Raw genomic sequence first — 138,912 nt, 5'->3', positions numbered from 1 at the left:
AGTGTGTGACTTGCCCAAAGACGCAAAGAGGGTTTCCATGGCTGAGTGGGGATTTGAACCCTGGTCTCTAGAGTCATAGGCCAATGCTCCAACCACTATGGTGACTCTCTAAAATTCTGATCTCGGACTGGAGCACTGTCAAGTCCATTATTGCAGTGTGCCTTCAAGTCCTTTGCAACATGTAATAGTACTTACTTACTTATACTTACTTAGGCAATCCCTCATTGCCCAAGTAAGATTGTCCTCCTAGTTCAGTGTCCTGGCAGTGGTACATAGGCAACTGTGGAGCCCTATTCTTGACCCACATGTTCTCCCGCAGTGAGGGCATCAGTTTCCAGGTGGAAGGCGGTCCCAGTTGGGGTTGGCTTGATGCACCTTCCTCTTGGCACATTTCTCTCTTTCACCCTCCATTTGTGCCTCTTCAAATTCTACAGTACTGCTGGTCACAGCTGATTTCCAGTTAGAGTGCTGTAATAATAACCCTAAGGGAAACCTGTCATTGGGTTTTCTGTGGCTGAGAGAGCGTGGCTCAACCAAGGTCACAACGTAGTTTTCTGTGGCTGAGTGCAGAATCAACCCTGATATCTGAAGAAATCTCACCATATATATATGATTTTCTATGCACTGTATACATGACTTTTTTTTTAAAGGACAGTATATCATACATAATGAGTACACAATACTTCAACTAGTACAAGGTTCTTGCTGCCTTTGACTAAAACTGATGAAGCACAAGAAGAGGCCTTGATTTTTCTCAAAATATAGTTTCCTTAGACCCATTATTCTACACAAGTTATATGCATCCCTTGCATATAAATTACTATTATCCATTTCATCACCCTCATTTCTTCCTTACCTCTACTAGCCCCTCTATTGCTGAACCAGACCTTCATCTCCATTTCCCCACCAATAGTGAGCCAGAGTGGTGTAGTGTTTTGAGTGCTGAACTACAATCCCAGAGATCAGAAGTTGAGTCCCAGATTGGCCTTGGAAACCCATTCTCAATTGCCGTAAGTTGGAAACAACTTGAACAATGCACAACAACAAATATTGCCAGTGCCCTTCAAATACTTGAATATTTGTGGGTTTTTTACATCCAAAAAGTGTTAGCTGCATTAAAACACATATACATCATCAATATAATAGGAACCACAGTGGTACAATGGGTTATACCCTTGTGCTGGCTGAACTGCTGACCTGAAGGTTTATTTATGTCATTTTTACCCCTCCCCCCCATTTCAGCCCAAAGGTGAGGTTGGTGGTTCAAATCTGCGCAACAGGGTGAACTCCCATCTGTCAGCCCCAGCTTCCCATGTTGAGGCTGACAGACATGAGAGAAGCCTCCCACAGGATGGTAACACATCCAGGCATCGCTTGGGCAACGTCCCTGCAGATGGCCAATTCTCTCACACCAGAAGCGACTTGCAGTTTCTCAAGTAGCATCTGCCACGATTAAAAAAATCATTATAATATTCTTATTTAAATGGAACTTCAGGGTCCTTGGAAACATCCATTAGACAGATACACCAAAGTGAACCTGACTGATAGTAATATGACCAAGGGTAGTCTTCCACCAACAACATTTATGCAAAGCGAGGAGTGGTCTTCTTAACAAGGGGATGTAATACATATGACATCACAGCCAGCGGCGATAGACTCCATCCTAAGTGACTGAATGGTAGCTCGAGTACAGGATTTATCCTCCAAGAAAATTGGACGTGCTTTTTCATCTACACTACAGCATTAATACAGTTTGGAACTACTTTAACTGCCACAGCTTAATGCTATGGAATCCTGGGATTTGTAGTTTGATGCAGCACTAGCACTCTTTGGCAGAGAATCTTGTAAAATTACAAACCCTATGTTTTCATTATGCTGAGTCATGGTAGTTAAACTGGTACCAAACTGCAGTAGTTCTACAATGAAGATCCACCCTAGGAAAAACTATTTTCTATTGAGGGTACACCTGAAATACCAGCCCTTTGTTTAGTTTCTCTTTTACCCTCATGTAGTGTCTTTTGCCTCCAGAAGGAAGGCTGTGATCAATCGTTAATGTAGGTGAAGAAATCACCTAATGAATACCAATTTTGGGGAAATCATTTGCTGCGCTTCTTCTTTATTAACTTCTGCCTTCTAAAGCGAAGTGCTGCTGGTGGGAATTAATATCCAAGTCACAGCTGTTCCTATATAACAATAGAATCAGATTAGTTATCATCAATGACATTGTGTGTTTTTCCCCTCAGTGTGCTCTACGTCAAATGAAGCAAGCTGCAACACTCAACAAGGTTACCATGAGCTGTAACCACAACCAATTGTATTAAAATTCACCCGCAGAGGAAAGGACGCAATGACAGCAAACTAACAATTGTGTTCCCTTTCAAATTAGTGACTTGTGCCTTTACACTTTAAACTAGACTTGTGCAATTTGGCCAAAAGGCATGCCATTTCAGGGTCCATTTTCGGCTAACCCCTCATTCTGTTTACCAGGAAGTTACTCGAATTGGGAGGAGTGTTGCCGTTTTCATTTTGGCACATTGGCTACAATGGGAAACTTTGAAGGCTCAGTTCTCAGTCATTTCAAGGCCTATCTGCATGAAACGTACCTCAATTTTAGACCCCACTTATAACGGAAGGCCTGCCAAGTTTCAGAACAATTCACCAATTTACTATTGTTTAATAATTATTTTAAGTGTTTACCATAGCTTTTTTTAAAAATATGACAAACCACAAGAGAGGGTACTGGGGAATTGTCACCAGTTTTGTCCATTCCCAGCCAATCAGAGCATGGACACAACCAGGCCTTTTATTGGCTGTGAAACACACACACAGAGGGAAAAACTTCAACTCCCATCATGCTCCAAGAGGAACTCAGAAACCTTTCAATGCCCGCCCCATGCAAGTGCTGCTGGGAAAGTGAGTTTCCAGAAGAGCCCTCTCTGGAGGAGGAGGAGCTTAGGAAACTTTCCAAAAAGAAATTGACACTTCACTGCCAGGGAGGGAGAAAAGACGCTGCAGGTAATCCCATTTTCTCCAGGAGCCCCGTAGCCAAAGGCAGCTCTAGGTAATTTTCAACGGTAAGTAAACAGTATCCCCCCCTCCCCCAACCAATCACTGATATATATTTTCTGTTCGTCATGGGAGTTCAGTTCCATCATTGGTGGAGTTCAGAATGCTCTTTGATTGTAGGTGAACTATACATCCCAGCAACTACAACTCGCATATGTCAAGGTCTATTTTACCCCAAGAGCGCCTCAAGAGCACCCCTGGGCAAAATCAACTATACTGTGAATGCTTACTTTGAGTAATGGGTTGAGCTGCCCCTGCCCATAGCAGACCCCTGCCTCAAGTATATTGCAAATTTACTCCATGCTCTCCAATAGCCGATAAATCCAGCTCTCTTGATCTGTTTTGCTCAGCTTTTTGGTTCCCTCCTCCCCGTTCTGTTTTTGGGGATTGCACCAAATGGACCACTAAATATTACAAATTGCTTTCAGTCAAACTGATCTGGGCCCAAGCCTACTTTAAACTTGCTTTGTTTCACTGCTTTGAAACCTGGTGTGAAACCCACCATCATGGAAATTAAATTGGGCTTTACACCCCTTAAAGGATCATGAACATAAAAGTTGGAATCTTTCTTATCTCAAAAACCCTGGGGACTTTGTCATACAGTCTTATACCCTGTCAATGACGTTCTTTGCCTACTGGTGCCTACGGATCCTATCACATGACTCAAAGTCCATTTTATCAGGCACCCATAGGAAAAGGATCTTCCGTATTTTTTATAAAACAGTACACAACTGACTTCATTTATTTTAAATTCTCCACGCATGTCAAAAGCACAGGGTTCTTTTATGTGTGATGGGTAGACCTGTCTGCAGCTCGTCTTCTGTGCCAGTGATGTGTCTTTTGAGGGCAGTCTTTTCATCCCATTTGATACCCCTTTCCATAATGGACAGCCATACAATTTTGATGACAGTCAGATAAAGACCACGAGTAAAGCCATAAATGTTTTTCACTTTTCCAATATTATTTCTTATTAAAAATGTTTTTAGTTTGAGAACTGTGTATCTCTGTAGGAACAAAAATATTTTTACATTTCTCCATTGGGAGAAATATTCAAACCCCCCTCCCCCCCCCCCCCCCCCGCCATAAAAACTGGGTTAGTGGGGAGGAACATGGCTGTCACATAGCCAACCCTCTCTTGGCTATGTGATAAGATGTGGCATACATTTTTTTTATTAGATACAGAAAAGAGTGAAGCATGTGAGATGGGAAGCCCAGGTCAGGGTGAGTTCCTGGCCTTCAGCCCAGCTCTTGCCAACCTAGCAAATTGAAAACAGCAATTGTGAGTAGATAAATAGGTACTGCTTTAAAAGTGGGGAGGTATTTAGGCACCCATAAGGAAATGCCAGAAAATGCTGGCGTTTCGATCAAAAGGAGGAAATATACATACAAAAGCTCTTCGACAGGGCACCTGAACACTGGGAAGAACTTTCTGATTGTAAGAGCTGTTCAGCAGTTGAATATCCTGCTGGAGTCTCGTTCCCTGGAGGTTTTTAATCAGAGGCTGGACTATCTGTTGGGGGTGCTTGCATTTTGTGATCCTGCGTGGCAGAGAGTTGGGTTGTCAAATATTCTATTCTATAAGTTATTGTAGACTTAGATCAACTTCATCAGATGCATGATACCCCAACTGTGGCCAGTTGGGGACCTGTAGCCCTACTACAGGTCCCCTTGGCAGTCTTCCATACTGCGCACATTGTACCCGAGCCCTCCAGAGACATAAGAGTCTCAGTGCCAGAGTAAAAACAGGAAAATCCTACTATTAGCTTTGTTAATATATTGTGCGATTTGAGTCATTGTAATTCAATGCAAGTTGTTTGTATTGTCAAGTTTCATTAAATAAAATGTTTTTATTTTATTTTGTGATGTGTCCTAAGCACAACTATCTCAGTTAGGAGCCACCAGTGACGCAATGGGTTAAACCCTGTACCGGCAGGATTGCTGACTGAAAGGTTGGCGGTTCAAATCCAGGGAGCGAGGTGAGCTCTCATCTGTCAGCTCCAGCTTCTCATGTGGGGACATGAGAGAAGCCTCCCATAGGATGGTAAAACATCTGGGCAATCCTTGGTCAGACAGACAGAATGGTAAATATCTGGAAGGCAGAGTAGAAACAGGAAAATCCTACTATTAGCTTTGTTAATATATTGTGCAATTTGAGTCACTGTAATTCAATGCAAGTTGTTTGTATTGTCAAGTTTCATTCGTTTTTAAAATGTTTTTATTTTATTTTGTCAAGTTTATTCAACCAATCAAGCTCCATTTCAACATAAAGTCTTTATTTGTGCATGACTAGTTGTTCAATGTGATGAATGGTTGAATGTCCCTCCCTCTGATCAGGCCCGTAGCCAGGATTTTGATTTGGAGGGGAGGGGCTGAGTTTGATTCGGGGGGGGGGGGGGGCTGAGTCTGAGCAAAAGAGGGTCTACCCTAGCAAACCTTTTGTATTGTTATTCCAATACCCCCATGCATATGGGATATATTGAGTATGGTGATCAGATCATGATATGAATAAACATAACAGTTTAAATAATGCACCAGTAAGACCTTCTCGCAGTCCACCATGAGAATTTCGGGGGGGGGGGGGGGAGGCTGAAGCCCCCAAGGCCCCTCCCTCCCCCGGCTACATGCCTGCCTCTGATAGTAACTCACTGGAGACACTTCACAAACCATAAATTATCAGGTTCTAGAGCAAATCAAGCCTGAACTATACCTAACAATCAAAATGACTAAACTGAGACTGTTTTTTTCCCATCACTTCTGGTGTGAGAGAATTGGCCATCAGCAAGGACGTTGCCCAGGGAATGCCTGGATGTTTTACCATCTTATGGGAGGCTTCTCTCATGAGAAGCTGGAGCTGACAGACAGGAGCTCACCCCACTCCCTGGATTCGAACCACCAACCTTTCATTCAGCAGTCCTACCAGTACAAGGATTTAACTCACTGCACCACTGGGGGCTCCTAACTGAGACTATTGTTCTTTGGACATATCACAAGAAGACATGACTCACTTAGAAAAGGCAATCATGCTTGGAAAAATGTAAGGCAGTTGGAAGCAAAGAATACCACATTCCAGATGGATGGACCCAACTGAGAATGCCACGTCCCTGAGTCTGCAAGACCTGAGCAGGGCTATCGATGCTGACCTAAAGATCTCAAATTCATAGGATCATCATAAATCGAAGTTGACTTGACAGCAATTAACAACAATAACTATTTCCTAGATATTACGCATGAGTAATTATGCAAGTGATTTTTAACTAATTATTAATTACTAGAGCACTTGTCTTTCATCTTATCTACTTACACAGAAATTGTTGCCACAGCTTTCAACTGTATCCATGTAATAGTTTTTTCTTGGAAGTTACCGACACTTAAAACATATTTGTTAGTATCTAGTTGTTAGCGTTATGTATTATTGATTGTTAGTTTTAAGTATAATTAGTATTAAGTTAGCATTGTTCACAGAGGCAGCCCTAGGTAATTTTCAATGGTAAGCAAACAGTATTTTGGCGCCCCCCCCCCCCAACCAATCATTGATATATATATTTTCTGTTTGTCATGGGAGTTCTGTGTGCCATATTTGGTTCAATTCCATCATTGGTGGAGTTCAGAATGCTCTTTGATTGTAGGTGAACTATACATCTCAGTAACTACAACTGGCATATGTCAAGGGCTAGGCGAGGCTCAAGTGCCCAGCCCCTTGAGGAAGAGGATCACCCGGCAGTGAGGCAAGGAAGCTGAGGCTCCCCCCGGACTGCTAGGGCTGTTGTGAGATGAGGGGGCGCTCCTCAAGTGGCGGTCGAGGGGCATTTACAGCGGTGCCTCTGCGCCCCTGGCAAAAAAAAGTGTTCTGTGACCGCTTACTTTGTGTAATGGACGAGCCGCCCCTGATTGTTCACGAGACACAGAGACATTGTACAACAAAAATAGGTTAATAGGAATGAAAGAACCTCATCATTTCTGGATTGCTGTAAATGTGCTTTAAGAAAACTCAATTAACTTGTGACCAAGTTGGACATTGGACCAACAAGACTAATAATGTCTAATCTGATAGGCAGCAGTACTCCAATGTCTAAGGTGTTTTCAGGACCTGCTTTTGATGGTGCTTTTAATTTGAAACCTTCCAGATCCCATTACCACTTACGTCAACTACATTGGGGGTTAATGGTAGCTTCATTCTGAGAAGATCTGAAAGTCCTAATTTTATTTATATTTATGTTTATATATTTACAACATTTATATGCCGCCCTTCTCACCTCGAAGGGTACTCAAAGTGGCTTACAAGTTATATGTAAATACAATATATTATATTATTAGCATAGCACAATAGTAGTACCATACATTCCCATATTGTACTATACCACTATACTGTAAAATTATTAGTAATATTACATATAATATAAAATATATAATTCATATATCGTATTATTAGCATATTGTATTATATTATAATATCATTATCAATATTTTATGTGTATACATATTATATTATTCGCACAGAACATCAGTAATATATTAATATTATATTATATTAATATATAAGCCTTATATTATATATTACAATATATAATATATTGTATATACATATAATAGGTATAATATTATAATGTAATACAATATAATACTACTAATAATACAATATTATAATCATATATTTTATATTACATGTAATATTACTAATAATATTACAATATACGGGTATAGTACAATAAAATAATATATAATACTGATATTGTACTATGCTAATAATATAATATATTGTATGTATATATATCTTGTAAGCCGCTCTGAGTCCCCTTTGGGGTGAGAAGGGCGGTATATAAATGTCGTAAATAAATAAATAATAAATATTAATATAGAAGCCTTAAAGTGCCAGTTTGAATGGCAGTAAAAGTGGAATAGCCCTTGGTCTGTGAACTTTTGCTCCAAAATCTTATGAATAAAGGCCTGTAGAATCCATAGATTGGTAGTATATAAAAATAAGTGCAAGGTGAAGTCATCATCCCTCTCCCAAAGTAGCCCAGGCCCATAGACCAGTCCTCCTAAGTTGTCATCAAAGATGGTGGGTGTTGAGGGAGACTCAATGGAGGATGGTTCTGAATGCAGCCAGCAGCAACGGTATGGCCAAGAGGTAAGTGTAAAGTGGTTATAGGGAACCCATTAGCGATGGTAAACGTCGATAAGCCTCCAAAAGAAACAGGCAATTCCAACTGGGTGCCCCCCCCCCAAGAGGGTCTTCCTCCAGGGGCAAACCAAGAATGGGCAACTTGGAAGTCCCTGAACAGACTCAGAAGTGGAGTGGGCAGATCAAAAGACAACCTGGAAAAATGGCACTACCTTATGTGACTGTGGAGCAGAACAGACAACACATCTGTATGCTTGTCCACTATGCCCTGCCTCATGTACAGAGGAAGAATTGTTGGAGGCTACAGACAATGCCATTGCTGTTGCCCAATTTTGGTCAAAAGATATTTAGCCACCTGCACACCTTCTATTTGTATCAGTTTTTTTACTAATTTCTGCAATGCTTTTGATACGGAATAAAATAAAAGTAGAATAGCAAGTTTAGCTGAATTCTGTTGGCACAGAAATCTATGAGGTTTTAAAAAGTTATTTTTTTCACTGCTTTGTTTGTTGATGTTTAAGCTAACCTTGACCCTTACCATGAGTTTTATGACATCTTCCCTTGTGTTTATTTCAAATGTACCCTGAAAATAGAAGGAAAAACTGCCAGACTAGCGGATTAAAATCTGTGTCACCAGTCCTTCCTCTCGCTTGCTACTCTCTTAGGTCTGTGCATCTTACAGCCTTCCAAGAATGTCTTTTGTGGCTTGCTTACATGCAGTAGCAGAGGGTAGAGTTTGTTATCTGGAGAATTAAGCCTCTATGCTTGTCACACAAAAGCCACTTTATATTCCATCTCCACAGACTCCTTTGGCTTCCATCTCGGGAGGGCAATGTGCACATATTTTTCTAAAGAGACTGGTTGATGGTTGGATCCAAGTCCCCAGGAAAGTGTGAAGTCTCTCTGGACACAGCTGCTGCTTCTACTGCTGCTTGGAAACAAGCCAATTTAACCAAACTATTTCAAAAACAGGAAAGAAATCAGAATAGAGCTCAAACAAAAAAAATCTTGTATGTATGTATGTGAAAAGTGGCACTTTCACTGGGTTGCTGTGAGTTTTTTTGGGCTGCATGGCCATGTTCCAGAAGCATTCTCTTCTGACGTTTCACCCACATCTACGGCAGGCATCCTCAGAGATTGTGAGATCTCTTAGAAACTAGGCATGTGAGGTTTATATATTTGCGGAATAATGTCCAGGGTGGGAGAAAGAACTCTTGTCTGTTTGAGGCAGGTGTGAATGTTGCAATTGGCCACCTTGATTAGCATTGAATGGCCTTGCAGCTTCAAAACTTGGCAGCTTCCTGCCTGGAAGAATCCTTTGTTGGGAGGTCTTAGCTGGCCCAGATTGTTTCCTGTGTGGCATTCTCTTGATTTATTTTAGTGTTGCTCTTGATTTACTGTCCTGATTTTAGAGTTTTTAAAATACTGGTAGCAGTACTTTCAGGTTGTAATCCTGAAGGCATCAGATCAGCCTTTATCTAGAACAGAATTGGGCCAATTGCAGCTCAACCAATTGTGTTGGTCTGTGATTTTCAGCATTCCTCACCCTTACCTGTGTGAGCTAGGGCTAATGGAAGTTGCAGTCTGGCAACATCTGGAGGGCTACCACATTCCCGACCCTGATGTTGGCTCCATTTTCATGGCTGTGGAACTTATTATTATTATTTATACTCTGCCTTTCTCTCCATGGGGACTCAAGGTGGCTAACACTACACACTAAACAAGTTTAAAAGGTACACCACAATAGTTAAAAAAACAATTAAATTACTGTGTGGTAAAAGTAGAATTTAAAAAAACAGTAAATGCACTAAAATGGCTTTTAAAGCTCATATTCTCCCCAAGCCAAATCAGCCTCCCCAAAGCCCACCCCTTACTCTTCCCCTAGATGCCTGTAGACATTTTTAATAACTTACTTGACATGTATATGTGCAAAAGAGTATATGCGCAAAAAGAGCTTCACAGCCGAGAAAGGTATGTACTTTATAATATAGATGCAGTTGGTAAGAGCACAGTCACTCCAGCTATCCTCATATGGCAGCTGGGAATTTCTAATTCATTTCTTGCTGTTATTATTGTTGGGTTCCTTCAAGTCATTTCCAACTTAGGGCATCCTTAAGGTGAGCCTATCACAGGATTTTCTGGGACTGAGACTTTGTAATTTTCCCAGGGTCATTCCGTGGATTTAGAAGGCCAATTGAAGATTCAAATTTTAATGTCCAGAGCCATACCCCAACACTCAAGCCATGACATCAGACTGCCTCTCTTTTTACTTGGACTCACGTGGCCCTCCTGATGGTGTTGAACTGATATTCCCAACAGCCCTATCCAAGATAGATAATGGTGAGGAATGCTGATAACTGCATTCTGTTATCTGAAAAACTATAGGATTACCACCACTGTTATGTTTCTCTTTGCCTAGTGCAGTGGTTCTCAACCTGTGGGTCCCCAGATGTTTTGGTCTTCAACTCCCAGAAATCCTAATAGCTGGTAAACTGGTTGGGATTTCTGGGAGTTGTAGGCCAAAACACCTGGGAACCCACAGGTTGGGAGCCATTGCTCTAGTGGAATCCAGTGATGGATTCAGTCCAGGTGTTGAGGATACAGCACTAAGTTCAGTGACTCATCTGAACAGCAGGCAGTTGGCCATAAAGCCTAACAACTTTGTTGACCAATCCAACTGACCAACCTCACTGTCAGAGCACGCTTTGCTTTGAATTCTAAATATCTGGATACTCTCAAAGGGTTAATAGTCAATGGTGCCATGTAAATTGTGGAGGCCACCTTAACATGGTCACAAATATTTACTCCTATTGGAAGAGAATGACTGCATTCAGACATGTTTATAAAGCCATCTGGCCATGGCCAGGAGCTTTCCAGTCCTGAGGCTGTTGCTGTGATGACAAAGGACAAGGTAAGGGTGACAGTTCAGAAAGATTGAACTAAGTCCAACAATCAGGATCCCACTTCCACTGCTGCCATGGTTCAGGAGCAGAGAAGTGAAAACGCCTCGGTAGAATCCAGAGCTGGACCGAAGTAGCAATGCTTTGGACCACTCTCAGATTTAGAAGCCCATGTAGATGGTAGGGCTGGGCGGTTTCGTTTCGTTAATTCGTAATTCGTTAATAATTCGTTAATTTTTTCAATTACAAAACGATAACGAACCATTCTGGAGCAATTTTTTAAAAAAACGAATTTTTAAATAGTTTTGTAAATGCTTCGTATTTCGTTATTGTATTCGTTTCGTTATTGTTTTGAGGTCGTTTCGTTATTATTTCCGCATGTCTGGGGCAAGTTTTATGGTTGTTTTTTGTTTAATTAGTGAAAAAAATTATAATATCACACCAACAGTCAACAACAGAGGGAGAGGGAAGCTTCAGAAGTTTTTGGAGGTTTTTTAGCGTATTTCGCGGTCGCGTCCGCCATTAACGAATCGATTCGTTATTGTTTCGGAAATCAATTCGTTAATGTTTTGTAATTTTTTTCACATTTACGAAATTTCGTAAATATCAAACTTTTTAAAAGGAAAATTTTGTAATTATTTTAAATAACGAAATGCAAAAAACCCCAAAAAACGAATCGATTTTAGAAACAAATTTTTCCGTTGTTACCCAGGCCTAGTAGATGGCCCCTGAGGGAAATTGTAGGGATCAATGAATCCCAAACACATTAGTGCACTTTGAGAAATTTGAGGAGGATATTTTTTTTAGCATTTGGGGGTCAAGGAGCCATGGGGTGTCTTTGGGAGTTTGGCAGCCACAAAAGCAGAGAGTTGAAAGCTGGAATTTCTCCACTCCTGCCCCTTAAGCAGAGACAAAGCAATAGCTCATACTCTTATTAGGATAGTTATCTGATACCTGTGGTTGTTAAGCACATGTATCACTCACACACACCTTTACACTTTTAGTGTTCAGGGATCATCTAGTATGTGTGTGTCTATCTGCTCCATGAAATGAGAAAAGGGGTCCTAAATGCTGTTTCTTTCTCTTTTGCAACTATAGATACCCAGTGTTTCTCATTGCCTTTGAGGCAGTCTTCCTGATCACTCCAGCTTCCCTGTGCCACCCAAGAGGCGTTCTTAAAATGCTGCCTCCTGAGTGGTTGTTTGCAATCTTCCCTCCCAGAAAATGTCATTCCCCAAGATTTACAGCTTTGTGTATCTGATCCAACTAGCAGAGGGAACCAACCTTGGACTTTGAAACCGAGAACTGTTACGTTTGCCTGGCATCTTGGGAATAATCATATATTGATTTCCCCTCAGAGACACATTCCTTATCAGTGTATTTGTTTTGAAAAGTTTCTGATGGTCAATTCATTTTCTGATAGCATGATCTTCCCATGGGAGAGCATAATCTTGGGGTTGGAGAGGGATTTTGTAAATGCCCATAATTAAAATGGCCCATTGCATAATGCAAAGAAAAATAATTAGTCAAAGACAGATTGCAAGCTATTAGTCTAGCAAGAATGCTTTGATGAAGGATACAGGTTATACTATTATGGCACTAACGCAAAAAGAGGGATCTAGCTGAACATTTATATAGGACCACAGGTATTGTATACAATTCCCTCATAAGAATAAGAAAAAAGCCTACTATTTCTGGCATATGTCAATGAGTTTGATTGGCAGACACTATAGCGGGCTACCTCGATTACTACAGGTACACTGTTAATGGAAATTTGGATACATTGCACCTACAACACTTTCAAGATAGACTTAAAAAAAACATAAATCTTTGCAGAATTGGTGAGCATGGGTATCTGCATAAGGGCATTATTTTATTTTTAATGTTTTTTCTCCTTGCATCCATAGCATCCAACACACCCAGGAGCCAGGGAATAAATTTTGGCTGCACAATTAGGCATTTCAGGGAATATTTGTTGACTGCCCGTACCCAGCCATCCATATACATCAGGGTAGGCATCTCCTATGGGTCAGGGACCAGTTTTCAACCTATTAAATCCTCCAGTGAGTGTGAAGAGTGTCAGCATTGCAGCTCTGTGGGTTTTTGTTCCACAACTTTTTTTTTTTTTTTTATATAAATTTTTTATTAGGTTTTATAGAATACATCGAAAGTGGGAGAACAATAAAAGAAGATAGGAAAGTGAGAGAAATAAAGAATTAAAAGAAAAAAGTGATGGGAAAAATGGGACCAAAAAAAGGCCCAAAAAAGAAAAAAGAAAAAAAAAAGGTTCCACAAAAAAAGTCCAAAAAAAAAAAAAAAAAAAAAAAAGGGAGGACTCCCTTCTGATTCTGCTCAGGTATCAACTTTCAGTCATATTTATGTGTATTTTTAAAAGAAAAAAAAAGTAGGTTGCAGGAACCCCGCTCATAAAATAAAAAGTTGGGTTCCCCTTCCCATCCTCCGTTGCACCTCGTGTTCTTTTATGCTAGTTTATCCAAATATTCTTCAACCGTTGACCAGTTCGTCTCCTTTATTAATTTTCCTGTGTTCTTTTTCAAAAGAAAAGTCAGTGTGTCCATGTCTTTCATTTCATTTATTTTGTTTTGCCATTGGGATTTTCCTGGAGTATCTTCCTGTTTCCACATCTTGGCGAAAACCATTCGTGCAGCTGTTGTTAAATATACAAACAGAATGTCCTCGTTAGAGTCCAATTTGATCTCCTCATCTACAATTCCCAGCAAATAATATTCTGCTTTTCTTGGAAAGTTCTTTTTAAAGATTTTTTGAATTTCATCGTGTATAACTCTCCAATATTTTTGAGATTTTTTGCAACTCCACCAAAGGTGAAAGAAGGTCCCTTCATGTTCATTACATTTCCAGCAATTCTTTGATACATTCTTATACATGCAATTCAGTTTTACTGGAGTTATGTACCACCTATGAAACATCTTTAACCAATTTTCCTTTAAGTCCATCGCATAGGTGTACTTTAATTTTTTCTTCCATATTATTTCCCAGTCCGCCATCGCAATTGGTCTTTTAAAATTCTCCGCCCATTTAACCATACATCCTTTAATTAATTCGGTCTCCATTGACCATTCTAATAGTTTATCGTATAATTTAGTTATACATTTCGTGTCTGTTTTTAAGAATTTGTCCCAAAATACTTCTTTAATCTGAAATCCTTGTTTTAAATCCAGAGCATATTGCTCCTTAATTTGTAAATAATGTAGCCAGGTAATTCTAGGAAAATTTTGGTTGACTTCTTGATGGGGTTTCAAGACCATTGAGTCCTTATTTAAAAGCTCTTTGTAGGTTGGCCAGGTCGTCCAACCCAATAATCTCCTTTGTTTGGCTTCCATAGGGGAGATCCAAAGAGGAGTTTTAGAATAAAAATAGTTTTTGTATCTCTCCCAAATTCTGATTAGTGAGGATCGGATGAAATGATTGCCAAAGTTTCTTTCCTTCTGTTCTCTTCCGTACCATAAATAGGCATGCCAGCCTACCCGAAGGTCATGGCCTTCTAAAGTGAGAAGTTTTTCCCTTTTTAGGGTCATCCAGTCCTTTATCCAAATAAGAGCATTAGCTTCATGGTATAATTTAAAGTTGGGGAGACCGAATCCCCCTCTATCTTTTTTGTCTGTCAACACTTGATATTTTATTCTCGGTTTTTTCCCTTTCCATACAAATTTTGAAATGTCTTTTCTCCATTCTTCCAATTTCTTCATATTCCTAATTATAGGTATATTCTGAAAGAGGTACTGTAGTTTCGGTAAAATTGACATTTTAATCAGCGCAATTCTACCCAAAAGGGAGAGATTTAAATATTTCCATTTCTCTAGGTCTCTCTGTATCTCCTTCCATAGCCTTTCATAGTTATTTGTGAGAAGTTGGGCGTTTTTCGATGTAATCCATATTCCCAAGTATTTCATCTTATTAACAATTGTTAGCCCCGATATTTCATTCAATTTTTCTTGCTTTTCTTTTGTCATATTCTTTGTTAAAATGGTGGTTTTATGTTTGTTTAATTTAAAGCCTGCTAGTTTCCCAAACTGTTCAATCGTAAGCAGCCAATCTTTAATGTTTTCCCGTGGATTTTCTATTATCCCAATTATATCGTCGGCATAGGCTCTGGTCTTAAATTCTTGTTTACCAATTTTAACCCCCTTTATATTACTATCATCCTTTATGTTTTTCAGCAGAATTTCTAGTGCCATTATAAAAATTAGGGGTGAGATAGGGCATCCCTGTCTGGTGCCCTTCTCAATCTTAAATTCTTCAGAGATTTGACCATTTATTTGTACCTTTGCCTTTTGGGTCTTATAAATTTCTTCCACTGCCGTAGTGAACTGGTGTCCCAGATCCATTTCTTTCATTAAAATTTTGAAAAAGTCCCAGTTAAGATTATCGAATGCTTTTTCTGCATCAATAGCCAGAAAAGCTACTTCTTTTTGAGGATTAGCTTCAAAGTATTCAATCATATCTATAACCATTCTCAGGTTGTCTCTAACATTTCTCTTGGGGAGGAAACCCACTTGTTCCTCCCCAATCCAGTTACTTAAGAAAGATTTTAATCTTTGGGCCAAAATGTTCGTGAAAATCTTATAATCCACATTCAGTAGGGAGATAGGTCTATAATTACGTACATCTGTAGGGTCAGTTTGTTCTTTGTGAATTACAATTATTTCCGCTTCAGTCCATGTATCTGGTATACCCTGACCCTGAAATACCCCGTTCATTACCTTTCTTAGACTTGGCATCAATTCCTTCATAAAAGTTTTGTAATAACCGGCGGAGAAGCCGTCAGGTCCTGGAGCTTTATTAGCATCCATTCTCTTTATGGCCGCTTCCACTTCTTCTTCCGTTATTTCTCTGTTTAAATCTTCTCTTTGAGCCTCAGTAATCTTCGGGATATTAAATTTACTAAGATATTCCACTACCTCCCCTTTTGGGATTAAATCAGAAGAATACAATCCTTCGTAATAAATTTTAAAAGCTTTTAAAATTTCTTTATCAGTCGTTACCTCCCTTTGTCCCATTCTAATTTTTGTTATTCGATTTGCTTGCTTCTTTTTCCGTACTTGTTTAGACAGCCATTTGCCTGCTTTATTTGCGTTTTCAAATTGATTTTGCTTTAAAAATTTCAACTGTTTAGCTTGTTCCTCTATTTCTAAATTACGTCTTTTCTGATGCAGAGTTTCAATTTCTTTTATAAGATCTTTATTGTCTGGTTGGAACTTCAGTTCACACTCTTTCATTTTGAGTTTGTCTAAGACCTCCTTTAAATCTTTCCATCTGAGCTTATTATTTCTTGCATTATGTTGTATGAAGTGGCCTCTCATAACAGCTTTAGCAGCATCCCATATTATATTATGATGTATTTCTGGGGTATTATTAATTTCCATATAGCTGTTAATTTTCTTCTTATATTTTTGAATGTCAAAGTCTCTTTTTATTAAATTTTCGTTTATTCTCCATCTGCCTTTTGGTTTTTTTTGATTTATTAAGATTTCCAGCGGAGAGTGATCGGAAATGTCTCTGGGCAAAATATTTATGTCCCAAATTTTTGTTATAACATTGTTTGTAGCCCAGCACATATCTATTCTCGACCAGGATTTGTGCCTGTGGGAATAGAACGTGTAGTCTTTCCTGCTTGGGTTTTTCCACCTCCACACGTCCTCTAGTTTCTGATCCTCTTTCAAATCTAGCAATTTTTTGGGTAGAGAATTCACCTTGCCTTTTGATCCACTTTTTATAGGTTTTGTTTTATCCAATTGACTGTTTAATATACCATTAAAGTCTCCAAGAAGTATTAAATCGTCAAATTCCTCTTCTTCCAATCTCCCCTTTAGAGTCTCCACAAATTGAGTCTTAGGACCATTTGGGGCATAGATATTACAAATTAATGTCTTTTGGTTTCCAAACATAATTCTTGCCGCTATCATTCTTCCTTCTGAGTCCTTAAAAGACAGTTCCGATTGTAAGGTGTCTTTGATATATAAAGCTACCCCCCTTTTTTTCTTTTCAAAAGAGGAGTAATATAGTTTCCCAATCTTCTCATTGTTTAAATGGGCTGTATGTTTATGCATAATATGGGTTTCCTGTAAAGCCACGATATCATATTTATCTTTCTTCAACCTATTAAATAGCTGCTTCCTTTTATTAGGAGAATTGAGGCCATTAACATTCAAAGAAAGTACCTTAATTTGCTGATCAATTGCCATTGGTAGGTTCTTCTGCATTGGATCCCGATTCGTCTGATTCTTCATCCAGATTAGAAGTTCCATCGTCGTCCGTTCCCTTTTTTTCATATTCTGGGGAAGTAAATCTAGCCCTTTTGCTGCGTTTCCCCTTTCTGGGGGTGAGTGAAGATGTTCCAGAGGCAAATTTGCGTTGTGGTTTTGGCGATGCCTCATGGGATTTTCCCTCTTCTGGCACAGATTTTTGGTCCTTCATTAACTTCTCATAGAAATCTCTGGCCTTTTCCACCGAGGTCAACCAATGTTTGTTCTCATTCAGGGTCACCATTATCCCTTCCGAGCGTTCCCATCTAAATCTTATATTTCTCTTTTTCAGCTCATCCGTAAGAAAAAAATATTGTCTGCGTTTCATTAGTATTGATTTGGGGAATTCTCTCAGGACGGTTACCCTCATTCCATTATATTGCAGTGGAATTTTACTATTGCTTGAAAGGACTTCATCCCTTGTCCGTTTCATCAAAAATTTTACAATTATATCTCTAGCAGTATTATTCTTTCTTGAGTAAGTAGTCACCACACGATAAACTTGATCTACTTCTTTCTCCAGCTCCGGCATTGGTCTTTTCAATGCATTTGAGAGGATTTCCAGGACTATCATCCTGATATCTTCATTTGGGTTTTCTTGGAGATTCCTAAGACGTAGGTAATGCTCCAAATCTCTCATCTCCAATACTTCCTGATTTTTTTCCATCTTTGCTCTTTGTTTCTCCCATAAGGATACTTTCTGTTCTATGTTTTTTTGTGCTTTTTCCTTCTCCTTCGTTTTAACTTTTAAGTCTTTTATGTCCCGCTTCATCGTGGTCATCTCAACATCAATTTTTCCAATTTCTTCTTTGAGGTCCTTCTTTAATTCATTCTTTAATTCTGTTTTTAATTCATCAATTTTATTTTGCATTTCTTTGTTATGTTTCTCTTGTTTTGCTTCTAAGTCCTTTATTCCTTTTTCAAGTGATGTTTGAAGGTTAGTTTGCGCTAATGCCAGATTTTGAATTTCTTTGACTACATCTCTAAGGGTAGGCTCTTGAGATCCTTGCGAATTTCTTCTCTGCAGAAGTGACTGATCAATCTTTGGGTCTTGTTTAATTTTAGTAACTGGGTCTGCCTTCACCTTCGGTGTCGCCATTGCAATAATGAATTAAAAAAGATATCTTCCAATTAATTGCCAATATAACACAGTGAATTCTGTAATTAATTGTTGTATATTAAGCTAAATTAGTTATACAAGTATTAATTTAACGATTCAAATCAAATCAATATGTATATAAAAAACAATGGGTTAATTTAATCTTGTAAAACAGATCAATTCAATTACAATTAATTAATTAATTAATTTTTAATACTTATTTTAATTTATTAACTCCTTTAATTAATTCATAGCCAATTAATTGAATTTATAAAATAGAAGAAAGATTACACATCCAGAAAATTTATATATAAATTACTAATCAATAAAAAACAAAAAAGAAATTGATTCCTCCTATCTTCCAGCGCTCCAGCCGTCCCAACCGTCCGTCCGCTGTCTCCGTTTCTTCTCCGGGTTTACACCTCTGTCCCACGTCGCTCTGTCTGGTCACTCCATTGGTCGATCCACGTTCAAATTAGGCCTGTATTATCTTCCCCCTGTCTCCTTCTGTCTACTTCTGTCTCCTCCTCTCCGGGTCTCTATTTAATTCTATATTTAAACAATATTCTTAGCACTTCCGCCCCTCTTTACAATGACGGGCGCTGTCTTTCCGCCCTGAATCGCCAACTTCCGCCTGTGTTCCCAGAAAATCGTCCGACCTCTTGGTCCCTCTTAAAATGACTCCCCGGCTCTCTAGCTCCTCCTCTTCCTTAATATCTGTTGCTTCTTCCGATCTCCCTCGTTGTTTACAAGAAGGTCCGTCGGAGTCAAAACATCATGGCGCCAAGGTCGGGGACTGTTTATCTTTTCCTTCAGGCACTTTGTAAACAAGGAAGGCGGAGTAATAAAAGAGAACAAGGAGAGGAAAGGAGGAAAATTAACCTTCTAAATTGGTATTAAATTTGGAGTGCGGGGTTATAGGTTATTATGTTTATATTAATTTTTAGGATAGATTTCCCACAACGAGCGTGTCCAGTCAGTCAAATTGGCTCTTCAATCCTCCAATTTCTCCAAATCCCCAATTTCAAATTTCAAAGTACCAGATCGTCCAAATTGGTCCGGCTTCTTTAAATCATATTTGATCAAATCCAACAGGTCCAGCTCTTGACTCCGAACTCGGGGGGTCTAAACGGAGAGAGAAACGGGTAGCTTTGCCCCGATTTCAAACTATTTTTCTTTCCTTCGCAGAGTCAGAAAATATAAGACTTATCCGGTTACTTACCCTCAGACCCGAGGGATTTTGTTGTTTTTAAAATTCTTTGCTCTTAGATAGGTGGAAGAGCGACGGTAGTTCCTGCAGGGGTTTCCCCCTGCTCCCCACGAGGCAGCCCGCTACCGGCGGATATCTTCCCGGGTCCCTTCGCCCCCTCCCTTGAGGGGAAGGTGGCTTTCGGGACCTTCGGGTAATCCTGCTCGGTTTCGCGTACCCTCAGCACTCGATCCGGCTGAGGAGGGGAGCAGTTCGCTCTACCCGGCCGCACACTGTGGGTCCTTGCTGAGGAGCTTCAGCAAGGCACTCCTGCCGCCATGCCGTCCCACCGGAAGTCGTTCCACAACTTTTTTTTGTGGATGAGAATAACCAATAAATAGCCAAAACCACACTTTGCACATCATATCAAGAAACCTTCATCATAATCCTGTGGGCAAATTATATTACACAGGATTAGCCCTGGTTAGCCCAGTACTGGGTTGGAGACCACCAACAAATACCAGATGTTATGGGCTAGATTTTAGAGCTATTTTTTTTTTTACCAGAGACCACTTGACTAGGGACCACTTTGGCCAGGGACCACTCTCCAATCTTAGTACCAAAGGGGTTACAAATCAGTTTTTGGTCAACTTTAGATTTGGTTTGGTTATTTAGGGTGCCAAGTCAGAAAATTGCATTACATAGATCACATCAGCTGTAGCTTCTGATACAGATGCCATCCAATAGTCGCCATCTGCTTGCCCACAGAAAACCATATTTAATAATCTAGAGCTGATGTGGTAGTAGTAATCTTTTTGTGGGTAGTCAGCCTCTCCCCTCCCAACATCCCCATTGCCTCAGCACTATAAGAGAGTTTCGCTAGACCAGTTGCTCTCATTGCTGCATGGTTTTGAGGCAATGGTGCAGTAATAATGAGGCCGTGGACTATATTTTCATTCTTGTAGACCACTGGTGGTCCACAGACTACACGTTGGAAGCCACTGTTTGAGAGGAAGGAACTGGCAAAACCACCTCTGAGTATTCCATGCCTAAGAAAGCCCTGAGAAATTCATAGGGTTGCCATAAATTGAAGGCATCTAATGATTTACAGCATTTAGGACAGGTATGTTTTATAGGACACATTTCAACACATGTAACTATAAAGCAATTATCATCATCCAGCTGAAAGCGGGAACAATTTGAATGCTGTTAAAAGTCTTATCATAACAATGATCACTTAGTACTACACATCTCATGGATAGTTTCTGAGGGGGCTTGGTTACAAAGGAGTCATGGTAGTCTAATTTTTCCTGATCCTTTCAGAGTTCAACCTAGCTCTGCTCCCATTCAAGGGTCCCAGTTTAATAATGAATTTATGTGCCTTTATATATGTTCTAAACCGATCCAAACTTCAATATTGAGGGAAAGGACCGTTTAAAATTTGCTGATAAGAAAAATGCATCTAGACCTGCCAAGGCAAGGAATACAATTACAGATGGCTATATCCAATGTCATTCCTATTTAAGGAGACTTACATCAATGAACAAAAGGCTTGTTATTTACAATAAAAGTTCCACTTATTTCAGAGAGTCTTATATTGGTTTAGCTGGGAGACTTGAAAAAAACATCAGTCAGCAAAAGTGGCTGTTAAAGTTAAGTCTACTATATATATGCACACATACTTTTTCACTGAAGCTGCATTTTGTTTTTAAAAGTGTTTTGCAATATTAGTGATTGCAATATCCATCTCTAAAGTCAATAACACTATGGGGAAAATGGGGTCAAGGCTGTGGAGTCAAAAGGCATTTATTTTTCCACACACCTCTTTTCAGTTTGGAAACATGCTCCGCAGAATTTACTTTTCAGAACATTAGCTGTTTGTGGATGAGGTTTTTTTTCTATAGATGCATCATTTTTCTAAGAACAAAGATTACTATGCCCAGAAGTAGTGATGCACCTTTTAAATAGATCCTAGGATTCCTCTGTACTTTTTTGTGTGTTTGTCAGGAGCGATTTGAGAAACTGTAAGTCGCTTCTGGTGTGAGAGAATTGGCCATCTGCAAGGAAGTCACCCAGGGGACACTTGGATGTTTTTGATGTTTTATCATCCTTGTGGGAGGCTTCCCTCATGTTCCCACATGAGGAGCTGGAGCTGATAGAGGGAGCTCATCCGCACTTTCCCCGGATTTGAACTTGCGACCTGTTGGTCTTCGGTCCTGCCAGCACAGGGGTTTAACCCACTTCGCCACTGGGGCTCCTCCTCTGTACTGTTCAGCATAAAAAAAACTACCACACCCACCACTTTCTTAAAACCAGAAACAGATGTGTGGACACTTCATTTTGTCCTGCTCCCCTACATACTTTTGATGCATTTTGGTATTTTATGGGGTTCCCAGAACATCCTGCAGCAGGACATTGCTTCCTAAGACCCACAAATATTTCCCACCTATTATAGATATTTAGCTGGTGGCACAGTGGGTTAAACCCCTGTGCTGGCAGGACTGAAGACCGACAGGTCGCAGGTTCGAATCCGGGGAGAGGCAGATGAGCTCCCTCTATCAGCTCCAGCTCCTCATACAGGGACATGAGAGAAGCCTCCCACAAGGATGATAAAAACATCAAATCATCTGGGTGTCCCGTGGGCAACGTTCTTACAGACAGCCAATTCTCTCACACCAGAAACGACTTGCAGTTTCTCAAGTTGCTCCTGATACACATACACAAAAAAGCCATGTGCATTCATATAGGTTACTTGGCACCATGAGCTATTGAGAGGAATGATGAGAGAAAATCACAGAAAGAGAAATGTTTACCAACTTTCAGCTGTTAGCATTTTGTGTTGCAGTTTTCAAACAAGAAACTTGGTCCAAAGACCTGCAGCTAGATTGCTAACTGGGACTAGTTACAAAATCAAACTTTTTTTTTCATGTTTATGGGTAATGCACTAGAGATATATCATAATTGTTTTAATAACATCATTGGCTTATAATACTATTGGTGATTTTAACAAAAATTAGGATCCTTGGCAATAGTGTTTTGCCAATAACTTAAGTAGACAGAACCATGTAGCAAATATTGCTCTCACCAACCTCTATTGTTTCAATGGAAATTTGAGAAAGGTTTGAACTATTACCTGGTGGAGACTCAGGAGATGTAGTCCAAAAAAGCATTTTTATAGCTCTGGCCTGAACCAGTAAGGTATTTATTTTATTTATTGTGTCAGAAGCAAATTGAGGGTATAGTTATAATGCATTTAAAAACACAAACATTAAAAACTTGGCATTATAATAGATTTCCTTTGACCAGAAGCTGGCCACTTAGAGTGCCTCTGGTGTGGCTGTGAGAAGGTCATCTGTTGTTCATGTGGTAGGGCTCAGACCACATTATAGTAAGTGGTCTGTGGTTTGCTCTCCACCACACTTGCATGTCATGGACTCCACTTTGCAACCCCATTTCTTAAGGTAAGCTCTGCAACTCGTGGTCTCGGAGTGCAGTCTGTTTGGCACCTCCCACGTTGGCCAGTCTTCTGTGTGCCTAGGAGGAAATTTCTCATCTGGTATCAGCCATGGATTGAGGTTCCGGGTTTTAACTTGCCACTTTTGACTCTCGCTTGCTGAGTTGTTCCTGTAGATCTTAGGAAGCTGTTTCTTGATTTAACGCATTGGCATGCTGGTTGATATCTGTGGTAGGTGAGGTAGATAATCATAACAGAAACATTGTAGACATCGTTGATGCCCAGATGATTCTTATATGGGAACAAAGACTTTTACAAAGGACTTAGTTGCATTACTCCTCGCTGTGATGACCAAACACGTGAAACATTGTTGTAATCCAGAAATTAAATTAGAAGTCACTGTTCAAAGAGAGATCACTCAATTGTTATTAACATATCTGTTAAAATATTAGTATTGAGTCATAAGAAATGGAGGATGTTTTTTGATTCACTAATTTCCAGATCATCATAATTCTTAGGAGCATATGCAACTCCCATTTAAAACTTATGCCTGAATAGACTGAAGGAGAGTGGAGAATCGCTCTCTCGCACACCTCACATCAATCAATGTATCCAAGTATGTGTCCTTTACTGCTGTTTGGAGCAACCAACTTGGCAAGGCAACCCCTCCTTCACACCTTCATGGATTCACATTGTCTCTTTCCTGAATCAATAGCCTGCCTCTTCCATTTGGCCAGAATGGAGAAAGGAAGAAAGTAAAATCTAGTCTTTATTATTATTTTACTGACACAAAAACACAGTGTGTCACAGCAAACGAGATCTATATGCTGGATTTCATATCACAAAATCACAAGTTGAACACTTCCCAGGCGTCTAGGACTGTGTGATGTATTTTTGAATGATGCACACAGATCCAAGTAAGGTGGCCTTTTACAGGTGACAGATCATGGTTTTGTCAATGTTTATTGTTTCCAAATGCCGGCTGAGATCTTTTGGCACGGCACCCAGTGTGCCAGTTACCACTGGGACCACCTGTATTGGTTTATTATTAATTATTATTATTATTAAAATTAATTTGAGTCTCCAATGCAGCTTATGTTTTCAAGGTACCATTCCCCTCTCTCCTACTTTGGCAGAGCCCAACCACACCCCATAGAGAAAAGTCATTTGGGCAGCCATCGTTGCGGCCTGTCCACCTTCCCTCAAACTGTTTAAATGGTTATAACATACCCAGCAATAAGCAGAAAACACTTTATGATACTGAAAAGTCATGAATTACAACCCTGATGGTTACAGACAAAAAATAATAACCGTGTTCCAGCTCTTTTATTGCAAAAAGCAAGTAGTCGCCAAAGTAACTTGTTGCAAGTTAACATATGATTTCCAACCTCTGGTATGTCATAACTAGACAGCACAATAACAGTGCTAACAGTGGAATTAAATTGGTGGAGCAAGCTGCAATTTCAGTGTGTACAATTTATACTAATGACTACATTTTTCCCCAGGGATCTTAAAAAAGAAGCAAGATAAAAGGGAAATTGCAGAACGCAAACGTTCTAGCTGGCAGTGTGTTCATCAGCATTTATCCTTCTCCCTTAACAATCAGAAGCAGTTTCCACTCCAGTTAATAGACCTGTGATGGTATGTTGCCAGTCATTCTGCAGTTCTTTCAATGAGGAAAGAAATCACATTCTGCTCTGACTGAAGACTTCTTGTAAATAGGAAGAATAGCTCTCTGATTGCCCCACACAGCTCAGGACATTTTCCCCTCTGAGAGTGGTCCTCATTAGAAAAATCTTGCTTTATAGCTTAAGCACCTAGCGTTGCCTGAGTATACATTTTCCAATCAGACAAATCATAAAATTGTAAAGCTAACAATGAGTACTTCTAATAACTAGCATTAGAAAATGCATACCTGGGCAATACCAGCGGGTACGTAACCTAGTTATTAGTATTTTTCTTAGGTGAATCACATTATCTGTTTCAAGTCACAGTCGTGGTCTCAGAGAAAAGCACAGACAATTCAGTTTTAAATAAATGCTTCTGAACTTGAGTCACAATCTCTCGGCCTCAGTGGAAGTTTTGTCATCATTTCCCCTTTTAAAATACTTTGAATATATTGATGGCCAGCCACAGCCCTCAGGGTTGTGTGGGTGTGGTTGTGTTTGTGTGGAGATTGCCTCTTCATGACCCAACCACCTAAATGGCACCAGATGCTAATTTTTATTGGAAGTCACAGTCTATCAGCCTCAGAGCATAGCACATGCTTGCACACACACACCCTCCAAAATATAAATTTTCATTACTTCCTTCCTTATAGGATCAAAGTATTCTGTATGTTTGTTTGTGGTTGGTTCATACATACATTGATGTTTATAGAAAGAGATAAATCATGACATATTAAAAATAATTAGGGATAGTTTCAGTTCTCATATTTTGCAATCTGGGACTTCTGCATGACCAGAACTTAGTGCTTTGGTGTATGGAGTAGACAGTCTTTAATGATGACTCATCTTCTATGTATTTAGAGATGCCCCAGGGAGTGCAGCAGGTTAAACTGCTGATTTGCTGAACTTGCTGACTGAAAGGTTGGCTGTTCAATCTGGCGAGCGGAGTGAGCTCCTGCTGTTAGGCGCAGCTTCTGCCAACCTAGCATTTTGAAAACATGCAAATGGGAATAGATCAATAGATACCACTTCTGCGGGAAGGTAACCGCATTACATGCAGTCATGCTGGCCTTGGAAGTGTCTATGGACAATGGCGGCTCTTTGGCTTAGACATGGAGCTGAGCACCACCATCTAGAGTCGAACATGACTAGACTAGACTTAATGTCAGGAGAAACCTTTACCTTTACTTTTGGGGGGACGGGACCCTAAATTTGCTTTTTGCTAGTAAATGGATCAATTTCAGTATTCACTTCTCATTCAAGTGAAGAGGGGAATCATTCAATTCATATGAAAGGGGAGGGTTTATCTAAAATTATAGGGAGGCACGGATTTAAAAAAGCAGCACAACAACCACCATTGACTCCATTGCTACAGGACTCATTTGGACAAAAGTGTTTTGCTTCCCTCCAACAATTTTTACCCAATGGGGGACCTCTCTACCTCCCAAATTTAATATCAGGCTAGCTTCATATTTCCTTTAATGGAGAATCCCATTTCCTAGCCACTTGGGCAAAATTTTAACAAAAAAGATGGGTCATCATTAATGACTGGCCACTACATGCACCAAAGCACTAAGTTCTGGTCATGTAGAAGTCCCAGATGGCAAAATATGAGAACTGAAATCTAGCTTTATTTAAAAGTGAATGCACATGGAATTATCAACCGTAGTAAGCATTTATTGATGTGTTCTAAATGCTCAGATCTCATCTTCTTTCCAAAGCAGGATTGCAAGACAAATAATAACCCTACCCCCACAGAAATATTTAAAATATTACTTCAGTCACATTCTGGAGATAACTTCCTATCTAATATAATGCCTAAAGGAACATGATCCCATTTATTTGTGGAAGCCAAGCAGGTTGAGCCCTGTTTAGTACTTGGAGGGGAGTTGCTCAACAAAATACCAGGTGTTGTAGGGCACATTGCAGAGGGAGGTACTGGCCAAACCATTGCTGAGTATTCCTTGCCTAAGACGACCCTGTGAAATCCATGGGGTTGCCATAAGTCAAGAGGAAACTTGTATGCGAATACAAACATAATGTAATCATATTTTAATATATGGAAAATGTACTTCATCTGAATGCTATAATAAAAGTGAACATCTTCAGTGATCAAAAGAACAGCTAAAAGCTTCTTCTTTTTTTAAAAAGCTTTTATCGCAGTGGGACTTGACAGATCTCAAGTGGCAAAGTATTTCCACTGGAGGAATCACTAGAGAAACAACTCTATCCTGGTATTGCCATGGCTACAAAGGAGCTGAAGAAGTGTCTCAGATGAAAGCCAAAGCACGCGGACAACACCTATGGAAGAAGACAGAACTTAAAAGAGTGCTTGGTCCCAGTCAGCCCCCCACATTTGTGGGGTAAAGTTTTGCTAATTTGATTATTTGCAGAATTGATCAATAATATCTCTCTAGGAATCTCTAGGTCAGCGATTCTCAAGCTGTGGGTCCCCAGTTGTTTTGGCCTACAACTCCCAGAAATACCAGCCAGTTTATCAGCTGTTAGGATTTCTGGGAGTTGAAGGCCAAAACATCTGGGGATCCACAGCTTGAGAACCACTGCTCTAAGTCCTCAAGAGCAACTCTACAGCCAACATCCAGGGGAAGGTGACCAGAGTCATGCTGGAAAAGCTAAAGATTCCCAGAAAGATGTTCTCTTGCGAAAAAAAAGCTGATTTCACAAGTGTAAGTTCATTTTCAGTGAGCACCAATTTACAAAAAAATACTTGAAATGGCAACATTCATATGGTTCCAATTTTAATGAGAACTATCCTAATGCACACACTTTGAATTGATGTGTAATGTGTAATGCAGTTACCCTTTGGCTATCCCCCTTTTCTGAATTTCATGATGCAAATTTTCACCCCATCCCAAATCTATGTGCAATGATGTGCCCATTTGGAAAAATGGCTTCCAAAAAGGTGTATTTAAGCAGTGATAATATGATACGTTTTGATGTGCTGGCGTTCATTGTGATAGTCACTATACCCATTTCCAAATCCAAAAAATTGGAGCGGCTTGCCTAATCCATGTGAACAAATCAGTTCTAGCAGTTCCAAGGCCAGGATTCAGCATAGCAGATTAAACCACCAGCTGAAGTAAATCTTGTCAGTCCAAAGCTTGCCAGTTCGAAGCCCGGGTCAGGGTGAGCTCCTGGCCTTTGGCCCAGCTTCCGCCTACCTAGCAGTTCGAAAGCAAATGTGAGTAAATAGGTACCGCTTAAAAGTGGGGAAGTATTCTGAGGCACCCATAAGGAATGCCGGAGATTCGATCAAAGTTTATGAATAAAGCTCTTCGGCACAGAGATGGAGCAACAACACCACCACCATCATCCCAGGGCTGGAACTAAGCATAAAGCCTCCAAAATGCCAAAGAAGGGAAAACGGCATTGAATGTTTGCCACATATGTATGTTCTGTGATCTGCCCTGAGTCCCCTTTGGAGTGGGAAGGGCAGAAAATAAATAAATAAATAAATCTCTACCAGAAATAGTCCCTTCCCAAAAGCAATTGGGTATTAAAATACACCAAAGCTTGGAAGAGTGACATGTGTGCTTCCAAATCCAATAACCATTCACCCAAGTTATAAGAACACCCACTCCCCACCTCAAAAAATCATTATTATTAACGTGACAGATTATTTTAAGGGATACTTTAAACTTTTTTATTTGGTTAAATTTTCACCAAAAAAACAAATACGTAACAGAATTATCTGGACAAGCCATCTCTCTCTCTCCACAAAAACAACGAACTGCATATCAAAAGCATGGAAATATAAAAAACCCAAAAGTTTCAGGAACGCATACATCAACTCTAAGGTTCCTTGGACTTTCCCCAAGATGACTTTTCCCTACCTGTGCCAGTTGCCTTAATGTGTTGGAAAATCAAGAATGTGCAAGAAAATCAAGAAAGCTGCTGCACTACATAATTATAGTGCTATTATCTCACTTGAACTGCCATGGCAACATATTGGGATTTGCAGTTTAGGGAGGAGCCAGAGATCTCCTCTAGTGCCTCTCACTAGGTTACAAAGCTCAGCCTTTCATAGGATTGAGTTAAAGCAGTTCAAGTGGAAGTACAGCACTACACTTACATTGTGTGAAAGGATTTGAGCTTTTGGCATGCAGAAAAGACTATCATGCCCTTCCAAAATACTGTATAATCAAAATTATAATCCCTTATGTTCAAAAATTACTTGAACACATAACCTAAGCTAACAGGTTTTGTCACATTTCTTCATACATGGGAGTTTTTCACGTGAGAGATCAAGCCAATATGTTCAATCAGTTTAGACATTACCTTTTGATGCTTTGGGTCCACATGGCTATATTACAAACTGCAGCAATAATATGCAGATTCCACTGAAGATTCGAATGAAAGATTACAGATACTTCAGAACAGAAACTCGTGACCTACATACCTAGGCCAAAAATTCATCATTCAGTGAACAAACAACATTGCTTCGTCTAAGAGAACGATACTCTTTGCATACTCTTCCCATTAAGGCAGTTGAAGGACATAAGAGAGAGAGCAGGCAAAAGAGAAGCCACAAATGCCCTGGCTCTTTTAAGACAAATCCATTGGAAATAAAGCTTGTCCAGCTTGCTTTTCAACAAGTTTGTGGCACTTAGATAGTTTAAAGCATGTAAACCAGCCACAATCAAGATTCGGCATTCCTGGTTTTTTTCTATGGGCATTCCAAGGGGAGAACCACTTCCGCAGTATAAGGCAAGGCAAGGCACTGGGATCAATTTTTTTTACTCAGGAAACTCAAGATTAAAAAACACATGGTGAGAACAACATGATCCATACATCATCATCATCACACAAGAATTCATATCATCGCGAGGTCACATCTCCAGGAGTTTATCATCTCAGGTACAAAGGATTGTCCTGGACTTCCTTAGTGAAGTTCCACCTACCACTCAGGTCTGTTGGCACGACATCTGACTTGCCAACATCGTAAAAGTCAGGAATCATACGCTGATATATGCTGGTGATGCAAAACTGTACGGCGTTTCCCTTTAGCCGTTAAGAGGCACTAACAGAACTAGGGAGCACTTCCATTTGTTTGACATGAAAATATTCTCTTTTGTACAAATAACTGCTAAATACAAAAAGTAAAATTAAAAAAATAACTTTCCCCCCGACAAAGTTTAAAAGCATCTCATATATAGCGTAGAAGAAAAAATGCACTTTCCCATAAGATCTACCAATTCTACCAATTTTCCTTTGTTGCTCCCCTCCTCTAGAAGATCAATAAGGTACTAGATGTGGCATCATTTGGGTAATGGTTTTTATATTTGTGAGATATAGATATATAATAATAATAATATTTATATATAAATGTTCTGCATATTTTGAACTGAAAATATATGTTACAGACCACACGCATATAAAATGTGAAGCACTTAAAGGGTGATTAAAATGTCTAATTGATAACATGGGTGGAGGGAAGGGGAGAGAAGTGAGACTGTTTCAGATTATAACCATGTCACAATAAAAAAAGTCTGTAAGAAATAATGATAGAAGCCACATAAAAATAAGCTTTTAACTGTTTGCACTTTTTCTCAGTTTTTTTAAAAAACCATTAAGTGCATGGCTAATAAATAAAATCTGCAAGTTTCCTTATAAACAATAATTCCTAGTGTCCAGCAATATTGTAAACAGTACACATATGTAAAATGCAGCTTAACAATAATTAAAGAGAGAAAGATAAAGAGAGTCAGTTACAAATTCAATTCCCCATGTTGACTTCCCACTATTCAAGGACACAGATCAATGAGTACGCAGCCAATCCCATTTTTTTTTTTGGCAAGTCATGTCTTTAAAAACTAAACAGTAACAGTGCAAGTAAGGAATGCAAAGAATCCCTAGTGCAATAAAGAAACAAAGCACAGGCAATGTCGTTGATTAGAATTGACCGCTTCCACGTGTTTTAAAACTTGGGAGCAACAAGGAAACACTTTTCGTTTTGTTTCTTTTTATGAAATTTTTTAAAAAGCCACATTTAAAAGCCACGGTTGTAATGCCCCAGGTTTGTCTTAGGACTGTCTTCCTCCCATAGGCCACAAGAGATTCAGCATTGTCTTTAGAGACCAGTCATTTGCAGAACATGGTGGACAGTCACCAACGGAGGCTCCCATGGTTCCATTTCCCCTCAAACGACTGGTTCAGGTAAACAACTTCATCTAGACCTGAAGCCACATAAGATCGAATCCTAGAATTCCTCATGCTGTAGTTCCAGGCAGGGCACAACCTTTAAGTCTTTGTCTGAGTCATGTATTTTCAACAGTCAGCTTTGAGCTTATCTAGGGAATTGTCAATTTTGGTCAAGGTCTTTTTGATGCGTAGAGCTGTTAATCTGGCAGATGGATTGTGATACCAGCATTCTTTCATCAACTTGGCAAGAGAAGTTAACGTCTGAAAACGAAACAGACATATGTATTAAGTAAACTTTCAGATTTCTGAATCATTATTAGTATTAATTTCACAGCAAATTAATTGTATTTTATGGTTTTGGAAATTAATTGTATTTTATGGTTTTGTATTTTATGGTCTTGGTACCGACTGTAAACCACCCCGAGTCACTTACAGGTTGAGAGGGATGGTATATAAATGTAGTAAATAAATAAATAAAAGTCTATGTGTATTTATTTATTTATCCTATTTATACCCCGCTTTTCTCAACTCCAAAGGGGACTCAAGGCAGCTTGCAAATAGGCAATTATTCAATGCCTTAAAGCAACATAAATTCCAATGAACATTTAAATTAAATTAAAATTATAACTAAAATTAATACATATTAAACATTTAAAAATATTATATTCAATATTAAAAATCCTTGAGTTGTCTTCGGGCTTGAGAAAGGTGGGATAGAAATAAATAAATAAATAAATAAATAAATAAATAAATAAATATCACACCATCCATATTAAGCTTAGTTCACACATGGTGCCAACTATGGTGAACAAATCTATAGTTTGTCATAGCTGAATTAGCTGGATAATCTAAAAGAATGACGATCTTGGAAACCAGTGTGAGAAACCAGAATTGGGGTGATTTCTGAACGGACAAACTAATGGAAAACAGAAAATCTATGCCTCTAAACTATGGTTCCTCTCAATGTTTCAGGTACCAAATATTATTTGAACCAATAAAACTATTATCACACCACGATTTGGCATTAACTAAACCACAATGTGGTCTGTAGAAACTTCAGTGTCTTCAAGCAAGGATTCAGAAGGAAGACCTCAAATGGAGTTCTTCTGTTTTCTACAGTTACTTGTAGAATAATTTGGAAAAGAAAATGGCTAGAAAAGCAGGGACATATACTCATAACATTGTTCAGTATCTATATTACACCTATATTCCAGAGGCAGGAACAAGCAAAGTAACCACTTGAGTATTGCTTGCCTTTGAAAGCCCTATGAAATTCATGGCAACATCATAAATTGACAGAGGGCCAAAGGAAAGCTAACAAGGGGCTAATCTACCACTTAGGATGGCAAAGAGTAATGTAAGATCAGGGGTGATACCCTTTGCCAATCAAGGTTCCTGTGGGAATAGAGTTGCTAAACATCTGTAACCTTTGAAGGTGATGTAAGGTTGGTACCTAAGAGTCAAGAATGGCTTTTTAAAAAACAAAGTAGTTCAGATTTAAAAAGACAGAAATGCAGAAGGTTATCAGGAAGGTCTTTCTTTTGGGGGGGGGGGGGGAGACATCTGAACTCTTTGGCTCAAGAAAATAGTTTTTGTTAAAAATGTATTGGACTTTCGTAAACACATTTCCTCATTTACTACCACCTTGATGCTTGCTTCTTTTTGTGTAGGTCTGCCATCTTCTTCAGAACCTGATTACAAAGTACATGAAAATAAAAGCTACCCAGGAAAGAAATACACATTTCCTTTAGAACTGCAAGGATTTTTTTTCCAAAGAGGTGACCAACAGGGTAGGGGACACCAAGCTTATCTTTGCTCCAAGTTCCCCAAAAGATGCTTCCAGAAGTAAGGAAAGGTTATTTGCTTTATATGAAGGGAGGCAGATTGGTGGTTAAACAAACGTAATTGCCCCGGTAACATCAGATTTGGCCCATAATATAATAGGATTATAATAGCTGGTTGTGTATGTGTGTGTTTTTAAATCTTAACACAAGCTTAGGTAGAAGAAAATATAGTTGAAAATTATGGTCAGGAACACTTACAGGATCTGAAAACCATCTGTTGGGAATGTTTGGCCTTTGCTGATCCACGCAGACTACTTTTCTCATATCTTCAAAACTAGGGTCATTAGGAACTACATCATAAAATGGAGGCTTGTAATCTTCAACGATACCTATGAGCAAAATATAAAACACCACAGCAAACTTACTGGTTATATTCTACTAGTATGCTTTAAAGTGTTCATTAGCAAGACAAAGTTCACTATATTATGATGATCGTAATAAGTCCAGCCAAAGTGAAGCACTTGTGACATTTCGCCAGCATTATGAAATAAAGTCCTTCATACAGTTAAGGCATTCATCAACCACTTCTCCCTGTGGACTAGAACATCGCTCGTTATTCTGCTAGCCAAATGAAACAAAGCCACATGTACAGCAGACAACTCCATCCGTTAACAAATCTTGGTAGAAAGAAAAACATAGAAAGATTCCACAACTTCTAAATACATATTTTCACATTGTTTAAATCCTAAATAGGACATGATGGAGGCAATTAAATATTAGGTGTGTGCAAAATGGCAGAAATCTGTTCTGTTTACGCCCTCCACCCACCGGTTCTATATTTGGGAGGATTCCAGGAGATTAGGAGGGAGGCCATTCAGATTTGTAAATCGTGATCCGGATTTCAGTTTTGTTAATAATTTGCGATCTGGGGTTCAGTAGCTGATGTGCCAAAATGTGGTACCGAGTCATGGCACACAGGCGGGGGCGGTTGCTGGTCCTTTGCACTAGATAGCATGAAATGCAACATTGTAAGTTGCCTGACAAGAAGCCTGCAATCCATAATCATTCTCACTGAAGTGCCAAATATGAAGAGAAATTATGCTGGAGTACAGGCTGCTACCTCAAGACACTTCCTATAATCCATCTTCTAAACATAAACATTTCCAATGCATCTTGCATTCCATTTTGGAATGCGTTCAAGAATTTTGTTGAGATGTACACATCAGTGTATATTACTATGAATCAAAAGAAAGGTAAACTCAATAGTTTCAGGCAATGATAGCGAGTGATATTATAATTTAATATTTGTATAGCTGCTTTTGTTTTTGTATTACAATTTGTTCATCTGTGTTGTTTTGGTTGCTATTATTACTATGTATTTTGTATTTTTGTTGTAAGCTGCCCCAAGTCCCTTTTGGGAGAGGGGGCAGGATACATATAAAGTTTATAATTATTATTGAAACACAGCAAGATGAGTCCACAGCATACATGATCACAATGCTGGCTGTTGTATTGGAACACACGTCAGACACTTCCCAATTGTCTAGGACTGTGTGATGTATTGGCGAATAATGCGTGCAGATCCCAGTAAGGTGGCCTTTTGCAGCTGGCAGCTGGTAATTTTGTCAGCTTGTGTTTAAGTGCAGGCCAAGGTCTTTAGGCACTGCACCCAGTGTGCTGATCACCACTGGGACTATCGGTTGTTGTTGTTGTTGTTGTTGTTGTTGTTGTTGTTGTTGTTGTTGTTGTTAGTGCTGTCCAGGTTTTAGTCCGAGCTTTAAATTATCTGTCCAAGATACCGAATCCCATTCCCCCCAAACTTTAAGCATCTCGGATAACTTCTCTATAGTTCAGATTCTGTTCGAGATTAACTCTTCAGCAATGTCTTAACAATGCGCATTTAACTAATCCATATTTTTAAAATAAACAAAATTTTAGTGATAAACAAAATCAACATCTTAGTAAAATTGCATCTCAGTTATCACTGCCTTTCAAAACTTGCAATTCATAATAAACTATGCTGAAAACCCTCTCTCTTTGTCTGTGTGTGATGGAGATCAGCATACAGCTTTATCGGTTTACACAAATGTTGACAGATTTTGCCAGTAAAAGAACATATGTTATTCTATGTACTTGCAGAAGGCAGGTGGAGCAAACTAAGTTTTTCATGAAACCCAGACATCTGGCATCTCATGAAAACCTGGACAGTTACAAACACAAGTTATTCCTGGGGAAACTGAGAAAAATAACAACACGAAATGTTGAGACAAAGATGAATGCTAGTAAAATTGGCACTGAAAGTATTTCTGAGAATCTGAACAAAAACCCATATTGATTGTTTCTGAATGCTTTCTTTTCCCCAACTCTTTATAATGATAACAATCCTCTAGCTGCAATGACTCATATATAATTAACTTTTCGAAAAACTGTTGTACCTTACCCTACAGGCTGGGCAGCACACCCCAAAAAATCCCATAAGGACGGACTTCTGGAACAGAGGCAATGGCAATTACTGGATTCTTGAGTGGCAGCTCAACATGATATTCCAGCATGTCTAACAATAAGGATGGTATTTCTGCCAGGTCAGAAGAACCATCACTCAGATTCAGCTGTTGGGTACATCAGCCCATTTGCATACATGTGAAACATGTAACTCTCTTGCTACTCACAGTTTTGTAACTTTGGTTACCTGTACAATATAAAATTAAGGGGGGGGGGGTTGGACCCAGGTTATCTTAAATTCTACCTGTTCCTCTGCCCTGAATTTGAGATTTTCAGCAAAAGCTCTATTGTTTGTCCAACCACTCAGAGGGTTCCGACTATACAAGAGAGGGCTTTTTTCTGCAACAACATCTCATTTGTGGAGCTCCCTCTGAGGGATTTTCCTGCTTCTTGGTACAGGGTTCGACTGGATGGCCCACGAGCTCTCCTCCAACTCTATGATTCTATGAAGGCAGATTGGGTTCTTCTCTCCTTGTTGAGCTTCTAGCACGTGTAGCACTACCACCAATGATGTGCTGGCTGATACCCAAACAAGGGGTGGGCTGGAGATGTCACTGCCTTGGTCCTTTCACTATTGGCTGCTACTATTGGTGTAGGGCGCAGACACCCCGTGATAATGTGGCATGTCTCATTAAGAGCCACATCCACTGTTTTAGCGTGGTGAGATGTTTTCCGCGCCGGGCATGCATATTCAGCAGCAGAGTAGCATAGCGCAAGCGCAGATGTCTTCACTGTGTCTGGTTGTGATCCCCAGGTTGTGCCAGTCAGCTTTCGTATGATATTGTTTCTAGCACCCACTTTTTGCTTGATATTCAGGCAGTGCTTCTTGTAGGTCAGAGAACAGTCTAGAATTTAATCTATACTTTATTAAACATCTATACTAACATAATTGAGTTTTATGCTGTGGTGGGTATAAAAAAGTTGATTTCTTTCTAAAAGAAACTTGACCTAATCTTAATTAATGAATAAAATATATGTATAATCTGTGAATTCCTTGTGTACACATTCTTATTTTTAAACCACCTTGTAGTGGCAATAGGTTCTGAAAATTGGCTAACATACATGTCAAATTAACTTATAAATCAGGCATGGACAAACTCTGGCCCTCCTGGTGTTTTGTACTTCAACTCCCAGAAATCCCAGACAGCTTACCAGCTATTAGGAATTTTGAAAGTTGGAATCAAAAACACCTGGAGAGCTGAAATTTGCCCAGGCCTTATAAAGTAAACTGGTAAATTTTACTGGTTGCCATCAGTTAAACTTTTTTGTCTTCATCCCATATGATGCCTGCATTTTATGTTTTGATGGCTGGATCCATTGTGAGATAGATAGATAGATAGATAGATAGATAGATAGATACTAGCCGTCCCCTGCCACGCATTGCTGTGGCCCACATGGGGGTTCTGTGTGGGAGGTTTGGCCCAATTCTATCGTTGGTGGGGTTCAGAATGCTCTGGGATTGTAGGTGAACTATAAATCCCCGCAACTACAACTCCCGAATGTCAAGAATCTATTTTCCCCAAACTCCACCAGTGTTCACATTTGGGCATATTGAGTATTTGTGTTGAATTTGGTCCAGATCCATCATTGTTTGAGTCCACAGTGCTCTCTGGATACAGGTGAACTACAACTCCAAAACCAAAGGACACTACCCACCAAACCCATCCAGTATTTTCTGTTGATCATGGGAGAATTGTGTGCCAAGTTTGGTCCAATTCTATTGTCGGTGGGGTTCAGAATACTCTTTGATTGTAGGTGAACTATAAATCCCAGCAATTACAACTCCCAAATGACAAAATCATAATTTTTTGAGTGATGGTCACTCCTTGTGTTGTAAAACGTTTTGTTGCCAAATTTGGTGTGATTTCGTTCATTGGTTCTTTTGTTTTTAAGGTACACATTATGCACAGAGCATTCTTATATATATATATATATATATATATATATATTCTGTTAACTGTATTACGTTAAAAGAAGCAATTGTCTAACTTTTACTCTAATTTAAGAAGAAACAATTAACAAAGCCAAATTTTTACGCAGCCTATGGGGACTGATTTTGGATCCAGAACTACTAGCAAAAGCCAGCAAGGCACCATGAACTATGATCTCCACAGCCTTTACAAACCTTTGACACATCTTTTCTTTCTGTTCCACCAGAAAAGAAGAAAATGAATAATTAAAAAACCCATCAGCCTTCCTATAGGCAACACTACTATTCTTTAAACATCGGTCTGAAGATGTCTGCATGTCCAAACATTCCTTAACTGCACCAGAGAGGCTACTTAACATAATGCAAAGTCCAAAATTGGGGCCATTTAAGGATGAGGGGCAGCTGAACAGTACTGGCATCTTTTTGGCCCATCCTGAAGCTCCTCTGAGGATTTTGATTTCACGGAAAGGATTGCAGCATTTGTTCTATCAACTGGAAAATCCAGAGGGAAATGGATGGCCAGTGGCTGCTACCATCCTTCTTCCCCTCCCCTCCCCTCCCCTCCCCTCCCTCCCAATCCATCTCCTCTACACTCTGTTTTCTCTTCGGAAGCAAAAGAGCACCAGTCATAGCATAAAACTCATCACTCAACTCTTGCTCTGATCACACTGATATACATACTCGGAAAAAAAAGAAGCTTTTCTTCCTTGCTCAAAGTTAAGATTTGTTTTGGAACTGCTTCTAGCAGGAAGGAGCAACTAAGATTTTCAAGCACATTGTTTACAATTACAGTGGAACCTCAACTTAAGAATGTCCCACTTAAGGGCATTTTGAGTTAAAAGCTGTTGCTTGGCCTAGATTTTGCGTTTACATACGAGCAGCATTTTTCATGAAGGACTAGCGCCAGAGGGAGCATTAGAGCGAGAGTACAGGGCTTTAGGGCTTCAAGGGAGCAACCTCCGTGCTCTTGTCCGCTTTGAGAGATTGCTGTCTGCTTTGTTCTTATCTGCTTTGAGGAACTTTGGGCTAGTTGATTTTGTGTGGTTTTTATTCCTTGTATGCTTGGCTTCATGAAGTGCAAGAGATCAAGAGAGAGAGGGAGGCTAGAATGAGTACAGTATAAAGAAAGTGATGCTTCTGCCTCTTCACTTTGTGCCTTGTGTTTCCTTGCCACAACTTTGTGCTTCTAACATTGTGCCATAATTTTGTGCTTCTACCATTTTAAAGTAGATATTTCTTTTTTATTTGTTCCATGTGAATGTGCATGCATACATTATTTGTTATTTATAAAGTACATTTTCTTGTTTTAAAACACTTAACAAAATGTGGGAAATTTTTTTGAGATAAGAGCATTTTGATTTAAGAATTCAGTAATGGAACAAATCAAACTCTTAAGTCAAGGTATCACTGCATTTCTGCATCTCTTTCTCTCCTAACCCTTGTTCAGGTCAAGATGCCAGAGATATATGACAGCTATGTATATTTACAGCAATAAAAAGTGCAACTGAAATCATATACGAACCTGAGCTACCATGTAACTCATCAAGCAACCCACTTATTAATTTGATGAAAGGGGCAGATCATGTTTTGAAGGCACATCTCAACCTTGTATTTTGAGACTTCTAATTGACATTGGTAGTAAGGAACGGAGCCTACTGACCAGTTAGGTTTGCAGAGCTTGTAAATACATTACAATTAATTCAGTATGTTAATATTTTAGCAACAACTTTAAATGTACTTATTTTAATTAAATCCCAAAAATGTTGGGGGGGGGGGGGAGGGAGAGTAACAATTAATGTTTCTAATTTCTTTACTTTGTTATTATTTTAACTGATTCCAAAGAGCTTTTTAAAAAGGGTTTTTAAAATATAACTGATTACATTTTGTGGTTTTATTTTTCATTTTACTACTCTCTAAAGAGTTTTTATTATTGTTATTCAAAACTAATATGCTAGTGCTAACAGAGACATTTTCAAACTCTTATAGGGACCTCATATATGTATTCCCCATTGTGCCATTGTCTGGTCAACTTATTTTAAGTAATGAATTTCAGGCAGATTTAACTTTTGCACAGCCCATTAAGGCTTTGACCAATAATCTTTTCATTCTGTCAGAAATGAGAAAAGGTAATCTTCTCTCTCATGGCAGTAGCGCAGAGAAGGATATATACAACTCATGTTTGCCAGTCTGAGTGGCAATGAGGACACACTGTGGCATGCTACCTGCTATTTCAGCTGGTAGTGGGAGAGGGGGAAAACCCAAGGATATTGGTGTCTGTATCCTTATCAAATAAAGTGATAAAATATGTCTTGACACACAACATCGTCTAGATATACTAAATCCTATTTAGATACTGGAATTGATCTTAGTCTGTTATTTGGTGACAACCATTTTATCTCTTAATAAGGGTTGACCTTGCTTAGCTTCCAATATCGAATGGGATCTGGTGCCTTTAGGATATATAAGCAAGGACTCTTAGGTTTTTAGAAGTCTTTAATTAAGATCAAGTAACTTATCCCTTTAAAGAGAGCAGTTAAGACTTGCACAGGACAGATCTCAATGGAAGGGACTTTGCCACTGCTATTGGATTTGAAATTTTATTGCCTATGTTTTCCTGCCCTTCGTGGCCAAGAAGGGCAGCAGCTTCTGCTGGCACTGAAATCCCTCCATACCATCTTAGCTGATGACACAGCTGTCATCAGAGACAAAATGTAGGCCTGTAACCCTAGCATAATTCCCTTTCTTCTCCTATACATTCTTAACCCCTTTATCTGATGAAGAATCTAGTGATGTTGGCAGTTACTATGATATACTTTGTACTTTTTTGTACCAATAAAGGTATCAATATTTTGTCGATTTTGTATTTGACTACATGGTCAACACGGTTCCCCCAAATGTGTTTACATGCTACTCAGAAGGGTGATCTTACATAATGTTGAACTGCACAGAATTTTTCAGTGGACAAAAAAATGCTCTCCTCTTTAGAAAACTGTCCCACTAGTTGGGATGGTGATGAAAGTGAGACAGAGAGGAGAAGGATACGTGCATATGTTACCTATCCTAATTACAGAACATATGAACGGAGGCTTCCCCCCCCCCCCCCTTGAATCTATTAGTTGAGTCTGGAAATTAAAGTCGAATCACACTGCTAAAATTGTGTAATGTGAAAGAGGCCTTGATCTTTCTTCTCGTGAAGGTTGGAATGATGCATTGATTGAGTTGCTCTTTTCTACACCATAAGGCAGTGGTTCTCAACCTTGGTTCCCCAGGTGTTTTAGCCTACAACTCCCAGAAATCCCAGCCAGTTTACCAGCTGTGGGGTAATGAATGGAACATTTTCCATAAATAAGTATCTACGTACCATTGCTAACCATGCGCCTGGCCACTTCCCAAAGGACGAGTCCAAATGCCCAAATGTCAACTCTTTTGTATGAGTCGAAGCAGTCCACCTGGATGGTCTCGTCCAAGACCTCTGGAGCCATGTACCGCTTGGTACCTACACGAGGGTTGTTCCCCACATCCAACTGGTTGGTGCTTTGGGAGTGCATGACTGCAAGGCCTGCAAACCAGAATCACAGTTAATGTCATTGCTATAATTTCTGTCATGCTTCTATGTAGGAAAACAACTTACAGCAATTATCACCCCAATTTCTAATCAGTTACATAGATAAGGAAGACAACAGGTATTCCTTAGCAGAATTTATGGAAAGGTAATTTGTTCTTTCGACCCAATATGCTTTTTAATGACTATTGCATAATTTTGAGCTTATGAACATCACATATTTCTGAGTATTTATAGTAGTAAAATAAATAGTGAATAGGAGCAGGACTTTTTTAAAAATATAGTGCCCTCCAGTGGTTGCTGAAAAACTTTTCTGAATCAGTTCTTTAGTAACTCCAGCTACCCAAAGGCCCTCAAGAATCACATCAGGTTATTTCTGAATTATGCAGTGTTCTATCTAAAACAGATAAAGAAAGGAAAATAATATAGGGGAGCCCACTCACCTAGATCTGCTATGCAACACTGCCCATTTTTTTTCACCAGGATATTTTTACTCTTCAAATCCCGATGTGCGATGGCAGGCTTCCCTTGGGTCCCAAATATCTCTATGTGCAAATGCGCAAGGCCGCTAGCTATGGACAAGACTATTCGTAAGCAGCTCACGGTATCCAGAGTAGTGAGCTGTAGGTAGTCGTATAAAGAGCCCATCTCATGGTAGTGTGTAATTAGCCACAACTGAGTACTCGAGTTCCTAGAAGTCATATCTGAGGCAACAAAGCCTAAAAGAAGAAAAGAGGAAACATAATACAAAAAACCAGAAAGGTCCAAGGACGTAGCCAGCGTTTTCAATGCTCTTATTTATTATTTATTTACTTACTTCATTTATACCCCATCTTTCTCACCTCACAAGTTATTCAAGGTGGCTTACAAACTCCGCAAAAATTCAATGCCACATATAAACAAAACAATAAAAACATACCCCATCAACTATAAAACAATTAAAGCAAAATGAGCAAATTAAAATACAAAGGCCTATAAAAACAGATTAAAACATATATAAAGTGCCGAGTTTTAATTCTATACTTATTGATTAATCCACAGTCCTTATTCAGATTGTTGAAGTCGAAAACAGTAATTCCTTATTCCCAAAACGCCTGTGTACAGAGCCAAGTCTTTTGCTTTTTTCTGAATACCAGAAGGGATGGTGCCTGCCTGATATCACTGGGGAAGGAGTTCTACAAGCAAGGGGCCGCCACTGAGAAAGCCCTGTTTCTTCTCCCCACCAGTCGCGCTTGCAAGGGGGGCAGGACCGAAAGCAGGGCCTCCCCAGCAGCTCATAAGGGGAGACGCTTTCGGACAGGTAAGTTGGACCAGAACCTATTAATCCTTCTTCCCTATTATCCTTTCTATGGAACTGCAAAATTCCTCATTTCACAAAAAAAGGAAATACAGGTAATAGTTTGTCAATAGGGAAAACTCAGAACCAAATCTGGGTGCACAATAGCAAAGAAGTGGAACATTGACACAGGGATTGTAACATCAGTCACACAAGATGTCACTGGAAAGGTTTTATCAAGCCCACAAGATATGAGAATTAAGAGTCCTCTTGAACTGCTGTTAAATTTTAGTTTTTACTTCCAATCCCACATGGTTAAGAGGGAGAAACTCTCCTCCACTCTCTTCCCAGCCTATAGCATATTGGCATCAAAAAAGGAAGTTGGAAGACAAAGCACAAAACCCACACAAGCTTAACAACATAATAACTTTGAATTTATACCTGAAAGGTCTCATATGAAATACCCCACTTTATAAAAGGACATCTGACAGGTCTGGAGCACACGTCCATTTGGTGGCTTTTTAGCCAACCAATAAATATTCAATTTTATTTGCAAATTAAGTACTTATTCCTAATTAATAATTACAATTTGAACACACAGAATAACAAAGAAATGTTTGAGATACACACACACACATATTGCAAACTTTGTTTTCTAAGGAAGTCGTTTTCATAGAGTATGTTTTTCTAATCATTATCTTAGCTCAGTGGTTCTCAACCTGTGAGTTCCCAGATGTTTTGGCCTTCAACTCCCAGAAATCCTAACAGCTAGTAAACTGGCTGGGATTTCTGGGAGTTGTAGGGCAAAACACCTGGGGACCCACAGGTTGAGAACCACTGACTTACATGCTGGGATTAGTCTAACCCAATATATAACTCTGGCAGTTATTTTCTTCTTCTTTTATTAAAACCAATAGTTTGGGATAATATAAATAAGATACTGTTATTGTTATCATGCCTACTGGGATTGCTACTGTAGTTTTAAAGAGCCAGTTTATAGAATAAGTTTTAGTGTTTATATTGGAAAGTGTTTATTAAAACGGAAAGAAAAAATATTGTAATATAACACTGCGGACAAGGTACCCAAGTCTGTTTAATCCTTCCCCACCTATCAATGTAAAAAGTGATATTGTTTGATCTCCTCACCTAAAATATTTTCATGCCTCAGCAACACTGTATTGTATAACTCTGTTTCCCTGAACCAGGATTTTTCATCTCGGGAAGAGAAGATCTTGACTGCAACGTTTTCTCCTTGCCAATGTCCTCGCCAGACCTCTCCATATCGGCCTTTCCCTAGAAAGGGCAAGAAGATACAAGGAATATTAAGAGTACATTTTGATCATGCAAAAAGAAGTACCAATAGAATCACACCTAGAAGCAGAAATGCACAAACCTCTAAAAATAATTGTGTAACACTCACACTCCAACTAAATACTCTCCATTCAAAACACTTTGTTGCCTCGTACATGCATGCACATGGATATGTGTGTGAATGCAAGAAGAAGGAGGGCCTGTTGATACCAGGAACCCACCCACAAATTCCTTATGGAAGCAACATGTAAGCCTGAGGCTGTTTAATCCTAGTCATTATTGCACTATACCTGGTATGAACTACAACATGAGTAAAGACTTGGTTCAAGGTTGCACTTTCAGTGGCTAGAGCCAGCTTTATCCTTGGCAGTGAAGGAATAAGGGAGAGAGGTTTGAACCTTGAAATTTTATTTTATTTATTTATGTACCTTATTTATACCTCACCTTTCTCTACCCTGAAGGGAACTCAAGGCAGCTTACATATAAACAATTATTCAATGCCTTAAAACGCATACAATTCCAGTAACATTAACATTAAAATTAAATTAAAATTAATAATGTTGCTGGGGAGGAAGTTCCATAGCCGAGGGGCCACAACTGAGAAGGTCCTGTCTCTCTTCCTCACCATTTGTGCTTTTGAGAAAGGTGGGACCAAGAGCAGTGCCCTCTCCAGACGATCTTAATCTCTGAGGTGGTTCATAGGGGGGCATAAGTTCGGACAGGTAAGCTGGACTGGAACCGAAATCCACAAGGCCTGGATATGCAACTTTAGCTTTTACAAGTTCTATATAAATGAGAATCAGACCTATAGCTTAAGTAGTTAGAACAAGCCCTTGCTGCATGCTCAATTGCTTTGCGGTGCAAACAGGCCCCAACTAGTAATTACAGTTCCAAAGAGATTCTGGATAAAACTTCACTAATATTTACTGTGCAACATGTTCTAAGAGCCAAAGAAATAACTGAAAAGTAATCATTGCCTAGGTGTTCAGAGCTTTAATCTCTCACACAAAATGCTGTTTTATATTAATCCAGAATCCAGCATGCAATGGAATTCCTTCCTGCACATTCATATTCTTTTAACTGGGATGGTCTAGGACTGGAATGGTTTTTTTATGCTTGAAAAGTTGATGATCTCATACTGAATCATGTCTGTCTCTTGCCAGATGAAGTCATATAGAAGACTCATTGATTTAGCCAAGAATAGTGTGGTGCCTGTTCTGCACATAAAAAGGCAGGTGAGAGAAAATGTACCAATCTCTCCAGTGTGAGAGAATGGCACTGTAGATGGGAGTCGTATATGAGCTGCCCACAAGAGACCCTGTGTGCAACCTTAAGGATCTAAAATAAATTTAACTCAGTGCAATGCCACCTGCTCTCCTTGGCAGCAACACATGCCTGAAGCTGATCTCTCATTTCTTTACCTCATTTTTGGCATGTGTTCATCAGTGACAGGTGTAATCCAGGGTAAAGGGGACACATGACACTTATGAGGCATTGGTGTTACACAGAAGGGACTTCCTGTCCAAAAATTCCAACTTGCAATGTAATACAGGCTTGCCATTTAACTGTCTGGCCTTTTAGAAGAGATACCTCCTCTCTTTAGGAGAAGAGTTCGTTTCAAACAAACGCATATGCTATGAGGATTTTAAACAGAGAAAACAGTAATCACAACAGTGAACACTGCTAATATCATCAAGACTAATTGAGACTAGCAGAGACAATTGGCATAAATACAAAATTTAACGCTATTCAACCTTCACAATTTCTACAAGTAGAGTTTTGCCATTTGCTGAGCAGATCATAAACAGAGGAGAAATTGTGGAAGATAAACACTATTCCCAGTTTAATCAGGTAAAACATATGGTTTCATACATGGGGGTTTGAACATTAACTTAACTTTTTAACTTTGATTGTTTTAATTTATGTTTTTTGCTAGTCTTTATTATATGGAGCTCCTGGAGCTCCTGCTGGCTCCATATAAAACTGGAGCCCTGAGTGGCTCAGCAAGTTAAACCGCTGAGCTGCTGAACTTGCTGACTGAAAGATCAGCAATTTGAATACAGTGAGCTGGGTGAGCTCCCACTGTTAGGCCCAATTTCTGGCAACGTAGCAGTTCGAAAACATATAAATGTGAGTAGATGAATAGATACCGCTTATTCGGGAAGGTAATGGTTCTCCACTCCATGGAGGTGTCTACGGACAATGCTTCAACTTAGAAATGGAGATGGCAACCATCCCCTAGAGTCGGACACAACTGGACTTAAAGTCAAGAGAAACCTTTACCTTTTATTACATGTGTTGAAGACCCATAATGTTGTAATTTGTTAATTTTTTTTATATGCTTGGTTTTGTTTTTGTTTTTACGGTATGTAATTGTTCTTTTGTTTACATGTTGTGCACCAGACTGAGTTCCGATCTGAGATTCAATAACAACAACAACAACTCAATAATGCTCATCATACCCAGAATGAAATTATTCTACATAGCAGAAAAAACTGTGGCTACAGTTCTAGGAAAATGACTCACTGAGCCTCCCATGTCACCTCCCACTTACAGGTGTGACACCTGTGCCATTCCTATGATCATGGAAACAAGGTGCCGTTGTACTCTGGTGATGGCAGAAATGATACACCTGACTGTACCAAGGTGAGAGGGAGGCACATAAGAAAGACTGAAAATGGGGGAGGCATTTAATTTTAGCTGCCATGACTTTCCTCATCTTAGACGGCAGACAATCCCCACACTGGTTATGGTCGTTCACACCGAGTTCCTGGATTCCTGCCTAAAACCCCTTCTGAGAAATAGTATACAGCGCCAACGTTTATATGGCACATAATTAGAAGTCTCCCAAGCAAGTGCCTAAACAGCTGTTGATTGCTGAGATTCAGAACGTCAAGATTATGTACAAATTTACTCAGCAAGGGCAGCAAGCAAGGAGTCATGAATGCCACACATGGTTTCCATTTGGGTTCCTAACTATGTTCCAATCAATACAAGCAATGATTTAGCTATATAAGCTGCACATTCAAATGAAGTTGATAGCTAGGAATCTTTTCCTTATATTCTTTTATTCTGTATCAGAAGCTTATGCAGTGTGCGTGGTAATCAGCAAGTTTTCTTTTTCCCATTAGTTAACCATCTCATTTTACTATGTTCTCTCTTCCCACTGCCTGAACGAACTTTACTGCAAAATAGAATTTCACACTTGAAATACTAAAGGAAAACTCGCTCGGAGCTGCTGCTTTGTGATTTGAAATTTTAGGTGGTGAAACAGCAACTCTGAAAATAAATGTAACAATATTCTCCTAGTGAGTTGTATGGGTTTTATTCAGGCACTCCACCACATGCAAACAGGACACTTCAGAAACAGAAGAGGAAAACAATCACTAACCTACACACTCCAGCAGTGTGATCTGGCGAGCGACTGTTCTTTGTACCAGAAATGGAAGGCCAGAACCACTCCCAGATGTACAGGAATGGTCCAACAAGTCCTATGTAGAAAGAAAAAACAAACACTGGAGTATTAATATTCAAATGGAAGGAAAACACATTCCATCAACTGGCTACTTCAATGAGCCCACATTTTCCTGGACACGTCGGGAAATTAAACTAAAAGACAAGAGTACTTGCTGCTAGGAGAAACAACAAGACAAACAGGCATTGCTTCCCTGGGGTCAATAAAGGATTACAAGTCCTGTATATTCTGATATAGGAAAAGGTCCTATTGTCTTCCACTGAATTTATTTCTTAGGGGTTTAGTATTTCGTATATCTCTGGGAAGATAGAGTGGAATGCAGATGAAGATTATTATTATTTTATAAACACAAAAACACAGTATGACACAGCAAATGAGATATATATGCTGGATTTCGTATCACAAAATCACAAGTCAAACACTTCCCAAGCATTTAAGACTGTGTGATGTATTTTCGATTATGATTATTATTATTGCACTATATATTTATTTTCATGGCGAGCATATTGTTTAATGATCAGTTCCTGCTCCTACTAAGTCCTTAGTTTGACGGCTAAATCCAATTGAGAGGATCCACTGAGTTAACTATTAACTAATAGTAAGAGCCCCCAGTAGCGCAATGGGTTAAACCCTTGTGCCGGCAGGTTCGAATCTGGGGAAAGCAGGTTGAACTCCTTCTGTCATCTCCAGCTCCCCATGTGGAGACATGAGAGAAGCCTCCCCCAAGCATGGTAAAACATCAAAATATCCAGGTATCCCCTGGGCAACATCCTTGCTGACAGCCAATTCTCTCACACCAGAAGCAATTTGCACACATACACAAAACTATTCAACTTTAGTTGCATTAGCAACAGAAAGGAGTTCATTATTAACAGAATCCTTCACAATGTTAATGAAAAATGACACTTCCAACACTACATAACACAATTTTTGTTCCTGGGTTATAATGTCATTTCCTAATCAATTCTATCATAAAAACATGGAAAAAGTATATTAAACTGCAAAAACTTTGTTTTTGCAGGACATCCGCTGCACATTTTGCTCTAGTTCTTCAATGAATATCTCATAAAGTCTCAACCAATTCAACGTAGTTTGCGGCAGCCATATAAGTTTCTGGAATATAACAACTACTTTCAAAGTAAGTACCATGAAACAGGAAAGGCCATTTTCAAACCAGGAACAGCACATTTTTTCAAATTTTGCTATGTAAAAGGTAAAGGTTTCCCCTTGACATTAAGTCTATTTGTGTCTGACTCTGGGGGGGGGTGGGGCTCATCTCCATTTCTAAGCAGAACAGCCAGCGTTGTCCTTAGACATCTCCAAGGTCATGTGGCTGGTATGACTGCATGGAGTGCTATTACCTTCCCGTCGGAGCGGTACCTATTGATCTGCTCATATTTGCATGTTTTCAAACTGCTAGGTTGGCAGAGGCTGGGGCTAACAGTAGGAGCTCACTCCACTCCCTGGATTCGAACCAGCAATTTCAGAAGCTCAGCGGTTTAACCCATTGCACCACCAGGGGCTCCTTTTGCTGCATAGTATTATTAAAATTGCCAGGCCTGAGAGTTTATGTATTTAGCCCTCTGTCGTCTCTCCCCTCAACTCACTGGCAAATCAATGGTACGGGTTTTTAAAGACTACAGTCAGGGTCTTTCTTCCAGCAAAGTGGAGACTATTATTTGTAGACTTTCCAAAACAGAAAGCTGCATGACTGTGCAATTATGGGAATGTTCAAACAAGGGCATTTTACTAGAAAACGTATCAGCAAATTGAACTGTTAAGCTTTGTTTTAGGCCACATGCCAAAAAAGAAACAAGGCTGCCTTTTTTAAACATTGGGTGCTGCAGACATCTCTTTAATGGGACCCTTTCCCACTGCCTATTCAGGTTTAAATCCAGAGAATTCGTTCTGGAAAAAATACCCACTCCTACTCAGCACAATTTTATACAAATCACTCAAACTTCTGCGTAATCTAAATTGGGAAGCTTGTCTTTAAATATCACAGAGAGGGGTAGAGAAAGCGAGAACTGTTGTAGCCAAATGCCAAATTTCCAACAGACATGTACTATATATGGATTGACTACAATACTCTTTTGAAAATATGCAGTCCAAATAACAAGTTCATTCCATTTTGACACAATTTTTAAAATACTAATTTAGGGCTGAGAAGTAACTTGTTAAATTTAGTTACGTGTTAATGGGTGAAACCCTTCCTACATCAACTTTAACAAGTAAATACGCTGTTTTGTTTTGTTTTCTCTCATCAGGAGCAACTTGAGAAACTGCAAGTTGCTTCTGGTGTGGGAGAATTGGCCGTCTGCAAGGAAGTTGCCTAGAGGACGCCCTGATGTTTTACCATCCTGTGGAAGGATTTTCTCATGTCCCCGCATGAGAAGCTGGAGATGACAGATGGGAGCTCACCCTACTCCCTGGATTTGAACTGCCAACCTTGCAGTCAGCAGTCCTGCCAGCACAAGGATTTAATGCATAATGGGTGAATAGTAATAATTGCTCCTGAAGTAAAATGAGTACAAAGGTTTTGCCTTGTTACTTATTGCTCTGTGTGAATTCAAAGGGAGGAAGGTAGTAGGAGGGCACTGGGGATATGTAATTTAGGATATTATAGAGAATTGATATTTGCAGATCATGCTTTTTTCTATTAAGGGTGCACCTGCACTGCAGAATTAATGCATTTGCCATTACTATACTTGCCGTGGCTCAATGCTATGGAATCCAAGGATTTGTAGTTTGGTGAGGCACCAGTACATGTTAGCAGAAAAAGCTAAAGACCTTGTAAAACTATAAGTCCCAGGATTCCATAGCATTGAGACGTGGCAGTTAAAGTGGTGTCAAACTGCATTATTTCTACACACAAATGCACCCTAGGTGAATGGAAGGTTAAAAAAAATGCCATTATTTAATAGTCAAATATTTCTGATAAAGAATTTTGATTCACCAACTGATCTTTGTTATTCTTTACTGCTGCACTTCAGATGCGCCCCAACGGCCAGTCAGATGCGACTAGACTCAATGTTGAGAAACCTTTACCTTGACATGACAATAAATAAATAGAAAGTTGCTAAATTAAAGGTGTTTTAAACTCTAAATCTAATCTAATCTAATCTAAACCCCCATGATCTGGCAATTTCCAGTATCAATGGACTACAAATGCCACCATCCCCAGGCTCCTGTAGTCCAACACATATAGAAAGTGCCAGGTTGAAGAAGACGCCTGTTGTTTGCTTTGATAACTTAACCAACAAATAAATGCATGCAATTCAAACAATCTAACCTATGGATGTGAGAGCTGGACCTTAGGGAAGGCTAAGCGAAGGAAGATAGATGCTTTTGAACTGTGGTGTTGAAGGAAAGTTCTGAGAGTGCCTTGGACTGCGAGAAGATCCAACCAGTACATACTTCAGGAAATAAAGCCTGACTGCTCATTGGAGGGAAGGATAGTAGAGGCAAAGATGGCCACATCATGAGAAGAAAGGAAAGCTTAGAGAAGACAATTATGCTGGGGGGAAAGGAAAGAAAAAGGAAGAGGGGCTGACCAAGGGCAAGATGGATGGATGGCATCCTTGAAGTGACTGGATTGACATTGAAGGAGCTGGGGATGGTGACGGCCGACAGGGAGCTCTGGCGTGGGCTGGTCCATGAGGTCACAAAAAGTCAGAAACAACTGAATGAATGAACAACAACAAGCTATTTCAATTGTCAGTGTTAATGACAAGGAATGAATCCTTTAACACTTAAACAAGCATTGACAAACCCAAACAAAAGAAAGCTGATGTCACTATACACGACAAAGTCCAAACTTTGTTATATACAGTATTTGGTGAATCATGTAGTGTTATTTGGTGAATCATGTATAATTTTGGTGAATCATGTATTAATGCTCCATGTAGCTTTTGTATTTCTGTTCTTACTGCTATAAATCAGCTGCTTCCTGTTTATTATTTGGCGCAATACATCATTTAATCCAAGAATTAATCTTCATAGTACTATAGGGAGCATGTAGTGATTCCATTTCAGATACCAACCACCTCCTTCCAATATGTTGGCACATTTCTCTCAGAAACACTGCATATAAAAAATGTCTGCTCTTAGGCCCACACACCTCCAGCATAAATGTTTTGCTAAATTCTTCGCTTATTCAGTTTTCAAGGTATCAAATACCAGTTAAGAAAGATGCTGAAATATTTTCCTCAAAGCATTTGAATGGGGATGCTCTAGCTTCATTACTAAAAGCCGTGTGGCATATATTCTCACGAACTGCAAACCTGCATTTAGTCTTGTATTTTAAATGCATATTTCTCCTTCAACTCCAACATATTTTGGGTGGTAATATATTGTTAATCTGAAATTGTAGTGAGAACGTTTCAAATCAAGCTGGTTGCTGAGGTACACAATAATTCTTTAGGAGACTATCACATCTGCATTAGAAAACATAAGAGGAACTTGACTTTTAAAATAACCAGACTAAAAGAACTAGTTAACAGCATGGAGAGTTTGTAACTTACTCAAAAAGAAATAGTATGAATGAAGGTGCGTGGGAATCATTAGTTAATTATTTTCCCTTCAAGGGAAAATAACATGTAAGAATGCTCCTTAAAGGAATGTCACTCTTGGACATCATCATTTTAACTGGCTTGTCAGCTCAATGAAAACTGAACTCACAACCTCTGAGGATGCTTGCCATAGATGTAGGCGAAACATCAGGAGAGAATGCTTCTAGAACATGGCCATATAGCCTGAAGAACCTACAACAACGCAATGATTCCAGCCATGAAAGCCTTCGACAATATACAGAAAACTGAACTGTTACAAGGTGCCAAATTAGAATCATAGAATCCTAGAGTTGGAAGAGACCTCATGGGCCATCCAGTCCAACCCCCTGCCAAGAAGCAGGAAGATTGCATTCAAAGCACCCCTGACAGATGGCCATCCAGCCTCTGTTTAAAAGCCTCCAAAGAAGGAGCCTCCACCACACTCTGGAGCAGAGAGTTCCACTGCTGAACAGCTCTCACAGTCAGGAAGTTCTTCCTAATGTTCAGATGGAATTCGTTGCAAATTAACCAAAAACTAATGAAATTTACCAGTTTAAATGTTTTCATATGGAGTTATTTCAGAGCTTTAAGTGAATCTTATTTAGAATAACTACTAATCGTTGTAAATATAAAGTATGTATTTTGTAACACAAACATATTTTGCTGTACAGTCAGCACTCCGAATCCACAGGTTGTGCATCTATGAGTACAACCAACCATGGCTAAGAAATATGGGGGGTGGGGGGAGAGAACCCAAAAGAATGCACATTGATCTCTACAGTGATTTGTAGAAATATCCTGCTGTAGCCTCCTGACATTTCACAGATCCGCAGGTTATCCTTAGCTTGAGTTTTTTTTTGTTATTTAATATATTTTATTTTACTATTCCATTGTATATCATGGGATTTTGGTAATCATTGGAACCAAAAGCTAGTGCGGCTCACTGTATGCCATATATACAGGCAGTCCCCGAGTAGCAGACATCTGACCTACATCAAATACCAGTTCAGAACAGGGGTAAGACAATAGGTAGTGAGAAAAATCTTCCCCTCGAAAGTGAAATTCACTCATGAAAGAGTTATCAAGAGTTAAAAGGTGTCTCCACTGAAGCTTTTTCATCAATTCTTGTTTCCAAAATCCATTTCTCACAGGGACAGAAAGGGAAGTGAAATCTTCTGAACAGGGGCACTGACAACAACATCACAGGGGTGTTAACTCTTCCCTATGGTATCCAAAACACACACATATACATATACATATACTACACACACACACACGGCTGAAATTATACTTTAAAATGTACTTGTTTAGACAAATTAATAAAGAACAAACCTACAGAGCCTATCGTGTTTGTAACTTGGGGACTGCCTGTAGTGATTTTCAATTTTAAGTCACATAGATATGGCCACAAGATGGCAGCAAAACAATTTAGGAGGCCAATTTAACAGAAAATACACTAAAAGAGTGATGCAGCACATACTAATACTACCTTCTACAGTGTAAGCCTACTAGTCTGTAGGCTTACACCGCAACAATATTCATGGTATTCATGCAATGCAATTGACAGCAAACCTCTACTCACTCCATCCCCGAATTGCTAAAAAGAAATGTAACTCAAACCATACACACACACACACACACACACACACCCTGGCCATGTTCACCTGATAAGTATTTGTATTATTTTATTATGTGGCTTATTAGATTTAGTTCAGTAAGTACTGAACATCTGGCTTTGCTTCCTGATGCTGTATTTCTTTTACTCCCTGCTCAATGCCGCCTTGGCTCCTTCAAATTCCATCTTTAAAAAAGCACATTTTATTTCTATCAGAATCCTGTGCTGAGGCAAGGTAAATTTTAATATGTGCTTCCTTTACTTTCCCAGAAATGGCTCTCAGTTCCCATCCACACCCTTATTTCTATAGAAATACTTTCAACTATGTTGTGCTTCAATCAACGCTACATTAAAAAATCAAATTGCTTTTAGTACTGTGCAGCCATGTTACTAAGGGTTAGCAAAAGGAGAAGATCTGGAGTTCCAGATGTATTGATTCATTTCTTAATCCAAGTCTACCTGGCTCAATCTTGTCCCAGGCATATATAGACATACCTGAGTTAACAAAGTAAGTACATTCCCGGGCATAACTTCTTTAAAAGCACAGTTGGTACCAGGGGCATAAATAACATGCAAGGAATAGGCATAAATTTCCTATATCACACATACACACACAAAAGCAGAAGTTCAACATGTTTCAGCAAACCTTTTATGCAGAACAAAGTGTCCATAGGAAATGAGACTACTTTGAAATAGTAAAGAAAAACTTCTTGAACTGCCAAGATTTGACCTGAATCTGTTCATAAAATCCACTAAGGGTTTTTTTCCCTACCACCCTTGTTAAACAGGCTATTTTTCCTTTTGATGGAGTACAGCTGAAGTATCTCCTGCGGAGTCCACTGCAAACAAATGTTTGCTAACACCACTTCATCACACTAGAGAAAAAATCCACTTAAAATCCGGTTTCTGCCTCCTGCAGAATTCTGGGGTTTGTAGTTTAGTGAGGCTGTTAAAGGCTCCTCTCCAGATTTAAAGTGATTTTTTTCTCTCTAGTGTGATGAGGCTAAGCATTGTGTAAATGGGTGGCATTCAGATACAGTTTACTGTTGCCAAATCTTTTGTGACACCATTGAGCTAAGGGGGACCCCATTTGGGAACAGGATCCATAGTTTAAGAAGCAGTGCTCTAGATTGCCAGGCCTAAAGTTTCCCAGACTGTAAATCAGGGGTGAGGAATTATCGGCCCTGGGATGATTTGTCCCTCAACTCTCACGCAGCATGACAAAAAGCAATGGGTTATGGGAATTGAAACATATAAGGGGCTAAAGATTTCTCATTCCCATCATAAAGAACTCCTCTTCAGAAGTAATATTATCCTCTTCCAGTCTCACCCATGCACACTCCGCCAGCTCAGAAAGCAAGTGATTCTGTTGTGTTAGCTTTGGGAGGAGGATGTCGTAGAGCGAGAGGGACAACTTTTTGGCACGAAATCAAATGTCTGCTTGGAAGAAGGAGGAGATCCCAGGGACTCCAGGGAGCATCTGTCTACTCATCCGGACAAGAGGCTAAAATGGCAAGTACTGCATTATACCTGTAATATACTGGCACACATTGCAGACTGTTAACACACACACACACCACTTTTCTTCTGCAAGGAACAGTACCGGACCAAATTTGGCACAAATACCCAATTTTGTTTTTGTCATTTGGGAGTTGTAGTTACTGAGATTTATAGTTCACCTACAATCAAAGAGCATTCTGAACTCCATCAACGATGGAATTGAACCAAGCTTGGCACACACTTCTCCCATGACCAACAGAAAATACTGAAGGGATTTGGTGGGCATTGACCTTGAGTTTTGGAGTTGTAGTTCACCTACATCCAGAGAGCACTGTGGACTCAAACAATGATGGATCTGGACCAAACTTGGCACAAATACTTAATATGCCCAAATGTGAACTTTGGTGGAGTTTGGGGAAAATAGACTTTGACATTTGGGAGTTTAAGATGCTGGGATTTATAGTTCATCTACAATCAAAAAGAATTCTGAACCTACCAATGATAGAATTGGGCCAAACTTCTCACACAGAACCCCCAAGATTTGAAGGGACTCGCTGGCACAAGCCTCCCCCCCCCCACACACACACACTCTCCTTCACCTGCAAATACACACCACACTGCCATGCACCAAGCACTCCTGCTCACCCCTCCCCACTTGTAGTCTCAGAAACAGCCCTCCCCTTGGCTGGGAGGCCAGCCAATCACCGCAGAGATGGACTTTTGGTGGGAAGATTTGCCATCTGTTTCCTAAAAGGAAGAGAAGGACAGGTGGAGAGATATTCCGCCTTCTCTGCCAAAGGGGTTCCTAAGACCATCAGAAATATATGTTTTCTGATGATCTTTGATGACCCCTCTGAAACTCCCTTGCAACCCCCCAGGGGTCCCGACTCCCAGGTTGAAAAACACTGCTGTAAACGGAGTACAAAGGAAGACTGTCAGTTACATAGTATTTCACAAATAACATTTTTGTCAGTTCCACCAGGAACTAAAGCAGGGAATTGCTGTTACATGAATAGCAGCTGATCACAAGACACTGTTTACTTACTGCCAGCGTGCTGTCGCCAACGTTTGAGGCTATGAGTCCCTCGATGGTTCCATATTCTGCATCCCTTGAATTAAACCTTTCCAAATAGCGCTGCTGCACTTTCCGGACGAATAGCACCACTAGTGCAGAAAGTATTATCAGCATCATAACCGCAGCTAGTACAAAAAGAATAAGCATTTCCACCGTGTAACCCACTGCTTCTCCTTGAATTGGTTGCCCTTTGTAAGAGAATCAAAAAATCAAAGTTAGTCAAAGTTGTCAGCATTAAGCTGGAAAGGTAAATCCAAGGACATACAACAAACATTCATTTGTAAAGCCTGTGAACATTATTTGCATGCAGAATTTAGGTGGCTCTGAATGAGTCATTATGATTAAAAGAAAAGGGGGAGTCCAGGCACCTGACCATCAAAAAGAAAAAGAAACCACGAGAGAGCAGCCAACATCTAAGAGAACAAGATATTTTGTTTCAGCTCTGCCATTGGCTCCATCAGACTCCAAATACACAAAACAGGCTATCAAGATAAAGTGGGTCCTGCAGCAGTCCTTGATCCTGGCAAGGCCTGCTCTTTCCAACCTGTCTCTAATTCCACGTGAACACCAAATGCCCTGAATAGTTCTTGCATTTTGACAGAATACAATCTGTAACATTCCCCTCTTCTGTCCTTGCCAAGCCTTGGTCTTGGAACAGGCACAGGGAGCATGTTGTCTTGCAGACATTACTGGACTGAAACTCCCATCAGCCTAGCCAACACAGCAAATGGTGTGACATAATGGAAGTAGTAATCCAACAAGTGGAGGGTCAGATCTGTGAACTAGAAGTTGATTCCCACGCTCATATAAAGAACCAACCTATTTGTATGACTTCTCACACTTGGTCTCTGGTTATTGTAAGGAGCAATCCCTAAACTCATTTTGTTTTCCATATTTAGATTCATGATAGTTTGCTGTTTACAGGTCCCTGCGTCATATCCTTCATTTCTTTACTCCAAGAATCAGGTCCACCTCCAATACAGTCCAAATAGACAATGACCATCATTCTCTCATTTTAGTGCCATCTGATCTTGAAAGCTAAGTAGACTTAGTATGTGGATGGGAGGCTGTGAATGAGTATCAGTTACTATTGGCTATATTTGAGAGGAAGGAACTGGCAAAACCACCTCTGAGAATTCCTTGCTTAGGAAAACCTTATGAAAAAATCAGGGGGTCACTATACATTCACAGGCAAGTTGAAGGCACATATAAACTCAGTTGTAATGAATAAAGATTCTGCTACTATTCTCCTTTGTAGCCATCAAATTATTGTCTCAAGCTAGATCATGGATGGAAAATCTTTGCCTGTCCAGATTTCGGTAAACGATTCCTTTCATTATACCTTGCTGGCTAGGGTTGATAGGAACTAGAGTCTGATAATATCAGGAGAGCGACAAGTTTTTCCCCTGCTTCTCTCTAGCACAATCTCTAAGGGGTGTCATGCTATAGCTGGAATCCTGAAGCCATTCATACTAAGAGTACAGTTCTAATATTTATCTCTCTGCCAACATTCTCCTCCTTACAAATATACTTACAGATAACCCATCAATTTCTATATGGTCCCCAAATCCCAGATCTAACACCAAGAGTGGGCTTTCTAAAGCTAGCCTTAACAATTAATGGGACCTTTAAGAAAAGGAGAGAGAGACATAACACTAAAACGCTCACCTTTTGTCGGCAGCTGTGCCGTGATGTTCATGTTGCACAGGTCTCCCTGACAGCACTCCACCGCTTGATCAGAGGATGGTGGAGTTTTGCAGGTCATCTTCCCTTGCTCATAGACTCGGAAGCACCCCTTCTGGGACACTTTAGCACCATTATTGATGCTCAGGGAGGCAAAGCACTGATGGCCCCTGCAGCGGACTCCATTTCCACATGACATCCCTTCACACACACATTCATAGTCCGTTACTAGTTTGAGCTCATCATCTGCAGGGTAGAAAGAAGAGAAAACACCATTTCAGCAAACCCACTAGAAGCAAACAAATGCATTCTAGTGCATTTCCAACAAATATTTTTTGGTTCAGCAACTCTGCCAGCACTACTCACTTCTCCGCCACCCCTCCAGAAACACTATAATGAGAAGAAACTGCAAGCTGTTCAGCATCTGCTCAGGACAAAAGAGGGCCCAGTGTGTTCTGAATTGTGTGTAGCAGGAGTTTCCACTCCACATTTCTACACAAAGTTGAACAGAATTCAACAGGAAGAACATACTAAATGGCCTGTAAGCTTGATTTTCCAGAACTCTGGAATGCTGACCTCTTCTCTCAATTTGCAAAAGGTATGAAAGGCTTGGAGAACTGCAACCAAAGGAGAGTGTGTATCTGCCTTCAAATCAACTTATGGCAACTTCATGAATTTTCTTTGGCAAGAAATACTCAGCTTACATAGCAGCCACTCTCAACTTCCCCAAACTTTAGAAGAGGGATCGTCCTTCAGATGTTTTGGACCAGTTCTCAAACATCCCACTGGCACAGACAAAAATAATAAGGGACTGTGTGAATTTTAGCTCACTGCTTTGAAAAAGAGGTTGGTTTTCTTGATCTAAAATCCAGATATTATCCAAAGTGAACCACTGTTCTGTAGCTGTCTAGGCTCCATTTCCACAAATTTATTCCTATTCCAAAAGCCACCAGAATACCCTAAAGAACTTCTTTATTCTCCCTTTTTTTTTCAGATTCTTCTATAAAACCAGGACCACAAAGCTAACCTAGGTTTGGAAAGAAGCTACTGCATTGCTAAGTAGTAGTTTCTGTAACAGGCCAACTAGCAGAACCAAATTCATGTGTTACACAAGACAGCGTGATATGATTCCAACAAATATCCTTCCAAAGGGATAAACCAAAATACTGCATATGCCTCTCTCTATACTTACTTTGTAATTGTGATCTCTGTCACAAAGGGGGAGTATCATATTTATATACGTTATGAAGAGAAACAGGCTGCACATAGCAGGAGAGGATCTTAAAAGAATGAGTATTTTGGAATGTGGCAGGAGAAAATTCCAGTACCAAAAGCTTCATTACAAAGAGACTCAAAGCAGCTGTACTACACAACACAGCTATGGCAGTTTGATACCAATTTAACTCCTGAGCTTCTGTCCTATGGAATCCTGGGATTTGTTGTTTGGTTGAGGTACTTCTTTGTTGGTAGTGGGACCTGATGCTAAAGATCCACAGAAAGTTCCAGGATTCTCTAGAAGGGAATACAGTATGGTGTCCGTATCCATGGCTTCACTTACCACCAAATAATAAACACTGCACCCCACTGGAAGAGTTTGTGGATTTTCTACGTTCTAGTACGGTCAAAATATAGGATTCACAACTATCCATGGTTTTAGGAATCCACGTAGGGTCTTGGAACATGCCCCTCTCAGATACAGTGGTTGCATTGTTTAAAATTCCTTTGCTTTTGAATACCAATACCAACGTATCCATGGCTTCACTTACCACCAAATAATAAACACTGCACCCCACTGGAAGAGTTTGTGGATTTTCTACGTTCACCAGATTTTTCACCAGATTTTCACCAGATTTTTGCCCCCTTTGAACCAATTTGAGATTAGGAAATACCTTTTTTTCTGGAACAGGAAGTTAACAGAAAATGACGTCTGGTCTCTTTTTATTGTTAAAAAAGCCTCTCCTGAGTCCAAAATAGTCTACAACTGAGACATAAAATTGGGGGGTGGGGGGGGGGAGACTGTCCAATCACTTTCTATAAACTGTTTTGGGGTATTTAGGGTGCATGTGGCAGAGATGCAGTAGAGTTGTAGCCTTCCAAAGTCTCCAAGGCTAATGTGACCTACTAGCTTTCCACAGTTTGCAACCAATACTATAAATCAGGGGTCCTCAAACTTTTTAAACAGAGGGCCAGGTCACAGTCCCTCAAACTGTTGGAGGGCCGGATTATAATTTGAAAAAAAGCAAACATGCATGGATTCCTATGAACACTGCACATATCTTATTTGTAGTGCAAAAAACACGTTAAAACAATACAATAATTAAAATGAAGAACAATTTTAACAAATATTCTCTTATTAGTATTTCCAATGGGAAGTGTAGACCTGCTTTTGGCTGATGAGATAGAATGGTTGTTTTTGTTGTTGATGTGTGCTTTCAAGTTGTTTCAGACTTAGGTTGACCCTGAGTGAGGGCTGGGTAAATGACCTCGGAGAGCCGTATCCAGCCCTCGGGCCTTAGTTTGAGGACCCCTGCTGTAAATGGACAGCTGAGAAGCAGAACAGAGACAGAGCTAGATCTAGAATACACACAATCCAACCAACTATCTATCCAAAGCTACCTTTCCATACTACAAGGCTCCAACTAGCAACCAATATCTAAATAGCTGAATTGCAGAGTTTGGTCATCTGCCTCCTCCCTTCTTCCCAAAGCTGATATAGATATTTAGAAATATGTTTCTTTTTAGCCATTTAAGTGATAAAATGAGCAGGACAGAAAGTAACCCTGGGCTAATTGCAGCCCAATGGTGTAATATGGTGCTGTGTACCATTGCATACATCTGATCTGGAGCAGCAATCTGGTTGTTATTCTCTGCCAGGGCTCAGCTCTGTAATCTGCAGAAAAGCAGCCCTTTGAACCTTTACAGAGTAGAATTTCCTCCCAAATAAGTCACAAGAAGAACATTTTGTGGAGATCAGAATGTGCCTATTGCAAAATTATGAATCCAACACAGGGATGGATGAAAGGACAGTTAATTTCCATGCCTTTTAAGATTAAACAGTCTGGTATAAAGCTGTTCCATTTAAACTACATTTTCATGACATGTATACAAGCTGGAGAGCTCATATCAAAATTAGAACAGAGATCAGGATTATAATGAGTTTAGAAAGAGGAGTACAAACTAATTCTGTGCATATTTTATATGTAGTGGCTCAGAGTTTTCTACATAAACTGACTTCCCTAATTGCTTAAAACTCAAGGCTTTTTACTAAATACCCAGTGACACAAGCCAGCACTGGGATATTATGATAGAAGGCTATTTTATGCTAATTCCAATCTTTCCATTTTACACATTTGACTAACCTTGCATATGGTTACAGCTATGGTCTGAAGACATTACTTTTTGGCTGAAGCACATAGAATTCCCTATTCAACTTGACCACTAGATTAGCAAATTCAGTAATCCACTCTAATTCCAGTCTTTACATTTCACAGATTTGACTAAACTTACATATAAGTACTGCTAGAGCTTAGAAACACCGACACAAGCTTCCGGAATACCCTATTTAGCTGGGATACCAAATAAAGTTCAGTAACCCACGAAACCATAAATTTGAATCCTTCTCCAGTGCAATAAGATCAAGAAAAAAGCACTACCTACAAATAAGGATATTGGAGAGAAGGGTACTAGAGACAAAGTTGAAGTACTTTGGCCACATCATGAGGAGACAGAAAAGCTTAGAGAAGACAATGGTGCTGGGGAAAATGGAAGGAAAAAGGAAGAGGGGCTGACCAAGGGCAAGATGGATGGATGGCATCCTTGAAGTGACTGGCTTGACTCTGAAGGAGCTGGGGGAGGTGACAGCCGACAGGGAGCTCTGGCATGGGCTGGTCCATGAGGTCACGAAGAGTAGGAAAAGATTGAACGAATGAACAACAACAATAAATAAGCCACTTTTACTCTCTATTTGGTCTTTTTTGTACTATAGAAAATTATTTACTATTGAACAATATTTTTTTGCTTCATGTTGCGATTACAGCAAACTACCTAAACAATGTACCTGCCAACAAGGTGGCCCACAAAAACTGCAGCGTCCTGGGTCCTTTGGAGCATTAGTAAATATGGAAAGTCTGCTGAATCAGTATGGTTGGTATCTGCACTGGGCCTGCAAGGACTGGGAGAGGTATGGCAAAACCTACTGAAGAATGTCTAATCATGATTGCACTGTACTGACTGTGTAACACAACATCATCAGAGCTCAAAGTATACAACCCTAATGGAGACAAACACCCACAATGGCTCCTCAGCACATATAATGACACAAAATCCTCCCATTCCACAATCCATCCTTTCCTTAGATCTGCTATATATTACAGGTCTTGAGGTATGGAAGGAAGAAATGCAGTCTATTTATCTATCTACCAATCTATCTCACCAGACAATTGATCAACACTAAACCTGAATAATCTGCTCTATTATTTTTCCTTGGAAAACCTTATGCTTCTCCTTTCTGTTTTATTCATTAATGCAATATTACATTAAGCAGAACATAAATCTTAAAAATTATAATGTTTTCAGAACAAAGAGACATCATGCAGTATGGATGTTTTATGTATATTTCTTGGTAGAGAAAATATTTCCAAGCCAGCCAGCGAAGCCAAAAGCTTTCAGTCATTAGAAAGTTTTTGGGCAGCACCTAATAATCACTGGAGAAAGATCTAAGTAGACCCCTAGAGACATATATTCCAGAAACCGCTGCAGGGGAGGCTGTCTGGCAGAAGGCAGAGGGAAGCCAGGAGATCTTCTTCTGATTATCTGAGCAGACCAGGGCTTCCGATGGCAAAACCTCAACCTTCAAATCTCTTTAGGGCTTTAAGAAAAATCACCCATATTTTGAACTGGACTCATAAACCATTTAAAAACCAAATAAAACAAATTCAGCTATGAACTAACACACCAAAATACCCAACAAGTCTGAACAACCAGCTCTGATCTCAACCCTAGCATTATGCACCAGCTTCGGCTTTCAAATAGTTTAGAAAAGCCCATCAAAGAAATACATTACAATAAACTAAACTGAATGTAGTTGAGGCTCATTGAGTAACCATAGCTAGGTCTGTCTTTCCAGGAATTATTACAGCTAGGCCATCAGCCTAAAACTGTATGAAAGCACTCCTGGCTGCAGTCATCATGTGCACATCCAAACAGTGTACCTGATTCTCTAAGAGAAAGACAACCTCCAATGTGGATACTCACTCTCTGAATTAGCCATCTTATTGTTTGCTTTTATGCAGATTAGGAAAAAATGCCCATTTATCATTCCCAGAATTTCCTATCCAGCGCTGCCACTGCTGTGAGCCTTGCTACATAATTATACCACAATAATATATCTGCAAACTATCATTGTTGCTTTCTGTGGAATCTGGGGGCTTGTAGTTTAAATTCCGGGATTCCACAGGATATTGCCATTGCAGTCATATCACACTGCCTTAATTTTGTAGTGTGAAAAAGACCTGCTTCACTAGGAAAAAAGAGTAATCTTTCCAAGCTTCAGACCCAGCATTGGAACTTCCAAAGCTGGGTCTGATGGAACATGATGGACATGATGGACATGATGGAAATGATGGAAGTGAAATTTGGTTTCATCATCACACTGATGCCACCAGACTCCAAATTTTAATACAACCTCTCTAATTCTTATTTAGTGGTGGTGCCTGTTGCATGCCCTTGACACATTTCCAACTTATGGCAACCCAAAGGCGACCCTATGACCTCAAAGTTTTCATGGCAATATTTATTTTGGCCTTCCACTAAGGCTAAGAGAATGTAACCTGCCCAAAGTGAATTTCCATGGCTGAGTGAATATTTGAATCCTGGAATTCCAGCACTCAAACCACTACACCACACCGGCCCTATTAACATGAGATGACAAGTGCTAAATCAGACCAGAAGTTCTCTTCCATTTCTCATAGAGATCAACAAGATATCAATGGGCATCTTAGATGAGAAACATGAAGATAAGTGTCTTAACTTGAAACAAACATACCATAAGCCTCTATGCAAATGAAATTATGAAATACGTTCCCCTTTGATCTCATTTCTCCTTTCCATGTCCCATAACTATTGAAATCTTGTTGGGTTAGAGGTCTGAAACCACATGAAATGGTGCAGAAACATCAACAACTCACAAGTCAGATAAAGGACCTCAAACAAAAAACTCCTTTATCAAAACCAATTTATTATGTAAAACCCAACACATTTCTGGTTTATTAGGCCAGGAAATGTTTCTTATCCACCCACTTCTCTCACACATAACACTTATTTTCAAGGGTTAGGCTTATTCCCAAAATTATTCAACGATTATTTTGTATTAGGAAAGTTTCGACATAGATTTCTACTTTGCTCTTAGAGACACTCAGTTGCAGAAAAAAAATGGTGGATTTACAGAGACAGAAGACAACCGCAAGCAAAACAAATGGCTAAACTTTGAAATACATAGTAATACTGTAAGCTGTGTCACAACATGAGTGCTAAAGTAATCTGTTTTGCACAACCTGCTATGTTATTTTGTATGACATTTATGAGTTCAGATAGTATGTTAGAACAAGTCGTATAGTTGTTTAAGCCTAGTTTTAGCATTCCATATACTACTAGCATGATAAACACAAGGGGAGTGTCTTTTACAACTTCCCGCCACCTAGGAGAAGTACTTAAACACTTCTCCAGGTGTTCTGTTATTAAGGGAAAAAGGAAGGAAGACATAGAGCAAAGAAAGAATGATTTAACTCATCACCTGGGAAACAGATGTCAGCACAATTCATTTTATGTTCGTTGTAAGTACATTTTTGTTACGTGTCCTCATCAAAATTCTAGAAATTTGAACAGATATATCAAGATTGGGAAGATATATTGTGTTTGTAAAATGAAGGAATTGAGTGCCCCAAAGGGAAAGCTCAGGTTAAAAGAACTTTTAAATATGTTAAGTAATGTTAGTCCTAAAGCAGGAGAAGTTTATCTTAGGAGGGGAAATTTATTTACAAAATCTTGCACTGTTCTGGAGCATAATCTCTCAGCGGATTCATGAAGAACCACAGATGGGAGAGTGCAAAATTGAGCAGGAAAATCATAAAAGGGTGATTTTTTTTCTTTTTGAAATACAGCTTTCCCTCACTACTTCACGGTTTGCTTTCTGTGGACTTGCTGTTTTGCGGTTTTTCAATAAATATTAATGTAAAATATTTATTGCTGTATTTTCGCTGTTTTGCGGGTTTTTGCGTGAATCAGTCAAACAACTATCTCATGTGCAACTACCCCTCTCTGCTCTTCCATTTCACATTAGCATTGGACTGTTGCATGTATGTAGTAAGACTAAGGCCAAGCAACCTTACAATCGCATGGGAGAGAAAATGGGAGGACCAAGATGGCGGTGAACAAGAAGGGGACGATGGCAATGACGAAGAGGCATGACCATGGACATCGACTGGTTCTCCCACCAAATCGGGCAAATTCACAGCCAGCAAGGGCTGGTTTGATACATTTCAGAAGCACTATGGACTTAAGAGTGTTTGTCTGTATGGAGAGGCTACTCTGCGGATAAAGCCGGAACCGAGGATTACGTGAACAACACGTTCAAGGAGGGTTATGTAGTGTATAAGTGTATGGGGAGGGTTTATAAAGACTTAAAATAGTGTATAACTACTAAAATAATGTATAAATATTAAAATAAATATAGCTTCCCGAATTCGCAGTTTTTCACTTTTTGCGGGTGGTCCTGGGACGTAACACCCACTACAAGTGAGGGAACACTGAGATCTTTATTTTCAGTTTGGCAAAATTATCTGTAACATTCAAACATATGTGCAAAATGCAAAAAGGGTACCGATCATCAGCATGTTTTAGAGCCTTCTTAAGGAGTACAAGAAAAATAATCTAGCATCTGATGTCGTTAGTCCTGACTAGAGTAGACCCATTCAATCAATGGGATTTGCGTGTGTTCATTCACCATTAAACAGGTTGCTAGTGCACAATGCTATGTAAAAATAGCAAACACTACATCCAATGGCAGTCACTGAACATTCAATACAAAGTTCCAGAAGAACCACTTCCAGCCTTAAGAAAAAAGGAAAAATAGACTATAACAACTTTATTGTGATTATACAATAAAATTAAATGCTTTACCCCAACACACATCACAAAAACAACACACCACCCCTCCACACACTTCAACCACCACTGCACAGCTCCCAATGCCACATCAATGCAAAACTATGGAGCTCTAGGATAAGAACTAAGCACTGCCTCTTCTGTTTCGTTTAGCCTTTTATAATTTAAGGGACAGTCCTTATCGACTGTTTGAATTCATTGTCTGTAACACCTTGCAGTTACAAAAATAATTGGTATATACAACATAGGAGCTCCTGGTGTCTCAGTAGGTTAAACCGCTGAGCTGCTAAACTTGCTAACCAAAAGGTTGCAGGTTCGAATTCGGGGAGCAGCGTGAGCTCCTGCTGTCAGACCCAGCTTCTACCAACAAAGCAGTTTGAAAACATGCAAATTTGAGTAGATCAATAGGTACTGCTCCAGCGGGAAGGTAACAGAGCTCCATGCAGTCATGCCAGCCACATGACCTAGAAGATGTCTATAGACAACGCCAGCTCTTCAGCCTAGAAATTGAGATGAGCACCAACGCCCAGAGTCAGACACGACTGTACTTAACACTGTTTTGTTAACTATCGTCAAATTAGCAACCCCCGAATGAGAAACCTTCATGTCACTCTATCATCAAAAGGTCTATTCCTTGTTTGAATATCAGTCCGTAATGTAGCCTTCCTCTTTTTACTAGTGCCTTCTAGCTTACCAAGCATTATTGCCTTTTCAAGTGAGTCATGTCTTTTCATGATAGACATTAATAGATACTAAAATATTGCATGCCTTTAAATGCTAAGGCAAATGAATCCTACAATATCATGAATGACTGGAACAATCACAATCTCATGCCTTCAAATGTAAGGATGTCAGAGGAACAGAGCAGCCTAGTGGAATATTGCAATGATGATGGAACACAAAGGGATGTGGATAATGAAAATACCGGACTGGAGACAGATGTGCTTCATTACAGCAAAATTCATTCCTCCAGACAGGACAATTCTCTTCCTCAAACTCATCCCAAATCATGATGTTAACACATGTGGAAAAATCTTTCATTCCCCAAAGAGTGCTCTTTGCCTTCTTCTTACTCCTCCAAGCTTCTTTTTCTGGTGTCGTTTTATGAATAACATTTCCTCATCATAAAATTTCATGGTTGGTTTGCTATTTATTTAATTTTTTTTAAAAAAAGGCATCTCTCAGAGAGGTGCCTTTTATTGAGGTCAAGTAATGCCTGACCTTGCAAACATAAAATATCTATAAAGATAGCAAAAAGACAGTATGAGAGAATGCACTACACATTCTTGGCCTATCAAAGACTTTCACTTATGTTAACCTCTGAATAATACAAGCCTGCACTCCAAAGAGTAAGTGTTATCGCTAAAAGCAGAGTGGAGAGGGGGAAATAAAGATATACAGAGCTCAGCTCACACCACAGAAATTGACTGTCTGGAAACAGAACACAATGTTGGACTCGCACTGACCTAAATTTTCCGTCTACTTTTCCACTGCTATTGACAGCAAACAAACCAAGAATCCGTCGCCTGAGGTCTCCGACTTTCCTTGCAGCTTTGTCAGTGTAAAAGTGATGTTTGTGTCAGTTATCTGTTTATACAGCTTGGAAGTCTTACTGAGGTTGGATAACCTCATCTTTCCCCCAAAACAATTGTCCTTCAGGAGAATCAGTACAGACAAACAAAATTTTCTTTCTTGTCTGGAGAGACTTGATAAATTTCAAGTTGCTTCTGGTGTGAGAGAATTCGACATTTGCAAAGACGTTGCCCAGGGGAAACCCGGATGTGTTACCATCCTGTGGGAGGCTTCCCTCTCCGCTGGAGCTGACAGATGGAAGCTCATCCCGCTCCTCGGATTCGAACCACCAACCTTTTGGTCAGCAGTCCTGCCGGCACAAGGGTTTAACCCAGGGCACTACCATTGTAACCACAATCTCTTTCCCATCAGATCAAAATTTGGCCTAACAAAGCCTATGAGATGAGAAAAATTATACGTGGTGAGAAGATACATGTGGTCCTCCAGATGCTGTCAAATTACCTTTTTTTCTCCAAGGGCTAGGCTGCATGGGGCTAATAGGAACTACAGTCAGCAACATCAATTGCAGAGTCACCGAATCAGGCAAAACTTGGGAAATTAACTGTTCAAAACCAATCTATTCCAATCACTTGTTATTGTCATCTGCCTTCAAGTCATTTCTGACTTATGACAACCCTAAGATGAACTGATCATGGATTTTTCTTGGCAGAATTTGTTAAGAACAGCTTTGCCTTTGCCTTCCTCTGAGGCTGAGATGGCGTGACCTGTGCATGGTCATGTAAAGGGTTTCCACAGCTCAGTGGGTTTTCAAATCAGGTCTCCCATTGTCCAAATCCAACACTTGAAACACTCCTCATGCTACACTTATATTCCAACCATTAATGTTTGTTAAAGGAACTAATAAATTTTATTGCCTGTCTTTAAAAAAAAACCTCAAGATTAATCGGATTTACATAACTCTTGCCAGAAGATCAAGAAATGCTATTTCAAAGTAATTTGAAAAGTAACTAGAAACATTATTCATTCTGCTGATACATTGAAATGTGATCATGTTAACTCGCGTCTTACCAAAGAGGGGCTTGTTGCTTGTTTGTGGGGTTTCCCCCCATAATTTATTGCTTCCAAACTCTAGAAAGAGACACCATGATACTCATCTTAACCTTCACAAGATCTCTTGGCTCAGAGGAAGCAATATTAAATGTTAGGCTATAAAGGAAGCTATTCACTGGAGATTGTTTAAAGGATAATGAGAACACAAAGTCCACTAAATAAACTGAAGTGTAATAGCATTTTAATTCCAAATAAAACAAACCTGTAATGAAGGTACAAAACAAGGGAACAATCTGGGACTAAATCAAGAGTAGAAATCATGGCCTTTCTATGCCAGGAGGCATTTGAGGAAGGATGAGGGACACGCTTTTGGGGAGGCTGGGGATGGCACTCCAGGGGTATTGTGAGTTTTAAATGTAATTTTAATTGTATTTTAACTGTTTTTTACCCCTAAATCCACACAGTACTGTTTAATTAGATTTGTTTTTTAAAAATTGTATTACTGGGTTGTTGCAGGTTTTTCAGGCTATATGGCCATGTTCTAGAAGCATTCTCTCCTGATGTTTTGCCTGCATCTATGACCTCAGAGGACTCACAACCTCTTGAGGCCATAGATGCAGGCAAAACATCAGGAGAGAATGCTTCTAGGACATGGCCATATAGCCTGCAAAACCTACAACAACCCAGTGATTCTGGCCATGAAATCCTTCGACAATAAAATTGTATTCGTTTTGTTTTAAATTGTGACCAGATTGTGTGGTTGTTAACCACCTTGAGTCCCCACAAAGAGAAAGGCACAGTATAAATAAAAAATATATAATCAATAAATAGGTATTTTCTGAGTGCAACTCCCAATATTCCTTATCAATAGTTATTCTGGCTAGGCACTAGGGGGATGTGACTTGTAGTCCAACTAAATACTTGGAGGCTGCATAACTCCCATCCCTGCTCTAAATACAATTGCTTATACCAACTAAAGAACATTGACTGAATTAATGAGAACATGGTATATAAAGAGGTATAGAATCTGGTTAGGATGAACAAAGAGAATGAGGTCTTGCAATCAAAGATGGGGTGTTCAATTTCAGAAATTTCTTGTTAAAAATATTTAAAGTATCATATGATAAGGCTGGCCATAAAATATTTTCAACTTTTGTCCTGCCAATATTTATAGTTTAAAAAGCAGCATTATTGAGAGATCCTTTTCCTGGCAGAAATGGAGAATGTCTCTGACTTGTGGTCATGAGAACCATCACTCCTCTTAATGCTCCCCCAGCAACAGCAAGAATATCCCGATGGGCAGCAAAATCAAGCAATTCCAACTGGATGCCCCCCCACGAGAGTCTTTCTCCAGGGGCAAACCTAGGATGGGCAACTTGGAAGTCCCTGAATAGACTCAGAAGTAGATCAAAAGACAACCTTGCAAAATGGCACTACCTAGAAGAATCCTCCACCTTGCGCAACTGTATAGCAGAACAAACAGCTCCGCATTTGTATGCCTGCCCACAAGGCCCTGCCTCATGCGCAGAGGAAGAACTATTTCAAGCTACAGACAATGCAGTTACTGTTGCCCGTTTTTGGTCTAAAACTATTTAGCTGCAAGTGCTCCCTTTATTTTATCAGGGATAAACTTATTTATTTATGCAATACAAAATAAATAACGTGTGAGACAGCCACTCCTTTCTATGACTTGCGGCCTTAATGACATTTTCCCCCAATCTCAAATGACGAAACGGACTGAGAATGTATCCTCCACAAATATAAGGCTCTACAAGAGAAGCATTTAAGCTAATAACCATGTAGTATGGGAAATTCTTGGAGCAAAGCAAACAGATATCTAATTCAGGAATCAACACCTGAACTCTTTCTCACAACTGCTCAGCAACAAATACTGCAAAATCGGGCACTAATGCTAGCAACCTATCTGCTCTACTATGCCGAAGGCACCTAATCCCTATGGCTGTTTTAGTCTCACCTATTTCTCATTCCACCCTTTTAAACTGACATCTGTCCTTTGGCAAGCTCCCTGTAGTAACATATGGATATGAACGTGGACAGTTAGCATTTAACGTTAACTAAAACAGCTATTTTAAAGATCAACAAAACAGTTGGACACGAAGCAAAATGGCATATCAATCAGAAGAAGCCTGTAATTGTCAAGTTGGAGTATTGGGAATACGACTCCAAGATTAATTGGATAAAATCCTAGTTAGATTATTCCAAAAATGTGTTTTTGAAAGCTTTTTTTTCTGCCATCTGGCAAATGTCACGCCATGACTATGTAAAATCAACATATACACAGTTGGGTTATGGTGGAACAGATGTGCCAAAATTCTCACTTTGTTTTCCACTGCTCCTCCAGCCACACTTTATCGTACAATGCATGCCCTCACGTAAAGTCCTTATTTACTCCCCTCTCACATACTTCATTAAGGATGCAGCAAATCTGTTATGGAGAAATGCCATGCCTTTTCCATGCTTTGCTTACCATCTCTTCCACATCAAAAGTGCAAAACCTCCAAGATGTACCTCCAAGATGTTTTGGACTACAAACTCAAGAACATCCCATCATTAGCCATATTGAAGGAGTCTTATGGGAGTTATAGTCCAAGGGGTACCCAACTGCCTTCCCCTCCATACATACAGGCTCTGAAACTCTCTTCCCAGAGAAGCTAAACTGCCACCTTTCGTGCCCTCTTTCTGTAAACAGATAACAACCTCTTTATTCTGACGTGTTTTTGAGAATTGATTTTTCAGAGTGAATAGGCCTTTTATGGACTTTTATTTGTTTTGGGGTTTGGTTGTTAATTTGTTGCCACTGGTTTTAATTTTATGATGGCTTAATTGCTTTTCAACATTTGTATCCTGTTAATTTTTAACAATGTTTGATTTAATTGTGATAAGCCACATTAAGTGCAAAACTGGGGGAAAGGTAGGATATCAATAAAAATAATAATGTTATTTTACTTAGCCCCCAGTGGCACAGTGGGTTAAACTTCTGAGCTGCTGAACTTGCTGACTGAAAGGTCGGCAGTTCGAATCTGGGGAGCGGGGCGAGCTCCTGCCGTTAGCCCCAGCTTCTGCCAACCTAGCAGTTAGGAAATATGCAAATATGAATAGATCAGTGGTTCACAACCTGTGGGTCCCCAGGTGTTTTGGCTTACAACTCCCAGAAATCCCAGTCAGTTTTCCAGCTGTTAGTATTTCTGGGAGTTGAAGGCCAAAACATCTGGGGATCCACAGGTTGAGAACCACTGGCATATATCAATAGGTACCGCTTTGGCGGGAAGGTAACAGCGCTCCATGCAGTCATACTGACCACATGACCTTGGAGGTGTCTATGGACAATGCCGGCTGGTTGGCTTAGAAATGGAGATGAGCACCACCCCCCAGAGTCGGACACAACTAGACTTAATGTCAGGGGAAAACCTTTACTTATGTACACAAACATTCAAGGCAACACTTTGGGAAGCAACATGGAGTGATACAGAAAATAGTATTTTACAATAAATGTTGGTCTCATTTTTGGCTTCCCTTCTATCAATTTCCTTATTTTTCCCACAAACACAACTCTATAGTGTTCCACACTGGCTAACAGGTATGCAATAATGAAGAAAAAAACCAGTCAAGTTTACCATGACCAATAAACATTAAAACTCAACCAGGATTCCGGCAACCACTAGCATTATCAACCCAGGTTTTCTAGCACCCCAAGTACTTACCTTCCATGCTGGGTGAAGGAAAGAACACCATCACTAGTACAGAAATTATCACAAGTCCATTTATCATTGTAGACCTAAAGGGAGGAAAAAGAAGAGATGCATGCTTTAAAAATAAAATCAGAACTATTCAACTCAGCTTCATTTCCAATGAGAAACATCACCAATTTCTTGAATATCAATTGCCACTCACAGAAAGTACATTGTTCAGTAAGAACCCTTTCCAATTCCATTTAACAATTACTTCTTGTACAAACTTAGTTGTTCAAAAAGTCCAAATTCTGCCGAGACAAGAACATTCAGGAAATTGCTCAAAACGTGGCTTTTTCAAGCAAGCATTTGGAGAGTGAGATGAAGCAGCCAAGATAACTTCGGGATTGGTGTAATGTCCAGTGTTATGTTGTTTATGTTTGATGTTTGATAGTTTACTGGTTTTAATCTATTAGCATATGCTATTTTAGTTATGTGTTGTATTTTATATTTTGTGAGGCATTGCATTTTGCCATTTACTTTGTTGTGAACTGCTTTGAGTCTCCCCCAAAGGTTGAGAAAAGTGGTGTATAAATGAAATAAATGAATAATAAACATTAGAGCCCTGGGCAACTATGTACACACAATCATGAAGAAGCTGGACATATTCACGCACTGGGACAGGTAGGCTTTTCCAGTGATCTGGCATCACCAGAGCCTTGCGTCAGTATATAATATTTAAGTGAATGGTTGGGCTTTCAAAGTAAATTTTCCCAAGCTGTATAATGTTAAGGAAAGGAAAAGATGGTTGAACTCTGTTGTTGTTTTTGTGTGCCATCAGCTTGTTTTTGACTTATAGCAGCTTATTAGACAGTTTTTGGAACTGAAAGTATGTGATTCCGGCCTGCAGGTCAAAGGGAGATCGAACTGTGGCCTCTAGAGTTGTAGTTCAATGCTCAAACCACTACATCATCTGGCAAGATCAATCTCTAGTAGGGGTTTTGTTGCTCAAAAGCAATTTCATACAAACTCACAAATGTCACATTTACAAGTTTCCTTATCTGTGAAGTACAGAGGTATAAATAGGTCACAAAAACAATCAGACCCAATAATATCTTTTATGAATTTACCTTAATGATACAAGATTGTGAAGTGTGCTTTTTATAGAACCTTGTTCCATTCCTTCCAATTGCCACATATTTTGATGATACAGTTTCAACTCAGAAAATTGCTTTCTCTCTTATTTCACATCAACAGGACTAGAGACTACTGTGTTCCTTCTTCCTACTGTTTGGAAAACCACAAACCCAGTGTCCACAATATCTGAGGAATAACAACTACACAGTCCCATTAAACACTGCCCATCTCAAATGGGAATCAAACTTCAGGAAGTAAGACATCCTTAGCAAAACAAAAAGAAAAAGAGCAAAACTATCTATCTATCTAGTTAAGGAAACAAATAAAATGTTGTGCAATAAGGTAAAAAAGACAAACATCCAGGGATGTGTCTGCTGGGCTTATTCAGGGAAGGCTCCAACCAGGATGATAAAGGAACAGCCCAATACAGTTTTGTAGCAGCAAAAATGATTATTTATAGGAATTGGAATGAGGGAAAAGTGTTAACTAAAAAGGACTGGAGAGATAAACGAATGGATTGCATGCAAATGGCAAAGACATCCAATAACTTGGTGGGTAAAAACAATGAAGAGTTCCTAAAGAGATGGAAACAGGCAATGGTATAACTGGTAGGAGAGTCAAAGAAGTGAATGATAAATAGTCCCAAGAGGAATTTATGGGCAAACACGATAGAAGGGTAAATAAGTAATGTTATAGGTACAGTGAATAGGGATGGAAATCAAGGTGCGGGTCCACGGGTGTGTGAAATAAGCATTAACTTTGTGTAGGATGTGGGCAAGCGGGATGTCTTATATGTTGTAGTGAAGGTGTAGTGTAGGTGTCATGTGTGCTATGTGTACTGCACGTGTATCTTTCACAATTCTAAATTTTAATTAAAATTTAAATAAAAAGAAAGAAAGAAAATCTGCCCATCAGTGTGTACACAATTACTGAGCTTGATAGACTGTTTGATAACAGTTTTCATCTGGCCTCTCTGCTATAACATCAAACCAGAGGTTATTTCCTTCTAACAAAGGACCACAATTCTCATTTGTGCCGTGTATTTACAAAATACCTTGAAGGTTAAGGTTGAAACAGCACCATAGCAGAACTGAACTTCCCAAGAAAGCGGAAGCTGAATCAAATGAAAGGCAGAATTTCTATCTTACATTTAACTGGACAACGCATTCTCTTACTCTGAGGAATTTAATGCATTACAACGTACAAGCTTTGAGTCATTCCACTGTCAGTCAACTCAAAGCTGCTGTCAGAATAATTAACCAGTGATAGGCAATATGTTAAACTCCTAATTAAACTTACTTTCACTGTAGCTGATGGGTCACTGAAAGTCATTTTCCAAATCAAGTAGTACAAACTACATAATTAAAAGCTACATTTTTGGCAAAAAAAAGCCTACTAGCAGTAACTAATTTTCATACAATTGAAGGGAAATATTTTTCTCATGAAGGCATGGAAATGTCAAGAGGAAAGGAGCTTCTATCAAAAGCCAGATTGAATCTTTGTGAAGTGTTAATGAGGACTTTGTTTTCCTTCTACATATCGGCTAAGAAACATGGGTTGTATCCAGCTTTTGCCTCCTCTGACGCAGAATTAGTTTGCCCATTCCTTGCTCCAAAGCAAAAAAAAAGAAAAAAAAAGAGTGTTTTAATGTCATGATTTGTTTGACCGTCCCGTGACTTTATCTTTTTTATACTCACATATACATCTAGAAATTTTAGTCAAAAATTGACCCCCAAAACTGGGTCAAGTTATCCACAGATCTTATGAAAAAACCCTGTGTGTCTGAACTCTTAGCAAAAAATGGAACCATCCCATTCTCTGAATAGGTGGAGAAATAGTAGTAGTAGCTGCTGGCCCCAAAGCATTGGCGCTTTCCCCTCTCCATGGAATGGCATTTGACTTATCGAGGGATCATATCAAAATCCATAATCTTGGCCACAAACCCTGTCCTCAACTTATACAAAAAGTCAATTTATCCATGAGTATATAAAGTTTCTTTTTATAATGTATCATTATCACCATCTTGTTTTCCCCATTTTGTCAATTTACTTGTGCCTATGATGGGAGAAAGGCAATATTTAAATAATATGTAATATATAATAGTATCATAATAAATAAATAAAAGTTACTCCAAAGAGAGATACTGAAAGGAGAGAGAAATTCCACTACAGGAGCCCAAAGGAGATACTGAAAGGAGAGATACATGTCACAGTATGAGTCTACTGGTATGGCACTGTATAGGCACCCTATGCATGTTTTGGGGTCCAGGAGCCAACATCCAATGTATCCATTGTCCTTAATAAAGCAACACGACATGCGAGTGTGGAGAAGAGCAAATCACAGACCACCTACTACAATGCAACGTGAGCCCTGCCACATGCATAATGGAGGACTTTCTCACAGCGACACCAGAAGCACTCCAAGCAGCCAGCTTCTGGCCAAAGGAAATCTAGTATAATGCCAAGTTTTTAACTTTGTGTTTTTAAAAATGCATTATAACTGTATATTCAATTAACTTCTGACATGATAAATACTGAAGTAACTTTCATGAGTGCAAGTGTGAACAAGGCATCATTGTCCCTCCTTCCTGCAGCTCACTAAATGGTACAAAACCTGTTTCAGAGCAGGGTTTCAAAACTAGAAAGGGCTACAGGGTGAATGGCTCTGGATCCCAATGTAGATCATGACAGATCCAAATCAAGCTTTCCAGCTTTCTCTTAGCAGTCTGTTTTTAAAAATATACAACACATAATTAAGAGCACAAGCAGAATGTATCCAAACGTTTATGTGCCTGGAATGCTACCAATGTGTCCTTCACAGTGGAGTTGCTGGACAGGGCTTGTACCAGCTGTAGCAAATACAGAAAGAATAAGTACGAATTTTCAAAACTGATTTGTCTAAAATGCATTCTGTACTTGCCAAAGACATATTAGGAGTTGGGATTCTTTCCCCCAAAAAACATGGATTGTTTTCTCAAGATTTGTTCTTGTTGTGTGCTTTGAAGTCATTTCCAACTTATGGCAATCCTAAGGTGGCCCCATCATAGCGTTTTTGGAGGCTGGAAGAATCTCACTTGCCCAAGGTCACCCAATGGATCTTCATGCCCAAACCAACCTTGGTCTCCAGGGCCATACTTCAACACTCAAACCACTAGGACATGCTGGCTGTCCTAATAATCAAAGCCAGTTGTTTAAACAAAAGGAGGAGGTCAATATGTTCCTATCATTGTTCCAGAAAGAACAGAAATCAATTAAAAGACTTGATAAAAAGTAAAGTCTGCATCCCTACTGCTCAGTAATGCAAGCCATGTTGTTTAGACAGTAGAAATTCAGCCAACAAACTTTTGGAAAGGATGCAAAGCTTTCTTCCTGGCTGCTATTTTGTGCAGAGAATACAGTACAGGCAGTCTCTGAGTTACAAACATCTCACTTACAAGCAACTCATAGTTAAGAACAGAGGTGTGACAACAGGAAGGGAGAGAAATGTACCCCTCCAGAAGGGTAATTCACCCCTGAAAGAATTATCCTACAAAAAAGTGTCTCAATTGAAGCTTTATCACTAATCCTGTTTCCACAACAAGCCATTTTTTTCAAAATCCAAATGTCACATGGACATAAGTATGGTGAAATTTTCTGAACAGGGACATAGGCAGCAAAACAAGCACCATAAGGGTGTTAACCCTTCCCTATGCTACTCAAAGCTTCTATCTAGTTAGCTAGCTAGCTAGAATTACACTTAAGAAATGTACCTGTTCTGACTTAAAACACATTCAACTTAAGAACAAACCTAGAGAACCTATCTTGGGGACTGCCTGTATCTGCTGCTACCCTGTTAATTCAAGTTAGTTAAAAATAAACCTTGAATAAAAACCCACTGGCTTCACACACAGATGCACTTCCTTAACTCTGCAAACTGGTGCCAAGAATTTAAGACAAAAAGTAGAGTTCCACTGCTGTCTTTCACTTAAATAAAAATAGATCCCTCAAAAATATAACCGCTAAACAAACAGAAATTAGAAGTTTCGAGAAAGAGGACAACCCTCCAGACAACACAGGAAATGAACAGTGTTCTGCTGCTACAGATTGGTTTTGAGATGGTGAGAAGAAAGGGGAGCAGCAAGGAAGAAACAGCAGTGATCCAAGGCACAAAGCCATAGAAAAGCAGTTTAGTACTATTTTGAATTCAAGTGTCCTGTCATATTAGACACATCCTCATGTAACATCCCATCAGCCAAATAGCAACCTCAGCCAGTGGGCCCAAACTTAGCATGCTGCTACCTGTTTTCCCAATTCGGCATTTGTATCTGGTAACCAAACTGGTTTTCAGGTCTGAGGGTTTCCTTCTTTCCGCATTAGTATTGCAATTGTGACTATCTCAATTCAATTGTCACCACCGCCAACAATCCTCCCAAAGTAACGACGTATGTAACCCAACATTCTATACAGTTTTATAAATAGTAAATATGGGCTGACCTTGTCACTATTTTTTAAACTTGGCTTTAGGAAAACAGTAAGTAAAGATGAAGCCTGATTTACTAAATTCAACTCAAAGCATGTGATTGGCAAGAGTAAATAAAATATGATGAAAAAACACTGACAGCTGAGGAATGCAACTGTCATTCCGAGAGCTGGTTGATGAATGAAATAAAAAGGCAGGATTTCCTAACAATTTTCTTCCTGCCCTGGACGAGAATATGTGTGGGTGGGTGCCTTCATGTTGCCTGTTGATTTATGGCTGCCCTGTGAATTTTATGCAGTTTTCCTAGACAAGGAATATTCAGGGGTTTCTTCCTTAGAAATACAGCCTGTTATTCACTGATGGTCTCCCATCCAAGTAGGACTGAGCCAGCATAATTTCAAGATCAGGCAGGATCTCCTGAATAATTCCCAACCAAGGCTGTGTACAGACCCCTTCCTCCCTCTCTCCACCCCAGAGGAATGGCGAACAAGTGGCCTGATAAGATCCAGGGTCAACTGAAAGGCACGTTTTATTTTCCCCTACCTATCATGGCATATAGCCAGTTTTTGAATAATTATATCACATTACTAAAACTCCTTGGGGGGGGGGGGGGGCAGCAGAGATCCTTTCAGAATGGATGTGCAAGTAAGAGCAGGAGGGAATCAACATAAACATATAGAGAGCGGTGTTGTTCAAGTCTTCTAGTTATATTTTGGTTTTGATACTTATGTAGCTTCATCAATGAAAAACAGCTTTCATTCATAGATAAAGGTAAAGGTTTTCCCCTGACATTAAGTCCAGTCATGTTCAACTCTGGGGTTGAACTCTGGGGTGTGGTGCTCATCTCCATTTCTAAGCTGAAGAGCCGGCGTTGTCTGTAGACACCTCCAAGGTCATGTGGCCGGCATGACTGCATGGAGCGCCGTTACCTTCCCGTCGGAGCGGGGAGGTAACACTATGTAAAACGATTTTTACATAGTGTTACATCATAACACTACGATTTTTGTTCCTGGTTATAAAATGTTATTTCCTAATTGGTTCTGTCATAAAAACATGAAAAAAATCATTTTTCAATGAATATCTCATAGAATCTCAACCAATTCACAGATTGCGGCATTCACAAAAATTAAGCTTCTGGAGTATAACAACAACTTTCAAAGCAAGTGCTGCACAATTAAACAGGAAATAACACTTTCAAACCAAGAACAGAACTTTTCTAATTTTGTTACATAATGTAAGAGGAAAACTATGCTTAAAAAGGGAACTCTCCATGAACAGAGGGGGCTCTTCCATGACCATAACCCTTATGACTACTGTAACTAGAATCTTGTACAGAAATAAAGTTCCAGACACTAATGTGACCACTCTGGTCAGATCACGATATTCCTCAAAAGAACATATATACCCAGGTGTTCAATCAGCAAGCACCAGATATTCTTTTGATAGTTTCCAGTATACTGTTCCTTTCATTAAAATCTTATTTTGCTTGTTCAAAGATTATAATACAGTTCTCCGAGGTTACAGTTGTGCAATATTACTCCAGATATGTATCTAATCTATTATATTTATCTGCAGTATTAATTACATACAGCACTGAAAATCAGATATAAACAAACTCAAGCATGTCTGGAGGTTACTGTACCACACTGAATCCCACAATACAACAATTACAGAGAAGGCACTCTGTTCCCTCAATGGATTAAACCTTTGTAGTAAACCTTCCTACTTATCAAGTGAACAATAAGGTTTTGGAACATTTGTTTCTTTGCCTCCCCCAAAATCTTACCCATTTAATTTGCACTGCTACTGGGAGCTCGTATAGAATGATAATCAGACAAGGAAGATTGATAAAAATTATCTGGTAAGTGCTAGTAGTGCTCAAAAAGCTAAAACCATCAGTATTTTTTCAGAGGACTCCAAAATTACAACAATGGCCTAAATCAGAGATGGGTCATCAAGCAGTCCTCCAAATGTTCTTGACCTGGAACTCCATACAGGCCTAGTCAACATAGCCAATGGTGTTGTCTTTACACAAAAAAGGCACTGTCAACATTGACGTTTTCTCAACATGAAATCCCATCCCACAACAAATGTGGTGAACCAGAGGTTGAAAACCAGTACTCTCTTAGGAGAGTGTTTCCATTAAAAACCAACTAACATTGTAATTGTTTGACCATTTATTATGTTTGTGGTAAAGTTCCTCTTCCACCTTCATGTAAAAAGGATCTTACAGGTTCTTATGTTACAAGTTGCTTGCACTTTCTGCACCTCACCCTAATATTCTGGCGAAATAAAGAAAGTGCAAGGATCCCACTGCAATTTAGCAGTTATCTGCAGTCTTCATAGGTATAGGCAACATTGCAGTACATAGTGTACAATGTACACACGACTGCAGCCTCATTTAACCTCTCCAGATGTGCCAGGTGCCAACTTGCATCATTCCTAGCCAGTTCAGCCCAAAGCTTGAGGTGATAATTATTTTCCAACTTTTTTGGAAGGCACCAGGTTGAAAGGAAGAGAAAATATTACTGTAATCCATCATTGTCTTCCCTAGAACAAACCTATCTAAAGATAAAAAGGCAAAAATACCAGGGCTTTAATTTAAATCAGATATATAGCTTTGGAAATAGATGCCTCCTTGGATAGCAACTAATCAATTTCATTTTGATACACATTTAATTTCTCACAAAGCTGTTACAATCACAGCCTAGAAGGAAAATACACCACTGGAGGGATGGGAGACAGATCAAACAATGTGACTGTGTGATAGTTTCACTTAACATTGGAATAAAGCTGGAAATCATGCAAGAGGAAACAAAGCAGAGGGCACTTGGTATCTGCTGGGGCTTCGATCCACAGCCTCCCACCATCACCACTGATACCAAAATCCATGGATGCTCAAGTCCCATTATACATAATGGCATTGTAAAATCCCTTATATAAAAATAGTAAAAGCAAGGTTTGCTTTGCAGCATTTAAAAAATATATTTTCAAGCCATGGATAGTAAAGTCCATGAATATTGCAGACCAACCATGAATGCTAAGCCTACACTAACACACACACACACACACACACACACACACCTTTCACATAATATTATCTCCTTTTTTAAAAGCTGATTCCCCTCCACACAAGATTATTTATCACTTCCATAAAATTCCCTCAATGGAAGTACTCTCTGGGCCCCTTCAGGTTACACAGTCATAGCACCACAATTCCACTATAGCTGCCATGGCAAAGTCCTACAGACTTCTGGGTTTAGCAGTTTGATCAAAGAACCAAAGAGCTCTCCAACTGAGGATCCTAAAGGTCCCTTAGCTCAACGTCTGATTCCAGGGCTTCATAGAATGCAGCCATGATAATCAAAGTGGATTCATACTTCTATAACTGTATAGTGTGTAAAGGTCCCAGCAAGGAGGCCTGAATAAAAAAAATTCTACATTTAATGCCTCGGTTTGCTAAACCCTTGCAATGAAACCTAAAACAGATGAACCTTTTTTATGGACCAAATACTTATTTTCCACCATAATTTGCAAATAAATTTGATAAAAATCAGACAATGTGATTTTCTGGATGTGTTTTCTCATTTTGTTTCTCATAGTTGAGGTCTACCTATGATGTCAATTACAGGCCTCTTTTTAAGTGACACAACTTATACAATTGGTATCTGACTAAATACCTTTCCCCCCACTGTATATGAAGTTGACTATCCACCTCAAAAAAGTGTAAAACACATACTCTCTACAGAAAATTTGTTTGTGAGTGAACATGGGCATATTTCAGAGTTCATCTTGGTTCCACCTCCTATAATGCAAGCAGACACATCCTGGGGCAGAAAGCAGCACCCTGGAAAGGGCTCTACATACTTTTGGTAACATGACTAAGATCACCCAGGGCATAAATATACTGCTCTTGTTGTAAGACGAGTTCATGCCCCTATTCCTTGGCCACTATTGTTTTTTCAGCAATAGACCATTAAGAAGGAATGAAGACCTGTCAAGTAGAAATGAGTGCGCCATGTGAGCACACTGCTGAGTGGAGAAAATTAATAAGGGAATCGTTCAACGAAACACACATCCCAGATGTTCCTTTCTTGGCCAGGACACAACACTCTTTCATCATCTTCCCCTCAATCCTTTTTTTTTTTTTAGAAAAACTAAGCTGCAGCCTCACACACAGAGCAATTATGACGGTGCCAATTCAGGGCTGGTCACACCCCATGCAGACAGACTAGCACTTAAAATAAGCCCTCCCACTGACATTTAGCAATCTTTACCAGGAGCCCAGACATCCCTTCAAACCTGCAATGCTTTGAGTCATCAGGCAAAAGCAGCATGCACACATGAAGGACATGCTATTCTAACCACCAAGATACTTAAAATGTGTTAACAATGTGTTGCATTCACACTGACAGGCGGACTGCTGCCATAAATAGACGGCAGGAGTATTTCTAGCCAATGGAATCCCTCCCTCTGCTTCCAAGAACTTATCAGCTGCTATCTTTGTGTCTTGGAGGTTTGTGGATGACGATAAACCGGAAGAGGGACTGCATTTTGTTTTTCTGGCATTAAGAGTGTAACACAAGAAACATTTTGCTTCTGAGCATGTGTAGGGCGTGTGTGTCGCCAAGACACCTGTTGACTTATGGTGACCCCATGAATTTCATAGGGATTTCCCAAGCATGGAACACTCAGAAGTGGCTTTACCAGTTCCTTCCTCTGAATTATAATCTATAATACCAGCATTTGTCTTGGGGAAAAGAACAATATGGAGGGAAAAACAGATTTGTATGGTTAGAGATTCGGAGAAAGTGACCACAAGTCTGGATGAGGTACAGCTCATCCCACAGGACTAGGTTGTCCAAGCCCTTTGTTTGCACTATATATACATCCTCTATCCCCCTCCAGTGTGTGAAAAAAATGTGGGGACCTCATGAGAAATGGCTCCATCTAAGACTAAACTGTCTCCCAGTAACATTTCACTCTATATACTCATTTATAAATCTAAACATTTTAGTAAAAAAAAATCAATGCAAAAAACCTGGGTTGACTTATTTATGGGTTAATGTTTGTACTGTATCTTAACTCTTATATAAAAAAGGAACCATCTCTTTCTCTGAGTGGCAAAAAGGCAAAAGCTTAGTCCATCAAAGGAGAACCTCAAAGAAGCACCAACCTGATCTACTCTCTCCAAAATGATGCCACTTCTGGCCTTTTTGAATTGCTAAGTGGGAAAACTGTGGCAGCTGCCAGGGGTGACTAGCCACTTGAGCCAGCGTACTGTCTTCCCTTTTCCATTGAACGAACCTCGACTGAACCATGGATCATATTAAAATCCATAATCTACCCTTTTACATAAGGTAAACTTATATGTGACTACATACAATAAATATCAAAGTGAAGCTTTCTAAGTAAGTAAACAGGAAAGGCTGCGGGGGTCTACCAATGTTGTCAAACAACAATGATCATGCCAGAAAAGAGGGGTTATTTTCGTATCAGGAGCAACTTGAGAAACTGTAAGTTGCTTCTGGTGTGAGAGAATTGGTTGTCTGCAAGAACATTGCCCAGGGGACACCCGCATGTTTTACCATCCTGTGGGAGGCTTCTCTCATGTCCCCACATGAGAAGCTGGAGCTGACAGATCTCCTCGCTCCACATATTTGAACCACTGACATTTCAGTCAGCAGTCTTGCTGGCACAAAGGTTTAACCCATTGCACCAGTTATGCATGTTGTTGATGGGGGTTGAAATGGGCCACCAATCTTAATATGCACTCATGGGATTTCTCGATTTTTATTGCTCTTCTTATGTAATCTCTTGTGAACACTTTTTTTCTGTGCAAATACTTACCAGAATATCTGTAGAAAATGGTTCTGGACCACCAGCAGTCTGCAAGAATGAACACTGTTACTACACTGTTGCAACGAGAGTGACTAGTCTCGCAAAACCTTCTTTTAGTGCCATGGCTTATTAAATCTGTTTTTCTGTAGGCGAGCAGATGGCGACTCCTGGATAGCATATGTTTTGTATCAGAAACTAGAGCTGATGTGGTCTATCCAATGCAATTTTCTGAATCAGCACCCAAAATAACCAAACCAAATCTAAAGTTGACCAAAAACTGATTCGAAATGCTTTTGGTACTAATGTTGGAGAATGATCCCTGGTCAAAAAAAAGTTGGGAACCACTGCACAACTGAACTGGAAGTAACACTTTCAAACCAGGAACAGAAAATAATTCAATTTCTGTTAAATAGTGTACCAGACCTTTAAAAGAAATACTGATTCAACAATTTGCGCAGGAAGCAGGTACACGATGGACCTCTTCCTATCTTCTGCCACCAGACTATACCACAGAGCAACTGGTGGAATGTTATTAGTTCAGTTGTTTTATTCTCACTGCTATGGAAAAGACTGGAAAATCTGCAACGTGACTCAGACACACAGCTGTTCATTAAATATGTCCACACACAAAAAACACAAATAAGAGCAAGGGAAAGACAGCATAATGCCTTAGGAGACGGCAAGCAAGCTAATTGTACAAGACTATGAGGAAGGGAAACTCAGTTTAAAAAGGTTGCAACATGTCTCCAGAGAGGAGGCCATCTGCAAATATGATAGACTAAGCCAAGAATACATTTTAAAAATCTAAGCCAAACACTGCAGAGCAGCCTAGATGTGTGTGTTCCCTGACTCTCTCCCTGCACCTCCAAATAGACTGCTCTCTTTTTGCTTATTTGCAAGAATCAGTTAATTTTCATTTCTTTCAGGAAAAACGTCAGCCTGAGAGAGGTAGAAGGGAAGTTGTGCCTAAGTATTTTATTATCGGCTTAAAATTCAAAGCAGTGGCTATATGGTATTTGCTTTAATTTTTAAAAAATAGCCACTTAAGTAGCTAACATAACAAAAAAAATCATTCTAAATTCACATTCAGTACAACACACACCATATTTGTCATGGATACGTTCCTGGGCTTCTTGTGGATACATGATACTGTGCATAATAGCAAACCCAAATGAAATGAAGGACTTCTGACTGAGGAATATCATAGTGTCACCCTGGAAGACCTAGAAAATGCTTAGAGATAACATACGGTATTCTGAAGGATGAAGATGATAAATGAAGCTGTGGATCCTGGTCCATAGATATGGGGGTCATATGGCCAGATTACATTTCCATTGGGGATTCCAAATCTTATATATCTGCCAGGGCAAGCCCACAACAACATCCTGTACATCATCAAGAACCATAGTGATGAACCAAGATGGGCCTAACAGAGATGGAAAGCTACAACATGGTCCATCAGAGCAAATTAAGAAGTGATATGGGATTTAAAAGATAGAGATTCCTTTGACCAGGATTACAGGATGCAAGAAGACCTATTTTACTATACAAGAACTTCCCTACAAGGGAAGCAAGGTGCGAGAGAAGGGGCTGCTATCCATTTTTGGTTAACATCCATTCATCTAAAGGGAAAGGTTTCCCCTTGACATTAAGTCTAGTCGCTGTCTGACTCTGGACGGTGGTGCTCATCTTCATTTCTAAGCCGAAAAGCTGGCGTTGTCCATAGACACCTCCAAGGTCATGTGGCCGGGATGACTGTGCCATTACCTTTCCGCCAAGGCAGTATCTATTGATCTACTCACATTTACATGTTTTTGAACTGCTAGATTGACAGAAGCTGGGGCTAACAACGGTTGCTCACCCCTTCCTATGGATTCAAACCGCCAACCTTCTGGCCAGCAAGTTCTGCAGCTTAGCAGTTTAACCCGCTGCGCCACTACCCCCCCCCCCCCATCTCAAAGGTAAAGGTTTCCCTTTGACATTATGTCTAGTTGTGTCTGAATCTGGAAGGTGGTGCTCATTTCCATTTCTAAGCCGAACAGCTAGCATTATCCATAGACACCTCCAAAGTAATGCGGCCGGCATGTCTGCGTGGAGTGCGGTTACCTTCCTGTAGAAGCGGTACCTATTGAGCCCCTCACATTTGCATGTTTTCAATCTGCTTGGTTGGCAGAAACTGGACCTAACAGCGGGAGCACACTCTGCTCCCTGGATTCAAACCGCCAACCTTTCAGCCAGCAAGTTCAGCAAATCAGCAATTTAACCCGCTGCACCACCAGAGGCTCTCTAATTACAAAAATCAATTCCTCTATAGGTGCTTTTTTGCAAATACTGGATCCAAAGCCTTCAGCAATACAAGTTAGCTTGGCCAGAACACAACTAAATCCAACCTCCTTCTGGAGGGAATTTCAGAACTTTCTTATCCTCCAAAAACTGGACGTATATGATGCCAAGCCTTCCAGTTGGAAGAGGTCATGGAGGCTGCACTGCTGGATCCCGCTTAAAATACATTTCCTAGGGGCAATGTTCAAGAAAGTATAGTAGTTGCCCCCCCCCCCCCAGTCTTTAAATAATGAGTTTATCTAAGTATAAAAGGAACCCCTTTGCAAAAACGTCTTTCTCCAAATACCTTTTGTGTTTTTTAAAAGATTGTTACAGAGATTGCCTCTGTTTTTTAAAAGGACAAAAATTACAGTCAATCCAGAGCGGTAGTTTAAAGTATTGACCTTTACTGTAATGTAAGGAATCCTTTCACAATCCATCAAAAGCTTTTAAAACCATACAGCTACTCTGCTTCCAACAAAACCTATTAGCCATGATTGAGAAGCCATAAAAAAGAAGCTGGAGGGGTAAAGTGGGGCCGAAGGGGGGGGGGGAGGAGAGACATACACATCCTTTAATTAGAACATTTTCACAGATAGATGTAAAAAACGAAAGTATTTTGTTATTTAATCAGTCAAATAAACAGTCTAATGTTGAAATGCTTATTAGACTACTGCACTATTCTGTAATTACAGTATGAGATGCACAAATAAATTCCCTGCTGAAATATAAATTTAATCCTAAAAACCTGTAATCTATTAGCACAGTTGTCTCTCTGTATCCACAGAATCAACAACTCAAGGTTTGAAAATATTCCAAAAAAATATGGAAAGAACAAACCTTGATTTTACAATTTTCTATAAGGGGCATCATATTAGTATGCCATTGTATATCATGGGACTTCGGAATCCATGGGTTCTGGTATCTATAAGGAATTCTAGACTAGCTTCCAGTGTAATGTAACTAAAGGGTAGACTAACATAACAATGTCTTTGACTTAGGAATATATAGTCAAATCCAAACAAAAGTCAGCTGAAGTTACTTTAACCATATTTTTCTGTGTCAGGAGCAACTTGAGAAACTGCAAGTCACTTCTGGTGTAAGACAATTGGCCGTCTGCAAGGACATCACCCAGGGGACACCCAAATGTTTGATGTTCTTACCCTCCTTGTGGGAGGTTTCTCTCATGTCCCCGCATGGGGAACTAGAGCTGACAGAGGGAGCTCAACCTGCTCTCCCCAGATTCGAACCACTGACCTCTCAGTCAGCAGTCCTGCTGGTACAAGGGTTTAACTCATTATGGCATCGGGGGCTCCTACTTTAACCATTAATAGACAAGCATTTGAAGCATAAGTGGAGACACTACCACTACCTTTCAATACATAGAGAAGGGACTAGGATTGGTAAGAGATACCATATACAGTAGATTCTCAGTTAACTCAAGCAACTGGAACTTGCAAGCAACCGGCTTAAAAATTGGAGATATAATACAGTTGCTGTGCGTTTTCTGGGCTATATGGCCATTTTCCAGAAGCATTCTCTCCTGACATTTCACCCACTTCTATGGCAGGCTTCCTCTGAGGTTGTGAGAAATAATACTTTAAATAAAAATAAAAATACATGCTATAATTCAGTAAAACTGTGTCACACTGTTTGTCTTTGGCTTAATTTGCTTAATTACAGTACTGTATTTCAATATTAATATTGTAAATACTTCATTTATGGTATGATATAGTATGGGGTGTGGTATTGATCAAGCCTATTTTTAGAATGAACTCTCAAGCAACCAGAAATGGTCCAGAATCTACCAATCCACATGGGTGCCAGTTAACTACGTGTGTTTGCTGAAAACAATATATTCTCTCAGGCCCCTTCCACACAGCTTAATAAAATCCCACATTATCTGCTTTGAACTGGGATATATGGCAGTGTGGACTCAGATAACCCAGTTCAAAGCAGATATTGTGGGATTTTCTGCCTTGATATTCTGGGTTATATGGCTGTGTGGAAGGGCCCGAACACAGTGGTTCTCAATCACTAGTCCTCCATTTTTCCTGAACTTCACCTCCCAGATGCCTTAAGCAGCATGACTAATGGCCAGAGATTCTGGGAACTGAAGTCCAAACCATCTAGAAAACCAAGATAGAGAACCCTTTGATCTAAGATATGTTCATAAAAGTATGTGGAAAAAAAGATGTGAAGTTATACTTGGCACATCTTTGCTGGCAGATTACGCTTTAAAAGCAAGGAATTTAAATAATATAGTGACTATGTATTGTCAAAGGCTTTCATGGCCGGAATCACTGGGTTGTTGTAGGTTTTTTCGGGCTATATGGCCATGTTCTAGAGGCATTTCACCTGCATCTATGGCAAGCATCCTCAGAGGTAGTGAGGTGAGGATGCTCACCACAGATGCAGGCAAAACATCAGGAGAGAATGCCTCTAGGACATGGCCATATAGCCCCCCAAAAAACCTACAACAACCTAATATAGTGACTGCTTTTTACTGAGGCTGCCCCACATTTATGTGGAAGTAAGTTCTATTTAACACTGTGGTGCTTCTTCCTGAGTAAACATGTATGAAACCGTGCCATGAGTTGCTTCAGCCCATCCCAATAAAGTTCGCTTAAAACTTTGGCTCACAGTCTGCAGAGATTCCTTTCATTCTATTCTGGCAGCACGTTCTATTGCTGTTATTTTATCTTACCACGAAGTGAAATTCTTACTTCCTTTGAGGCTAAGATGACCAAGAAAAAGACATGACTGTGCTTATCACACTAGTCAGTTGTTCTGCTTGAAAACCACTTCTCCTGTACTCTGAAATGTGGTAGAATGGCAATGCACTCTGAAGCAGCATGGGTGGCTTTCGGTTTTTATCATGATAGAAAAGCTAGGAAGGATTTTCACAGCTCCTTTTCACATTGCACAGTGCTAACATTTTGATGCCACTTTAAATGCCATGACTGCATCCTTTGGCATATAGGATTTGTAGTGTGACGAGATACTAGAGCTCCCTAGCATCTGGGGATGGGAGGACACTAAGCACTGTAATATCCTTTCTACAAAAGTCTAGTTCAGCATTTAGTTTCTACCGTGGCCAGCTAAATACTTCTGGGAGGCCTGCCAGCAGGACAAGGCGGCAATAGAATCATAGAATCATAGAATCAAAGAGTTGGAAGAGACCTCATGGGCCATCCAGTCCAACCCCCTGCCAAGAAGCAGGAATATTGCAGTCAAATCACCCCTGACAAATGGCCATCCAGCCTCTGCTTAAAAGCTTCCAAAGAAGGAGCCTCCACCACAATAGTGTTCTCCCACCCAGCAAAGAGTACCCTGGAACATACTTCCTCCAATACTAAGTGAATATACAGTCATCACAATGAGAAGCTTTTGGTAACCCTAACCTCCATCATCCTTGAGAAGGAACGACTGTCTGCTTTAGTAAAGCTTTTGGCGTGAAAAATTATTGCCATTCCTGGGGACAATGTAGTTTGGTTGCTATGATGATGACTCACTTAACTCTGATATTATTGTCTGATATGTATAAATGGAGTACTTTTTATGTGCCGTTATATGATTTTATTATACTTTCTTTACATGAGATTTTGAATGGCCTTCATTACTGCCTATGATGGAAAGGTAATGTACAACTTAAACAAAGATATTGGGTTTGCTTGTAAGTAGAAAGCTCCAGAATAAGCCAGTGTGGTGCAGCTGTTTGAGGAATGGAAAAACCATGCCAAAGACCACGGTTCAAATCCTTACTTAGTCATGAAACCTTTGAAAAGTTTCATCTTCAGAGGAGGAGCCCTCAGTGGTACAATGGGTTAAACCCTTGTGCCAGCAGGATTAATGACCAACAAGTCAGCGGTTCAAATCCAGGGAGAGTGGGTTGAGCTCCCTCTGTCAGCTCCAGCTCCCCATGCAGGGACATGAGAGCTGCCCCCCACAAGGATGGTAAAACATCAAAACATGTGGGCATTCCCCAAGCAATGTCCTTGCAGACAGCCAGTTCTCTCACACCAGAAGCAACTTGCATTTTCTCAAGTAGCTCCTGACACACACACACACAATCTTCAGAGGAAGGCAACTGAAAACCTCTTCTGAACAAATATTGCCAAAATAATGCAGTGATAGGTTAAACTTGGGGTTGCCATAGATCAGAAACAACCTTACATTAAAAAAAAGTTGAAATCTTTTTTTTAAAAGGCAAATTAAAGTAGAAATAGTATCCCCTTAAGCAAACCATAAACTACAGGATGGGACTGTCTTGAAAATCAGTGTATTCTTTTCTTTCCATTACTGAATATTCAATTGTGCTTTGGGGCAAGGGATTATGTTACTTTCCTCATTACACAAGAGAAGTCTTGTCCGCATTTTATAAAAGAAGGTATATCAAGGCCCTCACTCAAATCTAAGGCAAATCATGGCCAATTAAGGAGCATTGCCCTTCAAAGTGAGCCAGGAATGTTCCTCTCCCTAACAAAAGGAGAAAAAGAAAAAATATATACTGTCTTCTCCCATCTCATCTTCCACTAGACCTTGGGAAAGCTGAATTTTTATAGTAGATTTCACCTGTCAGAATCCCCTGTCAATAGCCATGCTAAGAGGAAAATTCTGAGATCTACAGTTCAAAAAATAACCTTTTAACTTCTGCCTTTGACAATGCTGTCAATCACCAAAATGAAGTGTAAGGCAATCTCAGTTTGTTTAAGTGTGCAGTGAGCCCTCCATATCCACATATCCCATAACCACAGATTCTACCATCTACAGCTTTTTTTTTGGGGGGGGGGGGGGAGAGAATCCTAAAATCAAACATTCAATTTTCCATTTTATATAAGGAGACCATTGTAATAAAAGGTAAAAGTAAAGGTTTCCCCCTGACATTAAGTCTAGTCATGTCCGACTCTGGGGGTTGGTGCTCATCTCCATTTCTAAGCCAAAGAGCCAGCATTGTCCATAGACACCTCCAAGGTCATATGGCTGGCACGACTGCATGGAGTGCTGTTACCTTCCCGCCATTGTGGTACCTATTGATCTACTCACATTTGCATGTTTTTGAACTGCTAGGTTGGCAGAAGCTGGGCCTAACAGCAGAAGCTCATGCCGCTCCCCAGTTCCGAAACTGCAACCTTTCGGTCTGCAAGTTCAGCATCTCAGCGCTTTAACCCACTGCGTCAATGGGGGCTCCTGACCATTGCAATACATCACTGTATACAGTGGGCCTTAAGCATTCGTGGATTTTGATATCCATAGGGGTCCTGGAACCAAACCTTAGTGGATATCAAGTAATCTTGGTACTGCTGCCACTTGCCGCCCACATTTATTGCAAGATGGCTGGAATAAATGCTGGCATAATTTGTGTACATTTCTTCTACAAATAGGAATACATTCAAAGGTAGATGGGGGAATCCATCCCAGTTTCTATAGAATTTCTATAGAAAACCACAGAAATAAATGAATGGACCTGAAACAGCAAGGGACACAATTGGAAGGCAGAACACACAGGATTCTTCTCAAGCCATTGAAAGTTTTCCTTTCTCAGCAGCCATCCTCTCCTTGCACTCTCTCACACTTACTCACATCCACACACAGCCCAGCCAAACACACATTACTTTCGTCAGTCTGTGCAGCTGTCTCCTTGTGCAGTTGGCACTGATCGCTGCCAATCTGGGACTTATTTCCAGCGAAGACCACATTGTTTTATGAGCTACTTAGGCAATGCATGCACCATTAATGGAGTTTTATCTCTCCATTTCCCTGACAGAGCAGAAGCAGCCAGCCTGACTCTGTTATTATCATTAGGAAAGCTTTTTTTTAATTCACTATCTTTAGTCCAAACAACATCTGGAATGATAGCTGTTATCTGAAGGGGAAAGAGAGAGAACAGCCTGAAGATTTTGGAGAAACAAAAAAGCGTGTGCTTTTGTACACACACTAATGATTAGATAACTATATTTTGAATTGGACGGCCATTCTTTTTTAAGTGCCTATTTCCTTTAGCTTTCTGATAAGAGTCTGGAAGCACAATTCTTCCCACCCCTTCCAAAACAATCTCAGAGGAAGACGAGGGGGGAGAATGAAACACTTCCACCTTTAATACCAACATCACACCCACAGGCGCCCTTTGAAGAGGGAGGAGTTGGCCCTTTGAAGACGGGGGAACCTGCCAAGGACTTTAATAAACGGGAATTAAAGAGCCCTTTACTGAAATATTGTTATTAATGTGCACATTGATGAGAGAGCTGTCTGGCGCCAAAGCAGCCAGTATGCATGTCCCACTGTAACAGACAGCTGTCTCCAGTGTCATTTAAGTATGCTTTCGGTCTCGCTAGTCAACCCTCTGTGCTTCTCAAGAATCAATACAAGAAAAAGAAATCCATGCCTGCAGAGCTTGCACACAGCCACAAAGCCTCCCCTTTATCTTATGTGTGTGCTCCTTCTATTTTTACCAGTTTTATATTAATTTATGCAATGCTTTTGATATGAAATGAATGAATAAATCTTATTTTTGTTTAATCTGTTTTCAGGAGGAATAGGGAGAGAAATCCATGCAAGCTGTACGTAGTTATAACCCTTGAAAATGGCAGCCACTCCCCAACATTTCACTATTTATTGCTGAAAATCATCCAGTCCAAAAACAAATCAAGCAACTGAGCATAAGGTTGCCACCTTGGCCTATTGGGAGGTGTCCTACTGAACTCGGGATGGACCTTCCTCCTTCGCAAGGATATATATTTTATGAAGCCTAGCTGTGAGACATCTCACTGCTGCCTTTCCTTAACACACCGCAGAAGAAACCAAAGCAATACAAGGGAAGCCAAGTCTGCACTTAACCTTTCTAAGAAGTCTACCGCTGTGGAGAGCTTCTGCTACACACAAGGACACTGCAAGGGAGGAGGAAACGCAATGCTTTTATGGCAACTTGAAGCAAATCACTTGAGCGCGCCAGAAGATTTTTCTCTCCATTGTTCAACCGAAATGCCTTCCGTCTGAGCCGGGGGCTCCTCCGCTCAGACATGAAGCAGCGCTTGAGAGTAATGCGCCCTGTGGTTAATGACAGTCTGCGTAACCCAATTCCCTCCTTGGGCGTTTGGAGGAAGCCCTTCCCTTGCCTTCCCTCTCATCCCATCGTCCCACCCTACTGTGCCAGCTGTTTCTGGCAGCCAAATAGCTGCACATTAAGCAATAAATGCTGTCAGAAAAGGGAATTTTTCATTTCTGTAATGCATAGGCCTCCCTGGACAAATGATATATTTTATAGTGCTAGGCTGCAGGAAACCACTTTGGGGTTGAAAGGCTGCCAAAAAAATGCAGCTTAAAAAATATTCAGTTGGCAATTGCAAGACACAAACCTGAATGTCCATAACAGAAACAAACTATGCATTTGTAGTAGTAAAAATGAAGCACTGAACATTTGAAGACTGGCCTCCAAATTTGAATTTAGTAGGCCTTTGTCCCACCTTTCTCCAAAGAAGACTTATAAGACATTATCCCATTTTATCTTCAATAACAAGGTGTGAGGTGCACTATGAAGAAAGATTTTAAGTGGTCCATAAACATCCTGAATGAGCAGGGATTTGAATCTAGGTCTCTTTCATCTAAGCACAATATCCTCACCAAACCTTACAAATAATACTACACCACTGAAGAAATTACACTGCTTAGCCAGCATTGCACTACCTGACATCGGGAAGTAGCAGTCTGTAATGAAAGGATCAAGGCATTGACATCTCCAGTATGTCCTCTGTTCATATATCAGCCTGCAAGACAACGCCTTAAATAAAGAAATAGTTGTTGAAGGCTTTCATGGCCAGAATCACTGGGTTGTTGTAGGTTTTTCGTGCTGTATGGCCATGTTCTAGAAGCATTCTCTCCTGATGTTTCATCTGCATCTAAGGCAGGCATTCCCAGAGGTTGTGAGACCTCACCATCGATAAGGATGCCTGCCATAGATGAAGGCAAAACGTCAAGAGGGAATGCTTCTAGAACATGGCCATACAGCCTGAAAAAACTTACAACAACTGAAGAAATAGTTTTCTAAGATCCAGAGAGATGCTCGCAGGAACATCTCAGCATGCAAGAGTCCAAAAGTGGCAGGCTAAAACCCAGAACCTCAATGAGTGGCTGATACCAGATGAGAAACTCCCCCCTGGGCACAGAGAAGACTGGGCAACTTGGAAGGCACTGAAGAGACTGCACTCTGGCACCACGAGATGCAGAGCCAACCTTAAGAAAAGGGGCTTCCAAGTGCAGTCCACAATATGTGTGGGTGGTGAAGATCAAACCACAGACCACCTATTACAATGCTGCCTGAGCCTCGCCACACGCATAATGGAGGACCTTCTTATAGTGACACCAGAGGCACTGGAAGTGGCCAGCTTCTGGTCAAAGGAAATTTAGTATAATGCCAAGTTTTTAACGTTGTTTGTGGTTTTTCTATACACTATAACTGTATTCTCAATTCACTTCTGGCACGATAAAAAACAATAAACGCGATACTAACCTAACAATATAAGAGATAGCAGAGTCTCATATAGATATACTGTGTTGGGGTAATCTAAATAAACAAGTGTAAATTAAAGTCTTGCCTAACAGGATCTTCCCAAAGGATTTTCTAACATCTGAGAATCCAACAGAACAGTCCGTAAATATTTTAATTCCAAAAAAAAAAAAGGGGGGGGGAGAGAAAATAGGCTCCAAGGGGTAAAGGATGTTAGTATAGGGCCATCATTGATTTGATAGTAAAAATAATTTTCATTGAAGTATATGAGATCTGCATGACGATACGCGTACATGAATAAGCACTTCAAACGTAGCCCTGCCTTTACAAGGTGTCTGTAAGTAGCACACCATAGAAAGAAAAATTAATTTGTCAAATGTGATTTACCATAATACCCTTCCATTTCCACCTAGGAAGATGTGTGCATGTTTATGTGCCTTGAAGCCTGTGAACTTAGGATAACCTCACTGATTTTCTTGGACAAAGAATACTCAGGTGGTTTGGCCTTGTTCCTTCCTCTGAAATATATCTTACAGGATCTGGTATCCATTGATGGTTTCCCATTCAAGTATTAATCTGGGCTAAACCTGCTTAGCTCCCAGATCAGGCAGCCTTTGGGATATTTATACCAGCAATCAAATGAAGTGCAGCTGTATACTTTATTTGGCTGAAATCAAAAGCATGTGTTAGAGCTCTATCTCTAGCAGGCAATCCTACTGTAATAGTTTTCCATAAACACAATTCCATATACTGTCAGCAGATGTGACACTACCCAGCAAAACACTTCTCTTAAATTCTAGTCTGAGAGTCCACAAATCCTGGCAGCTCAGCACAGATGAGTCATGCAACCAACTTGTAAAAGCGAGACTTCTCTTGAGCCAAAGCTGCACATTGCAGCAGCTCAAAAAACTGTTAAGATTTTTTTTTTATAATTGGACCTGATATAGTGGACTATATAATCCATGAAACTCATGCCATAAGAATTTGATTACTTCTTAAGATGCCGCACCTCTTGAATTTATTAAAATCCTGTTCCTCATTGCAAAATATTATAATCTACCCCATGCTCAAGAGATGTGGCAGATAACACAAACTGATGGCACATGGAGTTTTCTGTTTCACAAGTGGACAACATAAGGGATGAAGTATCATCCCACAGCCTGGTCTCAATTAAAAGGGTCCTTAATATGCTGTTTAAGCCCCTTTACATTTTTGTGCACATACATGTTGCACAGATGAGAATCATGGTGCAGTGTAAAAAAGCTGACTGTAACTTAGAATTCATACAGATCTTGCAGAAGTGCTGTATGTAAATCCCATCATTTAAAAAGGCAGAGAGACTTTGTACCAAGGCCAAATATGTTAGCATAGTAAAGGTAAGGTAAAGGTTTTCCCCTGACATTAAGTTCAGTTGTATCCAACTGGGGGTTGGTGCTCATCTCCATTTCTAAGCCAAAGAGCCATTTCTAAGCCGTGAAACACCTCGAAAGTCATGTGGCCGGCATGACTGCATAAAGCACCGTTACCTTCCCGCCAGAGCGGTACCTATTGATCTACTCACATTTGCATGTTTTCAAACTGCAAGGTTGACAGAAGCTGGGGCTGACAGCGGACGCTCATACCGTTCCCCGGATTCAAACCTACGACCTTTTGGTCAACAAGTTTAGCAGCTAAGCGGTTTAACCCATTGTGCCACTGGGGGCTCCATAAGTTAGAATAAGTCAGCATATTTTTGAGTATGCCATAAGTTAGCATACTCAAAACTATTTGACCATGGATTACTTGCAGTTTTGTCATTCTGGCACATCTAACTTAAGGAGCAGGCTTCTTTATGGCCCTTCAATGCATGTGAGCAGATGAAGCACCGCTTACAGTATCTACAAATATGAAAGTCAGGGGTATGTGATACAGATTACATAATATTTCAAGTATTTATTTACAACATTTATATTCCGCCCTTCGCGCCGCGAAGGGGACTCAGGGCAGATCACAGAACACATACACGGCAAACATGAAATAGATAGGACAGACAACAGATAGAGGTATATGTCGGCGTTTTTCCCAACTTAGGCATCCTGGGGGTTGTGCTCGATTCTAGCCACAGGAGGGTGCTGTGTCTCCATCCTCTATGACAAAGAGCCCTTGATTACAGACTTCCTCCTTTCTTTGATCACTGACGTTTTCTGGTATTTCCTTTTTATGGTGCCGTAAAATACCTCCTTCGCTTAAGCAGTGTCTAATTTCTCTACTCACAGCTATAAGCCATTTTTAACCAAGACAGTTTTAAATGGTGTATTTTAATATTGAGATAAATGATTTTAATGTTTATGTGTGCGTATATGAATTCTTGTCCCGGCATTGAATGTTTGCCGTATATATGCTGTGCTCCGCCCTGAGTCCCCTTCGGGGTGAGAAGGGAGGAATATAAATGTTTTAAATAAATAAATAAATACTAACTGCTTAGGTGGACAGTGAGCTGGGCTGAAGGTCGGGTGCTCACCCAGATCCAGGCTTCAAACCGCCAACCTTTCAACTGATGTGATCTATTGCTATTGATGGTTAACCAGCTGTGCTAAAGCCCGGCCTACTGACAGTAGGCCTGCCTCATCAGAACAGCTAGGAGCCCTCGATAATGCAATGGGTTAAACCCTTGTGCCAGCAGGACTAAAGACCAACAGGTCGGAGGTTCAAATCCAGGGAGATGAGCTCCCTCTGTCAGTTCCAGGTCTCCATGCCGGAACATGAGAGAAGCCTCCCCCAAGGATGGCAAAACATCAAAACATCAAAACATCCGGGTGTCCCCTGGGCAACATCCTTGCAGACGGTCAATTCTCTCACACCAGAAGCGACTTGCAGTTTCTCAAGTTGCTCCTGACATGGAAAAAAAATCAGAACAACTAATGCATCAATTTGACTAACACTGCTTATTCAGAAACAAGAACGAAGAGGAACTGCTCACCTTAGAGTGGCTCAACATAGATCAAACATGGCCCTTTCAACTCTGAAAGGTTTGTGTACATGCACCATTAAAATTCCAATGGCTGCTAAACCAGAACTATGATAAACTTGTACACGTACATATGCAACTATTCTAAGGATGTCCATCTACTTATACAGTGTGCACATTTAATGTAATATACTAATGTAGCCCAGTGTAACAAAGGGGATTATGGAGATTCCCTCACAGTGGTCAGGCAAGAATCCTATTTAAATCTGCCATACAAAATAACCACAGAATGTATAACTCGCTAAAAACATTCCAGTCAACATTAAGGACCAAATGAGCACATTCAGCCCTCTGCATCCACAGATTCAAACAGCAGGAGCTTGAAAATATTTGGGGGGAAATACAAAAAACAAAGCTTGATTTTGCCATATACCAAAAACTATACTGGTAAGCCCCTTCCTACTATTTGCTCCTGCCATTTCAAAGATCCTCCTGCAATCCTTTGAGTTGTCCATCATTTTATATACAGGACACCACTGAACGATGCCACCCTCCCAAAAGAGATTAGATTAGCCCCCACCCTTCAATCCTTTGGTTCCAGCCTGAAAACATGCATGTTCAGACAGGCCTTTGGCCCTGAGTAGGCTGAATGGGCCCATATGAAGCTGACACTTGGCACCCTGTGAATTGACGGCAGTTATTTTTAACTACTGTTGTTTTAAAATTGTATTATTTTAATTTTATGCTACATGTGTTGACTGGGATTGTTGTTATAATTTTATGTGACTTGTTTTATACTTTGTACCATTTTTACCTGTTGTATGTTATATGTGTACTCAACAAACAAGGTCACTCTGCTGGCTGTTGTACTGAATCACACGTCAGACACTTCCCAAGTGTCTACGACTGTGTGATGTTATCAGCGAATAATGCATGCAGATGCCAATAGGGTGGCCTTTTGCAGCTGACAGATGGCAATTTTATCAGTGCTGATTGTGTTTAAGTGCAGGCCAAGGTCTTTAGGCACGGCACCTAGTGTGCCGATCACCACTGGAACCACCTTTACTGGCTTGTGCCAGAGTCTTTACAGTTCGATCTTTAAATCCTTGTATTGTGTCAGCTTTTCCAGTTGTTTCTCTTCATATTATTATATAATGAAATCTGAGTATTCACAGATTTTGGTATCAGGGGTTGGTTGGAGAACCAAACCCACAAGTAACTTAAATGTTCAAATTGTGAGTTAATTATGGACGAAGCCATATTTTCCATTTTGAAAAGGTGTTTCTCAGTATTAACAAAACACAGTAATTCAGGAAGAGCAATTATCTCTTCTGTATGCAGGTGGTTTGTGGGGTAGCCTTTTAACACGATAGATGATGGGAGAGTTCAAAGACAAAATGCCCAATACAACTTTTGATCTGCTCTGACAAAGTTCCCATTAACTTTTACAAGCCGTAAACCTGTATTAAAGGATACAGCTGAAAATTACATACTATGGAAACACAGGGTGGGTGTTGCAGACACAATGCAACGGAGTCCCACATCCAGAATGAACAAGAAAGGAGGCATAGCAAAGAGAAGGAGACTTGCATAAAGGCTACTTTGGATTTCAGCAGAGCAGCAGCTTGGTCAGGGGGGCAGACAGCTGTGTTGAAACTTGATCTCATGACTCAGTTATAGCTGCAACTCAGACAAGGCCTAAGGGCCTGTTCTCACCAGCCACTCAGCCATATGCAAGTACAATTAGAAAACACCAATGTTAAAACATGTCTTTGTTTGTAACAAGGATGCCTCAGCACGCTCTCAGCCTGCATTGTGGCTTTCAACCCTCTCTGCACAAGATATTACCCACCCCAAAATTCAAAGCCACGAGTATGACATAAGCACCCCATCCGTGCCAGTGCGCAACCAAAATCAAAATGTGGATTACAACACAGAGCCATCAATTCTCCTGTTGCGATCGCCTCCTCCGCTTACCAATTTCTTTGATGTGGTCCTACCCTGTTAAGTCATTTTTGCCACACAAATGTCAGCACTTGCAAATGTGTGAAGATCATCCTTTGCATCTCAACCTTTTAGAGGAATTGACACACACTTCCCCAGCTCCATAAATCAAAAACACATTCCCAGCAGATGCAAGAACTGCTAACTCCAGAAGATCCAAACTTTGATTGTTTCCCCTGCCTCATCTTTAAATGCATTGGCTATGATTCTGACACAATACATATCAAGCACAATTCATAAGAGTCTTATTAGGGATGAGTGTTACGGAGTCTCATTATAGTCTCTGTAAAATAGCCAGACTTTGTTTTGGATACCTTAATAAAAGTTCCTGTGTCCTCTGCTGTATTAAACCAACTGCACAAGCTAACCCAGACCTATCAACAGCAACTACATTCTGCTCACAACAAAGTCTACTACTATTTATTACCTTACCATTTTTCCAGCACTGCAAAATTTGCAAATATATTATAACATCGTTTTAAGCATTTTCTTCCAAACAGTGCCTCACAAAGCTACAATTCTCACGATTCCAAAACATTGAGCCACGCTAAAGTCGTGTCAAACTGCATTAATTCTGGTGGTGAGGCACCCTAGGGCTGCTGAAAAAGAGCAATTCAATGACAACATTCAGAGGGGTGCATGATTCCCATTCCTGTTATATAGGAAGTATCTTGTTTCCCCATCTTTTGACATTTTTATGCTCACTGAGACTATGGGCTTGCAGCAAGGGCAATGGCTCAATCTGCCATGCTTTCAAGCAGTAGTTTTGAGCATTTAATAAAAAAGAACAAGGAAATTTTGCCTCATCTTCAACAGATGTTTCTAAAACAATCATGGGCAATGGTGAAAGGCAGGGGGTCCTCGTGAGGCCCCTAGGACAGTGATTCTCAACATTCCTAATGCTGCAATCCCTTAATACAGTCCCTCAGCCATAAAATTATTTTTTTTGCTACTTCATAACTGTAATTTTGCTACTGTTATGAATTGCAATGTAAATATCTGATATGCAGGATGTTTTTTTCAATCACTGGACCAATTTGACACAAATATCCAATACGCCCTAAATTTGAATACTGGTGGGGTTGTGGGGGGGATTGATTTTGTCGTTGAGAGTTGTAGATCCTGAGATTTATAGTTCACCTACAATCAAAGAGCAATCTGAACGACACCAATGATGGAATTGAACCAAACTTGGCACACAGAAGTCCCATGACCGACAGAAAATACTGGAAGGGTTTGGTGGGCACTGACCTTGAGTTTTGGAGTTATAGTTCACCTATATCCAGAGAGTACTGTGGACTCAAACAATGATAGATCTGGACCAAACTTGGCACAAATACTCAATATGCTGAAATTGGAACACTGGTGAAGTTTGGGGAACACAGACCTTGACATTTGAGAATTGTAGTTGCTGGGATTTATAGTTCACCTACAATCAAAGAGGATTCTGAACCCCACCAACGATAAAATTGGGCCAAACTTCCCACACAGAACCCCCATGCCTTGAAGGGACTTGCTGGTGCAAGCCACCTTCCAACTTTGCATGCTCTCCCTCATTCACACATGTGCACCATGCTGCCATGCACTGAGCACACCTGCTCTCCCCTTCCCACTTGGGAGTCTCAGAAACAGCCCTCCCCTTGCCTGAAAGACCGGACAATTGCAGCAGAGGAGGGCTTTGGTGGGAGGATTTGCCGTCTGTTTCCAAAAAGGAAGAGAAGGACAGGTGGAGAGATCTTCAGTCTTCTCTGCCAAAGGAATTCCTAAGACCATCAGAAATATATGTTTTCTGATGGTCTATGGCAATCTCTCTGTAGCCCCCCCCCCACCACCACCACCAAAAAAAATACCTCAGGAGTCCCGACCTCCAGGTTGAGAAACATTGCCCTAGGACAACTTGGAGGGTCACATCTACTCTCCCCAATAAACAAACAAACAACTAAATATATAAAAGATTTGCCCCTAAATTTTTGCATACCCACATAGTGGATTGTCATATTTCTGAGGTATCAAAAAGGGCATCTCCTGAGAGATGGCAAAATCACCTCAAACCCCCAATGAGCAATTTGGACCATTTCAGGTCAAATATATTAACTCTGAAAAGTTATTTTTACCCCACAAAACATGACGGAAGTACCGTCCATTCCTCTGGAGTATTTTTGGGGGCAATCCAAGTGAATTGAGGGGCATTTGGACCCCTGGGGGGACCATGAAACCCCCATGGATCACACTTTGGCCCCCCTTCTCCATCCCAGCTACAAGATTAAAGATTAGACTATATTTTTTAAAAAGAAAATAAGGAGGAACACACTGGTAACCCCTGATCACCAAGTTGCAATGACTAAACACGTAAGAATCCAAAAGCGATGTGTGTTCCTCTCACCCACATTCATTAGGCTTTTTCATAAACTGAACTCTTTCAGCATGGCTCTGCACAGCAAGTCCCTTTTCCAGCTGTGGCAAAAAGTAAAACACAAATTTATTGAGCAGATTATAACATGGCACAGAAAAAAGTCATAAAATATGCAGAAGTTTCATAGAGAGGCGAGTTTACTCATTCCTGGGTGGAAAGTTTTCACTTTTCAGTCCCACGAGCAAAACGGATGGGGCAGGAATCTCCTAATTTTCAACATTATTTGGAAGCAAAGGAGCTCCTGTTTGGACTTTGAATTTCTTTTTTTTTAAAGATGAGAACAGGTCAAAAAATCCATTCACCATTTTCCTCCAGCGTAATTCCAGCAACTGATTGAGCCAAGGCTGGTGTTCCTGCCCTGCAGTGTGTGAAAATACTGCTCAGTGCCAATTCCTGCTGATTAGCTCGATTCAAACTGACTGCTCTTAAATTCCAGCAGCCAGAGGAGCAAATAAGCCCAACACGCTGTTTATTAGTCACCAACTTGAAAGGGGGGCTTAAAATGAAAGAAAGAATATGCTAGAACAGGGGAACAATAAAGCATTGTCATTGATAACGCTTACATGCACCAAGGTGGCTTTTTAAATACAGCAAGCCAAAAGATAATCATCACAGCCTACTTAGGTTGACAAAGTCTCTGATAAAAAGTCCCCTTTTTACAAAGTGTTTTTATGTCATTAGATCTTGCTTTTCCACTTTGTCCTCTGTCTTGGTGGTAATTATTTCAACAGCATCGGCATTAGGGTGATGGTAAAGGAGGGATGGAGAAACAGTGGTTTTGAGGAGCATGTCGGACTCAAAAATCTACAATCTGAAAGCTGGGAAGAATGGGTTTCCGCTCTAGCTAATCCTACTATTGCTAAGTGTGCATGCAACAGACACAATAAACAGTTCCCACAATCCTTACTGAGCATGTGTGAATGGCAAAATGGCAAGGAAAGCAATTAATGTCCTTCCTTAACTACACTGGCACAGAAAAGAAGCAGAGGTCTGTAAATAGGGTCACCAAAATGGAAATCATAAGAAAAGTGAAGATTGGTCTAATTTTAAAAACGGGATCGGATGCATTTGGAAGAAGCTGTTGTGTGATCTTGAGAAGGTTCAAAATGTTTTTTTTTCTTTACTTTTGCAATGCCCTTTTTTTTGTTGTGTCAGGAGCGACTTGAGAAACTGCAAGTTGCTTCTGGTGTGAGAGAATTGGCCATCTGCAAGGATGTTGCTAAGGGGAACGCCTGGATGTTTTGATATTGTACCATCCTTGTGCAAGACTTCTCTCAGGTCTCCGCATGAGGAGCTGGAGCTGATAGAGGGTGCTCATCCACGCTCTCCCTGGATTTGAACCTACAACCTATCGGTCTTCAGTCCTGCCGGCACAGGGGTTTAACCCACTGCGCCACTGCGTGACTTGGTTATTTTATGTTATTTGTCCATATTGCGAATTTGAACGAACACTTTACTAAAACATGTTAAGCTACTCTCTTTTTAGTGGTGTAGGAAGTTATCCCTATTCTTACAATGCTATTTCTGCCTCTGGTGCCATATTTTCTGATAATATAATGCTCAGGAACACATCTATTTTGTTACCTGGGGTATACCAGCATTCACCCTTTGTTTTTCCTTCCAACTCAGCAGTCACTTCAATAGATCAAAACCCTAAATCCATTTCCTGCTCTGATAAAATGGATGCCAAGTCAACTTCCGGCATCATTGCTTCCTTGCCTTTGAGAACAACTTGCTTTTCACCCGAACTTATTTCATTATTAGCTGAAACAAAATAATCTAGCAAAATAGTTGCAAGAATCTACAACAGGGCTCAAATCATGTCGAGCTCCAGATGATACTGAACCAGCGTTTCTCTCCATTGGCTACACAGTCTAGGATTGCTGGGAGTTTCAATCCAACAACACATAGCAAGCCAAAATTCCTACCAATGATCTATATAATGCTGCAATCTTCATGTTGAGTACTACTTAGAGAAGTGGTTCCCAATCTTTTTTTGACCAGGGACCACTTTGACCAGGGACCATTCTCCAACATTAGTATCAAAAAGTTTACAAATCAGTTTTTGGTCAACTTTAGATTTGGTTTGGTTATTTGGGGTGCTGATTCAGAAAACTGCATTGGATAGACCACATCTGCTCTAGTTTCTGATACAAAATATATGCCATCCAGTAGTCTCCATCTGCTCGCCCACAGAAAACCATATTTAATAATCTAGAGCTGATGTGGTAGTAGTAATCTTTCGTGGGTAGTCAGCCTCTCCCCTCCCAACATCCCCGTTGCCTCGGCACTATAAGAGGGTTTCGTGAAACCAGTCTCTCTCATTATCACGTGGTTTTGAGGCAATGGTGTAGTAATGGCGAGACCATGGGCCATATTTTTGTTCTTGAGGACCACTGGTGATCCACGCATCACAGGCTGGGAACCACTGACTTAGAGGAAGCAGGTGAGAAAACCCAAGTGTATTTGCAGCTCCTTGCCCCATCCAATGAACAGCTACACGAGGATAATACATCAATCCAACACAACGTAATTGTGGAAGACAGAAAAATTACAAATATATGTTTACCATGTATAATTTATTCAGTCCACAGACCTGTGCTCTTTGGGATTAAAATTTTCTCATTTATTTGAGAGATAAGGGTTGTAAACCCAGAGTATGAATACTACCATTATACAATCCGATCTCGGGGTTATTTTGTTCAAGACTGACTGTGATGATCTGGTGACCAATGAAGTAATTAACACCAAAGGGGTGAAATCTGAAATTAAAGAACAAAGACACTTTAAGGGCAAGACGTTGGAACTATTGATTCTCTACATAAAGAGCTCTTGTAATGATGATGAAGTTCAAAAGCTGCTGTTCTTCTTGGAAAATAATTACTTTTAAATACATCCCGATGAAGAAAGATGGACAAGCAGAGCAGACAGTAATAGCAGGCACCAGAAGTGCTACACCGGGCATGGGCAAACTCTGACCCTCCAGGTGTTTCGGACTTCAACTCCCACCATTCCTAACAACCTCAGGCCCCTTCCTTTCCCCCCTCAGTAGCTTAAAAGGAAAAGGCCAGAGGCTGTTAGGAACTCTGGGAGTTGAAGTCCAAAACACCTGGAGGGTCGAAGTTTCCCCACGTCTGTGCTACACTGTCACAGTCAAGGAGAGAGGGGGACTGCTTTGGTCAACCAAATGTTCAAGTCAGAAGTCAGCACATCACAGTCCAATGTACATTCATGATATATTTTTCAAAATGTATCTGATTTAACACATGAAAATGCTACTGAATCACAGTCAGCCTTTGTATTAAAAATCTTTTTAAACTACAATAATTAATACAAATCGCGTAGCCTACAAGAAATTCCCAGAAGTGTATGGAAGTTGGCAACTTTCGTTTAAAAGGACCCAAGTTTTGGGACTTCCCTCCAGGCAGGTCAGGTTGGTTTCCTCACTACCAGCCTTTGAATGACTACTGAAAATGAGATTGCTCCATCCGGTTTCCAGTGATTAATGGCACCCTTTGAGCTTAGATGGTTCCTCTCAGTTATTGCAAAGCTTGAGTTACATTTATTTATTGAAACGCTTTTAAAATGTCCTTCAGTCTGGCTGATACTAAGGACATGTACAAATATAATAAAAGCACATCAGCATAAAACAAAGGAAGTAGCAGATACAATACAAAAAGACTGGCTGAAAGGAATGCAGCATTGGTGTCAGTTACTCTTCCTAGGGAAAGTTTTCTCTACTCAAAATACTACAACTGACACATGTGTGGACAGCTTGGAGAAGACCATCCCCTGAGTTATGGTTCCCTAGTACCAGAAAAAGAAATTCTGAAGATTGTGAGATATCAAGCCATTTAAAGAAGACCAACATGATATCATGATGCCAGTGCTTCAGCCGAGCAATCAAAAGGAGCCACAGTGGCACAATGGATTAAACCATTGTGCCGGATGAACTGCTGACCTGAAGGTTCATGGTTCGAAATCATGAGATGGGGAGAGCTCCCATCTGTCAGCTTCAACTTCCCATGTGGAAACATGAGAGAAGCCTCCCATCCGGTCATCTCGTGGGCAACGCTCTTGCAGATGGCCAATTCTCTCACACCAGGAGCAACTTGCAGTTTCTCAAGTCACTTCTGAAATGATTTTTAAATATTGAGCAATTGTTGCTACCACCACATTCTGGGCTACATTCTCGGTCATTTTTAAAGGCAGATGTACACAATGTAACAAATTCAAAAATGTTTCTGTTCCTAGTTTGAAAGTGTTATTTCTGTTTAATTGTGCAGTACTTGCAGTACATTGAAAGTAGTAATTATACTCCAGAAACTTCATTTTTCTGACTGCCACAAACTATATTGAATTGGTTGAGACTCTGTTAGATATTTATTGAAAAACTATAGTAAAATGTGCTGCAGGGGGTCTCACAAAAACGCAGTTAATAAACTTTTCCCATGTCTTTATGATAGAACCAATTAGGGAATTACATTTATAACTCCAGAACAAAAATCATGTTACATAGTGTTATCAGTGGCCTTGTTGTTGTTGTGTGCCTTCAAGTCATTTACAACTTATAAAGACCCAAAAGAAAACCTATCCTGGGGTTTTCTGAGGCAGAGAGTCTGTAATTTTGCATTTACCACCCTGTGAGTTTCCATGGCCAAGTAAGCAACTGAATCCTGCTCTCCAGAATTGCAGTCCAGCTCTGAATATTCCATGGCTAAGAAAACTCTATGAACTTCATGAGGTCACCATTGCTCCACGCGTGTCTTGAAGCATGTACATACACAATACACACGCATCAAGCCAGGATTTTGGCAGCCTTTTAAAAACTTTTGTGGGATCTCTTTCTTTAGTGAGGTGCCTTTGCAGTCTTCTGCCAAAATGGCATACAGGACAACTCAAAACAAAGTAAACTGAGCCAGAAATTCAGCAAGTTACTCTATCAGCAGAAGCATATGTAATTTTCTGGCAGTCAACATATTGTGAGTGAAACAGACCCAACATGTGAAACATATTGTGAATGAAACACAGAGTAAGAGAGATCAAAAAACAACCCAAAAACTACCAAACATCTTAGTAGTACTTCTCAATGTTGAATAAGGCAAGTTTCACCGGCTGAAAATGAAGAAAACACAGAGGACACATAAATGGGTGAAGATGCAAGACCTGATCTGGAAGGTCGAAAAGGATATCCACAGCCTCTTAAGGGTAATTTCTGCAAACACAACAGGCATTTATGGACAACTCGGTTTAAATGTTACTTCCTTATTGGGTTCCTAATGCTGCTCTGTGTAAGACAGTTTACACAGTTCCTCAATCAGTGCCTCATGCTTTAGAGTCTATTACAACTGGTTGAGAATCAAGGAGTTTTCCAGATGTTGCCGAACTGGAATTCCCAGCATTCCTCGCCACTGATCATGCCAACAAGGGCAACTGGGAATTTCAATCCAACATCTAGAAGGCTTAGCTTGTTTGACCTATATGACCAATATGAGCAACACCATTCTCCTCTAGAGTGAAATGCCTCAGACACTAAAGCTTTGCGGTCTAGAAAGGGGTTTCAGTCAATACAAGGAAGGAATTAAGAGACCTCATGCCTCAAAAACAATTCCTGTATCACCTCTCAAGATTTTTTTCCAACAAGAACTGAGTCAGCAACAGATCTGCCTGACATCACCTTCACCAAGTGCTGAGCACATCAAAAGCCACCAACCATCTTTTTGAAAAGAGGAATTAAATACATTTCGGCAAAGACACACTCAACTAGATTTCCTTATCATCTGGTTTAAAAAATCAGTTTTCTATGGCACAGCTTCTGTAAAACAGCATGTAAATGGCTAACACCAAAATTTAATGAAAACTTACACAACTTTGATTTGTTTTAGCCTCCCTCAGGAACCATTTGCTGTGATTTTAGCTGCTTGCTATGTTTTTAGTTTTCCTTTAACCTTCCGCTGAATCCAAGGAATTGCCCCAGCAACTCCTAATAAGCAGCACATGTATTTTTAAAACTTTGCTTCAGCATTCAATAGTTGAGCAAGGCTACTTAAGAGACTGACAATGAGAAGTCCATGAAAGAATCAATGAAATCAACGGTCATACAGTCTTAAACAAGTGTACACCACAAATGTACCTGAATACTACACGAGAGAAATAAGCTTGCGGGCGTTCTAGAGGTGATCCCATTCCCAGATAGGTTTCCCACAGACCATCACAAGGAGAACACAAGGAGATTCCTGGCCAGAAGGACTGGCAGCAAATGCTATTGGCAAGGATAAAGGCAAAGGCAAATTTGTTATGTATATAATTACTTACTGTATTGTATATGTGTACTGGTTTGCAATTTTACTTTAACTCTGTTGTGGGAGGGGCTACAGACCATGTGATCAGGCCTGGGCTTTTTCAGGGCTTTGACTCCATTTTAGAACATTTAGGACTTCAGTAGAGAAGTAGGCTTAGAAACTTCATTGGACTTTAAGAGTAGACACAGACTCTATTAGACAGAGGTGCTTTGGACTATTGAGTCTAAGAACAATGCCCTGTGTTATCTACACAGAGAAACTACTTCAAATTTTATTTGTAACTGGATTGATATGCAAAGTACCTATATGCTGAATACATGAAGTTTGTGAATAAACCAGCTATGTATACTTTTAAAAAGAAGTCTACTTATTTTTATCCCTTGAGAGCATGATTTAAAGGCAAATGCAGTAGAGTCTCGCTTATACAACATAAATGGGCTGGCAGAACATTGGATAAGCAAAAATGTTAGATAATAAGGAGAGATTAAGGAAAAGCCTATTAAATATTAAATTACATTATGATTTTACAAATTAAGCACCAAAACATATTTTACAACAAACCAACAGAAAAAGCCATTCAATACACAATAATGTTATGTAGTAATTACTGTATTTATGAATTTAGCATCAAAACATTGCAACGTATTGAAACAGCTGTAGATCCGGGCAGGATGCAGACTGCGTTGGATAATACAGAACATTGGATGAGCAAAGGTTGGATAAGCAGGACACTACTGTATATTTTAAAAGAGAGTTGATTTTTTGGGGGCAACTAAAAGGAACACTTCCGAAACTCTGCTGAACATATAATATATATATATATATATATATATATATATATATATATATATATGCATTGGCATCTCTTTGTCCCTGACAGTTCAAAGAGATATTTAGGATACACATCTGAGAAACATGAATGCTATTTTCCCAAAAGGTTATGACTTTAACAAGTCATGTTTTTACCAAGAGGTTATGGCATCATTTTTCAAAAGGTTATGAATATTAACAAGTTCATTCCTTTCCAAAGATCATAAAATCTCCAAAATGTTCTGGAGATTTCCACTTTTCAAAAAAAGGTGAGATTGTTGGCAAAGGAAGACCCCTCTGGCTGGGTACAGACACTGGCTTATACATTAAGGAGGATAACCAGAGGAAGGAAAGTACATCAGAAGAGGAACTCCAAAAGAACCCTAGTGAGCTGATATTGTTCATGTCTGTAGAACCCTAAGGCCCATTCACATTATTTTTGCTAAGAGAGTTCAATGTAAAGGTAGCAACTTTTAAGAATGGGCTTATCTCTGCAAGATAGGTTTAAAAATTGCAACAAAGAAACCCCTGAAAAAAAATCCAAAAATGTGGGTATCAATCAATGATCTGGAAATTCTTAGCCCCAGATTCAAGAATACACTGAAGGTAGTGGAGAAGTAGCCTGTACCTGGCATTTAAAGATCAAACCTTTCAAAGCTTAGTGTCCATGAAACACCATATTTGAGGAAAAGTATTCATATTACAAGGACCACTGCCACAGAACTCTCTGCTTTGCGGGAGGAACCCTACACATCTACCCTTTTATAAACTGCTCTTTTCATTTGATTTGTCCAAAAAGTACATTTGAGATTTTCAGCATTCGTTTCACAGCCTGTTAGCTACACAATCTCTGTGTGGTTTCCTAGTGGATCATGTGACAGCAATGATTGACAAGGGAGGGGGGATTCCAGGCTAATTTATTTTAATGAGAGGAGGATTTGTACACAGCCATTTCAATTCACATGTGCAATGTTCTCCAAGTATTTCAGATATGGATTGAAGTGCCCTGCTCCAAATTAAAGCTCAGAGAATAATCTTCAAATATGGACTAATTCATAGGACCACAAATGCATATGACAGCCGCCTGAAAAGCCTGCATGTGTCTGCCTCCTTCCTAAGGCAAACAAGCTGCATCAATTCACACTAGGACTAAGGATATACCTTCTCCAAAATAATCAGTGTGCCAAAAGAAAGACTTTTAATTCATAGAAGTTTTCCAAACAGTTGCATCCTGTGGCTGCACTTAAATCAAAACAGATGAGACCCCTGGTACACAAACATTTGACTTTTAAATAACATAGACCCTTCCAAAATCCAATTTTTTGGCCAGCTGCCGGTAGTGTCTCAACATGTCCCATGTAAGAGAAAGAAAGTTTAGATGGCCATATGGATCTACTCTAGTATAGCTTTCTTTGCCTATTCATGTACACTTCCTGGGAAGCAGTGAATTCTGTCAAAGCACATCTTTTCACACTAGAATATCAACACAAAGAGCTATTCAATTCAGTTTTAGGAAGGAGATATAACCACATGTTTCATAAATTCTAAAATGTTTCAGACTCATACTTAGGTAGACATCAGAAGCCTAAAGATTTCACTTTCCTTGTCTTGGACTACAATTCCTAGCCAACATTATCAACAAAGCTGCAACTCAAAACATCTGCAGATGGCTTAAAGTCATAATTTATATTGCACATGCATGCTAAGGCACTAAATCTGTCACAACTCCACAAAAATGCAAATCATATTAATGGACCAGTTTCCCACTCCCTAGTCCACAATTTGCTGTATCACACTCTTTGTGACTATGCATTCATCATCACTTTAGACGCCACATACATTGCACTGCCCAGGCTTTAAAATACAGCATGTCCAGTACTGGGGAAATGCAGTATCTCAACAATGTAAGTACAATCCACTGAAAGCCATCTAGAATATGCCAGTAAGTGAATACACTGCACTCAGAATAATTTCAGTTGGAAGGTCCATGTCTAGCCTATGAACTAAATATTTTCAGCTGTAAAACACACAGAGTTTTTCTGAAGGAAGTGATGGCCACTACACATGCTGTGTAACAAAAAAGTATCACTGGCATAGTGTTAAAAGCTCTGCATTATGTCTGCTGACACATGGCTGCTGTGTTTCTACAAACGAAAAAGAGTCTCAGGTTCCTTTTATCTAGCAAGCAACTCCGATACTGTTTATTCACAGTAGAAGCAGGTCCTTTATAGAAGATAATATTTGCGAGCCATTAATAGCATAGTAGAGTCAACATTAATAGCATAGCAGAGTTGGGCAATGGTGGCGCAGCAGGTTAAACCGCTAAGCTGCCAAATTTGCTGACACAAAGATTGGCAGTTCAAAGCTGTGGGATGGGGTGAGCTCCTGCTGTTAGCCCCAGCTTCTGCCAACCTGGCAGTTCGAAAACATGCAAATGTGAGATCAATAGGTAACGGCGCTCCATAAAGTCGTGCTGGCCACATGACCTTGGAGGCGTCTATGCACAACACCGGCTCTTCGGCTTAGAAATTGAGATGAGCACCAACCCCCAGAGTCAGATCAAGTAGACTTAATGTTAAGGGGAAACCTTTACTTTAGAGTCAACATGGTGTAGTGGTTCAAGTGTTGGGTTTTGGAAGACCAGGTTTCAAAGCACCTCTTAGCCATGGAAACACATGTGTGTTTTACAGTCACCCAGTTTTGAGGAAGTCAATGGTAATCTTCCTCTAAGTAATTCTTGCCTATGAAAGGATCATCCTAAATCAGCAATAACTTGAGAGCACAGAGCAGGAATGTCAAAAGAGAAGTGGTACAGATTTAATCAACAGGGCAAGAAAATCCATCAAGATGTTCTTGTCTACAAGCCCAGCTGAAACAAACCTGTAATTCTCTTCACTTTTATAAGGCTTAAATCAGGGGTCCTCAAACTTTCTAAACAGAGGGCCGGGTCACAGTCCCTCAAACTGTTGGAGGGCCAGATTATAATTTGAAAAAAACTTGAATGAATTACTATGCACACTGCATATATCTTATTTGTAGTGCAAAAAACATTTAAAAACAATACAATAATTAAAATGAAAAACAATTTAACAAATATAAAGTTATAAATATTTGAATGGGAAGTGTGGGCCTGCTTTTGGCTGATGAGATAGGATTGTTGTTGTTGTGTGCTTTCACGTCATTTCAGACTTAGGTTGACCCTGAGCGAGGGCCGGGTAAATGACCGTGGAGGCCATATCCGGCCCCCGGGCCTTAGTTTGAGGACCCCTGGCTTAAATGGAAGAAGGTAAAAGTTCTCCCCTGCTATTAAGTCTAGTCGTGTCTGATTCTGGGGTTTGGTGCTCATCTCTGTTCCTAAGCCGAAGAGCCAGCGTTGTCTGTAGACACCTCCAAGGTCATGTGGCCAACATGACTTCATAGAGCGCTGTTACCTTCCCGCCAGAGCGGTACCTATTGATCTACTCACACGTACATGCTTTCGAACTGCTAGGTTGGCAGAAGCTGGGGCTAACAGTGGGAGCTCACCCCGCTCCCCGGATCTGAACCTGCAACCTTTCGGTCAGAAGAAATCGTAAGAGGTACCAGTCCTAACTCACAAACACCCTATTTCTTTTTGAAATGACCAGTTTACTTTGGTAGGTCTGACAGGATAAACCGACGACCTTCCATATGACAGTTCCCATAATTATCTTTCCTCGCCTGCGATGCCAGCTAGGGTTGAATGAAAGGGCCACCCATTTCCCAGACAGATTCACACGTTCCAGACAGATTAAATCTTCCAGATTTTCACACCTTTTGAAAGGTGGGGCAAGAAGAACACATATTTCCTAGGTGATCTCCAGTTGTACAAAACTATCTTATCTATTTCAGGATGAGATCCGTCTACCAACAACAATCCACAAATGGATATGCATGTTTTCTTGAAAAATCATATTGCCACACAGCTGAATTTACTACAGACAAAGAGAGTCCAAGAAATAGACTTTGGACCACGGTCGCTGATGCGAGAGCAAGGGAAACTGTCAACAGTACTGAACAGACAAGCCTGTCCCATTTATGGCATCAGTTTTCATTTACGCTAATGAGGGAGTTGTCACGGGAAACAGGGCTAACCTGTATTACTCAAGACTGACTACTTATGATGCAGAAAAACAAACTATGTCATGTCTGCCTTCATTATGCTTACAGATTATCGCCAGTTTTTAAAAATGCACAGACTTGCAATAAAATGCAGATTACCTTTCAAAGATCAAACAGTACAGATACAACTTTTTAAATATTGGAACACGATGGCAGAAATGCTATATAAGTATGTGGTAAGCAATTCCATGCTGTGTCACTTTGGTAGACGATAGTCTGTTTAAGTCAGCATGAAACATAACTGACAAATTGGACTATAGCGCCTGAAATCCGATGCTACTGTGTTAATATCACTGCCAAATATACCTACATTAGGTTTAGGCTGCAACTTCAACAGGTAAATGACTGGGGGAAAGCACTCTTCCAATCAACAATATTCAAAGTGTGGCTGTACAAAGGACAAGTGCCTAGAGTGACTTTCCTTTGTATATGAAAAATATCTAAGTAGGCAAATAATGTTTGTATATTTGTTGACAGAAAATAATAATAATAATCTTTATTTATACCCTGCCCCATCTCCCCAGGGGAAAAGAAAACAATGCCCTCCGAGTGAAAAAATTAAATCCAAAATAAATTTCTTACAACTGAAGCATATGAAGTCCAAGGGTGCATCTATACTGCAGAGGTAACAATGTTTCACACAACTTCATCTGGCATGGCTTTTTTTTGTGTCAGGAGCGACTTGAAAAACTGCAAGTCACTTCTGGTGTGAGAAAATTGGCCGTCTGCAAGGATGTTGCCCAGATGTTTGATGTTTTACCATCCTTGTGGGAGGCTTCTCTCATGTCCCCGCATGGGGAGCCGGAGCTGACAGAGGGAGCTCAACCCACTCTCCCCTTATTCGAACCGCTGACCTATTGGTCAGCAGTCCTGCCGGCACAAGGGTTTCACCCATTGCGCCACCGGGGGCTCCTACTGTCATGGCTAAATGCTATGAAATCATGGAAGTTGTAGTTTGGTAAGGAAACAGCAGAGAAGGCAAACAAAACCACATAGAACTGCAACTCCCAAGGCTCCATAGCATTATGCCATGGCTGTTAAAGTGATGTCACACTGCATGAATTTACAGTGTACATGCAGCCAAGTGTCACAGAACATCTAGATCTGTTCCACTATTAGTCTGTGCATAACTACAACTCCTGAAAAGACCAAAACTGTGTGCCTTCATGGAACAAAACATTTCACCTCAACATATTCCCCACAAAAATGATGGAAAGGCAGCCAAGCAAGTGCCCAAGCTCTTGATGTAGCCAAAGTACCCTATTTACTCGAATCTAACGCTCACCTTTTTTGGCTAAATTAAGATGTGTCAGAATTAAGATGTGCGCTAGATTCGCATAATATGGCAATCTTAGTGCTGAGCCAAAGCAAAAAGGGAAGCTCTTTCAGAAGCTCCTATTTGGAGGACATCATATCTCATTTAATTGCCATGGCTCAATGTTATGCACTCCTGGGATTTGTAATTTGGTAAGGTTTCACCATTCTCTGTCAGAGAACGCTTAAGGCCTTATAAAACTACAGCCCCCATGATTCCCTGGATTCGTTCTACAGCACAAATGATCCCCAAGGTTTTCCTTTCCATTGCTGGAAGCTTTGGTGTTCGAACATTTTTGTTTTTAAAGAAGGAATCATAAGCGTAAAGGTAAAGGTTTCCCCTTGACATTAAGTCCAGACAAGGCTGAATCTGGAGGGTGGTGCTCATCTCCATTTCTATGTCGAAGAGCTGGCATTGTCCATAGACACCTCAGAGGTCATATGGCCAGCATGACTGCATGCAGTACAGTCACCTTCCCACTGAAGTGGTACCTACTGATCTACTCATATTTGCATGTTTTCCAACTGTTAGGTTGGCAGAAGATGAGGCTAACAGTGAGAGCTCACGCCGCTACCCAGATTTGAACCACCAACCTTTTGTTCAGCAGGTTCAGCAACTTCGTGGTTTAACTGAGGGCTCCATCATAAGCATGCAACTGTAATGCACACCTTTTTTGGTCAAATTACAAAGAGTGCCATTTTTGCCAGTTTGCATTACATTTGGCAGCAATTACTTTTTTGGTTTCAAAGTTTTGAAATTTGAGGTACGCACTAGATTCAACGGGCATTAGACTTGATTAAATATGGGTATTTCTTGAACCAGAAATCACAGAAACCCATAAAGGACAATAAAACAAAAACCAAAACACCAAGGCTTGCAGTACACTATAGGTCTCATCTGCCGTAGGCCAGAGATGAGACCAAGCTACCTATTTCCAAATTAACCAGTGGCTTTCTGTGTTGAAATCAAATGGCTTCTCTTTATTTCTGCCTTTCCCAGCTCTTCCCTCTTCTGCCTCTCCTCCACAGAAGTTAAGAGAGTGAAGACGAGGGGAAGGGCTTCGGGCTTGGCAGGGGAAAGAGGAACATCTGTAACCACACTTGCCCTGTGGGCATCTCAAGATGAATCCCACATTCCAGCCTTTGATGCTAGTGAAGACTCCAGCCAAAGGAGGAGGAGGAGCAGAAGCAGCAGGGAAGTCAGGAGGAAAGTTTACAGATTTACTTCCCTCCCTCCTCCTTCCTTCCTCTCTTCCCTCCCTCCTTGCTTGGCAAGATCATTAAAGGATGCCTTTGCTCCACCTCAATCAGCCAAGTTTCCAAAGTTGGAATAGATCTTCCTGGTGGAAACAAGAGAGTATCTACACCAGACATGGGCAAACTTTGGCCCTCCAGTTGTTTTGGAATGGAGGGCCAAACTTTAGACAAGAGGGATCCTCCCACCTCTGCAGGAATCTACCATATACCATGCAGCTGTGGACAAGTCTACATAGGGACCACCAAACACAAAATTGCCCAAGCACAAATCAAGGAACATGAAAGGCACTGCAGACTCATTCAACCAGGGAAGTCAGCCATAGCAGAGCACCTGATGAACCAACTTGGACACAGCATATTATTTGAGAACACATAAATGCCGGACCACTCTCACAACCACCATGTCAGATGACACAAGGAAGCCACTGAAATCCACAAGTATGTGGACAATTTCAACAAAAAGGAGGAAACCATGAAAATGAACAAAATCTAGCTACCAGTATTTTAAAAACTCTAAAATCAGGACAGTAAATAAAGAGGAAGATTCAAACAACAAAGGAATTCCGGACAATAATCACTCAGGGTCAGCTAACACCTCCTAATAAAGGACCCTCGGGGGCAGCAACCAGCTAGGTGTTGAAGCTACAATGCCTTTCAATGCTAATCAAGGTGGCCAATTGCAACATTCACACTTGCCTCAAACAGACAAGAATTCTTTCTCCCACCTTGCCGAGTTTCCAACAAACCCCTCAGCTTCTGAGGATGTTCCCATTATAAGATGAGGGTAAAACGTCAGGAGAGAATGCTTCTGGAACATGGCTATAGGTAAAGGTTTTCCCCTGACATGAAGCCCAGTCATGTCCGAATCTGGGGTGTGGTGCTCATCTTTCTAAGCCAAAGAGCCGGCATTGTCCGTAGAAACCTCCAAGGTCATGTGGCTGGCATGACTGCATGGAGTGCTGTTACCTTCCCGCCAGAGCGGTACCTAATGATCTACTGTCATTTGCACGTTTTCAAACTGCTAGGTTGGCAGAAGCTGGGGCTGACAGTGGAAGCTCACGCTGCTCCCCGGATTCGAACCTGTGACATTTCGGTCAACAAGCTCAGCAGCTCAGCGCTTTCACCCACTGCACCACTGGGGGCTATACAGCCCAGAAAACTCACCGCAACCCACTGTTTTAGACTTCAACTCCCAGAAATCTCAGCCGGCTGTTAGGAGTTGAATTTTAGAACTCCTGGAGGGCCAAAGTTTGCCTATGCCTGATCTACACTATAGAGTTAGAGCAGATTGATGCCACTTTATGCCATGGAAGCCTTCTCTGTCCAAGAGTGCTGGCGCCACACCAAACTATATACTAACTCAGTGCTATGGAAAACATAGAAGGTACAGTTTTGCAAGGTTTCCAGCCTTCTCTGCTAAAGAGGAGAAAACAATAACTCCCAGAATTCCCTAGCATTCAGCTACTGTAGTTAAAGCGGTTTCGGTCTGCATTCATTCTACAGTAGAGATGTGCCCAAAGAGAGATTTTATTTTTTAATGAAGGATTCCCAAAGAGTCGCGCCCACAAAAACAAAAAACGCCTCCATAGACAGAGCTGGGGACAAAACAGCAATCACTGCAGAAAAGGCAGGCACTGAGTTGTTTTTAAATATATATAACAATGGATCATATAAAGAGGGATTGGCATAGCTTCCCCTTCTTCCCTCACAAGGAAAAGAAAGGCAAGAAGGAAGGAAGATCTGGAAAGGAGAGGAGAAAAGGCTGAAGAGAAGAGAAGAAAGGTCTGGAAAAGAATGAGAGAAGGGAGGGCTTGAAAGAAGAGAAGTAGAGAAAGGAGAGAAAAGAAGGCTGGGAAGGAGAGAGAAAGACAGGCTGGTAAGAACAGAAAGAAGGAAGGTTTGGGAAGGAGAGAAGAAAGGAGCCCAAAGAAGGAAAAGGCTGGGAAAGAAGTAAGGGTTGGGAAGAAGAGAAATAGAGTCCAGAGAAGGAAAAGGTTGGGAAGAAGAGGGCTGGGAAGGGAAGAAGAAGGAAGGGCTGGGAAGTTGAGAAGGAAGGATCCCAGAGAAGGAAAAAGTTGGGAAGAAGAGAACTGGGAAGGAGAAAAGAAGGAAGGGCTGGGAAGGAGAGAAGGAAGGAGACTAGAGAAGGAAAGAGCTGGAAAGGGAAGGAAAGATGGAAGGAAAGAGCCGAGAGAAGGAAAAAGCTGGGAAAGAGAGGGGTGGGAAGGAAAGGGGAAAATGTTGGGAGGGAGAGAAGGAAGGTTTGGGAAGGAGAAGGCAGGAGTTCAGAGATGGAAAAAGCTGGAAAGGAGAGGGTTGGGAAGGAAAGGGGGAAGTGCTGGGAAGGAGACCAGGAGAGAAGGAAGGAGACCAGAGAAGGAAAAAGCGGGGAAGGAAAAGGAAGGAGTAAAGAAGGAAGGTCTGGGAAGGAGAGAACGAGCCCAGAGAAGGAAAACGCTGGGAAGAAGAGAGCTGGGAAGGAAAAGGAAGGAGAGAAGGAAAAAGCTAGGAAAGAGAGGTCTGGGAAGGAAAGGAAAAAGTGTTGGGGGAGAGAGGATAAAGAAGGTTTGGGAAGGAGAGAAGGAAGGAGCCCAGAGATGGAAAAAACTGGAAAGGGGAGGGTTGGGAAGGAAGGGGAAATGCTGGGAAGGAGACGGGAAGGAAGGGCTGGGAAGGAGAGAAGGAAGAAGCGAAGAGAAGGAAAAAGCTGGGAAGAAGAGGGCTGAGAAGGAAGGGCTGGGAAGGAGAGCAGGCTTTGCCTTTGGGCTCCAGATTTGGGGAGGAGGGGGGGCGCTCCAGCTTACCTCCTCATAGCAGCAGCAGCAGCGCAGACAAAGGCAGAGCAGGGGCGGGATCCCCAGGCGCAGCTAGAGGAGGAGGAGGAGGAGGAGAAAATGCCTCTCCATGGGCTTGGCGGCGGCTCTGCGGCTGGAAAGAAAGGAAGGAAGGAGACGGAAGGAGCCGCTGCAAGGCGAAGTTGGCCGGAGCGCAAAGTTCCTGCGAGAAGGAAGGCGAGAAGAGGGAGGGAGGCAGGGAGGGGGTCAGAGGCTGGTCTGGCTTCTCCCTCGGAAAGGGAGGAGGAGGCGGAGGAGGAGGAGGGGCTCCCCAGCTGCATTGGAGAGAAAGAGGGAGGCAGACATGGCCGCTCCCGGCTCCGCCAATGAGCGTCTGGGGCTGTAATTAACCAGGCGGCGGCAGCAGCAGCAGGCGCATCATTTCCTCCCGGCGCAAAGCCAGGCGCTCTGGCGCGCCCCCTGCAGGACATACTCTGATTCTCATCCCAGCTGTGTCTCCACTACACAAACTTGGGCCCTCCAGATGTTTGGACTTCAGCTCCCACCATTCCTAACAGGCTGTTAGGAATGGTGGGCGCTGTATTCCAAAACATCTGGAGGGCCCAAGTTTGCCCAGGCCTGCTGTAGAATGTATGCAGTTTAACACCACTTTGACTGCCATCACTCATGGAAACATGTAATACGACTTTTGTTCCTGGGTTGTCAATGTCATTTCCTCATTTCCTCTCTCATAAAAGCATTGGGGGGGGGGGAGTTTATCCAACTACAAAAACTTTGTTTCCATGGGACATCACGCAGCACATTTTGCTATACTTTTTCAATGAACACCTGGAGTTTCTGGAGTAGAACAACTACTTCCAAAGTCAGCCTCACACAATTACACAGGAAATAACACTTTCAAAGCAAGAACAGATTTTTTAAAAATTCAAATTGTGCTCCTTGGTGTCTTGGGAGCTGACCTTTCACAAGATCTTTCGCCTTCTCTGCCAAAGAGTACTGGCGTCTCACCAAAATTACAACTTCATGATTGCAACTCAAATTACAGGAAAGGACATTCCAGCAGAACATTAGGAAGAACATTCAGGCCCTTCCAGGCAGGCCCTATATCCCAAGATCCGATCCCAGGTTTTCTGTTTATCCCAGATTATCAGACTCAGATAATTCAGTTTAAAGCAGAAAACCTGAGTTCAGATCCTGGGATATAGGGCCTGTCTAGAAGGACCCTTCCTGACTGTACAAGCTGTTCAACAGTGGAACTCTCTGCCTCAGAGTGTGGTGAAAGCTCCTTCCTTGGAAACTTTTAAACAGAGGTTGGATGGCCAACTGTCAGGGGCACTTTGTGTTTTTCCTGCATGGCAGGGGGTTGGACTAGATGGCCCATGTGGTCTCTTCCAATTCGATGATTCAGTGATTCCAGAGCATTAATTGAACCATGGCGGTTCAAGTGGGGCCAAACAGTGATCATTCAAGATGCATCCTAAGGCTTTTGCATCCCCATTTATATATCCCGAGCACCGTATATCTAGAAATCGAAATCCAGATAACCTTTATGCCGATGACACCCAACTAAAGCCAAGGATGCCATCCAGGTCCTGAACCAGTGCCTGACATCAGTAATGGATTCAACTTCAACAAATTGAAGTTGAATCCAAGCAAGACAGAGGTACTCCCAGTCAGTCAGAAGGCGGACCAGAGTATAGGATTGCAGCCTGTGTTCGATGGGCTTCACACTCCCCCTGAAGATGCAGGTTCGCAGTCTGGGGGTGATCCTGGACTCATCGTTCACTCTGGAAACCCAAGTGTCAGCAGTGGCCAGGAGCACCTTCGCACAATTAAAAGTTGTGCGCCATCTGCATCCGTACCATGAGATGCTAGATCTGGCCATGATTTACCACGCTTTAGTTACATCCCGTTTGAACTACTGCAATGCTCTCCACATGGACTGTCTTTGAAGACAGTTTGGAAACTTCAACTAGTGCAGAGATCAGCTACCAGACTACTAACCGGGAGCGGATAACTCCCATGCTACGGCAGCTCCACTTTTGAGCTAAATACAAAGTGCTGTCATTGCCTATAAAGCCCTAAATGGTTCAGGCCCAGACTATTTGACAAATCGCACCCCCGAGTATAAACCTGTCAGGACGCTGTGATCAACGGAGGGAGGCCTGCTCTCAGTCCCACCCAATTCTCAAGCATGGCTGGTAGGAACAACAGAGGGGGCCTTCTCCGTGGTTGCCCGTTCCCTCTAGAACTCCCTCCCTAAAGAAATCAGAACGGCCCCATCACTCCTCTCTTTTAAGAAGCAATTAAAAACTCATCTGTGTGAATTAGCCTGTGGAGAAGAGGGAAAGTAGACAACCATCAAGTTTACCTTGTGGCGATGCTGATAACAGATAACTTTTAATTATAGAGATATATAATTATATTTTATATGTATTTTAACCTGTGAAATTTTGACATATGGTATGTCTTGTACTGTATGTTTTGATATTTTGTGACTGTTTTACTAAATCAACTATGTTACTTTGAACAAAGACTACCTTATTTTGGTCTCTTGAGGTCATGATTTAAAGCTAATATATTTTATGGGAGAGTAGATGTCTTTTGGGCAACTGAAATAACACTTCTGAAGATGTGAGAGAAGTGAGAAGAAGACATAAGCAATTTGGCGTGACAATGAACTGACCTGGACTTTGGTTTTGACTGGTGTGTTTTAACAACTGTTTATTTAATGTTGTTTTAATGAATTTGTTAAATGTTTTTATGATTGTGATAGTACCGAATGGTGCTTGCTGTGAGTCCCCCTCTCGGGGTGAGAAAGGTGGGGTACAAGTGTATGAACGAAATAATAAATAAATAAATTTGCTATTTATTTTGTGTATTGGCATAATCTTTGTTACTAACAGTTCAAAGAGATAATCAGGCATATTAGTCCAACAACTGTGAGACCTATTTTGCCTTACATGAATGCTAGTGGATATTTACCACTAAAGAAGAGATTCACTCAAATGAATTTTTAACTCTTCTCAGGAAGATCATACTTTACAAAAGGTTTATGATTTTTCCAAATAATGTGAATGCTAATTAATCTCCTGAGGTCATCCTTTCCAAGTGGCCAGCTACTGGTCAAATAACATTTTCTATAATGCCAGGTTTTAAAACTGTGTGTGTTTTAATACATTGCAACTGTACCCTTGGTTAGCTCCTGATACAATAAATAAAATCCTTTCCAAAAGACTTTGAAAATTCTGGTTTTCCCCAAAGGCTATAGATGCTTTTCCAAAAGGTTATGCCTTTTCCAAACATTATCCATGTGGCAGATAATCAAAAGTGATGGGAGTTGTAATTCAGTAACATCTGGGGACCCGAACTGGGTGAAAACTAAAGAGTATAAGCCATTATGTTTTATATGTTTTAATGTACATTTAATTTTAATTTTAGTTTTAATTTAAGTGTATTCTAACTGTTGTTGTCCAAAGGCATTGAATCGTTGCCATACGTAAAGCTGCCTTAAATCCCCATCAGGGTAGAGAAAGGTGAGATAATTTTTTTTTAATAAACTATATTTTTAAAAATCTAGTTGTCCCTCAGTATCCACGTCTTCCATCTGTGGATTCAACAGTTCTTTGAAGACAACCATGAAGCTGATGTGGCCCTCCATGAAAATGAGTTTGAAGCTTTGCTCTAGAGTCATCCAAAAATGGTCAGCTTAGGACCAGAGACTCCACCAGAGCCTTCCCAATAAAAATAGACACAGAGTTTTAAAAGACGCAAATAGTATCACGTAGGTGATGTTTATATAAAAAATGCAGCCCACTCTCAAGGACAGTATAAAATATTTTTGTGTCGTTCATAACTACGCTTTCTGGGCCTTGTATGTAACTGGTTTCCATGAGCGTTCTTAAAATAATGAACAATTTGTGGGTTGACAGTATAAATCAAATACCTCCGTTCATATTGGTACTGGCTGTTCTCCGTGTATTAGATTGACAGAAGTTTTAAAACAAGAGGAACTATAATAGTACTGCTGGCTTGATTATTTTAAACTGCATTCCTTTATCCATTTACTCTGGAACGAGGCTTAAGCCCAAATAAGCCCCATCTTTCAATAGAAATACTTAGGATTCTTCTATAAATAAACTCTGAAGGTTTGTTAGGTCCAAGGTTTTTATGAATTCGGTTTGTAAGATCAGATTACTTCCAGACGGCAATTGTGAGGGCCTCCAGATGTTATTGAATTGCATCTCCCATCTGCATGAACCAGTGTAGCTGATTATGCTGGGCGTCAACAGTTCAGTAACAATATGAAGGGCCACATAATTCTCGCCTTCAATTATTGATACAATGGAGATGTGATTTATAGTCTGTGGCTAACACTGAATGCTTCTGTTCAGTTTTTTGTACCTGGAAAAGTATATAAAGAATTGCAACCAACATAAGCAGAGGCTGGATGGCCATCTGTCGGAGGTGCTCTGAATGCGATTTTCATACTTCTCGGCAGGGGGGTGGACTGGATGGCCCATGAGTTCTCTTCCAACTCTATGATTCTATGATATCAATTTTCATGGACCAGAATCACTCAGGATGAAGCTCTAACCAACACCACTACCTCGCAAAAATACTTGGAATATAGTTTGCTTCATAATAAACCCTGCTTCTCTTATTTCTTTCATATGAGTGTAGTTCTCCATCTTCATTCATCTTAGGCACCACTCTTTCAATTACTTATACTTAGGCAATCCCTTGTAGCTCGAGGATGATTGTCTTCCAGATGTGGTGTCTTGGCGCTGGGTCGGTAGGTGGCTGTGGAGCCCTATTCTTGATCTGCATCTTCTCCTGCAGTGAGGACATCGGTTTCCAGACAGAAGTCGGTCCTGGTCAGGGTTGGCTTGACGTGCCTTCCTCTTGGCATGTTTCTCCCTTTCACCCTCCATTCGTGCCTCTTCAAATTCTGCAGCACTGTAAGTCACAGCTGACCTCCAGTTAGAGCGCTCAAGGGCCAGGGCTTCCCAGTTCTTGGTGTCGATGTCACAGTTTTTAAGGTTGGCTTTAAGCTCATCTTTAAATCTCTTTTCCTGTCCACCAACATTACGTTTCCCGCTCTTGAGTTCGGAGTAGAGTAACTGGTTTGGGAGATGGTGATTGAGCATTCGGATAATGTGGGAATGAGATATTACCAAAGACCAAAATCTGGAACAGTAGCTTAAAATATTTTTTTAACTATTACGGAGCTTTTAAAATGTATCTGTTAACACAGTTATTTCTCAAAATTACTTTAATTCAACATGCTAATTTTAGGTCACTTCACTGTAAAAACTTCAGCAGACTTTAAAACGGTGCCTTACCTTCAACATCTGATTTCCAGTTGGAGATACAGACAAAACAACTAGTCAAACCAAGGCAGATACTCATATGGCTGGGGGTGCGGGGTGGGAAGGGATAAGAACAAATGTCTTAACTTAAAAACAACAGATTGCGATATTTCTTTTTGTTATCTTTTCTAACAACCTCATCAGATGGGGTGAAATCAGCATCCTGGGATGCTTTCACCCTGCCAATGTATCAAAGGCATGCATGACCAACGAATATGCCCATTGCTGTGATTGGAAACTAGCACTGAGCCAGAGTCCACAGGCTGTGGTTGAGGCTCTCAGATGATCCACTTCTCTTTGAAGGGAATGAGCCAGTATGAATCCGTAGAGCAAAAAATACCATGATATGAATCAAGACATGGTAAGAAGCTGAGAACCTCTCAAAGCATTCCCACAAATGCATCCAGGAAGGGCTGGATCAGGTTTTCCCAGGCCTCTTCTACGCTGCCATATAATCCACATTATCAAACCAGATATTCCACATTATCTGCTTTGAGCTGGATTATATGAGAACCTTATCAGAAAGGCCAGACAAAGTGTCCTGTTCACCTAGCTTCTGGTGAGGAAAGGGAGTAGGGTGGTGAATCTGTTGTCCTGCGCACAATTCCCTTTTTGTGATGCTTCACAAAGTGAAGCATCGGCCTTGCAGGGAAGCTTCCTGTGTTGGGGGCATGGCCTGCGCCAGAAGTCACATGACATCGTGTGATGTCCCGCATCATCCTCCATCCCCCAGAAAGGGTGAAAGCATCCTAGAACACTGATTTTCCCCAACTGATGAGGTTGTGAGTCTACACTACCATATAATCCAGTCTGGATTTTATATGGCAGTGTAGAAGGGTCCTCGGGGCCCAAATCAACACAATTAGCCAGGAACTGAACTGCCGGGGAAGTTCTTAGCCCAAGAAGGCATCATGGAGAGGATTGCATATCATTGAATAACATGAGGCATTTTCTTGCTTGACCAAATGGCAGGTTACACTCACCTTCCTGTTCTATGTATAGATATGGATTGATAAATCTCAAACCATTTTGTATGCCAACACACTTGAAAGAATAGTGTGCTGTGTTGCATTGTAGTATGCTGAAAGGACTGGCTGTGCAGCACGTAGAACTCTGGCTTCAAACAGAGACAAATGCTCAACAAGAATACCATTGCTAGCACCAACTTCTAAAGCTGCAAGGATGAAACAAGTGATCTCTCTTACGCACCAAGCATAATTTGATACCTGCCTAATGGTGTCATCCATCTTCTACATCAGGGGTCCTCAAACTAAGGGCCGAGGGCCGAATATGGCCCTCCAAGGTCATTTACCTGGCCCTTGCTCAGGGTCAACCTAAGTCTGAAATGACTTGAAAGCACAAAACAACAACAACAATCCTATCTCATCAGCAAAAGCAAGCCCACACTCCCCACTGAAATACTAATAAGTTTATACTTGTTAAAATGTTCTTCGTTTTAATTGTTGTATTGTTTTTAAGTGTTTTTGCACTACAAATAAGATATGTGCAGCGTGCATAGGAATTCATTCATTTTTTTTTTCAAATGATAATCTGGCCCTCCAACAGTTTGAAGGATTGTGACCTGGCCCTCCATTTCCTAAAGATCAAAATGCTTTTGCTTTTCCTTGGTTTATCAAAAGCAGGACGCCTCTGAACACCAGTCGCTAGGGAACATGAGCAGACAAATGTTGTTGTGATCATGCCCTCTTTGTGGACTTCTCTGTTTGGCCACTATGGGAGCAGACTGCTTGACAAGACAGGGCTGTATTGTTTTGTTTGCTTTCACGTGGTTTGAGCGTTAGTCTACAGCTCTGGGTGACCTTGGTCAAATCACACTTTCTCAGGCTGGATCTACATGGCCATATAAAATCCAGATTATCTGATTTGAATTATATGACAGTGTAGACTCATATAATCCAGTTCAAATCAGATAATGTGAATTATCTGTTTTGATAATCTGGATTATATGGCAGTGTAGATCCAAACAGACTCAGAGGAAGGCAAAGGCAAACCCCCTCTAAATAAATTTAGCCAGGAAAAAATCCACAGTAGTGGAGTTTTCGTAAGGGTCACCTATGGGTTACCATGAATCAGGAATAGGATGCAACTGCTCTTGGATCATCTTGGTTGTCCTTTTCTGGGCCTGATGAAATCCATTCTAGACAATTTCGCAATTTGACTGGGACTGTGACAAGAGAAGGTTGGGGAAAGCAAATAGATGACTTCCTGCTTCATTCTTCCCTGCTGATTGCAGTTCTGCATCAACAACAACAACAGACCAAAATGACTGGTTTACAGTTTATATTTTTGTAGACTTGACACTGCTGGATCAAGTGCCATGGTAGAATGTCTACCCAAAACCTAAGCTGCCTTATGGAAAATGGTTGTGGGTGTTTTTATGTTTATGATTATGGGCATAAGAAAATACTGAACCTAAATTCAAAGCAGTAGGTGAAAAAAATCACAGTTAAGTTATTGCTTCATGTACAAATATAGAGTGAAATGGGAGAATGACCTTTATAGGGGGGAGCAGAATTTGGACCCAAATTGAACTATAAAGTTTGACTGCTTAAAAATGTTTCAGTGTATATGTGTGTGTGTGCCTTCAAGTTGCCTGTTGAATTTCACAGGGGTTTCTTAAGCAAAGTATACTCAGAGGTGGTTTTGCCCGTTCCTTCTCTAAAATATAGCTTACAGCGCCTGCTATTCATTAATAGTCTCCCATTAAGTATTAATCACAGTTGGCCCTGCTTAGCTTCCAGGGTCAAAAGAGATCTGGTGGTTTTAGGGTAGTTAAGCTTCCAGTCCAAAGCTTAATAATAATAATAATAATAATAATAATAATGAAACAACTTTATTTGTACTCCATCCCATCTCCCAACACAAGACTCGGAGCAACGTACAGACATAAACATAATAAATGAACAATCCAATTAATAACCAATTACACAATCAAAATTAACAGAAGACAGATCAGCACAAGCAATTATAATAAAACAATAAACAATTTTAACAATTAGATAATAAAAACAAATTGAGCAGTTTAAACCACTGTTAACATCCAACCCATTCCATTAATTAGAATACGGCAGTAGTCAAACTTGCAACTGGAGCTCACTCAGAACTTGGAAATTTCTTTTGAATTACAGCTCAGATCCTGGCAGATTCTGGGTCTTGTTGTCCAAAGGTAATATTCAGTATATAACCCATATAATTGTAGTATAATTCCATTTCTACTGGACTCATCTATTTCCAATCAAAATTTATAGTTTTGACCTTTACATCTATCAATAGTCAGGGCCCATGATATTTGAAAAAATACCTCTGTCTTTCATATTTATCCCAAATGCTATTGTGCCCTCTATCAGTTTAAAAACTTATGTAGACCAGTTAAATAATAGTAAACATAATGAAACAAAATATTAAAAGCATAGAAGCCCATAAAAGATAGCAAAGCAATACAAACAAACAGAACAAACAGAAGGGAAGTCGTAGGGAGGAGGGAGCAAACCTGTTTTTTGCTGCCTTGGAGACAAGGACACGGAACGATGGCTTCAAACTACAGGAAAGGAGATTCCACCTGAACTTCCAAACAAAGAGAGCTATTCAGCAGTGGAACTCACTGCCCCCGAGCGGAGGCGGCCCTAGGTAATTTTCAACGGTAAGCTAACAGTATTTTGGCGTCCCCCGCCAACCAATCACTGATATATATTTTCTGTTCATCATGGGAGTTCTGTGTGCCATATTTGGTTCAATTCCATCATTGGCGGAGTTCAGAATGCTCTTTGATTGTAGGTGAACTATACATCCCAGTAACTATAACTCACATATGTCAAGGTCTATTTTCCCCCAAGAGCGCCTCAAGAGCGCCCCTGGGCAAAATCAACTATACTGCAAATGCTTACTTTGCGTAATGGGTTGAGTCGCCCCTGCCCGCGAGTGTGGTTGGACGCTCCTTCTTTTTGAGGCTTTTAAACAGAGGCTGGATGGCCATCTGTCAGGGGTGCTTTGAATGTGATTTTCCTGCTTCTTGGACTGGATGGCTCTCAAAGTCTCTTCCAACTTGATAATTTTATAATTCTAAGACATGCTTGGGGAGAAAGGTGAAGAAAAAAACCTCTTTTCTTAGTACTAAAAAGATGTCAGATTTGGAACAATGCAAATCTTAGGGGATGGCATGTTGCATCCTACGTGTCACTCCTAATAATGCTTTGAAAGCAAAAGACTATCAGAGGAGAGGTTTGGGGAATGACTTTATGACTTGGGCATACTTAAGCAACAGAAAGCCACCTTTCAGGTATCTGGACTCCAAAATACTTACCTGTTCACTCAGACATGCAATGGTGTTGTGGATTGAGCACTGGCCTATGACTATGCAGACCACACAACTCTCAACCTCAGAAGGAGGCAAAAGCAACTCCTCCTCTGAACAAATATTGACAAGATATACCTTGCACAGGTTCATCTTTGGGTCACCATACGTTTAGGTCAGGAAAGTGGGGTGGAGTGGGAAGACAACAATAATACTATGTAACAAAATTAGAAAAGTTTTCTATTCCTGGTTTGAAAGTGTTATTTCCAGTGTAATTCTTACTTTCAAAGTAGTAGTTATATTCCAGAAACATCATTTTTGTGGCTGCCACAAACTATGTTGAATTGGGTGAGACTCTATCCACCTCATCACATGTGCTGCAGGAGCGATGGTGCCTTGCCGGGACATGGCAGCACTCACGCAGGGGGCATGGGAACTTGTTGCCTCACACCCCACTCTGTCGTGGCTTTGCCCTACCTCATCAGCCTATTTATGGCTGCTTGACCCATTTTTCCTAATGGAAAGACAGGGAGCCTGCTGTTCTCCACCACTGCCATTTTTACAGTGGCGGCCGCAGTTCAGCCACAGAGCTGCCCTGGAAGTATTTCTCCGGGGATGTGATGGGAGCCACGGGCTACATGGCTGATATCTGAAAACCCCATCTCCGCTGCCAAAAAAGGTAAGCGTGAAGAAGCCCTATGAGATATTTGTTGTAAAAGTATAGCAAAATGTTCTGCAGGATATCCTGCAAAATCTTTTTTTCTTTATTCTTTTTCAGTTTGATATACTTTTCTCATGTTTTTATGATAGAACCAATTAGGAAATAACATTTATAACCCAGAAACAAAAGTCATGTTACATAGTGTAATGGTTCTAAATTCAGTTCGCCTCTTCCTGCGATTGTTCCTTCTTTTTTAAAATGGAAAACCCTAACTACTGATCACTTGCCTTATGTCAGTGGTAATCCCATTTTCATTGAGATCAATTGGATTTAAGTGGAAGAAGTCTAAGCTCCTCAGTTTAATTCTATTGCGGACCAAGCTGGTAACATCTGCAAATTAAATACAGTAAGAGGTGCATACTTGACACATTTCTGAAATACTATGAGGGGACAGATGAACAGATGATGTTTTTGTGGCAAATAAATGGAAGCATATTAGAAGTGTTGCTACATAACATACCCTTTCATTTAGATACTATTTTTTTCTCATTTCAGACTTGGTGGTTTGGAGGGAGTGGTGGAAATGGAAAAAGCAAACAGGAGAATCAAGGAGTGAGGCGAGAAGAGTGAGAACAGAACCGCTTTGAGTTAAAAGGACATATTTTCTATGCTTGTTCTATATCTCTTGTAACCCCATTATTTTACCCACAGTGCTTATTTACCTTCTTATGTCTTTGCAGAGATTGCAGCTGTCTTTTGTTGTCTCTGCTGCTGCTGTTTTTTTTAAAAAGTGCTCCTTTCATGTTCAAACATACATTAGCATCCAGGATTGCAGGGCGAACAATTTTATGAAAGGATTGAAAATTTACCTCGAAAAGAGTGATGCTAGATAACAAAATATGCATGCAAACTGACTCTTTCACAAACCAATGTTGTGAAAGATAAGTCCCAGGAATATGAACCATTTACAAGATTCAGATGTGAATTCCAAGTGGTCTTCTGTGTCAGAAGCCACACTTTATAGCATTTCAAAACCTAATGATAAAAGCAATGCAAAATTGCAGGTTTGGGGATCCCACAGCCTTGGCCAAACCCTTTGAAGATAATCCACTCTAAGCACTTAATCAACTTCTTTCTCCTGCAAGGAGGGTGTTGGTGTTGTTGTCTGCATTACAAAAAGTTAGATAATGTATATGCAGATGCACAAGAAATACCATGGGCACATTATGTTTGCAATCCTCATTCTTTTGAAGAGCTGAGGTCTCAAGAAAATGGGGCGATTTAGCATTATGCTACCTTGCACAGCATGGTTCCGTTTTCTTTTGGCGTAGGGAAGGAAAGTGAATTATAGGCCACTCACCATCTTTCCTTTGTGTGTGTGTGCATGATTGAAACTACTCTACAAAGTATGACACTTATATTTACATTTTGCAGATGGGAGCCCTGAAGTTGAGAGGGTGTATCTCCCACGCGTTGGATGCATGATGAAAATAAGACTTGGAGACGGTTGTCTGGACTACTGACTGACGATATTCCCCAAAGTGTACAGCAGTGAGTAATCCCAAATGTTAGGAAGATAAGAGAAGCAGCCAGTCGCTACAAACAGATAGGATTTACTGAAGCAAGTCCAGTACAAACTGGGAATACAGACTGGTGTCTGGCCAGGTCCGGTCTGTGATTAGATATTAGAAGCTGGACAAGAAATACTCAGGAAAAGTGAATGAATGAAGATTGATTTTTTGCATTCAGGAAAGTCTGCAATCAACATGGAAGATGTAAGGCCCCTCCACTCTATGCAATTACAGTGATAATGCAGGCCCGTAGCCAGGATTTCGTTTCGGGGGGGGGGGGGGTGAATTTTTTTCGGGGGGGACTGAGTTTTGGGGGGGGGGGCTGAGTCTGAGTGAAAGAGGGTCTAGCCTAGCAAACCTTTTGTATCATTACCCCAACACCCCCATGCATATGGGATATATTGAGTATGGTGATCAGATCATGATATGAATAAACATAAGTTTAAATAATGCACCAATAAGGCCTTTTCACGAACCACCATGAAAATTTCGGGGGGGGGGGGCTGAAGCCCCCCGAGCCCCCCCCCCCCCGGCTACATGCCTGATAATGTATATAGGCCCTCAAGTTGGCTGTCAATGTATGGAGACCTAGTGAATTTCATAGGGTTTTCTTAGGCAAGGAGTACATAGAAATAATTCTTTCCAGTTCCTTCTTCTGAAATATTCGCTTCCACTTTAATTGCTGTGGAAGCATCCTATGCAGCCCTGAGATATATAGTCTGTTCTACTGCTAGAGGAGAATGCCAAATGCTTTACAAAACTCCAAATCAGATTGAATGACAAGGACCAAGGCTGTTTAAGTGGAATCAGTGATGTACAGTAATTGTGTGTTATGAAAGTTGTACATAATGTTAAGTTGAATAAGGAATGTTAAATGTTAGGTCAGCTTCACTGGCTGCCAGTCTGCTACCGAGCACAATTCAAAGTACTGGCTTTAGCTTATAAAACCCTAAATGGTTCTGGCCCACCTTACCTGTCCAAATATATCTCCCTCTATGAACCATTTTGGAGTTTAAGATCATCTGGGGAGGTCCTGCACTCAGTCTGGTCTCTTTTGCAGGCTCGATTGGTGGGGACAAGAGACAGGGCCTTCTCAGTGGTGGCCCTCAACTATGGAATTTCATCCCCAAAGATATTAGATCATCCCCCTCCCTCTTGACCTTCTGTATGAGAGTAAAAATGTGGCTTTGTGACCAAGCCTTTGCAGAACCTGTGCAATAGATAGATATGGAATGATGTGCAAGGGCCATAGGAACGGCCCAGATGACGCTTGTGGATCACGTGATTAATTGTGAATGTATTGTTTTAAAGTATTTTTTTTATTTTTAAATGTTCATTTTAATTGTACATTGTTTTAAGACATTGAATAGTTGCCTATGTGTAAGGCCGCCTTGAGTCCCCTCCGGGGTTGAGAAAAGCAGGGTAGAAATGTCGCTAATTAATTAATTAATCAATTAATTGAATTATAATTTAGAGTAAGAAAGGGGACTAGTCTTCTTGATATTGTTGGAGATCATTCTTTTCTTTTTTGGGTGAGGGCAGATGGGAGTTGCAGACCATCAGCATCTGTAGGGCCATATGTTTTCCAACCCTGATACAGAGCTAACAAAACTGTTGTTAAAAGTAATTTTTACCATATAATTAGAGCTCACATTCACACAAGGCAAGAGAGTCACTTTTCACACTTCATGTCACTCACATGAATATTAGGAATAATACTTTACATCAGTTGATGGGGGAAATACAGTACAGTTTCTTTGTACACAGCTTGAAACTATGTTTTAAAAACCCTACTCTAAGCTACCACATTCCCTGCTTCTTAGGTTAGCTCCCTTCAAGAGAGTGTCAGAGTCCTAATGTATCATTAAGAGGTGTTAAATTGTGTCATCCCTCTTCCTTCTGCAGTGCAGCAATTTCTCTCTCATCCCAAAAATCACTTGAACCATTTTTATCTCCCAACCACTAATGTAAATATGGTCCCAGTTGGTGCAGGAGTTGGACAACTAAAAGTTTCAGCAGTAGACAAAAGGCTCCTACCTCTGGGATCTTAAAGTGGCAAAAATCAACTCCAGGATTATACTCCACAGCTTGGAAATGCCACTTCATTGAATTTACCATTAGCAAAATCCTACAGACAACATAGCCATGGCTCATGCTTCCTCCTCTGGGACACTTAAGAGTTATATGTCCAAAAAAGTAAAATTTCCAAATCATGTAGGGCATTTAGTTATTACCTGTGGAATGTGGGGGTCAGTTCTTTTGTAAACTTTCCATGAGGCACCAGTTGCTTAATCAACACCAACCCTCTTGGTATATCACAACACAGGTAGCAGAGGTGGAGGAGAGCCAATGTACTTCAAGCACTAGATTACAACCTAGAGAACCAGGATCGAATCCCTACTCAGCAATGGAAACCCACTGAGTGATTTGATGCAAATGTCTCAGTATTCCAGCCTGAGAAGAAAGCAAAGGCACACCTGGATTGTTGTGGGTTTTTCATGCTACATGGCCATGTTCTATAGCCCGAAAAACCTACAACAGCCCAGTGATTCCAGCCATGAAAGCCTTCAACAATACAAAGGCAAACCTCCTTGGAAACAGAACTTGCCACCATCAACACATTCAGATAATTATTTTTGTTGTTATCTTGCTTTGTTTCATTGTGTCAGTGCAGTGTGAACCAAATAAAACCAGAGCTGTGTGTCCTCAAAGCCATTCTCAGCCAAGATGAACATGAACTGATAACCACTGCTAAATTTAATCTACTTGACAGGAACCTTTGGGTTCATCTGTACCAGTGTTTCTCAACCTGGGTGTCGGGACCCCTGGGGGGGTCGCAAGGGGGTGTTAGAGGGGTTGCCAAAGACCATCAGAAAACACAGTATTTTCTGTTGGTCGTGAGGTTCTGTGTGGGAAGTGCCCGATTCTGTCGTTGGTGGGGTTCAGAATGCTCTTTCACTGTAGGTGAACTATAAATCCCAGCAACTACAACTCCCAAATGTCAAGGTCTATTTTCCCCAAACTTCACCAGTGTCCACATTTAGGCATATTGAGTATTCATGTCAAGTTTGGTCCAGACCCATCATTGTTTGAGTCCACAGTGATCTCTGGATGTAGGTGAACTACAACTCCAAAACTGCCCAGCAAACCCTTCCAGTATTTTCTGTCAGTCATGGGAGTTCTGTGTGCCAATTTGGTTCAATTCCATCATTGGTGGAGTTCAGAATGCTCTTTGCTTGTTGGTTGATTATAAATCTCAGCAACTACAACTCCCAGATGACAAAATTAATCCCCCCCCCCCCAACCACACCAGTATTCAAATTTGGGCATATCGGGTATTTGTGCCAGATTTGTTCCAGTGAATGAAAATACATCCTGCACATCAGATATTTACATTACGATTCATAACAGTACAAAATGACAGTTGTGAAGTATCAACAAAAAATAATTTTATGATTGGGGGTCAACACAACATGAGGAACTGCATTAAGGGGTCGTTGAGAACATTAGGAATGTTGAGAACCACTGATCTACACTGTAGAATAAATGCAGTTTGACACCACTCGAACTGTCATGACTCAGTGCTAATGTATCCAGGGATTTGTAGTTCAGCGAAGCACCAGAAGTCTTTGGCAGAAAAGGCCAAATACTTTGTAAAGTTACAACTCCCATGATTCCCTAACATTGAGCCAGGACAGTCAATGTGGTGTCAAACTGCATTAATTCTACAGTGTAGATGCACCCTTATTGTGGTATGTTTATTGTCATTCTAGCCACATATGCAAAGTTATTTTTATCCAGACAAACATTTGGTATTTAGGTTATTGGTGACTGTCACATCAATGGGATGTGAATCCACTCCATGCTTTAGTCTGAATTCCAAGGTGCTCACCATAATGCTGAATCCTATCTACAAATTTGAAAGTTCAGACTAAAACCTGGAGCATATTCATTGTCCCACTGACCTAGAAACCATGTGCTGCAACTGGCTGACAATCAAGGATTTTAGTGCTTTTTTTTTTCCTAAAGTGCTTTCAGGTGACTGGCTTTTATACTTCAATTATAATTGTGCTCATTATTTTATATTTGACTTTGGTTGACTGCCTTGAGCACTAATTGTATGAAGAAGTTGTATGCGTATAATGCATGAGAAGTGTACGTAGGCATATGTACATATAATGTATGTAGTTTCGCCATTCTGCTACAAGTGGTGGTCGGGTGGCAAATATGAATAAATATAAAATAGAATGAAAACTGTGTTTTGTTTTGTTTTTCAAAAGAGGACAGAACAAATATACAAAAATAACTTGTTATTGCTTCTTTCAGTAGTTATAATAATAATTTTCCTCGAGTATATGTTATGTGGAAACTTAACATTTATTTCAATATTTCTTGAAAGATTTTTATTGCTTCTTATATCCAGATAGGTGCGGAAGGAGAATGGGCCTTTTCATTGCAAGTGAACATCCCACATACAAACATGTCTGACTGGATTTGATTGCTTGTAAAAATAAGTTCTCAGGAGTCTTAGTTGTCAGTAGACTGAGTGTATAAATAGTACAGTACACAGCCCACCTCCCATTCTCTCTCTCTCTCTCTCTCTCACACACACACACACACCCCAGTCTGTTGTGTTCTACAAGCCTCTTTCTCCTTTTGCAATAATTTTTCAATGTGAAATGTTCTCCAGCTATATTAATGTTCCTAAATAGCAGCTGGGCTACTGAAGATGCTAAAGATAGATTTTTCTGCAAAATTTTATGAATGGTAAAAAATTTTTAGGACTAACTAAAAATTATTATTGTTCAACCAGACATTTCTGACTACAGAACAAATTCTATGCTTCCTCTGTCAGCAATTTGCACAGTAAACTTGGAATATTTTATTGATTTATGTATATATTTGTTTATTTTTATCCCGCTCATCCCATCATGACACAATACAATAGAATTTAAAAACAAGGCAAATAATATACATGTGAAAATAAAAATAAAAAACAAGGAAAAGTTAAAACACAGTTTGGGCAGGAAGTGTTAGATAGTAGAGTTGTGTGCAGAATTCGTTTCTCCCATTTCATTCGTTCTTTTGTTCCTTTCATCCACTTCAGGAGTGCGGCACGGGAAGCCCACTCCCAGTACAAAAATCAGGTAGACACGAAAGCAAGCAGGAGCCGATAACCCGCTCCCCCTCTGCTTTTGTGATCACATGGCACTCCTAGCTCAACTGAGCTCCAAGTCATTTGCTCTTTCCTTCCCTGAGCCTCCTTGAAATGCGCATCCAAGGGTCAAGGAGCTCCCCCCACCCTCAGCATCCCTCTCTGTGCCACAGGAGCTTGGATAAGGACAAAGAAACAATCCCAGAAAGAGGGGTATCTTTAAGTCTCCCAGGTCCGTTCTCCTCCACCACCACCACCAACATGGAAAACTTTAGCAGCAACAGCCAGGCTTCTAGCTTGCGTTGGCGGAAGGAGGGGGGGAGGGCAAGGCTAAGTGCACACAACCAAGAGCCAAGGAGTTTCCCCTCCCTCAGCTTCTCTCTTGGGGAGACAGACTTGGCATTGCAGGAGCCTCAAAGCCAAGCCATGTCCTGCCTCTCCTCCAGAGTAGAACAGCTTTAAGAAGCTTCCTCCTCTACAAAGTGAAAGGATCCTGAAAGACTGGTAACTCTTTTTTTAAAAAAAAATCCAGGTCTTAATGAAGGATATGGAAATACTGTGTGTTGTTGCTAAGAAATTTGTGGTGTTCAGAGCAGAAACACCTCTGACCTTAAACATCACACCAGCTTGGTAAAATCAGCAAGCAGTTTATTGTAGAATATATGTAGGCAAAGCAGTAAAAAAAATAGGAAAACAGTAAAAGGCCAAAATCCAAGATAATCCAAAAACTTCAAAGGGAAACAAGGTCCATTCGTAATAGAAATCCATGGAGCAAGGCACTTGAAACCATGAGACAAAACAGCAGGAAACTCCCAGGCAAAACTTAAGCTTGGCAACAACTTGGTACAAGAAACGCAGAGCACTTGAAAGCAAAACTGTGAAAAAATAACATTGACTTGACTGAGGCAACTGTCTCCCATGAATCATAAACCCAAAACTGAAAGGAAAGAATTCTTCTTAACTTTACCACCAGATAATGGTTTGTTATCTTTCTTTTGCTGTTGACGAACTGAATGCCCCAGTCTCTGAAAGTCTTTGCCTCTGTTTACTAAAACTTTGCTTTCTGTCCAAGGTTTCACTATCCCCTTCCTCTGCACCTGGCAAACCAATCTCAGCATCATTGCTGTGTAAGGTCTTTCCCAGAAATGGCTCAGGCCTCTCTTCTGAACTTAACTCCAGCACAAGCAAACCCTCATCCCCAGGCCCATCATCAGGAACACCATTCCCATTCCCATCATCCACATCAACAAGAACATTATTCCTAACATGAACATCATTCCCATCATGAGCATCAGCATGAACATCAGACATAATCACAGGCTGAACAGGCCAACATGCAACAGATTCACCTCGAATGCACAAGCCTTATATAGGGCTTTCTGTTTTTTTTTATTTTTGAACTTTTCTATCTTCTACGTTTCTATATACTCTATATTTGCTTATCTATACTTTTGTTTTAGACTAAATAAATGCTTTTCTTCTTTTTTTCTTTCTTTTTGAAACATGATAGAAACCTTTTTTTGTATTAGATGACTATGGAGGAGGACAATAATATAAGATGTTTTTAAAAGTCCCTACTCTTTTTTCTTACACCCCTCTTCATTTCCTATATTTTATCAATAAAATTATATTGAAAAAAAATAAAGAATTACAATTAGTTAAAAACTAGACAGCCCACACAAATCCCAATAACAGCATTTCCAGCAGGCTGTCTCATCAATCCCTAAATGCCTGATGGCAGCAGTATGTATATAACACATCAACAACAGACTTGGAAAAAACAATTTTTCCCAAAAGAAAAAGAAAGAAAGACAAAACCATAAAAGAACTTGGCTGTTTTCATCTTGTTTGTTCCTTTACATATACTGCGTATCCCACAGCACCAAGTGAACACGGATTATTTGTTCATCTCTGATCCTTTTGGCTTAGCTATGCCCATTCCCCCTCCAACTGGGCTCAGAAAAATACTTCCCTTGGCTACCACTTCTATCATCTGGCATTTGAACATGCACTTGATCTCTCTCCCTGGTAACTTCCCTAACAACAAAGTCATTTAGGTTTCAAGGTACCTTTTAAAACACAGTATTAATGCCCTGCTGGCAGGCACAGCTGACTACAAATTAATTGCCATATTCACTTCGGATGAATGCCAACCAAAAGACCATCAAATTTAGTCATATAGTGAAAAGTGAATTAACATCCCCATGTACTAATATTGCTCAAGCACTGCTGTCCCACAGCAGCTGTTCGTTTCAAGGAATCTTTGCTGAGCTTCATCTGTAGACTCCACCACAGACACAGGTTTAACAGTAACTATGCAGTTAGTTTCCCCAACTCCATCTCAACTCTGTACATTGAGGTCTAAATAAGAATCTAAAATACAGCATTAGTGGAAGACAGGGAATTCTTAACATGAGAATAAAATCTGAGAAGTACAATCAGCCTTCCACATTCGCTAGATTTAAGGATCCCAATGAAAGTGAAAAAGCACAAATGAAGACATTGCTGTTCTTTTACTTGAAAGAACACTTCTAGGTCTTCCAACATGACTGTGGTCAAAAGCTGTTAAAAGCGAAGCTTAGAATTGCATTGGAGAAGCTAGAGATTCCAAGAAAGGTGTTCTATCTAGAAATCTCTATATCACTGGTTCTCAACCTTCCTAATGCCACGACCCCTTAATACAATTCCTAATGTTGTGGTGACCCCCAACCATAACATTATTTTCATTGCTACTTCATAGCTGTAATTTTGCTACTGTTATGAATCATAATGTAAATAATATGCAGAATGTATTTTCATTCACTGGACCAAATTTGGCACAAATACCCAATATGCCCAAATTTGAACACTGGTGGGATTGGGAGGAGGTTGATTTTGTCATTTGGGAGTTGTAGTTGCTGGGATTTATAGTTCACCTACAAGTAAAGAGCATTCTGAACTCCACCAACAATGGAATTTAACCAAGCTTGGCACACAGAACTCCCATGACCACCAGAAAATACTGGAAGGGTTTGCTGGGCATTGACCTTGAGTTTTGGAGTTGTAGTTCACCTACATCCAGAGAGCACCATGGACTCAAGCAATGATGGATCCAGATCAAATTTGGCAGAAATATTCAATATTCCGAAATGTAAACATTGGTGGAGTTTGGGTAAAAAAGACATTATATTTGGGAGTTGTAGTTGCTGGGATTTATAGTTCACCTACATTCTGAACCCCACCGACAATAGAATTGGGCCAAACTTCCTACACAGAATCACCATGACCAACAGAAAAGACTGTGTTTTATAATAGTCTTTGGTGACTCCTCTGACATCCCCACACAACTCCCTCAGGGATCCCGACCCCCAGATTGAGAAAAACTGATCTAAGTCTTGGAGATCTAGGACTGGGGGGAGTAGGCCATAGAGTCAGACTTTATCAAATCCACAAATAATTTACAAAAGTAAAAACTGCAAATGTGGAGGGACCATGATACATCCTGATACTTTATTTGCCCTTCACAAACTCAGCAAGAGAAATTTATCCATTATAATAGAATCATTATCTCCATGGGGATAGTCATGGGAGAAATCTACTTATAACTGCAAAATTGTGCCAGAAAACAGACCAAATATCCCTGGATGATGGCATTTAATGAAACATATTTTGCTCATGCAGCTTGAAGTTTGTAGCACTTCCTCAGAAGTGGAAGAATATATTATAACACTACAAGCACTGGGTGTCATATTTGAATGCTCCCCTATGTTTTCTTTCAAAGATCACCCATCCTGTAAGTACAGAAGAACAGAAGGGTTCATATTTTCCTCCCTAGCATTCTGTTTCCTTTTCATACAGGGAAATTATTTCCACGGAGTGAATTGAGATAATGGCATTCCTGAGCATTTCAAAATGACGCAGCCCATGATTGCAGCAAAATTACAATCGTCCTTCTACATTGGTGGTTTTGACTTGATTTGA

General features: G+C 40.3%; 1 protein-coding gene across 1 annotated transcript; it reads right to left on the bottom strand.

The window, feature by feature from the left end:
- Positions 1-28,431: 28,431 nt before the first annotated feature.
- On the bottom strand, positions 28,432-118,181 carry ACVR1 (activin A receptor type 1). The gene is made up of 10 exons (XM_060777269.2): positions 117,891-118,181; positions 71,672-71,745; positions 57,192-57,452; positions 55,494-55,711; positions 46,700-46,799; positions 43,144-43,290; positions 41,165-41,440; positions 40,521-40,718; positions 32,986-33,116; positions 28,432-31,204 (listed from the first exon to the last, which is right to left on the bottom strand). Exons 1-10 carry the CDS (start codon positions 117,896-117,898, stop codon positions 31,070-31,072), a joined length of 1,548 nt encoding a protein of 515 aa, XP_060633252.2. The 5' UTR covers positions 117,899-118,181; the 3' UTR covers positions 28,432-31,069.
- Between the last annotated feature and the right edge of the window lie 20,731 nt (positions 118,182-138,912).

The sequence above is a fragment of the Anolis sagrei genome, chromosome 1 (genome assembly GCF_037176765.1).
Source record: "Anolis sagrei isolate rAnoSag1 chromosome 1, rAnoSag1.mat, whole genome shotgun sequence".
NCBI classification, from domain to species: Eukaryota; Metazoa; Chordata; class Lepidosauria; order Squamata; family Dactyloidae; genus Anolis; species Anolis sagrei.
The sequence above is the reverse complement of the archived record's forward strand: the minus strand, read 5'-3'. Positions and strand labels throughout refer to the sequence as shown.

Bases quoted from the DNA above. Each gene is read 5' to 3' on its own strand.
- ACVR1 (XM_060777269.2), bottom strand. The intron at 41,441-43,143 runs GTGAGGAGATCA...TTCTTCTTTTAG, and splicing joins GAGGCATGAAAATATTTTAG to GCTTTGTTGCCTCAGATATG. The intron at 33,117-40,520 runs GTACGTAGATAC...TTTTGCTCATAG, and splicing joins CAGGCGCATGGTTAGCAATG to GTATCGTTGAAGATTACAAG.